We start from the raw sequence: 144,179 nt of genomic DNA, 5'->3' as shown, positions 1-144,179 counted from the left end.
ACAGTTCTGACTGTAAAGCCATGGTAATGTCTCACGTATCCAGGAAATAAATAAAAAATAAATAACCGGGATGTGTGTGTATCTGGAGGGGGTGGGGGTGGGGGGACGTCAAAGGGAATACAAACAGCAACGAATAAGTCTAACTGTGCTTTTAATGGATGTTCTAGCCGCATGGAGGCTTGTGGGGAAGAAAATCACCAAAACTAAAACAAACAAAACTGTCTGCAAAATTAACTATTTAATCACAGATCTCGTAAGAATATGCAAGAGTGGTATTGGGATGGAAACATATGACAAGAGAGCATGAACAAGTTTATGTAATCATGATGATTCCATTTAGCGAGTGACATTTGGGGTGAGCTTTCGATGAGTGAGACTAACTGGATAAGTGAGGACTCAGAACATTCCAGAAGGAAGGGGTAGCAGATGCAGAGACCTCAGATAAACAGTCAAGTGCTTGTTGAGAACTGAAAAATAGCTTACGTGGTTGCCATGCGAACCATAAGAAGGAGTATGGCCTGAGCTGAGGTGAGGGGGGTCAGCAGGGACCAGAGCAAATGAAGGACATACCTTTTGGCCACTTGAGGAATGAGGGCCATTTTCCTTAAAGTAAATCATGAGCTACAGGAGAATGGTAGGTAAGATCTGGGTGCTGTGAAGAAAACCAATTAGGGAACCCAGGGTTTGGGACTTTGGTTAGCTTGGACTGGGAATTACACAGAAGGGCTGGATTTTAGGGAGCAGGCCATGAAGGAGCAGGCCATGATTGCCTGGTTCTGAGAAGAGCACACACCCACTGGAGAATTCTAGATTCTTAGCATTTGGATACAGGGGAGAGTCATTCATTGATACAAAAGACCCTAGAGAATGAGTAGGTTTGGGGGGGGGCGGTTTATGATGAGTTCCATTTTACATGATGAGTCATCCTGATATTCCATTAAATAATAGATATTCCACAGAATATTCCATAGAAGATGGGCGCTAGGGAGTAATTTGTAGCAGGAAATCCATTCATTTAAGTTGTGGTGTTTGGGTACTGACTATGTCTAGAGCACTGTCCTAAGAATGTTGAAGATGCCAAGAGGACCTTGCCATGGATTCTGTGCCAACAGAACACAGAAGGGGAAATGAGACACGAATAATAGAAACACGAGGTAGAAACAGATTCCTTACCTCTACCGTTCAATAAAAACCTCCCAGTAATAGCATCAGGGAAGCAGCTGAAAGGGCGAACAGCAGAAGACCAGATAAAAATTGAAGGTTAACCTCATCATCTCTTCTTGAAGAGTGAGGAGAAGGTCCAAAGTATTCTGAAGTCATTGAGGCTCATGGGGGAGATAGACTGAATATTTACATTCTAGAACAAGACCTTTGCTTCCTACCTGTGCAGATCACTCATGGCTGTAGGTCAAGGAAGACATTTCTGTCCCATGTCTTTTATCTGAGCTGATCTGAGTCAGTGGTTTAACTAAATAGTTGCTGGGTTTAAACCAACCTAGTATGATGAACCTGGTTTTCAACTTTACAGTTGGAAAGTTCCAAGAGTGGATTCCTATAACACACATTCAGAGTCTCAATAATAAAGACCCACATTTATTTAAACAATTATAACAAGCTTTTCAAAATGATGGAGAATCTTTTCTTTTTTTTAAAAAAAAATTTTTTTAAGTTTATTCATCTTTGGGAGACAGAGAGAGACAGAGGATGAGCAGGGGAGGGGCAGAGAGAGGGAGACACAGAATCTGAAGCAGGCTCCAGGCTCCGAGCTGTCAGCACAGAGCCTGACGCGGGGCTCGAACTCACGAACTGTGAGATCATGACCTGAGCCGAAGTCGGACACTCAAATGACTGAGCCACCCGGGAGCCCCTCTTTTCTTTTTTTAATAGAGAAAAACTCAAAGTTATGATGTCAAAATACAGACCAGCATAAATATGACATAAATTTCCTGGGAACAGGAAGCACACATCAACAGCTAATAGTCAACTCATTCTTAAAACCATCTGTGGCATTGGGTTCTTCAAGTTGCTCTCAAGTTTGCTGCTCACCAATCAGAAAAGAAGAAGAAGAAGAAGAAGAAGAAGAAGAAGAAGAAGAAGAAGAAAAGAGCCCCCAGTATTATCTTTAATGTTTAACCAAGGCTGACCCAAAGAAATTTGGGCTAGTTTACCACAATCTACTGCACAACATACTTATCCTCGGTCTCCGATCGCCATTTTGAATAGTGTATTTACTGCTCACTTTGTAAACAGCTACCATATCTGCCAGTAAGCGAGACTCATCCTTACCCCAACGCGACATATTTACCCCTTGTCCAGTGCACCAAGATAACACGTGGAAAACCCAGCGGGGGAGGAGAGAGAACTTACAGACTATGCTAATGTCCTTCCCTCCTAGTGGCAGAAAACTGAAATACAAACACTGCAGAATGGATTGGAGATTCCCGTCCCAGCATGCTTTTTCTGCAGAAGTAACAAGGCATTAACCAAGCAAATGATGAGAGGTAGTTGGACCGGGTTGTTTCCTTAGTAGATTTAAATTTCTTACGGCCACAAGCTACGGCTCAGAGAGGAACGGAATCTCCAGGAAATTCTAGAAAGAAGAGCGTAAGCTAGTTTTTGTTAGAATTCATTTTTCTGGGGCTCCTGGGGGGGCTCAGTCAATTAGGCATCTGCCTCTTGATTCCGGCTCACATCATGATCTCAAGGTTCTGAGTTCGAGACCCGCATCAGGCTCTAGCTGACGATTTGGAGCCTGCTTGGGATTCTCTCTCTCCCTCTCCCTCTGCCCCTCCCCTGCTCGCACGCATGCTCGCTCTCTCTCTCTCTCTCTCCAAAAAGAAGTAAATAAACTTTAAAAAAGAGAATTCATTTTTCTCCCTGGGCACTTGTTTGTATGTGAATAGCCAGACAAATATTGGCTTTTCCTGCATGTATGAGAATGACCTTGGGGTTTCTCCAACTGTATGTTTTACTGTACGTTTTGCACTGATTTATACAGAAATACTGGCTCATCAACATGCACTCCGGCCACCTGTGTGGGAATTCAGTCAAATTTGTGCTTTCTTGTTGCTTAATCCCTTTGCTTGCAAATAGAAGCATTTGTCCTTACTTTGCTTAGTTTTATAATGTGACTTGCTTTTTCGTTGCCAATATTTTCTGAGTCTGCAGTACTGACATTTGCTTTTATAACACCACAAATAAGGAATAAAAATCCATTTTCCAGGACTTTCTGTGACATTTCTTCTCCTGTTTTGTACCAATATTCACTTAAGCCAACATATTTCTTTTATTTATGTGATTTTATACATTTTTTTCAGAGCTAATGGACTATTATTTTATATTCCAATCAGTTTCCCACTCCATTCCAATATAGCTTATGATGTATTTACATGGGAAGAATAATATATTTTTTTTCTACAAACCTCTTTAATATCACTTTCAGTGAATTCACCATAAAAATCACTCAGACCTTCCGACAAATATTCCACATTAAGTAAGGATGTTTTATACTCTGATGTGTCTAAAATGCTGGCAATTTGCTGCTTCTTAAAAAGGGGCCCTGAGTGAACAAAACTGAAACCAGCATTTGCTGAGCATAGATGCCTGTCTGTGCGAAATGTTTTCTTTCTTTTCTTTTTAACTTTTTTAAATGCTTTTATTATTTATTTTTGAGAGAGAGACAGAGCGTGAGCGGGGAAGGAGCGGAGAGAGTGGGAGACACAGAATGCGAAGCAGGCTCCAGGCTCTGAGCTGTCAGCACAGAGCTTGACGTGGGGCTCGAACTCACCAGTCGTGAGATCATGACCTGAGCCGAAGTCGGATGCTTAGCCGGCTGAGCCACCCAGGGGCCGCTGAAATATTTTCTTTACCTTCCCAAACACCTGAGGTTATGTTGGACCCCAGAAACTTGGAGTGGCAGCTCTTCAAAGGGGATACCCAGACCCCAGCAGAAGGAGCACAGCCAGTGGTTGGTGTTATCTCGAGGGCATGGAGAGGGTCCCCGCGGAGCAGAGACCGAGACCTCTGGGGAAGCAGCCTGCCAGGGGAGGCTGGTGTCAGCTCGGTGATGAGGCTGGTTCTGGGAGTGTGAAAAGAAGCTGGATATTAGAACCCATTACCCTCGATGGAGTGCGGGGCCAATGCTGGGGTGGCACTGCGGGGGACAGTGGGGGAGTCCGGAAGGAGCAAGTCTCCTTCCCCGTGTCTGCTGCTACAGTCTCTCTCTAGTGGCCCCTGTTGGCAGAGCCCAAAAGAGGGGAGCTGGCAAAGCAGAGATGCGATTTGCAGAGCCCCAGTCCTAGTATCACAGAGAAGCAGAGATGCGATTTGCAGAGCCCCAGTCCTAGTATCACAGAGAAGCAGAGATGGGGTTTGCAGAGCCCCAGTCCTAGTACTATAGAGAAGCAGAGATGAAGTTTGCAGAGCCCCAGTCCTAGTACTACAGAGGAGCAGAGATGAGGTTTGCAGAGCCTCAGTCCTAGTATCCCAGAGAAACAGAGATGTGGTTTGCAGAGCCCCAGTCCTAGTATCACAGAGAGGCAGAGATGCGGTTTGCAGAGCCCCAGTCCTAGTATCCCAGAGAAGCGGAGATGCAGTTTGCAGAGCCCCAGTCCTAGTATCCCAGAGAAGCGGAGATGTGGTTTGCAGAGACCCAGTCCTAGTATCCCAGAGAAACAGAGATGCGGTTTGCAGAGCCCCAGTCCTAGTATCCCAGAGAAACAGAGATGCGGTTTGCAGAGCCCCATTCCTGGTATCCCAGAGAAACAGAGATGCGGTTTGCAGAGCCCCATTCCTGGTATCCCAGAGAAACAGAGATGCGGTTTGCAGAGCCCCAGTCCTAGTATCACAGAGAAGCAGAAATGTGGTTTGCAGAGCCCCAGGCCCCAGCATCACAGAGAAGCAGGGATGCGGTTTGCAGAGCCCCAGGCCCCAGCATCAGAGCATGGATTGATGGTTCTGGAACTGAGGCATAATGGCTTAATAACTGGAAAGATATGTCTGACAAAACTTTCCTTCCACAGTAGAGATGAGTTTTATCTCCGCCGTGTTTTAGAGACCAGCCCATAAAACATTCCAGATTGTTCTGAAATCGATGGCGAAGCAGTGAGACGGGGCCAGCACTTCCTGACATTGTTCTTTGTCCGCCCTGCCTCATATCGCCCCCGGACAGTTGCGCGGCGGGTGTGCCCTTCCCTCGCTTCTGCTGGTGGAGAAGCTGAGCTGGAGGTGGGGGCAGGGCCAGCCCAGAGCCTCCGGGGGGCCTACCCGAGCCTGGTTCCTATCGGGTCCTAGGGAACATTTTGCTCCCTGACCTCAATGCTACAGAACCCAGGATCGGGCCCTGCAGACTGGGTTTCGCCTACTTTTGCCTTTTCATACCACCCGCGGTCCTGCGGCCGGTAGGCCGCGTGTCAGTATCCGAGGAACAAATGAATGAGTGTCAGGACCCAGACAGCTGCCTCCAGGATGTGAGCTCAGAAGCCAGCTTCCCCGGGGGCTGAACTTACCCGAAAGTTTGTTTCCGTGCTTATAGAAGGGGTGTAAGGAGAACGCCTACATCGAGGGCTTTCGTGAGGATTAAATGAGTCAATCCAAGCCTTACGCTTAGAAAGGCATCCACTTTAACGCTCAGAAATATTATGGTTGTTACAAGCTAGAAGGTTTTTATCTCATCTTTCCGAATCTCAGTTTCTTCTTTGGTAACGTAGACTAATATGAGGTCATTTTACAGCATTATTCCATCCGACAAACGGTCACGAGTCGCGCGCTGTGCCTGGCGTGGCTCAAGGGGCTGGGAAAGCAGTCTTGGATCCGGTCCTGGAAGGCGGGACAGGGTGACCTTGGGGACAGATAAGAAGCAGGTAAACAAATACAGGAACAACACCACGAAACCAGGAAAGGCCCATAACGAGTGCTCAGTAAATAGTAGTTATCTCATCGGATGGGGCTTAGGATAAAATAAATCTTCACCCAGGAAGAGACACAGGCAGACACAGCGGGGTGAGGATCTGGAGGAAAGATAGATCAGGCACTTTGTGCGTGAGGCACGTGGAAATGCTTTGTGCCACTCTCGCCGTGGGGTTGTGGATCAGGACATGCATTCAGTCTGCAGCTCAGAGAGGGGGACGTCCGGTGCTGAAAAGGGGTGCTCGGGGGGTCCAAAGTGCAGATTCTGAGCCTGCCAAGAGGAGGGAGAGCAGGGCACCTCCGGGCACGTTTTTACAGCCCTTTACGCGGCTTTGTTGTTCACTTGATCCTCTAGGAGGAGGGAAAGGTAACTGAGCCCCATTCATCAGCCGGGCATAACGGGCTCCGGGGTGAGCTCAGCATTCTGTGGGTTTGTGTGCGTGTATCTGAGCTGGAGAGGGGGGGGGGGGAGAGAAGACAGAGGAAGAGGAGGGGGGCAGGGGGGAGGGGAGGGGGGAGGAGGGGGAAGGGGAATCCCTGCTACTTCAGGAGGACCAGACAGCCCATCCCTACTTTATAAGTGCACCTGCTTCTGAGGTCATGCCGGGGTTAACCGAATAAAAGGAACCTTGGGAAATTACCGATGATAGCGTGTTGTTAAAACAGCCCTCTGCCCCCCGGTCCTGTCAAAACCCACTCTTAGCTAGCCCCCCCCCCCCCAAGGGCTGCTGAAGTGTGTTCTCCGAGGCCTTCAACCCAGCCTGTCCCGAACTCTCCCAGGTTGCATCCTGAGCGTCCCGCTCTCGTGCCTCGCGCTGTGTGCCTGACTTCGGGCACAAACGTGGGTTTTCAGTTGCACAGATTTCGCGCTTTTATTCGCATTCAGTCGCGAGATTTTACGTTTTCTTTTCTTCCCCTGAGACTTCTCTGCTCAGGACGCCCTCAGTTGCCCCAGTGACGGAGCGATGGTGGATGGTGGCACAGGACACAGTGGGCTTCCCTGCTGAGGCTGGACTGAGCCTCCCGGGGAGGCAGCAGGGCCCTGAGCACAGGCCTAAGAAAGCCCACCCGGGGGCCACAGGCCTGGGGAGCGGGGTGCACGGAGGGGCGGCAGCACGGAGCCCGGAGGGGAGGGGTCTGGCTCCCCTCCCCCAGATCCCAGGGGAATAGAAAGGCCCAGACCCGGCTGAGGCTGAACAACCTCGGGGAGCCCAGGCAGGCGTGGAAACCGCGGGGAAGGTGAGGGTCGTTATGCACGCACGCCTGACGCACAGGCATGTGTGCACCTGTGCGACTGTAGATCCCCGTTCACACTTGGTGTTTCTGCTTCATTCTTCCCCCTCTAGTGCCCCGAGTCCAGTGAATGCGAGTTTTCATTCCGGAAGTGACGAGCCTCCGAGACAGCAGAGCGATTTACAAGGGCGACACCCGACCGCCTGCCTGGAGGAGGCGTCGCGGGTGAGGACTGGCGGGCCCACGGAATTTCCCCGCGGAGGGGCTGGTCAGGCTGCCGAGAGGTCACAGCCCCGGCGACAGCAGCCCCGCGCCCCGCATCTCCCCGCGGGAGGGGTGGCTCGCCTCTGTAGCGTGCGCGGCACCTGTTCGGCTCGGTCGAGGCGGGGAGGGTACGTGTGTGGCCAGTCTGAGGGGTGGGGACGGGCCTGGCGCCCCCGCCGGGAGGGACACGAGAGTGGGACCAGGTCTGGCTGCGGGAGCGGAGCGGCGGCAGCGAGGACCGCGCAGGTGCCCGGCTCGCCTCGCACGTGGGTCCCCTGGCGTTGGCGCGCCGCAGGGGAAGGTGAGGCAGGGGCGTCGTTCTGTCCTTCTGCGCTCCGGGGATGTCCCCCCCAGAGTTCCAGGGGCGTCCCGGCGGAGGGACCTGAACTTGGGGCCGGACTGGGGGCTCTGGTGTGCGGGACGCCCCATCCCTGACTAGAGGACCCTGCTGGGCTTTGCGTACCCCGTGTCCCCCTACCTGAGGCCACCCGAAGACCCAGTGCCGATCTCTGGGCGACTGGGAGAGAGGGGACCACGATGGGGGTGGTGCACAAAGTCTGCTCGCCCCCATACTCTGGGGGCAATGGGACTCAGAGTGCGGAGCCCAGATTTTGCCCTCCCTCTTCCCAAACCCTGGGACCCCACCTGTGTCTCACCCCATTTCGGTCACACTGGCACTGGGAATCATAGCGGTGAACTGGTCTTTAGCCTTTTCCAGCCCTGGGGCCCAGAGCGCCCACCTTGGCCCAAGAGGACAGCTGCTGGCCCTGGGCGGGAGGGTCTCCCGAGCCCGGCAAGACCCCGGGGGTTAAATCCCCTTCCGCGCAGTGCAGGCTACCCCAGTCTTAGCCCCAAAGCCAGATTCTCCAGGCACTCTCTCTCTCTCTCTCTCTCCAGCTGCTTTGTTCTAAAGCTCTTTCCGCTCAACCGGAAACTTCTTAGGAGGGGCACGTGCCAAGTCAGTAAATCTGTAAAGTAACATTTGCTTTTCAAAAGTCATGCACAGGCTGGACTTCTAGGGAGAGGTACCCTCCTTGAGGCTGCAGGTTCCCCCAAGAGCCTAACTGGATGTTCAAAAATGTTTTCTACAGTTTTTAAATAATGCTGTTTCCTTTCAAGGGTTCTGGATGGGCAGGGATGGGGGTGGGGCGGGGGACACCTCCCATTTCTCTTGTATTTGAATGACAAGACTGACAGCCAGGACCAGGGTGCAGGATAAATGGAGGTGAGGGCACAGTGACCGGGGGGTTTGTGGGTGAGGTGGGCGGGGACCTGAGTGAAGTCAGGGACCAGTGTGGTGGATATTTGGGCAGAGGCTGACCAGGTGGAGGGAATCGTTAGTGCAAAGGCCCAGTGGCCGGAACAGAGTGAGAGGAGAGGATGGGATGTGGGGGGATGGGCTCGGGGAGGAGGGCAGGGACCCCACCATGTTGCTGGGAATAGGCCGTGTGTGTCCCAGAGTGGACGTGTCCTCACTCTCCTTTCCTTCCTGTCTTCCTCGGGAACAGAACTCCTGATGGTCAGCTGGGTGGTCAACCACCCAGAAAAACCACCGTCTCGCCAATCTTCGGCAACTGCGTGAGGCCCCGTGTCTGGCTCCCAAGTTCTGCTGTGTCAGAAACACCTGCAGATTCCAGGGAGTTATTCAGTGAAGAAAAGTGCTCTCATTGTCCCTCTGTCATGGCTGAAACGTGGACCGTACAAGGGGGCTCCAGCAGCTATTTTGGGCCACGAGGTATTCTTGAGAATGGAAGCTTTGGAAGCTTTGCCCCTGGCACACCCCAGCCCAGGAGCAAGTCTCCGTTCCCAGTGGCTGGGGCGCCAGAGGAGGGAATATGGGTCTTCAGGATCGCCAAAGTGTCACCCGGCCCTGGGCTGATGGCTCCTGAACCCAAATCTGGGTGATACCCCGTGGTAAGGGATTTGCTTCCTCTTATGCTGCCTCGCATAGAGCCTGAGTGATGGCGTGTATTTCACAGATACTAGATGTTTCCTGGCGAGAAAACTAAATGTGCCATAGCTTGCATTTTCACGAGGAGAGTCTGACACTCTTGAGAAAGGGATATGGATGCGAGGTAAAACTCGTCAGGCATCTTTCTTCAAGTTCTCATTAAACTTGGGCCCTCGCCATTTTAGACGTTTATGAGTCATCATAATACAAGAGCTATGCTTCTTGAAAGGACGCTGCGTCTGTCAGAATGCTGCATTTGTGCACAGCCTTTTTTTTAAGTTTATTTATTTTGAGAGAGTGAGAGAGTGGGACGGGGCAGGGAGGCAGAGAGAGAGAGAGGGAGAGAGAGAATCCCAAGTAGGCTCCACAGAGCCTGACCGATGCAGGGCTCGATCTCACAACCGTGAGATCGTGACCTGAGCTGAAATCAAGAGTGAGACGCTTAAACTCCCCAGGTGCCCCTTGTGCACATCCTAAGATAAAAAGTCAGGGAAAAATGTGTTTGGGAGAAAGAACAATTGTTTGTAATCTAAGTATCTAGAAACATTTTGAATTACAAGTGAATGATGGTCTTTTAAATACCCTGTATCTATATCTATCTATGGTCTGTATATTTCCACTAAGTCGTTATAGAGATGGGCAATTGGCTCCGTTCTGAGATGGTCCCAGAAGACTCGAGAAAATGTTATCCTTGGAAGAGTCAAGTTGAGAAAGTCCTTCCTCAGTTTACAGGACAAAGTCCAACTCATCCTCATGGGGTAAGGTCTTCCCCAAACTACTTCTTCAATTTCATGGTTCTGTTGTGCTGCTTATCGCTTGATCCACTTGCCCCAAAGAATATATTCCAGAACCAAAAAACTGACCCTCTCTCAGAACCTTTCTGCAGAGGCAGACTGAATTATCGCTCCTAATTCTTTACTCTCTTTCTGTGTTAGAACAGACGTCCTTTGTCACATGAATTTGCGATTTCTCCCACTGGAGGGTTCAAGGTATGGATGTTGGCCTGTCCACGTGACGTGTTTTGGTCGATGGAATGTGGCAGAAATGGCCTGGAAGCATTGGTAGCGGGTGGTTGTCCTGGGAAAGTGGCCGCCATACTTGTAGATAAGAGAGGCAGGTAAGAGAGGCGACAGGTCTATGGAGACCACACTCTATTGGAGAATAACAGCTGAATGTTGTGGGCTCCTGACTTATTCTGGGTTTTTAAACTCATCCTCAGGCTGACCTTCACCATGGTGGCATGAGGCTTTGGAGGCAGAAAGGGTGAGGAGCGGGCCCTGATGAGAAGGATGAGTTTTCCCCCCTTCGTGTAAGCATGACTTTCTTAGATGTGAGCTCACCTGTAAATGGTCGCTTCGCTTTGAGCCATCTTCTGCCCTTGGCTTTCTTGACTTTCACCCTGGCAGGGGTGTAGTACAGGTGGTCGGTGCCCTGTCCCTTGCCACCTCCCGCTATAGTGCCCGTAAACCCACTCATCTTACCAAACTTCCTTTCATCGCGCGGTGGCCATGCGACTCAGTTCTGGCAGAGCTGAGTCAGAGTGATTGTCACAGCTTCCAGACAGTCATTGGAGGACACTGTTGACAAGCCTGTGCTTCCCTGACAAAAGCAGAACTGGAGCTTCCCTCTTCTTTCCCATGAAGGCGTGGTGATGGCTGGAATGGCAGCAGCCATGTTGTGGACATGAGTTGCTGAGCATGAGAATGAGAAATCACCGTCGAGGGTGCCAGCGATGAACTTTGGAGAGGGCCCCGTCCCTTGACTTCGTTGCCAAGACACAACACCACTTAGAATTGCCTGTGCCTAGATTTTCTGTACTGGGAGGTAGTTCAGTGTCTTCGTTGTAGAAGTCGTTGTTTAAGTATTTTTTAAGGAGGGTCAAAAACTGTGGTAGCGCCTACAGTACCTAATTTCCTAGGTTCTTCATAGGCCTCTGAGAAGTACAAGAGAGGGAGATACGCTACCTCTGACTTATGTCAGGAGGCAAGAAGCAAGACACCCGGAGGGAAACAGAACGCTTGGAGGAGATAACGCACCATGACCACGTCTCTCCAGCTCGGCTGTTCTGCGCTTGCTCACCAGAGAGGGAGAGACAGAGCATGAGCAGGGGAGGGGCAGAGAGAGAGGGGGGGAGAGGGAGAATGTGAAGCAGGCTCCGCTCTGCGAGCACAGAGCCCGATGTGAGACTGGAACTCACAAGGTGAGATCGTGACCTGAGCCGAAACCAAGAGTGGGACGCTTCATGGACTGAGCCACCCAGGCGCCCCTCTTCCGGTGCCTTTCTTTGAGTTCAGTTTTTTAGATTCCACATAAGTGAGATAATAAAGTATTTGCGTTGCTCTGACTTCTTTCACTTAGCTGCCCTCAATGGTCATCCCAGCTGTAGCCTAAAAATAAATGGCAACTCTGTGATAGATGGGGGGGGGGGGGGGGTTGGCCAAAGCTGTGGTGGTAAACATTTCGCCGTAGGTAAGTGGATCAAATCGACACGCGGTAGCATGGTAAGAAATGGAATTGGTTGGCTGTGTTACTCGTAAGTTCAGAGAACAGTAGCTTCAGGTGTGGCTGGATCCAGCTCCTCGAGCCCTTTTATCAGACCTGCTTCTTCTTTGTCTCTCAGCTCTGTGTTCCTCTGTGTTGGCTTCCCTCTCAGGCCAACCCTCTTCAAGGAGCAACCCCTGACAGATCCGCACTCCTCTCCTCACAGAAGTGGAAGGTGCTCTTTTTTGCTGCTCTTTGGAGCAGTTTCGGGGAAAGTCCTGGATCTGGCATTTTTCCCCGAGTTGTCTCACACCCGTCCCTGAATCAGTCACGCCGGCCAGAAGGTAGAATTTTCTGATTGGCCAGTCCTGAGTCATGTGCTCTCTCTAGAGATGTGGGTGGCATTGGTTCCAAACATGCCGGGAGAGACAAGAGCACAGCTATGAGAGTGGCTGGGATGATGGCCTCGGGGTGGGCATTCCTGTGTCAACACAGATGCATCACGCACCGCTCCCAGGTGGGCATTTTTCAGGGGGACGCCCATAGCACGGGCCCCTGTCCCCATGCCCGGCACGCAGTAGGCGCTCAGAAACCGTCTGCTGAATGCAAAGCTGTTGAGACAGAGAGGACCGTGCGGGTACATATGTGTACTTTGCATTTCATATAAATCGGAGAGAATGTCTTGGAAAGCAAACTTGTTACTTATGCTGGCCATTTGGAGGACGGTGTTGAACTTTAAAAGTGCAGTCCAGAAGACGAATTGGCACATTTTAAATTTGTTTTCGTAGTATTGTTGGAAAATTTAATCACAGACACAGTTGGGTGTCTCAGTGGTGGCTCAGTCGGTGAAGCATCGGATTCTTGATTTCAGCTCAGGTCACGATGTCACAGTTTGTGAGTTCGGGCCCCGCCTTGGGCTCTGTGCGGACGGCTCGGAGCCTGGAGCCTGTTTCGGATTCTCTGTCTCCCTCTCTCTCCGCTCCTTCCCCACTCGCCCTCTGTCTCTCTCTCAAAGGTAAATAAACATTAAAAAAAAAAAAACTTTCAAAAATAAGAGAAGAGGAATTTAATCAGGCCTTGCCGTAGACTGAATATTTGCGTCTCTCCAAAAATTCTTATGTTGAAATCCTAACTCCGTAGGTGGTAGTGTTAGGAGGTGGGGCAGAGGACTCATGAGTAGGATTAGTGTCCTTTTGATAGAGACTCCAGAAAGATCCCTCGCTTCTTGGCTCTGTGTGAGGACACAACATGAAGACGGCCTTCAAGGAACCAGGAAGGAGGTTCTCACCTTGACCTTGGACGTCCAGCATCCAGACCTGTGAGAAATAACCATCTGCTATTCAAGCCACTCGGCCCTGAACAGCACTTTTGTTCTAGCAGCCAAAACTAAGAAATCAAGGTGGGGAGATCATTGATAAACTGGTGTCATAGGCTGGGGACCCAGAAGTCCAAGGCTGAAGAGACTGAGGGGAGAAGGAGTACAGAGAGTCCTTTGGAGTGGAGTCTGACTGAAGTGTGGTCAAGGACGGAGTCCTTGCCGGAAGTAAAATGGAAAGACCAGAATCCAAGCCTTAGCAGCAAGGCCTCAGCTTGTTCCCCCGACTCCGCGATTCTGAGTTCCCAAGAACAGTGTATTTTCATCACTTTCCTTCTGGTGCAGGTGTCCTGGCCATACAGCTGGGACAACAGGTAGGAAAACTTTATTAAAGGCTGATTTACTATAAATGGGAATATTGCAAGTTGTAGGCTTGACGCTCTTCTATCAAAGCATTATTAGTCAAAAATTATGTTGTCTATGGCACCACAATCCATATACATACATATATATATATATATATATATATATATATATATATACCCTAGATATGCCGGTATAATTAAAAGCATCTTTCTAGTGAATTTTAAAGCCTCCAATTTTCTCAGATTCTACTTTGCAACTCCCTACACTTGGTAACCAGTCTGTCAAGCATAATAAACATTTTGGGCTGGAAGTATTTAATCCCGTGTGAATGGGCTTATCAGAATGTCTTCGGAAGACAATATGTGACTTCCCAGCAAAGAAATGGCTGCAATTAGGCGGTAATTAGGCAGTGCCTTGTTACTACGATTTTGAAAACCTACCAGGCTAATCCCGTGATAGAGGAAGTCAAGACGTTGTAACTAAGGGTTCAGAACGTGGTGACATTAGGGGATGGGGAAGTTGTGGAAAGACGTTGGCTCGAGACCCGTTTGACCGTAGGGTCTGATTCTGAAATCTCAGGGTCCGTTCGTGCTGAGAAAGCAGCAGCTTTGACACGTGACTCAGTGGACACTAGAGTGTTTGGCTGTGGTTACCGAAGTCCTGGGAAGGGTGATGCTCTTGGCTTTATGGTGCCCTCATGTGTTTGGTAGCGCTGGGGGCTTGCACCCTCTTGGTGTCTGGGGATTGCATTCCCTAATTCTGCATGAGCAGAGGCAAAATGTCTTCAGGGTAGAATTAAGTCACTTTGTTATGACTTGCCAGGAAGTCATATCTTGCCTTTCTACCAAAGGTCACATGATTTGGCTTTCTCCTCATTTATTTATTTATTGAATGTATATTCATCTTTGAGAGAGAGAGAGAGCAGGGGAGGGGCAGAGAGAGAGAGAGAGAGAGACAGAATCTGAAGCCGGCTCCAGGCTCTGAGCTGTCAGCACAGAGCCCGACACGGGGCTCGAACCCGTGAACCGTGAGACCCTGACCTGAGCCGAAGTCAGACGCTGAACCGACTGAACCACACAGGTGCCCCACTCCTCCCCATCTATTAAGGAGCCATCACTTCTGACCATCCTTTTGAATAGGAGCAGAACGTCTAGAGCACCTGATCTTTTGAAAAGATTTGAAATCAAAAGAAATCCAACTTATTTTATCCTAAATTTGGGAATCGCCCGTCCAAGTGACGCTGTGACTCAGAACCATGTTGCAGACAAATGGGGCAAGCTTTTGAGTTGGATTTTAATAGTCTTGGTGGGGGGAAAGTCAGTCAGGATGTTATGGGCTATTTAGGGGAGATTTGAATATGAAATATAATCTTTAGAATCTGGAGATTCGTCTGAATCTGGAGATCAAAGATGTGCCGAAAACAGGAGACCCATAGAGACCTGAAATACTATTCTGTCCCCAGGAGGAAGGAGCAATGACTTTGAGATTGGAGATAGGAGATGGAAACTGGTTTCATCCACTCTTGACTGGTGGAGGTGCCGTGTTGGACAGTTCCATCAATGAAAAGATGTTTCAGATTACTTAGCAATAGCCGCCTTGGGAAGAGACCACTTCAGGGTGACAAGGAAAGGTAGCTGATGGAGCCTCAACCAGTTCGCCCCCCCCTGTGATCCTCTCCGCCATTGGGAAGGCAGAGGTTCAGATCTGGTTACAGTTCAAGGACCGCCTGGTAAGTGGACTTTGGCATCAGACCTAATGGTTCATCCAGACTCTACCGCTTAATTAAGTAGGACAATGTGGGCAGGTCACGGACCCTTGGAAAGTCCTTGTTGGAGAGACGAGCCCTGGGCTGGCGTCTGGGAACTTGGATTTTGGGAGTCTGCCAACCATTCCCTAGCTGATGAAAACGGCTCATCTTGCCTAGACGGTGCATAAAAAAGAGGGTTTATGCTCAACATGTGCCTTCCTCCTGGGAGTCTGGGTTTAGGGGACACGTCGGTAGACAGGGTCTACGTGGCCAAGAGCCACTAGAAACTCTTGGTGCCGAGGCCCCAAGTCTCCACTGGGCTTCTCTGAAGCATAACATACTGTTGCTGCCTGTTGGTGACTGGGGAAGACTGTGCTCTGTGCGACCATCATGGCAGGGAGAGGGTGGAGGAAGCCAGCACACAGAGTTCTCCAGACTCCCCCTCTGCTTCTTCCCTTATGATCAAGATGTGCGTCATTCCTGTGTCGTGGGGCCCGGGTGCTTGGTGGCTCAATCCGTTGAGCGTCCGACTTCGGCTCGGGTCACGATCTCGCGGTCCGTGGGTTCGAGCCCCGCGTCGGGCTCTGTGCCGACGGCTCGGAGCCTGGAGCCTGCTTCGGATTCTCTGTCTCCCTCTCTCTGCCCTTCCCCCACTCACGCTCTGTCTCCCTCTGTCTCTCCAAAATGAATAAATGTTAAAAAATTTAAAAAAAAAATCAATAAAGGAGAGCATCCTGCTTCTGTTGGCCGTCCGGAGCGGCCCTGGAAAAAAGGGAAGGGTAGCAGATGACCGTCCTTCTGACATACAGCAGAAAGGACAACAGCAGCCCCAGGGTGGGCCACATGCATCTGTCATCCCCCTCCCTCCCGCCCCAGGAATATTTACCGTCTCTCGAAGAAGGGGCAATGTAGTACAATAACATACTTTGAGAGCGAGCACATCCACATAACTTTTATTGCTGTATATCATTATAACTGTTCTATTTTATTAGCGTTGCTGTTAATCTCTCGCTGTGCCTAATTTATAAACGAAACTGTATCGCAGGTGCGTGTGCTTAGGAGAAATCTTCGTGTATAGGGGGTCGGGTACCATGTGGTCTCGGGGGGTATGCCCCGGGGGGGGTAGGGGACACCTGCATGTTGTTTTAGAGCCCGTGAGCAGAAAGCAGGTGCATGGGGAGAGAATCGCGTCTGACAGGAGTAGGGTGGACAAATCAGCCAGTGTAGAGGGGAGGCTGGAGGGAAGGGTGGGCTCCCATTTGGGACAGGGGACAGCAGAGCCCTCTCCGAGCAGAGGGCAGCGGTGGGGGGCACAGGGCGGGGAGCCCCAGGTGCTACAGTGGCTTCTGTGAAGGGCAGGCTTTCCTCTCCTTTCCTCACTTTCCCCCGTGAACTCTGTGTCTGGTTTTCGGGCCCTTTGGCGTGTCCTCCGTGAGGTCCGAGCCTCGGCCGCGCAAGTGCCACTGTGGGCAGAGTGACAGGTGCACACGGTGTTCCGTCAGGGGACGCTGCTGCTCCCTCCGTGCTGAGCATCTGGGGACATGATGCTTGCAGAACCCGTCACAAATCCTTCAGCCCCCTCCCCCCCCCACCGCCGTGATGGCCCTGACATTTTTTTCGAGACGCTACCGAGTGATGTAACTCACAGAGCTGGGCTCTCACCCGGAGTGTGACCTCACTGGTTTTGGAACTGACCTGGCCATTCCTGCGGGATTCGGGCTGCATGGAGGAGGAAGGCAGGCTCGTGAGGTCACCAGGAGAAGGTATGGCTCTGGTCCTGTGCCCCGGCCGAGCAGCACAGAGCAGAAGTGGGAGTGAGATCCAGGAGACTGAAGAGTGTGGCCAGCACTTTCCCCGCCAGCCCCACTTCCGGTCCTGCCCCGCCCCCTCTGTTTCCTCCAGGAGCAGGTGCCCAGCCCGGCCCTGGGGGCGCCAGGCAGGTGTAAGGACTGAGGTGCAGAAACATGGCTCAGAGTGTTCCGGAAGCTGGCCGGGCTGGGTGGTTGATTGCGCCGCAAATGACCTCTAGAGTCACTTTGAAACTTGGCTCCGAAATGATGCCGAGGGACCAAGGCTACTCGTTAAATTTTAGTAAGACCAAGTTGGCTGGATTTTAAAAACTCAGTGTGTGTTACCTGCCTCCGAATTTCATAAACACGCCGAAATAGCCCTTGGGAGAGATTCCTGCCCCTGTTTTAGAGGGAGACCCCCACGTTCTCTTTCGAGGGGCTCCAATGTCTACATTGCGAGATCTGCAGAGATGACGGGCACATATGCCCGGACCAGCCCTAGATGAAGAAGGGCAGCAAGCCACCCGCCCACCGAGTGAGCACGGCAGCGATCACGGACAATGGACCACAAAGACCGGTACCCACTCTCCTCAAAGCCAGTGGCTCTTTGCTCCTTCCTGTGTCATCAAATCTACGACGGACGAAAGCTGGGGAAGGTCTCGCTTGGAAGGATTCACGTGATTACCTTGTGCCTCCCTGGACAACCCGGGATAATGGCCCCCGTGTCCAGGTCCTGAAGTTAATCACACCTGCAAAGTCGCTTTCGCCGGGGAGGCACCACGTGCCCCAGTTCTGGGGATTGAACGTGGACGTCTTTGGGGGGACATTATTCTGCCTTCCACGGCTTGCCCCAAAGCTTCGTTTCTCGTCCTGACTTCTATCGACTGTGTTTGAGTTTTTACTTAAAGATCGATCACGAGAATAATAATGGATACATCCGCTTACGAACCAAAACAGTTACACATAACCGTCAGGGCTCCGCTGACCAGCCGCTTCAAGTTCCAGTTCCCTCTGCAAAATTAACCGCTGTTAGTGTTCTGGTGTGGCTTTCTTCTGGAACTTTCCCTACGTATTTCCATTCATGTATGCGTGACCGCAAAAAATACATATATGGTATGTTTTTGGCGTGTGGACATTTTTAAAATAAAGGACGTTACTCTAGGTGAGTTCATCTTTACATACAACGATATGCGTGTGTTTGATGAATTTACTTGGTGTAAATAGCTCTATCTCATTTTTTTTAACTGCCGCATATTAATTTATAGTATGGGTACACCAACTTGCGTTCACATTTCTCCTGTCCAGGATCACTTAGGCTGTTTCCTCCCCCGTCCCCCCTTCCTCCTCTCTTCTTCTCCTTTCTCCCTCTCTTTCCTTTCTTCTATAACTCGGTCTTGTTAAGCCTTATCTGGTGGGTCTACAAACCTTGCTAATTGGTGGCACTTTGAAGTCTCCTCTGGGATCGCCAGGAAAGAAGCTGGGCTAGATCAGCAATGCCAACCTCGGCTGCAGGGAAGGGGAAATGGTGTTGTTAGCATCGTGTGCCTGTGGTGCCATTTCTGCATCGTGTGCTGGGGTCAGCCGTGTCCCCTGCGCCTCCTCCCTTTCCAGAACTAACACTCAGAAGCACGACTCCAAAGCCTCTCCAACGTTCAGCCCCTGATCATCGTCAGGAAGAAAGTTTTAGTAGTATGACTGCATTCTGTTGATTAAACAAGATTCAGGCTCTTGAAATTTATTTCTGCTTATCTGTCAGTCCATAAAGCCATAGAGAACTACCTGTGTCTCTATTTTCCCCACAGCAAGTTAGTCGGTGATTTTTTTTGGCGGGGGGGGGGGGCAGGGGGCGTATGTCACCTACTGGTCTGTCTTTTGTTTGGTCATGGGCTTCCAGAATCAACTTCAGGCAGATGGCACTTTTATGTTCTCTTAGAAACCAGAATGAGTGAGGTGTTCTGCAAACAGCTGTTATCTGAGTTACAGAAAAGTGATTTCACAGCTGAAGGGAGCGATTGTAAAATGTCAAGGAGAATGTGTATGCCCAGTGGGTACACTGTGCAAATGACCAGAAATAACCATCTCTGTCTGGCCTGATTAAACACTGTGTACTTTCTAAATGTTCTCTGATGTAATTGCTCAAGAGTGGGTGGCCACACTTCAAACTTGCCAGTGGAATTCAGCTGCCCACCACTAAGTATGGCTGCCGCGTATGGAACCTGATGGTTATATTCAGTAAACCTCTTACGCCAACGTCCCCATAGTAGAGCAGCAGACACGGGAACATGAAATTAAAAAATGATTTCTCTGGAGAACGAACTGGATCCCACGAGGTGGAAAAGAAAACGGACAGAAACCACTCCTGCATTTAGACAAACCTTTGGGGACATAGTCTTCTCAAGACGGAAGAGGGAGAAAACACCGGCTACAAACGCTCAGGAGAGGGACTGGTGTCAGTGTCAGTAATAGATTCTGGGTATTTCTTTGGCACCAATGTGACACAACACATTTTTCTTTTTTAAACATTTTTTTATTTTATTTTATTATTGAGAGAGAGAAACAGAGCACAAGCAAGGGAGAGGCCGAAAGAGAGGAGGAGACACAGAATCCGAAACAGGCTCCAGGCTCCGAGCTGTCGGCACAGAGCTCGACGCAGGGCTCGAACCCACGAACCGCGAGACCGTGACCTGAGCCGAAGTCAGATGCTTCACCGACCGAGCCCCCCAGGCGCGTTTTTGAAGGGTCTATCGAGACCATTGATATTTATATCTTTAAAAAGCAGCTATGGTGGCATATCCGTTAAATATTTGTTTTGGTAAAGGAAGTTTTATTGGAACCTGGCCCCTGTGTGTTGCGCTGTGTTTGTCTACAGCTAATTTTCACGACCGCAGCGATGCTGACGAGTTGGAACAGAGACGCGCAAGGGCACGCGTCTAAAATATGCCCTATCAGCCTTTTTGTGGACAAAGCGTGCTGACCTCGGATACCATGTGTCCAGCTACCTCTCCGATTGCTAACTCTGTGATCTTAAGAAGGCTACCTGGGCTTTGGAGCCTTGGTTTTCGAAAGGGGTAAAATAATTCCTACCAGAATACATCAGTGGTGAATTTCGAGGACGAAAGGCAGTAATACGGGCAAAAGCTCAATACAGAGTCAGAACACGGGAAGTCTGAGGGATTCCTTTCATCCTGAATTCTGCATGCTTGTAAGAGGGGCGGATTTCAGGACATTTGTGGGCAAAGGTGTCAGAGCTCCAACCAATCAGAAGCAAGACCAGCTCTACGCCCGCAGGTGCCGGCCCGGGTGGGATGCGGGGAAAGGCGGTAACACAACTCCACGCATGGCACCCTCCTGAGTCTGGCAAACTTCGCTTAATTTTACCAAGATGTCGCTTGATGCTCAGACGACGGTTTTCGTTGTGCTCGATTTATCTTCTGTTGCTTTTTTCTTTTTTTACTAGATGTTTCTCTGGCAGAGATAGGGTGCGGCCAACTTGCGAGTGCTTTCATTAAAGCTCCCTCCTGGGGGTCACTAGCACCCCTGGCCTTCTCTCCAGCCACCTGCGGGCTCACGCCCCGTCTTCACTTTCTTGCCCCCGGGTCCCCGTTTCTCGACTTCCCCTTGCGCGAACACATGGCTGAGGTCTCTGTGCCGTCGCCCTTCGTGCCCAGCTCCCGGTGCGGAGCCCAAAGCGTGGGGCCCAGTTCCCTACCGCCTGATGCTCATTGCCAGCCTCGTGGTTAAATGGAGGCGCGTGTCTCTTGGAACATTCCGGTCAGTTGAGGGGGGGGGGGGAGAAAGCTGATGGTACAGTTCGTGTCTGGAGCCATCATTTAAAGTATTGTTTTTGTTACCGTCTGCATTGTCTCGGGCTAATTTTAGCTTCGAGAGACCGAGTCCCATCTCCAGAAGAGGATGGAATGACCCACCTCGTCCTCGGTTGCTGACGACTGTTACCTGACTTACCTGTTCAAGAGTGTTGACATTTGCACGCTGTAGTGCCTTTGCAATCACCGTGCTCACCGCACCTAAGTCCTGCACGAAGACCACCCCGTCACCTCCATCCCCGGCCAGAGCTTCCTCAGCTTTCCATCTTCCAGAGGCGTTTTCAGTGTATTCCTCCTCGGCTATGACTCCTCACCAAGTCCCTTCAAATAAGTGGCGGGGGAGGTGGCCTGTGTGCCAGGCCCTGGAACTGGAGCTAAGCCCAGAGGAATAGGCTCCACTCACTTTTTGGCATCACTGAGCTCGCTGAGACCCTGGGAAGTGCTTCTGCTCAGGGACAGACTTCTCCTGCTTTTTTCGGCCGCAACTTCTCTAAAGAGAGAAGGATTATCCCCTAATTAAAGACTGAGCCCAATCCACTGATACGTTCCGGGAAATAACGTTTATTTAGAGCCTGGTGGAGAAGGGCTGGCCTCTTTCTAAAGCACAGAAGAGGAGTGAGGGGTCCTTACAAGAGAAAAAGAAACAACAACAAAAAAAACCAAGCCCACAAACAAAATGCAAGCGTGGCCGTGGACCTCGGGGCTGATTTGCCAATGTTTCGATTTCCCTAGAAACCTCTCTCCTGCTCAAAAAATACCTGCCTTTGTCTTACGAGGCAGCCCACACACAGATGATGATTATAGAGCCCTGCTCTGTCTGCAGGGGAGAGGGGGGTGGGGAGGGAGCAGCAGGAACTTGGCGCGATCAGCCGCCAGGCTGTAGGGCTCCTGATGGAACAGAAGCCGGTTGAACGCCTGGGAGATCTACAGTCATCCTGGGGGGTTACGGCCGCATCTGACTTCCTGCAGGTGCCCAGGTGAGGCTTAAAACCAGGCTGGCTTCTCTGGCGGAGGGAGCCGGGTCTGTGGAGCAAGGACCACCCCTGCGTCCCGTCTGTTTCCCAGATGTCTGCCCCAGATGAGGGAACAGGCGATCAGATGACCATCCGTCAAGGTGTTTCCGATGGGCGCCCACCTTTGTTACAAGGTGATGCCTGACCACGGCCTGGAATCATGGGGTGTCACAGCTAAAATGGGTCATTTCCTTTTTTTTAATGTTTATTTTTGAGAGAGACAGAGTGCCAGTGGGGAAGGGGCAGAGACAGGGAGACCCAGAATCCGAAACAGGCTCCAGGCTCTGAGTGGTCAGCACAGAGCCCGACACGGGGCTTGAACCGATGAACCGCGAGACCATGACCTGAGCCGAAGCTGGACGCTCAACCGCCTGAGCCACCCAGGTGCCGCAAAATGGGCTGTTTCCTCAGGAGAAGGACGTCAGTCTAGATTTTTAAAGTGCAAAGGAACAGGAAAACTCGAAGGCCCAGCGTATGGGCCGGCTAGCTCTCGGGCTTCACTCGCGTGTTTTCATGTGGCCTCGTCCTATGCCGCCAGAGCTCCCAGGGACAGCAGCAGGGCTGAGGACTCACAGGCCGGGGCCTGGAAGTAGTGTTTCTCCAGCCAACCAGGCTCCTAGTGTCCGTGAACAAGGTGGGCGGGCGTGAGGGCAAATAAAAAGTGAGAACCCTAGGGGACGGGACGGCACAACCCTCGTGAGCACCAGCGAGTCGAGGCCCAGCGTTGCCTGATTCTCCAAAGGTCCACCACGGCCGGGGGTGTCCTGTGGCCGCTGCTGTTTGTCACGTCTGGACTCCCGGTGTGAAATGTTGCGTCACACCAGCAAACCCACAGAAGTCAGGGTGTGGCCAGTTTTGCAAACTTCCAAGTGTGGCCATTGATCAATTCTAAGTGTTTTGAGATCAAGGAGTAGGTTTTCTGTCTGTTTTTACTTCTTTGCACCTCGGCACCCTCCACACACGCACCCCGCCCCCCCCCAGCCCCGGGGAGGCTGGGTGCTCAGGACCATTTCCGTGTCGCCGTGGTTCTGTAGTGGGGGGCCTGGGCGTGGCTACATCACCCTGCCCTGTAGCTGGTGGCCCAGACGGGGTGGGGGGGGTCCTCTGCTGCCCGAGCCCCCCATGCTGCCACTGTGACCGCACCCTTCTTGACCTGCAGCCACACGAACCTATCACCTTGCTGGTTTGCAGGTTAGGCTGACCGCAGCCTTCTTGACCTGCAGCCACACGACCTATCACCTTGCTGGTTTGCAGGTTAGGCTGACCGCACCCTTCTTGACCTGCAGCCACACGACCTATCACCTTGCTGGTTTGCAGGTTAGGCTGACCGCACCCTTCTTGACCTGCAGCCACACGAACCTATCACCTTGCTGGTTTGCAGGTTAGGCTGACCGCAGCCTTCTTGACCTGCAGCCACACGACCTATCACCTTGCTGGTTTGCAGGTTAGGCTGACCGCACCCTTCTTGACCTGCAGCCACACGAACCTATCACCTTGCTGGTTTGCAGGTTAGGCTGACCGCAGCCTTCTTGACCTGCAGCCACACGAACCTATCACCTTGCTGGTTTGCAGGTTAGGCTGACCGCAGCCTTCTTGACCTGCAGCCACACGACCTATCACCTTGCTGGTTTGCAGGTTAGGCTGACCGCAGCCTTCTTGACCTGCAGCCACACGACCTATCACCTTGCTGGTTTGCAGGTTAGGCTGACCGCAGCCTTCTTGACCTGCAGCCACACGACCTATCACCTTGCTGGTTTGCAGGTTAGGCTGACCGCACCCTTCTTGACCTGCAGCCACACAACCTATCACCTTGCTGGTTTGCAGGTTAGGCTGACCGCACCCTTCTTGACCTGCAGCCACACGAACCTATCACCTTGCTGGTTTGCAGGTTAGGCTGACCGCAGCCTTCTTGACCTGCAGCCACACGAACCTATCACCTTGCTGGTTTGCAGGTTAGGCTGACCGCAGCCTTCTTGACCTGCAGCCACACGACCTATCACCTTGCTGGTTTGCAGGTTAGGCTGACCGCAGCCTTCTTGACCTGCAGCCACACGACCTATCACCTTGCTGGTTTGCAGGTTAGGCTGACCGCAGCCTTCTTGACCTGCAGCCACACGACCTATCACCTTGCTGGTTTGCAGGTTAGGCTGACCGCACCCTTCTTGACCTGCAGCCACACGACCTATCACCTTGCTGGTTTGCAGGTTAGGCTGACCGCACCCTTCTTGACCTGCAGCCACACGAACCTATCACCTTGCTGGTTTGCAGGTTAGGCTGAACTCGAGGTGAGGGCAGATCTGGGTTTCTCCTCAGGACAACCTGCTCTCCGTTCCCGTAGGTTGTTGGAGAATTCAGCTCCTAGAGATTATGGGACTGGGGTTCCCGTTTGTTGTTGGTGGTGTGGACTCGGGGCCATTCCTGGCTTCCGAAGGCCACCTGCCCTCCTTGCCTCATGGACCCCTGACCCCATTTGCAAAGCTAGCACTGTCCAAGGTCAAAGGTCTCGCCTTCTGACGGTCTTTTCTGCCTTTCCCTTCTGCTTTCAAAGATCCTTGTGATTACATTGGGCTCATCCAGATAACCCAGGATAATCTTTTTTTTCCTAAAGGCAACTGGTTAGAAACCTAAGTTCCATCTGCAAATTTAATGACCTTTTGCCTTGAAAAACAACATATTCCCAGATTCTTGGGATTAAGCCACGGGCACCTTTGGGGAACCATTATGCTGACTCATACACTTACCTAAACTGTGATTTTAAAGCCAGGCAGCGTATCTGACCCAGAGTGAGCTCAAATACAAGTATGAACCTGACTCCGAAGCCCCCAAAAATCTGGGGGTGATCTCTGGGAGCCATTCCTCATTGGTCAAACCAGTATAAGTGGCCTGACTTCAGACACCCAGCTCAGCTATGGGGCTGGTGTTGGGACAACCAGGAAAGGGTCTCACATCCGGGAGGTGGGGGCCATGGCCACATCGTGAAGCCTGGAGTTTCCTGAATCAGACCCTGATGACCTTTCCAACTGTACAGTCCCACAGGAGCTGACAAATGTCTACTTCTACAAGCAATCCTGAGACCACAGGGTACTGGGGTCCCTTCTGTTTCTCTGCATGTTGTGGCCTGAGTAAGAGCTTATAGAATTTATTCCCTGGAGGTGAGTGACTGCTTATTAAGGGAGCCCTTTTGTGACGAAGTGACTGTAGTCTTTTTGTGCGGTCTGCGTTGTTTCCGTGCATCCTTGGAAATGAGATCTCTTGGTCCCGAACCTGCATACTCACAGGTGCACAGGAGCCAGGCATGAAAAGCGATCCACAAAGGAGCAGGATCTAGGCCCTTGGAGAACGTGGGGTTTGTGGGATTCTAGAACACTGACGCTGCATCCAAGGACAGCGGTAGCTACTCAGCCCGCACTGACTGTTGTCAAGCAGGCATGCGGACCTCCCAAGTTTTTGATTTTCCAGGAGAAACCTGAAATCCGTGATTTTTATTGTAAAATCTCTAGCTACTGATCTTTGTAAGCACTTCGAAGTGAGCCTGATGCGTCCACAGGCCGGAGGCCGCCGGGGGACAGCTACTCTGCCACTCCCACTTGGGTGACGTGCGGGCACCTTCTCTGCGGACTTCCTCTCTCTCAGGAGCTTCCCGTGGCAACCCTGTGTCCATTACTTTATGGAAAAGGAGCTGGTCTCCTTTCCATTTTCTTTAGGGAGGTGACTTTGATGCTGATAACGGAAGTGAGCATCATTTAATGCTTGCTCTGCATTTTCTGGGTCTCTTGCTATCTTAGTCTGTCTGGGCTGCTGTGACAAGACGCCACAGGCTGGGTGGCTTTTAAACAACAGAAATGTATTTTTCACAGTTCTGGGGACTGGAAGTCTAAGACCAAGATGTTGGTAGAGTCAGTGTCAGGTGAGGACGGGGCTTCCTGGTTCATAGACAGCCCTCTTGCTGTGTCTTCATGTGGCGGAAGGGGGGTAAGGATGCTCTCTGGAGTCCTTGTGTAACAGCACTAACTCATTCACGAGGGCGCCTTCCTTACCTCCTCATCTCTCTTAAAGACCTCATCTCCCAACACCAACACATTGGGGAGGCTATCAATTTTGGGGGAGCCCAAACAGTCTATAACCCTTGCTTTTCCACATGAATTTCGTGCTGGGTTTGCCAATCTCTGTGGCAAAACCCGTTGGACATTTGATAGGGCTCACACCAAACCTCTAGATCAATGTGATGACTTGTGCTATCTCTACAGTATTAGTCTTGTGACCCACAAACACGTCTGTCACAGGTAGATGGGGGCTTTGTTCAGCCTTGGCCCCCCTCTGGAAAGTTCATCCTCACTCAGGACCCATTCTTCAGCTGGAATATTGACCATGTTTCAACGGAGCATCCAAGAGCTCTCCATGGTCCTGCATGACATTTCAATGTTCTGGCTGGAAACGAATCGTGTTATTTCCCCTCACACAGTCTGAGTCCTTTGATTCTACCCAACCTTGCTGTGGGCCAGGAAGTATATCATGGCCTCTGCATCCTAAAGAGCAGGACATCCTTGCTACTGATATCACTTCTGATGGTCAGCACCTTGCTGTTCTGTGTTAGGAAACTATCTCTTGAGGACCTACTAAGTTGATTTCACGGCTCACGAATGGCTGCAGGCTAAATCAGAGAATTCTTCTCTTCTCTAGGTCAGCTTGACTTTAAGCTAAAACCTGAACATTAAGGAGAAAATCTTCTAGAAACAGGGAAGAGCTGAGTTGAGCGCATTCTCGGAACTGGAGACACATGTAGTGAGTGTAGGGAAAAGTCAGATAACATTAGATCAGACAGGCAGGTAGGGCCTCTCCAGGCCACACCAAGAGTGTGGATGTTTTTCTGGGAATATGGGGATATACCATGGACTTTCAATCAGAGGAGAAGCAACTTCTCATGCGTGTGTAACTAACGCACTCAGGAGCCTGGCGGGTGCGTGGGGGGATGGACTGGAGATTGTAACAATCCCGTGAGAGGTGAGTGGCTTGTCATAGGAGGAGGCAATGGAACTACCCACCAGCACAAATGACCAAGGTCGCTTTGCCAGGGGAGCCCCTGACCACGAGTTTCATTGTCTCTGTGACATGAGAGGGAAGCATGAACCATGAGTTAGAAATATGGCACCAATGGTTCAGCTACGTTCATGGTCACGGGGCACCCCCAACCTGGAAGAAATGGGCAGCCCGCAGGAGGAGCCCAAGAAGAAAGCGGTCTAGGTGTTGTACAGAAAGTCACTGCAAAAGAGAGACTCCAGCAGCTGCTGTGATATATCGTTTGCCATTTTTAAACACTTAAAAAAACATGCCCGCTGAGATAACAAGCAGTCTGTTGGGACAGCTGCCAAGAAATGCTAAGGTTAATCTCCTTTATTAATGAAGACAAATGCTTCTCCGTGTGCCTGTGTCGCTGGCTCGATGGCACCGGAGTTGGGAAAGTTCAAGGTCTCGTAACCCTCTGAACGGGACCCTGGTCTTCCTCTGAGACCCTGCTGCATGAGGTGAGGATTTCTTTGTCAAGCTGCTCATTCACAGCGTTTAGGTGGGGGCTCCTTGGGAGACCAGCGCAAAGCCTCAGTGTCTATCAGGGGCGCTGGCTTTTCATCGTCCTCCCCTAAGATCCCACAGGGGAGGCAGGTGGGATGGGGGGGGGGGGATGCGGCTCATGTGTCTCTCCTCTACGGGCCTGGGAGTGAACTGAATGTCTAGGGAGCCAGCTTAGCCATGTAGAGAAATACATTGTATCCAACAGAACAGAGAACAGGAAGAAGAGTGGGGGGAAACCCCTCTCTCCAATAGTATTACAGGGGCCCTAGGGGCGACTCTTAGAATAGATCCTGGATGTCCAGGAGCATTTCGGAAGCCCTCATTCACAGAAGCCGGCAGCCAACTCTTAATTACCCTGCCTGACTTAAACAAATAACCCAGGCCTTTGGCAAGCTCCATTTTGAACGAATCAAAGAATACCCTTCCTTAAGGTTGCTCTAAGTGATTACGAGTACTGAGAAAAAGTAACCCAGCATTTCTTTGAAAAATAACTTGCGGGTTCAAGGGGCGCCTGGGTGGTTTAGTTGGTTGAGCATCTGACTCTCAGTATCAGCTCAGGTCATGATCTCAGGGTTGGTGAGTTCGAGCCCCGCCTTGAGTGTGGAGCCTGCTTAAGCTTCTCTCTCTCAGGCTCTCCCTCTTTCCGAAAAGAATTTGCCAGTTCAGCCTGGAAGCTTTTAGACCTGAGTGAACTGCAGAATCATCGAGGAAGCTAGTTTTAAATGAATATTGCTGAGTTGCCAACCCCCCAGGGAATGATTTAGGATGTCTGCCCGTGTCCCCAGAATCTGTGATTGTATCCAGGACCCAGATGACTCTCATGTAGGAGTCCCAGACCACATTCTGGAAATACTAATCATTTAGACGGATGAAAGATAAACAGAGGCCGAGTAAACATTTCAAGAGTATGTGAGCACACATCGGCAGACAGAAGGGAGCTCTGAGGAGCTGCACAAAATAACACTTTTACAAGCAGAAGGGAGCAGGAACAAGGAAGTTACACAAGACAAAAACAAACAAGCAGATCGAACAGGTTGGTTGCTTTCCTTCAGGGGACGGCGGGGACCATCAGGCAGGTTACCCACCGAGTGCGAATCGGACCATTCCTGACTGGGTGGCTGGTTTAAAGGCTCCACTTCCCGAGAGCGCCAAAACTGTAATTAAGTCTTGATTCGGTGACCTGGGGCTTAGCATAAGTGACTCCATTTTGGGGCCTGTTGTCTTGCTGGAGGGGAAAAAAAAAAAGGTGAGCCTAGTGTGTGAATGATCGCAGTTTGGGGGAGATGACTGAGGCTGATGGGGCCCCATCTCTGGCCGTCTCCGAATGCAGGTGTGATCCAGCTCCTAAGCTGTGCAGCCTGCCCAGGAATTCTCGAGTCCCTCCTGAGCTCGACGAGGCCCGTCTGCGTTCCAACCTCACCCACCACCAGACCCGTGAAGACCCCGCCCTGACGTCCAGCCTCAACCCCTCCCCCCACCTGCCACTGTTGATCACAGTCAATCACAGGAAGGGTTAATCACATGAGGGTTTTTTTTTTTTTTTCTTTCTAAATTGTTTTTCCTTCCACCGTTTTCTGTCCGGCCCCTCCTCCCACTCCCCGTGATGTACGTCCATCCTCTGGGTCTCCCTCCGCAATCTTCTCTATGCATGTGAAACACAGGCACAGGTGTAGGGACTCTGGCTCTTATTTTCATTTGAGAGAGATGAGGTCGTTCTGTCCACTTTTCTATGCGACTTGCATCTCTAACAAAACGACATCAGGGCTCTTCCTTTAAGTCAGTCCATATAGACGAGATATGACTTCTTATTAAGAGCTGCACAGTATTTTAGAACAGGGACGTGCGTCCAGCCATCTTCTCCTGGGACACTTACGGTGTTTTCTAGTTACTTTTCTCGTCAGCCTTCCTGCTGCTGGTGCCGGGGTTGCTCCTCTGCTCTTAGAACCCAGATTGTCGGATCGGTGGACGTGGTTGCCACACCCTCCTCGGTATGGCCAGACCCCTGTCCCCCAGAACGGGGTGTGCCCCCACCTCTTCATCCGTCAGCATGGCGCGTTTCTCCAGCTTGAAATCCTTCCAGACGAGATGATTCAAAACAAACCAACCGAACTCTTAGACCCTCAGTGGCTCCAATTCTCGCTGGCTCGCTACGAAAAATGTAGACGTCAAGGTTCATTATTTCCCAGTACAGAAAGATGGTTTCCTTGGGAAAAACAAACAAACAAACAAACAACTCAGCCTTAGATCATCAAGTTAGCAGCAATCGGTGGTCCCTTTAAGGACGGAGAGTTGGAAGCATTTCGCTTTTTTATCTGAGGGCAAAGAAGCCTTGTGTCGGCAACGTGAGAATCTTAGAAGAAATGCAGAGGGGACCAGCTGTATTTTCATTAAGGGGAGCTTATTAACGGGCGCACATGCATTAATGCAGTCCTGCACACCAGGCATTGATCGCACCCTTTGTATTTGAAGGTTTGCTGGGGAGGGGGACTTTTTCCTCCCTGTGTACTTTGAAAGAGAATTAGACCATTCGTTGAAACCAGTATCTAAGACCTGAGGCCAGTGGAGCCATCAAACGGCGATAAATAAGCTGGAGGGAAGAAAAAGGGTCATGTCAGTGAGAACGATAGTTTGCCGAGGGAGGTTAGGTGGCCCTCCCTGGGAGGCTACCTTTGAATCGAGATTGTAATTGAAGAAATGAGTCCTGCCAGCACCCGAGAGAGAGTCTCACGGACAGCACAGACAGCCCAGGCAGACACGTACAGCGGGCACCCTCGGGCTGCCCAAGGCCACAGGAAGCCAGTGTGACTGAGGCGTGGGGAGCCCGGTCAGTGTGCGGGGCGAGGGGCAGGTCAGAGAGAGCTTGGCCGGCTGCGGTCATGAGCCTGGTTGTACTCTGAGCAGAAGGGATACCCGACAAACAGCCTTATGCACAAGCTGAAACGTCCCCTGCCTTTTCCTACACGATCTCACTGTCCGGCAGGGAACATGGGGGCCTGCGGGGTGTGTGCATTTGAATGCGAGTTCTGCCGCCGGCCGAGGCTGGGGCCAACGACGCTAATACCCATTTGCAGGACTAGAAGCAGCAGGGCACAAGCAGGGCACATTCCAACCCCGAATAGAACCCCTGTCCTCCTCCGGAAAATCTGTGAGGTTTCCCACTCCTCTCCGCCTGGCCCCAGCTGGGACCACAGAGCCCAGGCTGGTCTGTTGGAATCATGACCAACAACGGCCACGAGCCGCCCCCAAAGGGTGGGGAGGCTGGAGTGCCTGCTTAGAAGCCGAGGAAGAGGTTAAGTGCTAGGGAAGGGTAGATATGAGTGCCTACAAACGCTCTTGCCTTGGCACGTTTGTACCTCCCGGGCGGTGTGACATTTGGTAAGCCAGGCGACCTCTCTGATCCAATGTGCTCGTCTACAACATTACAACAGCACCTCCCCTGCCTGCCTCCCAGGGTTGTTGTGGGACCCACAGCTGTGCAAGAGGTTTGGAAGGTGTGGCACGCTGTGGAAATATATGCATCGGTCTCGCAACAGGTGAGTGACAGCGAAGAAATGAGGCCAGGAAATGGGTCACAGTGGTTTGTCCACGCAGGCGTGCTGGTTTCGACTCTCGGCAAACCGGGTAAAGCGTTCTTGCCTCTAAATGGAACTGACTTCCTAAATGAAGATTCCATTTTAAACTAAGCAGCCCCCTGTGCTGGGGCCCGCGCTTGCTAAGAGCGTCGCCTCGCGTTTACCGGTAAATTGGATAAGAGGCTGATGTATCCGGGTCCATTGATGACAATTTGGAGGCAGCCAATTTGGAGGCTCTGTGGCCTCGGGCGAGACAAGCCCCGACCATCAGCATCCCCATGTTTGTTTTGGTTTGGTTTGTCTTCGATGGTTTTCTTTCTTTACATTTTTTAATGTTTATTCATTTTTTTAAATTTTATTTTTTAATATGATTTATTGCCAAGCTGGCTAAGGTACAGTGTATACAGCACGCTCTTGGTTTTGGGGGCAGATTCCCGTGGTTCATCGCTTCCATACATCACCCAGTGCCCATCCCCCATGTTCCCCATCCCCCACCCCCCCCATCCACCCTCAGTTTGTTCTCTGTATTTAAGAGTCTCTTATGCTTTGCCTCCCTCCCTCTCTGTTTGTAACTATCTTTTCCCCTTCCCCTCCCCCATGGCCTTCTGTTGAGTTTCTCAGGATCCACATATGAGTGAAAACATGATCTCTTTCTCTGGCTGACTTATTTCACTCAGCATAATGCCCCCCAGGTCCATCCACGTTGCTGCCAATGGCAGGATTTCATTCTTTCTCATTGCCAAGTAGTATTCCATTGTGTATAAGCCTCATCTTTATCCCCTCATCCGTGGATGGATATTTTTAAATAACAACGGAGATCTCTACTGTGAAAGACGTGGAGGAAGACGCCAGCTCTACAAAAGGCCCCCTTAGGCGGGAGGTCTTGGGCGGAAGTGATGGGAAACCCACTCTGATTGGGTAGTAGGAGTCACGTGCCCTTCTTGAACCAATCCGCACCCTGATTGGCTCTGGGCCTGGATCTCGCCCTCTGCTTCCAAGACCTGGACCAGCCGGGGCCACGTCCCTGAGGCTGGAGGGAACCAGAGCAGGTGTGGGGACAGTGCTCCTCTGACCCGACCTCAGTCGCCGAGGTGTGGACAGCGCCTGAAGTCATGTCACCCTGTGTTTGTTTTCCCTGTGGGGGTTGGACGCTCAGCATCTTGAGCAGCGCTGTTGATACCCATTTCCGGATGCCATCGCGATGCATGAAAATCGAGATCGGAGTCAGGGAAGGGCGGCTGGGAGAAACCAGAACATGGCGCTGCTCTAAATTACCTGACACGGAAACTTCATTTCTTTGCTTCAGTCATGCACTGCTTCCTTCTGTAGAAACCAGCTCCTTAAATCAAAGTATCAAGTGAGGGCAAGATTTGTTTTTTTGTTTTTGTTTTTTCTGTCTGGTGGCAGGAGACGCTTAAATCAAATATCTCCATCTGCTCGTCTGCCCCTCTCCATCCAAGTGGAAGTTGGAGGCATTCATGTCTCAAACGTCACCTTAGAAAAGTGCCTCATTTATATTTTTAACAATTTTTTTAATGTTATTTATTTTTGAGAAAGAGAGAAAGAGACAGACAGCATGTGCGCGGGGAGGGGCAGAGAGAGGGGGAGAGACAGAATCTGAAGCAGGTTCCAGGCTCCGAGCTGTCAGCACAGAGACCAATGTGGGGCTTGAACCCACGAGCTGTGAGATCATGACCTGAGCCAAAAGTCGGACATTTAACTGACTGAGCCACCCAGGTCCCCTCGATTATAAACCTTTAAAAAAAATTTTTTTAACATTTATTCATTTTTTGATAGAGTGCAAGTGGGGATGGGCAGAGAGAGGGAGACACAGAATCCAAAGCAGACTCCAGGCTCTGAGCTGTCAGCACAGAGCCCAACGGGGGGCTCGAACCCACAGACCGTGAGATCATGACCTGAGCCGAAAACCAAGAGTTGGATGGTTAACTGACTGAGCCACCCAGGTGCCCCCATAGCCTTTTTAAAATGTCAAGGTAGGAACGAAAGTCAGGGACGTAGCCACATTAAGAATCTTTCCTAATTAAATTTCTCATGTCTGCGGTCATGCACCTTATTCTGTTCTTTGTAGGGCACAGAAGGTTTGAAGACGGCTGCTCTCGCCGCAAAGGCTGCTTTGGTTCCTCTGAACGTCGGGGCAGTTGGAGAATAGGCTTGTGACCTCAGTGTCAACCTCGGTAATCCTTGACATTGTCCATAAACGTCCCAATGGTCTCATTGGTCCATTTGTCAGTTTGCCCCTTCTCAAATGTGTTCTGACCGGGCAGCCGGGATGACCACCCTGGGGAGCAGATGGCTGAGATGAGGAGACTCCCTGGATTGTGGGACGCTGTCCCTTCATCTCCGGACCCATAGGTCCTTGCCTACAGGGGGACACTTTCCACCTGTGTTTAATACCACACCTGTGATGCCCACGAGTTGCATGTAACAGTTGTATTTTTATTTTCCTGATAGTTATCTTTTAGTGAAGGAACTTTGAAAATGTAAAAGGGGGAGGGGCGCTTGGGGGATTCCGTCCATTAAACGTCCGACTTCGCCTCAGGTCATGATCTCCTGGTTTGTGAGTTCGAGCCCCGCGTCGGGCTCTGTGCTGAAAGCTCAGAGCCTGCAGCCTGCTTCACATTCTGTGTCTCCCTCTCTCTCTCTCTCTCTCTGCCCCTCCCCTGCTTGTTCTCTGTCTCTCAAAAATAAACATTAAAAAAAAGGACAAAAGACTCTTAAGATGAAATGTTTATCCGTGTGCCACCTGACATTATTGTGAATGTCAGCTCATTTCCATCCTGCCATAAAGACAACCTTCCCGCCCTCCTTGTTCGAATGAGCCGGGTCTGTGTCCCCCGATTCGGTCAGGGTCCGGTCCGTGGTTCTGTCGCGTTCTCAGCGAGGGTCTGATGAAACCACAATACTCGGGGCTCCTGCCTGTTTTTCAAACATACTGTATTTTTCTCTCTTTAGTAGCAGAGACCTTAGAGGGGAGCTCTGAGAAGACAGACCCCGGGTTTTCCTCTTCCTAAGAGAGCCCCTCGGGCTCAGCCTGTTTATTCGTCTTAGAAAAACGTAACAAGGCCAAGTTCTCTCTCCTCCTTTCTCCTGCTCCTGCACAGAAGCTCACTCTAAATTTGTCTCCATGTTTGCAACTTGAAGGCAGATCCTCCAGTGTAGATCTGGGGAGAGGTAACTTCATCTTGTAATCTTAACTCAGGGCTGGACACTTCGAAAGAAGACCGTCCTTTCATCTGTAGATAGTTTTGATACAGAATAATGGTGTTTCATGCTAAGCACATGTTTTTTTTTCCGTAGGAGTCCCCTAATTGAGCTTAATGTGTTTCTTGCTCGTCAAGACAGCTTTTTTCATGAGAAAAAAAGATGAATTAGCTTACTTGCTGCCCCGGGTCTCAGTGCAATCTGTGTATCCTGTGAGCCTTAAATACATTTTGTAAAAGCAAACGGACAGGCTTTGGAAGCAAATCAAGATTTGGCAGGGTCTGGACCAGACCACCGTGAGCTCATCTGCAGAGGACTGTGGGTGCATCCCAACACGGATGCGTTCTCGTCCTCGGAGGTTCCTGGCCATTCCCACCGTCACCGCCGCAGAAGGGAGACGGGAGTCAAGACACCCGGAGTGCCCTCCACCTGCACGTGTGGTGACAAGGACACGCCGATACCCTGAGAGAGGCCACACATGGGGGGCTCTGTTCCACTGTGGCTGCGTTCCTGGTTGCCTTCTGTGACGGTTCACGCCATGCGTCAACTTGCACGCATCGCGGGGTGCCGGGCTATTTGACTAAGGATTATGCTGGCGCCCGCCAGTGAGGGTGCCTCCGGGTGAGATGACCGTCGGCGTGTGCAGACCGCCTCACGCAGATGGCCCTCCCCATCGTGCTGTTCTGGGGTGCTGAGGGCTTTGAGAGAAAGCAGGACGGGCACCTACAGGGAGTGTGTGCGTTTGTCCAGTGAGAAGAAAAGACCCAGGTCTGGGGGAAGGTGCACAGGGAGGTCCGCTCTATGCAAGACGGAGAAGATGTGCTCTTTTTTATTTATTTTTTTATTTTTTTAATGTTTTTTACTTTTGAGAGAGAGAGAGAGAGAAAGAGAGCACAAGTGGAGGAGGGGCAGAGAGAGAGGGAGACACAGACTCCAAAGCAGGCTCCAGGCTCCGAGCTGTCAGCACAGAGCCTGACGTGGGACTTGAACTCACGGACCATGAGATCATGACCTGAGCCGAAGTCGGAGGCTCAACCAACTGAGCCCCCCCAGGGGCCCTGCAGATGTGCTCTTTAATAGCATCAGCTGGAAGCCGGAAGGGAAACAGCTTTGGCTCACCAGGAGCTGGACTCTTAGAAGCTCAAAAGGCCACAAAGAAACTTTTCTTACTTTCTTTACTTTTTAGCTGTGGCCAAATTGCCTGGGGCAATAGAGATCAATGCCTACTTTTATTTTTTTTTTTATGTTCTTAAATATTATATATTTATTTATGCCACTAAGGTGTACGTAGGGCTTGAACTCATCACCCTGAGGTCAAGAGTCACATGCTCTACTGACCGAGCCAGCCAGGTCAGCACCTACTTTAAAAGAAGTGTGGGAGGGGTCAGAATAAACTAGAGTTCTCTCTATTTTCTTCACAAGTGCATCTAACTGAGTTATCTTTTTTTTTTTTTTTTTTTTTTGAGACAGGGAGAGCATATTCTTGAGCAGGGAAGGGGCAGAGGGAAAGGGGGAGAGAGAGAGAATCCCAAGCACACTTCATGCTCAGCACAGAGCCTGACATGGGGCTCGATCCCCCGACCCTGAGATCATGACTTGAGCTGAAATCAAGAGTCAGATACTTAACCGACTAAGCCACCCAGGCGCCCCTGAGTTATTTTTGTTAGACATGTGTATGATGTAACTTTACAGTAGAGTTTGGAAAGATAAAATAAGGCGGTTCTCATAAAAGGTCACAGAGTACTTAACATATTACGTGTCAATCACCGTGCATGCACATCCATGCTTACACAAGGGCAATTGCCATGTCCTGACTGTCTCTTTCTTGCAGGTCTCCGCACAGTGCCCATGAAAAAGCCTGGGGACAGGGCAGGTGTCTGAGACCCCCGATGGTGGTTCGGGACTCCCTGGAGTAGCAGACCCCTGCCCTGGGGGCTGCATGGGGACAGCTGGCAGACAGATGCTGCCGGGACGGGCACAGAACATGCTCACACCTTGCGTTCTTCTCCAGGACAAAGTGAGAGCCACCCACCATGAGGCAAGGGACAATAAACCCACCCACCCGTGGTCCGGGAGCTGCTTGGGCCGAAGGCTGGGGCAGTCCACCCTCTCCCTGGCTACGTATTACACTGTCATACGGTGCAGCTGCTTCTATAGCAGACTTTGCTCCCTGTGCTGAAAGGCACTTGGAGCCCCTTGATTCCTAACTTTGTCATAACATGTTTCTCAGCAATAGCAACGCACTTTTATAATAATATCTTCCATCACTGTTATTTCAGAGAGTCTATTAAAGAGAGGTATATTGTAAGGGAATGCATTAAAAGGGGAAGGAAGAGAGAAAAAAGAAAACTTTCCTAAACTTTGTAAAGAAGTAAATTGATTAGTGGTGCGTGCGTGTGTGTGTGTGTGTGTGTGGTGGCTTTAGAAATAGCTATTGGCTCAAGAAATCAGATGTTTTGAGTCTGTGGACCCCACAGCACGTGGCCATCATGAGAGAAATGCAACAGTGCCTGGGACCAAATATCTGATTTTCAAAGCGGAATAAAAGTTCACCTGGAGGAATGGACGTGTCTGTCCTGCTGAGTAAGCAGAGGGCAATTGCAAGAAAAAGGATCCGATGTGTTTAGCCCCCGATGTGGACGAGGTGGTCATCAGACACTGGGCCTGCTGCTGATCCCCACCAGGCAGCTGGTCAGAGCAAATATGGTGTCGATAACAGCAAGGATGGAAATACCCAGACCCACGGGTGTGCTCAGCCCAGTCCCCATCGGGGATGATTGGGAAATAACAGCCGTGATAAAGCCAATGTGTTTACTGAGCACCGAAGGCATGCCGGTTCTTAGATGACGCATCTGAGCAACACTGGGCATGAGTGGTAACCGCCCAGTAATCGACCAACGACCTTCCAACATGGCCCCGTGTTTCAGGTGTGCAAATGGAGGTACAGCTTGAATTCCACAAGAGACCCCGGGAAAGGCCGGGTTGAACCCGTGAACTGGAGGCCGTGCTCTCAATGCTGTGAGCAGCTAGCTCAACTTGGTGCTCAACTTTCCAGGGTCGCAGAGCCTTACTTTTGGGCTTGTGGACTGGAATGTTCTTGGGACCCTTCTTAGGTCTGGTTTTAATGTCTGTTTCCCCCCCAGTGGTTTGCCTCGGATCTTGAGTCTCGAAACCGAATGGAAGACACCATTTGCTTCTTGCACACAAGCTTCTCCCAGGGTTGTGCGTGAGGAGGACCCAGTGTCTCTCTCCGCCCCGGAACACGATGGGATTCCCCACGGGGACCTGTTCTGTCTCTGTGCCCCAGACCAGCATTTCTCCAGCTTTCTCCAGGATCCCTGGTGTTCCCCAAGAACTAATGGCGGCATTGCGTCTGGATTTCTCAGGGCTCTGGTTGCAAAGGGCAAAAGCTCAACCTGAATCAGCCTAAACCAAATGAGGCAGTTTCCTACGTCAGAAATGCATGCCCCCTGGCGAGGACCTGGCCCTGAGCGTGGGCTCCCTGGGTTCCAGGTTGGAAAATCCCAGGAAAGGACACCGGGTGGCCCAGCTGGGGTCACCGAACACTGGGACGAGAGACATGGACACAGGGTTGGTCATGCCTGTTTCTGTCTATTCCTCTCGTATGCAGGGACTGTCACTGGTAACAGAAGCAGGGGCTGAGGCCCCAAGATGCCTGTGTCCCAGCTTCCAGAACTTCTGAATATGTTACTTTGCGTGGCACAGGTGGACTCGGGTTGCATTATCCTAGGAAGGTGAGCCCAGTAGAGTCACAGGGTCCTTGAAAGTGGAAGCCAGGCCGAGGGAGGAGTGCAACGGTGGATGCCCCCAGAGGCATGCCATGGTTGGTTTGGCACACGGAAGGAGGGGTCTAAACCAGGGAACGTGGGTGCTTCTGGAAGCGAGAACAGGGAAATAAAGGGATTGTCCCCTAGAGCCACCATCCATGGACATAGCTCTGAGGACGCGTTGATTTTAGTCCAGTGAGACCCATGTTGGACCGCTGACTTCGAGAACTCTAAGAAAATAGACTTGCGTTGATTTAAGGCACTGAGTTTTTGGAAGTTGGTTACAGCAGGCAGTAGAAAACGGGTCCTCTCCCATCTTGCAATGGGTGCGTTTTATATTGATGATATCAATAGGCTTATGGCAAAATTAGAGATAGAGGCGGGTCTCTGCAGCAGAGGAGAAAAAGTTGCGACACCATGTACTGGGGTTTGGAGCCTTTGCGGGCAGGGGAGTCATTAGTTTGAGAAAGGGATCCAGCTTCTGGAACGTGGCTGTCACCTAATAAGTCATCGGCTGCACATAAAACGTGGACTGTGACACTCAGACACGTTCACGATGCAGGCTGGCGGCTGTTGATGTCAGGACACCTACTGGCTTTTGTGAAGGAGGAAGATTTCAGTAACACAGCTGACTATGTCTTGTAATTGAATGTGGCCACAGATACCATCGGCGGAGGTAAGGTTGGGACCCACGAGGTGTGGACATTGACAAGGAGCCAAAGCCATTTGTCAGATGGGTGACTCAGTCAGAGCCCGTGGCCTCTTCGAGACTTTCATTATCCATGAAATGAGAGTCATAACACCAGCCCGCTCGACCTCGCAAGACTACGGTTAGAAAGAACAAACCAACATTGTAGCTCTGACCTCATTTCGTAGGAAAAACTGAGTTAACCACAAATGAAAACGGTATTTCCCCACAAATATGAAAAAATTAATTTTCTGCACATTTCTTTTTTTTTTAAGTGCTTAATTTTGAGAGAGAGCTCGAGTGCAGGAGGGAGACAGAGGTTCCAAAGTGGGCTCTGTGGAGATAGCAGAGGGCCCGAAGCGGGGCTCGAACTCACGAACCGTGAGATCATGACCTGCGCTGAAAGTCAGACGCTTAAACGACTGAGCCACCCAGGCGCCCCTGCACATGTCTAACTGAATATAGGGAAGTCGGACCTTTTACTCTTTGATCTTAAAGCTGAACCACCAAGCTATAAAACTTGGGTGGTGGATAAAAATATTTTGAAATTTAAGATTCCATTTTTGGCACAAAATATAAAATGAACAGAGTCCTACGTTCTATCTTTCCCTGTACAGCTAGTGGAAATATTTTCTGGCTAACACTGATAAGATAATATTTTGGAGGTTGAACATTAGATATTCCCAACAAACCTGTAAACGATTAGTATAAAACGTTAGTTTACAATTTGTTTTCTAACATCCGTTTTAGCCAAAGCTGGTTTCGTGGCACTGCACTCTTTTTTCAGAACTCATTTGCAACAGATGTTTAATTGTGAGGACTGATGTCTTCGGGTCATTAAGATTCTCGGTCCCACCGAGGCGCTCAGGAACGTCATTGGGGTCTGCACATTATCATCCCATAAATATCTAAGCCGAACAGCATAGAAATGAAGCAGGAGGGGATGACTAATCTCCACCCTTTAAACAGATTTATTACCCTTGTCTCCCTCTCTGACACTACATATTCATTTTTAATGTTATGATTCATGCGCTTTGAATATCCGAAACCAAGATGTGCATTATTTTTGAAATTTTAAATTACTGTCACAAAATTAAACCGAGCTTTTTAAAAAGAATACACAAATATTACAGTTCGAACCAAAGACAAAAATGTAGGATTGTTCTCTTCAGAAATCCTTTCATTTGCAGGTGAAACCAAACAGTCATGAAACGCTTTGATACACGCTGTTTCAGCAGGTGTGCACTTTCGGCAGTAAAGTAGGAAAGTATGTTTGCTGCAAACACCGGTGACAAAGTTGTAGGGGATTGTGGAGAAGTTGGGATTAGAAGCAACCGTGTTTCCACTTGTGTGGTGTTGTTTGTGAGGTGATGTAGAAGAGACACAGGAACTATGAGTGCTCCCTACCTGTGGGTGCTCCCTTCCTGTGGGTGCTCCCTACCTGCGGGTGCTCCCTGCCTGTTGGTGCTCCCTACTTGGGTGCTCCTTATCTGTGGGTGATCCCTACCTGTGGGTGCTCCCTTTCTGTGCATGCTCCCTTCCTGTGCATGCTCCCTACATGTGGGTGATCCCTACCTGCTGGTGCTCCTTTCCTGTGGGTGCTCCCTTCCTGTGCATGCTCCCTACATGTGGGTCCTTACTACCTCGGTGCTCCTTTCCTGTGGGTGCTCCCTACATGTGGATGCTCCCTACCTGTGGGTGCTCTCTTCCTATGCGTGCTCCCTACCTGGGTGTCCTTTCCTGTGGGTGCTCCTTTCCTGTGGGTGCTCCCTACCTGTGGGTTCTCCCTACCTGCGGGTGCTCCCTGCCTGTTGGTGCTCCCTACTTGGGTGCTCCTTATCTGTGGGTGATCCCTACCTGTGGGTGCTCCCTTCCTGTGCATGCTCCCTACATGTGGGTGATCCCTACCTGCTGGTGCTCCTTTCCTGTGGGTGCTCCCTTCCTGTGCGTGCTCCCTACATGTGGGTCCTTACTACCTCGGTGCTCCTTTCCTGTGGGTGCTCCCTACATGTGGATGCTCCCTACCTGTGGGTGCTCTCTTCCTATGCGTGCTCCCTACCTGGGTGTCCTTTCCTGTGGGTGCTCCTTTCCTGTGCGTGCTCCCTACCTGTGGGTTCTCCCTACCTGTGGGTGCTTCCTTCCTGTGCACGCTCCCTACATGTGAGTGCTCCCTACCTGTGGATGCTCCCTACATGTGTGTGCTCCATGCTGGCTGAGGAGCAGTGAGTCCCCTGGGTGCTCCGTCCTCCCTCACAGCCCTGAGGATCCTCTCCCTTCCATCTCCGCCAAAGCCATGAGCATGATTTCCTGGGCTCTCTTACACGTTCCTCCAGAAGAGGTGTGATTCCCAGAGACCCCTGACCTTGGTCAGTGGGGATAACTTGTCCTTGTCACAGCTTTCATGCCTCAAGAGGGCATCAGTCTACAGGGCTCGCTGCTCACACTCAGTTCTCGATGCGTCTCCCTGCTCCCTTGTGCCCCTCCCCCCATCTCTGAGAGTAGCATCCCACGACACGGATAACGTTCCCTCTCATATGCTTTCTACGTGCTTGTCACAGGTCCGCGTGCCATTTACTGTGCAGCAGCGTTTTCCGTTCAAGCGACAGTTACGCGACCATGACAGAAGGATGATACTTCCCCACTTTTCCCAGAGCAGACAGTTTTTCACACTTAGAAATTCCGTTTCAGCTACTTTAAGTAGGTACGAAATTGCTGTCTACTTGCCATAATTATTGCCAATTCTAAAACTCCTCCACATCTCCACACTTTGGTAAATCGTTTTTTAAAAGGTACTGGGAGCATTGTGACTTCTGAGCGTGACGGGGTTCGAACGCGGGTGGGAAAACCCCACGTGCCCCAAGCCAGAGCAGCACGGCCTGCCCTGCACTGGCTTTCCAGAACATTACGCCTTAAATGATACTATCTTGACGGGCGGCTTAGTAAGTTGCACTTGAAAATGATGAGGGTGCATTGCTTGATCTTTCAAAATTGCTTAAGAAAGGTCAAAGCCAAATTCAGTTGTATGACATGGAATAAATTAACATATACTTTAATGCCCTCTTTCAAAAAGTTTGTTTTTAATGTTTATTTTTGAGAGAGAGAGAGACACACAGAGTGTGAACAGGGGAGGGGCAGAGAGAGAGGGAGACACAGAAGGTGAAGCAGGCTCCAGGCTCTGAGCTGTCAGCATGGAGCCCGACGCGGGGCTCGAACTCACAAGCTGTGATATCATGACCTGAGCTGAAGTCAGACGCTTAGCGGACTGAGCCACCCAGGTGTCCCCATGCCCTTATTTAAATATGTTCCTTGTCGTTCACATCAGTGGAATATGTCATCGTTACTGACTAGCGCATGGCAAGGACTGTATATGCTGAGAAAGCGTGGAGCTTATTTTTCGATTTCTGTTTACTCAATGACTTTTATAGGAATTACCATGGACGCGTATATAAGTGCAAATATGGAGGACCTTGAACTTCATGCTTTAGATTTCTTCTTGGATTTTATTCAGTGGCAGCTCAGTGACGCATTTAGACATTTATGATCCCGAGGATTTTTCAGTGATCGCCTCAGCTCGTGAACTCAACGTCTGTTTGTTTTCTGCAGGCCCGCGGGACTCACGTGTCTCTGGAGGAAACCCCAGGCTTGTGAATTTCTTGGCTCACAAAGTAGGAGATCGAGATGCTTCCATGAGACCCCCAAACCAGGAACGTCCGGGACAGTAACGGTACAGAAGCCAGGGTCCGTGTATGCTGCTGCATTACAGACCAGAAAACAGGGACAGTGTGCGTTAACCAAATGACACAAATGGAATTTAAACCGAGGGTCCACCGCACTTGAGAGAAAGCAAATAGGAAATAGAGACCCCTTCAGGTTTTCTGCAGGAAGAATGGTCCCGGTAGCACATCCTGGAAAATACTGTGCTTACCGAGGAAAAGACAGATTGTTTCATGAGCACTTTTCATGTGCACACAAGGCCGGCCATCCTTAGACTCTAGATTCTTTAAAATTGAGACAGAATGCTCTGGAAATAGAGGACATCCACACAGGCAGACAGGAGGACTTTTTAAAAGTAAACTCTACACCCATCATGGGGCTCGAACCCACGACCCCGAGATCAAGCACATCACGTGCTCCATCGAATGACCAGCCAGGCGCCCCAAGAGATGGGTTGTTTTGTCTTGTTGCCGTCTCTTTAGATTATGCACATTTTTTGAAAAATCTCAACCTTAAGTTATTTGAAAACCCAGCCATTGCAGATTTTTATCAGAATACGTATTTAGCTCCTTGGGGCACCTGGGTGGCTCAGTCGGTTAAGCGTCCGACTTCAGCTCAGGTCATGATCTCGAGGTCTGTGGGTTCGAGCCCCGCGTCGGGCTCTGTGCTGACGGCTCAGAGCCCGGAGCCTGCTTTGGATTCTGTGTCCCCCTCTCTCATGTGCTCTCTCCCTCTCTCTCAAAAATAAAATAAACATTAAAAAAAAAGAATACATATTTAGCCCCTTCAAAAGGTATTTTTCCATTTTATGTGCAGAACTTTGAAATTTTGGGATAAGCCATAGCTGTTATGAGAACTGCACAGAGCGTGTGCATGGATGCACACACATGCATGCGTGTGCACACACACACACACACACACACACTCACCCCAAACAGCAGACAGCCATGGAAGAATTTTTCTTTATGTTATGTCCCCCGCAATCGCTGGGTTGACGCAGGGTAAGTGTTTGGTTTTTTTTTTTTTAATGTTTACTTTTGAGAAAGAGAGAGAGAGAGAGAGAGAGCATGAGCAGGGGAGGGTCAGAGGGTGAGGGAGACTCAGAATCCAAAGCAGGCTCCAGGCTCCGAGCTGTCAGCCCAGAGCCCAATGCGGGGCTCGAACTCACAAGCTGTGAGATCATGACCTGAGCTGAAGTTGGACGCTCAACTGACTGAGACACCCAGGTGCCCCTGCTCCCTGTTTTTTTTTTTTTTTTGAATCAGCGGTTTGATTGCCTCTATTTGTGGGAGGAGGGGAGGCAGGGGCTTGTGTGGGGCTGGGAGGGACAGGTGCTTGTGGCTCCGACATGCAGGGCTCTGGGGACCTGAGACGATGCAAGAGAACTGAGGTCTGCTCCTGGATCCCTGAAGGTCCCCGTGCTGTCTCACCTGGGACACTGTTCCACGGTGTTCTCCAAATTCTTCCCGGATTTTTGACCGTGCGTACGCCTCTCGAGCCCGTCAGCGTCCTCTCCGCCACACTGACACGTGCTAGCCTGCGTCTTCAGTATGGAAAGGGCCATCTCTTTGGGCATCCAGAGCTGGAATAGCTTCTTATACCCTCTTGTCACTGCTTACCAAGCCGGACCCTTGTCCGTCTACCCTCGCCCCACCTCGCCCGTGGGCGTCCTGTCATAAGGAACTTACCACAGGAGAATTCTTCGTGATGCAAATGTCTGAACTGGCAGGGTTTTGTGCTTCTAAAAAGCTGGCCAGATAAGAAAAGAAGAAGAAGACGAAAAAGAACTGAAGTGCTCTCCCAAATCTGCAAACCCACTTCCTCTCCCCATCCGCCTCACTGCACAGCCCTCTGTTTTATTTTGTACAGGAACTCAGGTGTCTGTTATACCCAAGTTTAATTAGCACGCAGTGTCCTCTTAGTTCCATGTGTGCAGCATAACGATTCAAACCCTCTACTTTACTCAGCGCTCGTCAAGACCCAAGCGTCCGTTGACGGGCGAATGGATAAAGAAGATGCAACGCAGACACGAGGAGCATCGGCCAGCCATAGAGAGGAATGAAATTCTGCAGCAACAAGGACGAACCGAGGGGGGACAGTGCCATTATTTCCCGCTAACTGCTCTATCCCATTCTGCTCCTCTGAACCCCAGCACGGTCTCCCCAGATCTCACCAGGCGCGTGCGCAGCACCGTAAATGCGGTTTCAAAAGGAGAGGGACACGTGGACATTTGAAAATGGCATTCGGGAAAGAATGATCATCTCTTATTTTGAGGGTACTTTTTGCAAAGTTGTAAGCACGACATTTTAGATGTTTCGTATTCAAGTTGGTAGTTCCCACCAAGGCTCTCTTTATGAGGTTATAAAACGTATTTTAGTTCTGCTGGTGTATTTGCTGTTTGCTTTTTAGTTTTTTTTTCTTTTCAATAGTGAGGAAGGTTTGCAGAGGAATATGTCCTGGGCTTCAGTGACTTGGGGCAGGGCGCTCTGACTCAAGCTGGCCGGGTCACTACTATTTCCAGAGGGGAAATGATTCAAGGGCCTTACAGTCCGCTAGGGAAATTATCCTCTGAGTCTGAGAAAGAAACAATGTTCTCAATTCACAGGCCTGGACTTTCTTTGTGTTCTATGAGATGCCTTCAAAATGTCATTGCTACATTAGGTGAAATTTTCAGGCGAAATATACATATATACATAATTATATATATTATTGTATGTGTCATTACATACATAGCGTAGATATCATATGTTATGTATAACATATATATCATTTTATATATCATTATATATCTGTATAAATGTATATTCATTTTATTTCAAAATGTGAGCTGTCTCTTTAGGTTCTGTGGAGGCAGAGGGAAAAACAAACCTTTTTATACATTTGCATCGCCTGTAGGAAGAAAGCATTTTGCAAACAGTGAAGGGGGTATAGGGTCTTAATTGGTTATCCGTGTGAGTATGTGTTGTTTTTTTTTTTTTTGCTTCATTAGATGGTTTAAATCATTTTTTACATGACACATTCCTTTTGCTATCTTTGCACAAACATAATGTGAAAATATACGGAGGGGGGTAATTTGCAGCTGTGCAGTTTTTATCGTTAATGTTGGAATTGAAATGACCCACTGTTTTATTCTGTGACATTCGTAGACCCAAGTGTCAAATCGCAAGAATAGAGCTTCTCAAAGCAAACAGAAGAGAAAACCATTGCCACCTTGGGTGTCTTAATGGGGACTCCAAATGGCTAATGATAAGATAAAATAATTGACCTTTAAAAAATTAAAAACTTCTGTTGAGTAAAGATAGAAGTCATAACAATGCATAGGTAAGCCTCAGATTGGGAGAAAATATTTGCAATGCATTATCTGACAAGTTGTAGATAGATTAAATTAAATTCTCCTGTAACTCAATAATGAAGGGCAACTTAATTTAAAAATGAAGAAACGAGTTATATAAATGGCCCAGAATCATAAGAAAAAGTATTTAACATGATTAGTCACTAAGGGGGTTCCTGTTTAAACTACAATTACACACTTCTTTTTTTATTAAAACATTTGTTTAATTTAATGTTTATTTTTGAGAGAGAGAGAGACAGAGCACACCAGGGGAGGGGCAGAGAGAGAGAGGGAGACACAGAATCCGAAGCAGGTTCCAGGCTCTGAGCTGTCAGCACAGAGCACGATGCAGGGCTCGAACCCACGAACCGCGAGATCATGACCTGAGCTGAAGTCGGATGCTTAACCAACTGAACCTCCCCCGGGCCCCTACATTTAGACACTTCTGCATATCTCCCAGAATAACTAAAATTTAGAAGTCTGACAACAACAAATGTTAGTAAAAATGTGAGTCAACAGAGCTGTCTTTCGTTGTGGGTGAAAATTATTTGGCGATTTCTTTTAAAGTCAGTTATACCCTCTGGGGTGTCTCCGTCAGCACCAGCCATCAGTATAAAGTAGTCTCCAGATCCTTCTACACAGCACACCTCACTACCTGCAACATCCTCGTCATTTATTTATTTGTGTCCTTTGAGGGCAAGGATCCTGTTTTATTCACAGCTGTGGCTCTCATTACTGAAACAGTGGGTGGAAAACAGTGGTTTCTAAATACGTATTTGAGGGATATGGGAACAAACATCATCCCATACGAACACCCTGAAGTGGATGCCACGTTTATTCCCATTTAACAGATGAGAAAACTGAGGCCCAGAGCAATGATTAACCTGTCCGTGATCACACAGCCAGCGGGTGACAGAGCTGGGATTTGGGCCAAGGGTGGTATTTTCATCAGTAGAACCCTCAGGAATCAGCCTGGAGATTTGCGGGACTTCCTCCCGGTTCTTTGACCCCGAGGTCAACCTGCTCTCTCTTCCGTCTTTGCCACTCGGTGGCACGTTCTTGCCCGTGGTCGCCCCGGACGTGCTTTCTCGAGCCAGCCTCCACCCTCCTTCCTCGTGGAAGCTGCAGGGTTTTTTTTTTTAGCAGCCATCAAAGGATTTCGCCAGTGAGCTGGAAAATGCAGCAGACACCTAGGAAGAAGGAGGTCTGACTTGGAGCCTTTTCTGGAAGCAGGACTGGAAGGGGAGGACAGATCTCCCAAGCCGCGTGTGACGGGTGTATCAGGTGGATATTTATGTGCTCGGTGGTACATGCTTATTGCACACCTGCTCTGGGACAGACTTTGCTCAGAGAGGTGTCTATAAAGCAAACAGAACAGACAAGATGCCTGGTCTCGCGGAGCTTGGATGCCTGCAGAGGGAAGAGAATACATAAATTCGCGAGCAAATGGGGATGGCGGGGCGGATAGCAACATGTGCTTTTGGGAAAACCCCCCAGAAGGAGGCATGTGGGAAGCCGGTGGCCCGGAAGGGATTGCTAAAGAGTTACTGGCAAACGGACGCCCGTTGATGCGCTGTTATTTGAACAAAGGCCCGAAGAGAAGTGAGCCGTGCCTCCCTGGAAAAAAAAAAAAATATTATTTCAGCATTGATAGGAAAAGTCGGAAATATCGTTGGGCGTCTTTAGAGACACTCACAAGTGCAAACGTGCAAGGCCAGGGAAGCCGTCCACCCTGCTGTTGGAGCAGATCGCTGTCTGGAGAGATCTGGGTGGGTGACATGGCGGGGCCACACAGTGAGGGAAAATGACGGTCACGTGAAGGACGATGACACATTCAGACCGAGACCTGTCAAGGGAGCGCACCAGACGGATGGCCGGATCGCTGCCTCCACTCGGGGTAGAGATGGGCTTCAGCTCACAGGGGCCTGGGTAGCCTTGTCTGGGCCACTCGGACCGCTCTCTGTCTCCTCGTTCCTGTCTCCGGGGCCCCTTCTTTCTCTATCTGTTGTTTGCTCTCTCGTTCTCTCTCTCTTTCCAGTACACACGCAATCCCAAGATCCCCATGGTCCTCGGAGCTGATGAAGGAGGGCACAGGTGGGTGTCCCCAAAAGGCAGAGCTGTAAACAGCAAGACAAAGTACTAGGAAAAGGACTTCACAGGAGGCTGCCTGGCCGGACCCGGGAGGGTGAGCGACCTTCTCTTAGGCACCAGCCAGGGCGCTTTTGAAGTCACCGTGGGGGCTGCGGGAATCCGCAAGAAGAACAGAGACACGGTGGCTCGTGTGACTCGGGAAACCAGCGGGGACAGACAGTGGCTCTGGGCCAGGCGGACAGGGTAGCTGAGGCCTCATCACAGGAGCCGGATGGCAGTGACCTTGCTGGTGTGGGCAGCCCTGGCCTCTGGCTCCCGGCCCCCTCTCTCTGTCCCTCCATCAGGACTGAAACGTCAGGACCAGGCATCCAACGGCTCAGAATCCTGTTCTCCTTCCTGTGCCCAGACTGGCCCAGAGCAGGAAGACTGTTTCTGGCTTCTTTTGGCTTCTTCGAGCAGAAGTGGAGCTGTGCCCTTCTCCAGACTCACACCGTGGGGCTTACCCACCAAAGAAAGTCGGGTCAGATGCCAGGCAGTCTTGTCTTTCCCGCCCCTCTGTCCCCAAACCACTGGTCAGATGTCCCTGAGAGGTAGAGTTACTATTTTTAAAAAATTTTTTTAACATTCATTCATTTTTGAGAGACAGAATGTGAGCGGGGGAGGGGGCAGAGAGAGGGAGACACAGAATCGGAAGCAGGCTCCGGGCTCTGAGCCGTCAGCACAGAGCCCGACGCGGGGCTCGAACCCACCAACCGTGAGGTCATGACCTGAGCCGAGGTCGGACGCTGAACCGTGGGAGCCACCCAGGCGCCCCGAGGGGTAGAGCTATTATTCAAAGGACTTCGGAACGGGGTACTCTACAGACCTACAGAACTGTTACAAAGTCTCCTTATTTCTAAGGTTTTATAAGGAAAAATGTTTGAAGCACCAATTGCCATGAGGAATGTGAACACGTGTGTGATTTTCAGAGGAAAGCAAATGATACTGACCTGGGGCAAAATTATTCTGGCTCTGGTTTTATTTTAATCAACTTGATTCATCTGGTTCCAGCCTTCACACGAGCCCAGGATCCACGGGACATTTAAATTAGCCTTCTATAGTTGTGCGTAAAAGGGATAATCTCACGTTAGCAAGCCTCAGAAGGAGGATGTGTTATAAGAGGCAGAGTGAATATAAAGGTGAAGCTGAAATGGTCCTGGCAGCAGGGGCCTGGGAAGCTTGCAGGACTCCCAGGACGTACGTGTCCCTGCCTCCCACCTCTTCTGCACACTCCCCTGAGGCTGCAGGGTCACAGACGATGGCTTCTTTGATTTCCAAGTTCAAATATTGTGGTCTGGCCAGGTGAGAGCACTCTGCTGAGCTGCCTTATTTTGCGTCACTGATATGCGGATTGTATGGACCACAGAGGATGCTTTGCTTGTATGTTTCGCAGAAAACACTCAACCAGGCACCTCATCTAGGACATTGTGTCCCCCAGGACACGCGACTCCAGTTTTCAGCTGCGATCAAATATGACATCCAATTATAGTCACTTTGGGTTACAGACACAATTTAACAACAATTAACGTATTAATTTACCACTAACAAACCCAGTTGGGCAACAGAAGTTTCGCCCAGTTACACGTAACTTTGACTTACAGAGGACACTGCAAACTTTGTGAGGCACGCTTTTCAATCAGCTTTCTTATTTCTAGCTGTGGGTTATTCTCGTGTGTGGAAGGAAAGGGCATCTTCTCATAAATGGGATACTTGTGTTTGAAAAGAAGGAAGCTTTTAGCTTTTTCCACCCTTGCTGAGGTATAACGCACAAACAACAATTTCTTGATTTTTTAAAGTACTTTATCTATTGTGAAGTGATCGCAACACTCAAGGTAATTAAAATATCCACTGCTTCTCATACCTCCTATCTTTCTTTGTGTATGTGTGTGTGTGTGTGTGTGTGTGTGTGGTGACAGCACTTAAGATCTACCCTCTTAGCAACTTTCAAGTATACAACACAGTATCGCTAACTGTAGTCCGTGCTGATCCCCAGAATTTATCCATCTTATTTATTTAAAAAACTTTTTTAATGTTTATTTATTTTGGAGAGAGAGAAAGAGACAGAGCATGAGGGGGGCAGGGGCAGAGAGAGAGGGAGACACAGAATCCGAAGCAGACTCCAGGCTCTGAGCTGTCAGCACGGGACCCGACGCGGGGCTGGAACCCACAAACTATGAGATCGTGACCTGAGCCAAAGTCAGGCGCTTAACCGACTGAGCCACCCAGGAGCCTCTACCCATCTTATTTATAACTGAAGCTTTGTGCCCTTGACAAGATCTCCCCATGCCCCCTCCCCTCAGGCCCTGGCAACCACCATTGTACTTCCTACGTTGCAATGAAATGTTCTCTATCTATGTTAAATAATCTCTCCAGGGAATAATAACATGAAAATACTTAGAATCAAAGTATATCAGAAAGGAAGGAAGGAAGGAAGGAAGGAAGGAAGGAAGGAAGGAAGGAGAAAAGGAAAGGAAGGATATTCTTGTTACTGCTTCCTGACCCTATAGGAAGTGGCTTATATACAAAGTTTCTGAACCAGCCACACAGTGTAAAACAATGGCGAGTCAATGGCAGCCACGATAACAGAATAATAACTAATACTGATGAGCGTGGTCTCCTCTTACAAGCAGCCCTACACAGATTTTCAAACCTACTTCTCACATCTAATGGCTGCAAGAGTATTTCTCAGGCTACATGCCAGGCATAGTGGTGAGCGCCTCACTACATTGGTAGTTCTCAACTGAGGTTGAGTTTGCCCCCAAGGGGGTATTTGGCTACATCTGGGGACAACTGTGGTGTCACAACTGGAGACATGCTACTGGCATCTGGTAGGTCGAGCCCAGGAAGGCAGTTAAATATGCTACAAGAGCAGATGTCCCCTCAACAAAGAATCGTCTGCTCCAAATGCCAATAGTGCTATGGCTAAGAAACCTTGACCTGCACTCTCCCCTATAATCTTCTCAACCACCCCATGGAGCAGCTGATATTATGGCACAGAATGGCTTCAAGGTCAACAAACTATTTCACTTTTCCTCTTGGGATATTTCTCAGAAGCCACAAGACTGGTTTCTGGCCAATGGAGCATGGGTGGAAGCGACATCTTCATCTCCATTCTGGATTTATGAAACCCCCTGCTCAGCCCATTGGTTTCCCTCTTCCCCCACTGTTGGTTGGCCGCACATATCCAGTGGAGGACTCTGAGTAGCCCGTAGGAGATATAGGGGCCACAACATAGGAGGAGCCTGGCCCCCCGAATGATTCCACGGAGAAGAGCCCCTCACTGACTCACATAAGACTGCCAAGAAGAGAGAAATCTTCCTGGTGCAAAGCCATTGAGATTTTGTGATGATTTCTTGCATTAACCAGCCAATTTTGACTGACACAATTATTACGCCCATTTTCCAGATGGGGAAAAGTGGACACTGGTTGCAGAGGGAATGCTTGATCAGAGGTGTGGTTCCATTTCTCTGTAATGCTCTCCATTGAAAGCTAAAAGTAGCTTTGCCCAGCACAGGTTCTCTTCATCCTCATTACTGCTTCATTTTAAATCCTAAGCCTCCTTGAATCACATTGTTATGGGTGTCCCTCCCCTTGGCACAAGAAACATTTTGATCTAGTTGATTGGTCCAGCTTTAGGTTACTTGCCCACCCTTGACTAGTCTCTATGACCAGGGCCATGCTCAACACTGAGTATCTTGGATTGCCTGCCTTAACCAGTCACGGAGACCAGGTAACAGGGCAATCGTGATGACTCAGGACCCAAGCTTGGTATTGGGGCTGGACTCAACCTACCCAAACTCCTTGCAAACCTTTATGTCTGCTATGGTGGCGGGGGGGGGGGAGTGTCCTCCCCAAAGACATGATGTGGATGGGAATATGCCTTTGGATTTTCAGGCCACACAGAATTCTTGAGAGAATCACCCTGTCCCTAAAGCCAAAGGGCCCAAGCTCTCCTGAAAGTTTCCCACAGCTCAACAAGAACGGGGTGACTAAATGGATGTTTATATTCAGAGATGTGATCACCATCTAGCACATGCAAGATACAAGGAGAAGATCTCTGTCCATGGTTCTGATTGTCATCCAAAGGCACTAATTCTAAGGCAATTTTGCAATACTCCTACTTCAGAAAGCTAACATGCCTACCTTTGCCTGCTCAAAGGGCATCAGCTTCCATGGCAGTGAGGAGAGAATATCAAGAACTATAAACCCCAGCAATTCTGAGTGAGACAATGGAGACCCAGACCAACTACAGTCCACCCAGGAGAAACACCCACACATGCTCTGTATCTGACGTCACTGGTGCATTTATATTCCTGACATCACATATTTCCTGTTGAATAGTTGAATCTAAGTGGGGTTTTCTCATTTCTTTAACCTTACTGATTGAATGTCAACATTGGCCTTAACCCATAGGGAAGATGGTGGGGGAAGGCCAGGAACTGGGGCTTGATTATTTCATCAAGTTTATTAAATCCCATTTCCTGACATGATTTCCTGGGAGCCAGAAGATATTCTGTGTGTGTGAATCTATTTGGATAATAACAAATGTCTCTCGACCTTGCCACACTTGGGATTAGAAAATTGTGATTTCCAGCTCTCTTTCCTGGTCAGTCAGGGAGAAATCATTTGCAAAGAATAAATATTTTGAGAAGGATATGAGATGTTCACTCACGGGACTCTCGTGGGTAGGGCTGTCATGCACCACTGTTCAAGTCACTGAATAAAGGTACTCAGGAGATGGAACAAGATAGGGTGGCATTTAGCCCTCACACCATGTGTTAGAGCAAAGATAGTCACAAATTCTATGCCACACCCCCATAGAGAGGTCCGCAGTGCATCCCCTGGAATGTGGACCAAACCTATGGTTAGTTGACAAAGGTCACAGAGTAACCCCGTGTGGGAGCCCCAAATCACACCCACGCCATCAATAGGCATCCAGAACTTGCCTATTAATCACTTGTCTCTCAAGGCTGGCAATCAATCAAAATAATTCCAAAATGCCACCTCTACTCACCTTTACTAGAAACAAATGGATCAAGGAATCAAACTTTAGGGACATTTAGAAAAGCTAGTGGTTTAAAACAAAAAGAAAGAAAGAAAGAAAGAAAGAAAGAAAGAAAGAAAGAAAGAAAGAAAGAAAGAAAGAAAGAAAGAAAGGAGGAAGGAAGGAGAAAGAAAGAAAGAAAGAAAGAAAGAAAGAAAGAAAGAAAGAAAGAAAGAAAGAAAGAAAAGCTGGTAGTTTTTATATTACAGACATTCCCATTCTAGAAAAAGTCATTATCATCTGTATAGGTAACATTTAACAGAGTTGCATCCTCCTGTGACATTTCCTTAGCACATAAAAAGATGGGTGAGTGATAAGTATCTAGGGAACAATAGATCAATTGAACTAGAAGCGTCAATCACTGGGAAAGGTCAATTATCAAAATATTCAAAGAACATTTTCTGGACCTGAGGGACAGAAACATTTTGGAGTTCACACCTACTTCATTTATAAGACAATCACACCATTTACAACTCGTGTGTATGTGCATTGAGTAACATATTAGAGCAAATGAACATCTTAGACATTTGTTTTGTTCCTTCCCAGTTTAACACAAAAGGTAAATGACCCATGAAGAAGAAAAAGAAATATTAGTTTTCAACCAAAAAGGTTATAAACATGCAAAGAATATAGTATCTAGTAGAGCATATAAAAAAGGAGTTTGCAGTGTTTTCTTAATGGAAATTTCACAAAGCCTTCACAGGCACTTTGGTTATTGAGATGATTAGCATTTTGTTCTATTCTGCTCTGTCACATGCGTGCTGATGATCATCGCTTTTCCAGTGTTAACATCACCACAGGTCTTACAGGGTTTATGGCAAAGGCTGAGCCCCACAGACTGTGTGCAACTTTGCTGATTGAACTTGAGGGGGTAATAGAAATGGTCTTTTCCATGATGTCACAATTTTCCCTAATTCTTTGGAGGTTGTAGCTTTGTCTATGGCTTGATTTAATCATCATGCTCTGGATGAAATGAAGCGAGTTAGCAGCAGTAACAGAAAATTCATCCTACCACTCAACCAAAGGAAGTGTGTTTAGACTCTAACTGCTAGGGTGTGAGGGGCTCTGCTCCACACAGTCACTCCGGGATCTAGGTCCCTCTGTCTTGTGACTACACCATCCCCCTGGTATCTCAAAGGCATTGGCTGACTTCCATGCCTTTGGCCAGTGAGTAAGGGAAGAGCAGGATTACTTGGGAGGATACTGGAAGCCACACCTGGGAAGTGCCACACAGGGATTCTGCTGATATTTCCTTAACCGAGACTCAGTCAGACACTCCACTTACTGGAATAGAGGCTGGGAGAAGAAAAAAATATCAGAAATTGTGGACATATGGGACACACATTCATTTTACGTTTTGATGGACCCCCCTTCATTGCGCATCCAGGTTCCAGACATAGAAATGTCACAGAAGCTCTGTTTTTCAACCTCACCATCACAAGTATGCAGGCATGTGATGGGGCTCTGACACTTAGGCTCTTCTGTGTGAAATTTTCATATGGGAGCTACATTAGAACAGATGAGTGACACAGGGCATCCATGTCAGAGAAGTGGCTGGCAAAGGGGCAGCACATTTCTTGGGTCAGTGGTGGTGGTAGTGGCTTTCCAGGTGTTGTAGCTTTTTGGTTCTCTCCCATCCACGGCTCCTCCCATCCTATGGCTCCTCCCACCCTGAGCCCTTCCCATATTGGAACCCTTCCCATATCACAGCCCCGCCCACACTCATAGCCCTTCCCACCCATGGTTCTTCCCACATCATAACCCTTCCCAGCAATGGCTCCTCCCATCCATGGCTCCTCCTACCTGGTGGCTCCTCCCACATCATAGCCCTTTCCACCCATAGCTCCTCCCACATCATAGTCCTTCCCATATTGTAGCCCCTCCCACATCATAGCCTCTCCCACACATGGCTCCACCCACATCATAGCTCTTCCCACACTATAGCTCTCCTATATCATAGCCCCTCCTACTCTGTGGTCCTGCCCATCTCATGGTTCTGCCCACCTTTATTCTTCCTTGGCCAACCTGGCTCTCTCGAGTGACTTCACAGGCTGTCACTGAACAGTCACTTCCTCTACCCTTTTTTGGAATCATTCTTGGACTTCCTAGTATTCCTTACTAAGTCCTTTCCTGATTAAATTAAGCAAGTTAATCTTTGCAACTAATGATGTTTACATGTAATAGTCCTTTATTTTGAGGGAAACAAAACCCAACAAAACAAGGACATACGCTTTAATACTGAGTTTTCACTCTGTCTCTGACCAGAAGAGCTTTTTTAAAGCCATACAATACATTATTGCCATTATTTTAAAAATATAGGATTTTTCATTTCAACCCTGATTTCCGACTTCTCTTTAAAAAAATAGAAAAAATTTGGCATATTTGAGAATAGGTATAGGAGAAGCACCATTCATTAATTCAGCAAACATGTATTTAAAGCTGAGAATTTACCAAACTTTGCTAAAAGAAGCCAAATTTCAGGGCATTTTTGTGGTCACATAGTATCAGCTGATGCAGATGTAAGGATTATCTCTTGTGAGATAGCCAGAACCTTTTCCATTTTATTTAACAGGAATGTGTCTTGATTAATAGGTTCCTGATCCTTAATACCCAGATAGGTTTCCAAATGAGAGACTTTTTGAAGGTAGAGGTGGACATTTCCACAATCATGTAGGTCACTGCCCTTCCTGAATCAGCAGTATTCAGATCCGTTTCATTCCTGGTCATTTTCAGTGGACTAAATTAGGGTGCTCTGTGAATGACTTTATAGTGATTGCATTGCTCTTGTCCTTTGGGTATGATTGGGGTCCCAAAGACCACTGGGGTGGGAAGGTGGAGGGCACTAGGTTATAAAAGTTCCCAGGGACACAGGGCTTGTTCTGCTCTTGAGTTGGAATGTTTCCCAGTGCCAAGAAAAGGTGTTTGACACAAAGCACAGAAATATAAGTCTCCAGGAGCACCTGGGTGGCACAGTCAGGTAAGCATCCGACTTCGGCTCAGGTCATGATCTCATGGTTTGTGGGTTCAAGCCCTGTGTCGGGCTCTGTGCTGACAGCTCAGAGCCTGGAGCCTGCTTCAGATTCCGTATCTCCCTCTCTCTCTGTTCTTCCCATGCTCATGCTCTGTCTGTCTGTCTGTTTCTCTGTCTCAAAAATAAATAAACATTAAAAAATTAAAAAAAAAAAGAAATATAAGTCTTCAGAGGGCACAGGCTCTGGGTCCTGCATTTCTGATATAAAACAGGTTTTCTCAACCTTGACACTTTTGACATTTTTGGTGGGGTAAGTTTTGGTTATGGGGGCTGTCCTGTGCATTGTAGAATATTTAAAATATCCCTGGTCTCAACCTCCTGGATGCCAGAAACACCCTCCACCCAGTTGTGATGAAGGGTGTCCAGATGTTGCCAAATTCTCCTGGGGGGAAATCGCCCCCTTGTTGAGAATCACTGCTTTAAGAACTAAGATTTTTGAAGGGAAGGCTATTTCTACAATGATGCTATAGAACCCAGAGTTAAAATCACAATTCTTTGGAGGCATTTTGCCTCTACAGAAGGATTTCTTATTTTTAAAGTATTTCTAATCTGTACAAAATCACTTAGGATGATCATCCACTTTAAGTAAGAATTCACACGCACCCCACCATTGGCTTTGAACTCCACACCCTTTGCCACTTTTTATAGGAGTTATCTCGCTTGCTGAGACAGTAATGGCGAACTCCCCTTCCCACATTTGTTCTTTATGCTGATGTCACACCATATCTGATGCCATTAGCATTTTCACATTGACACGGCTTCCACTTGATTGTCACCTGGTTGAGCAAGCAGGGAAGTTACCACCACCTCCCAGTTAAATACGAGGAAACAGGCTCAGAAGGGTCACGAGATCCAGGCTCCCCAAGGCAAGGGGGAAGAGCTGGATCCCAGTGATTTCTCATCAAGCTTACATGCATTGCCAGTGCCTTCAAGACAGGGACATCAGGGGTATTGGCTTTTACTCTTTCCCTCACTCTGCCACCTGGGCAACTTATGTGGTGGGCACTGCAGGTGGAGAGGGTCAGGACAGACACAGCAAATTCCAGGAAAGATCCTGACATTTAGGGTCCTGGGCTCAAGTCCCTTCTCCCCCCCCATTCAGCTGCGTGAACGTGGGTGAGACAGTCCACCCACGTGAGCCCGACTTTCCTCCTCTGTAAACACAGGCAGTGATGATCAAGTCTAACTCATGAGGCTGTTGGCGAGGCTCTGAAGGCAATTGAGCCAGCATACTCCAAATGCTAGAAACAATGAACTCCACATTTGAAAAGCTGAATGCGCATTACAAAGTACGCCGTGTAAGCAATTCATAAAAGATGAACTACAATGGGGGGTAAGATTAATTTTAAGTTCACCAGTAATTGACGAAATGGAAATCAGTGCAATCATTTGATATCAAATCATTCCCTTTGGGATGACAGAGCTGAGACTACATCACATTCTCTTTGCTTTCTCTCCATCAGCTGTTTACAGAGGAGGATGAAGCCCAACAAAAAACCAAGCTTTATTGATTTAATGCAATGAGATAACACAGCCCTCAACAATGAAGGATATTATGTGGTTTCATTGTCCAAGTTGGTTGTTTTTTTTTAAGAATCACATTAGTGTCAAAGAAGCCCTGAAAGAAATTTTACGATCTCTCAAAAGCAGTTGGACCGCAAAGGTGGTCTCTGTATTTCATGATTTTTAAAAGTTATTCTATTTTATTTTATTTTTAAATTTTATGTGTTCATTTTTGAGAAAGAGAGGGACAGAGAGAGAGGGAGAGAGAATCCCAAGCAGGCTCCACACTGGCAGTTCAGAGCCTGACTTGGGACTTGATCTCACAAACCGTGAGGTCGTGATCTGAGCCAAAATCAGAGTCAGACGCTTAACCAACTGAGCCACTCAGGCGCCCCTATTTTATATTTTTTAATTGAAACACGGTTAGCATGCAATATTATATTAGTTAAAGGTATTCTCTTCAGTGGGCACAATGAAACATTTTGAGTTCGTTGCAAACATTTAAAAATCCAGAGATTCCATACAAAATATGGATATCTAGTATTCTGTGGAAATGCTGGCATTATTGGGCCCATCTGTGGCTAGGTGTGAATGACAAGTGCCCTGAATACATGAACTTTCTCATTCACCCCTCTGAGGTCACCCTCACTTGTCTATGCTAACTTCTCTTTCCTTCCACTCTGTGACACCTGCCATAGACCAGCCCTGAATATCTGGCACTCCAGGATTTTCCACACTGGAAATCTGAGAATTATTCCTAGGATATCAAAAATGTTAGGTCACCTTTGGAAAGGAGCCTAAATGTTTCTCAAGTTTGGGAAATATGAATTCCTTCAGCCTTTTCCCACATCCATATTCCCGAACATCGGCTCATTTGGAATCAATTGTTTGATTTTTCTACAAGAAGAAAGATTTCCTTCTTTTTCTTTTGTGTGGCAGAAAAAAAAAATCCAGGGTCAATGTCTAATGTGGAGGTCATTTGTTTTAAGGCTATAAATACCCACCATCCCAGATCTGATATGAATCCACCATTAAGGGTTCTCCTGAAGCATGAAATCTAATTCATTACTGTTTTTAGAAATGATTCCTCTAGGGTATCAGCCCAGAAAAGCTACCGAGCTCTGTATCATTCATAATCCAATTAAAACTCCTTTTCTAATACCAACGGGACTTCAACGGTGGCATTTCAGTTTCAGACACATCAGTGTAGCTGACAGTGTATTTTATTTAATGGGTGGTGTCCTTTGGGGCAGAAGTATAAGGTTTCCATGGAGATTCTCAGGCTGCCCAGTGAAATCTCCCTGGTTCTGGGATTTCAGCTAAAACCTAAATCTTATCCTTGCTTTCATCCCCGACAATCGTGTCCTTTCTCCTTCCTTTCCTTCTTTCCTTTCTTCTCCAAACCTTTCTTCAAGGTCTTTTCCTCCTTTCTAAGAGCCATAGTATCCCATGATTAATAATAGTAGATCCTGACTCTATGGGATAAATATATATATATATATATATATCTTTTGCAAGTAAAAAAAAAATGCACCGGGTCTAGACAGAAGAAGGGAATTTATTGACTCACAAAGCAAGCATCCAGGGAAGTTTGAAATTCAGGTATGGCTGTATCCAGGGGCTCAGAAGGATGTGGTTTCCCTTTTATCATCCTTGGCTTTTTTCTTCTGTTGCGGCCATTCCAAAAAGACACACTTTTTTAGTGAAGGCAATACGCACGGCTGCCTCCAGTTCCGTGACCACATTCCTGCAGCTGTATGTCCCGTGGAAATGAAAGTTTGTTTCTTCTCTGGGTTTTTACACATCTTGGGTGAGGAAAGTGTTAGCATAGCAATCCTGAGCCTGCTGGATTGAAAGGCCAGTTTCCAAGGTTGGCTCTCGGATGGCCTCTTGGAACTGGATTTCGGGAGGGTTCCAACTATCCCCTGATCATAAAGGCTCACCGTGTCAGAATTATTTAGGCAAAACAATACGGTTTCTGCTGACAGCCTGCCTGCCTTCTGTGGGTCTGGGATTTGGGCAGTGCCCAGAAGAAGGTGCCTACGTGAGCAGCACCATTTAAAAACCCTGGGCAGTGAGTCCCTTGTGAGTCTCCCTGGTAGATGACATTTTAGACATGTTGTCACATGTTGCTGGAGGAATCAGGTGCTTCTGTTGTGACTGGACTGGGCAGATTCTGGAAGTTTGCACCTGGCTTCCTCCGGACGTCCCCTCCTGCACATTTTCCATTTGTTAATTTTGTTTTGCGTCTTTTGTTTGTTTGTTTTTGCCATAGCAATGAGTTGACTGTATGCTGAGTCCTGTGAGTCCTCCTGGCCAATTATTGAGGCCGGGGTGGCCTTGGGGACCCTGACGCTGAGATTCACGCTAACTGCCAACTTGGCCAGTAAAATAGATCCTGGCGGGTCTAACAGGCTCAGCTCGATTTCGGCCTTCACCTTGGTACTTGGCAATCAGTTGAATGCTTTCAACGCCAGAATCTGTATCGTCAAGAAAAAAATGAGAAAGAAACACTGGCCCGATTCATTGTACGTTTTTGAAAATTGAAATTATCCATGTGTATATCTAGAAGATTCAAGGTAGCCCGAACAGGCTTACTGTTGACAAAAAAAAGTTGATTTATTTATTTTGAGAGAGAGACCGTGTGTGCAAGCGGGTAAGAGGCTGAGAACGAGGGAGTCCCAAGCAGGCTCCAGACCACCACTGCAGGGCCCACATAGGCCACCATCTGACCAACTGGGAGGTCACGACCGGAGCTGAAATCGAGAGTCCCAGGCTTAACCAACTGAGCCACCCAGACGCCCCCAGGCTTATATAATATATATATTTTAAGTATCCCTTATCATTTATCCGTTTCCCTCAACCCAGAGGCAATCACTTTTTACCACTGCTGTATTTTAAGGATTCCTCTCTACAGCTGTCAATTTCATGCTTGTATTTCTACGTCTTGATTCTTTGCTCTTTTGGGATGCCATCTTCTTTCCTGGTCTCCCTTTCTTCCAAGTCGTGCTATTCCAGGTTTAATTTTTTTGCGAGAGCGCCATTCATGTTGTAGGATTTCCTCATTTGTGTGCTGATCCTCGACCGCTCCCGACAGAGGGCGGGTAACAGCACAGCAGAGGCCCGGCGGGCATCACAACGGGGTGATCGGCTGGCGGCTTTATCACCGAAACCCTGATGTGGGCCACTTTAGGTATTCCCTCTTGGGCTGGGCACGGCTTCGGGGCAGGAACTTCCAGGCTCTTGCCGGGAGGGTCTGGGACTGGCTGCCTGGCTTTTGGCGAAAAGCAGAGCGAGGCCAGGGGATGCCAGCACGTGGTGCACCCTGGACGGTGTGCAGGGAGGGAAGCACACAGGGCGCGAGGCTCTGCTGAACTCAGAGACACCCCCCCCCCCGTCCCTCCCCATGACTGTAGAGTTAGCTCTCCCACTGTCAGCCCCTTCTGTGTGCCTCCTATGTACCTTCTGTGTACCCTTCTATGTATCCTTCTAGTACCTTCTTTTCCTTTTGCCCCTTGGGTGTTAATGCCTTAAAAATAAAATCAATGTTCTTATTGTGGTGATGTTTGGGAAGGGGGGGCGGAATGTTAACTTTCACATTTTACTGAAAGCCAATTCACTGAGTATTAAACGTTTTTATCTGAATAATTTAATATCTGTGTAGACAACTTTCTAATGGGTTGCAAACTGCAATCTTTTAATTTATTTTCTACCCCGTATGATTACTCCCAGTTTCTTGATTATTCCATTATGATGCATTCTGAGCTTTTAGTGCCTCCTAATTGCCCATAGAATACATAAAAACGCAACATTGAGGGCTTGTGATGACAAAATCAATTTTTTCCCTAGTAGGTATAGTGTGTTTATAAAACCACCTTTTGTGGAGAGGGAGGGAAACAAGAACAGGAATGTAAAAGCATGTTAGCTTATTTTTTTCCTACCTGGACTTGCCTGATGTATAATTCCTGTGCCCTTCAATGCCCTGACCTCCCCCCAGCCCCGCCCCAAATCCATTTCAGTCAAGGCTCCCTGAAGTCCGTGGAGCAGAGACAAAAGGTCTGAGCATATACATGATGTATTCATAATGTGCCTTTTTATTCTAAAAACGTATTTCCTGAATGGATTTTATGCCAAGAAATGCTAACTAGACCTAATCTCTAGGTCTTAACATGTTAACGCTGCGCCATGATTAATGAGCTTGTTAAAACTAAGCAATATTTTCATTTTCTAGATGCCATCAACCCAGCAGGGAAATGAGAGAGGGCTTTTGATACTTAGCTCACCCAGTAAGTGAAAGGATTATTGTAGCTTGTAAATTAAAATAATTACTATATACCTCGACTCTCTTCACAGTGTTCTGTTTATTACTATTTTATCCTATTAGCTGTCAGTAACTTCAGAGACAAAGATGCATTCTCTACAAGACAAAGAAATTTTATTATGACTTGCAAGATTCATATTAAATAACTAAAAAATTATATGCTTTTTATAGACATAATTGAAGGCAATATATTAGAAGGAAGATCTTCCTCCCTTCCTCTCTCCCTCCCTTCCTCCCTCCCTTCCTTCCTTTCTTCCTTCCTTCCTTCCTTCCTTCCTCCCTTCCTTATTTCCTTCCTTCCTTCCTTCCTTCCTTCCTTCCTTCCTTCCTCCCTTTCTTCCTTCCTTCCTCCCTTCCTTCCTCCCTTCTTTCCTTCCTTCCTCCCTTCCTTATTTCCTTCCTTCCTTCCTTCCTCCCTTCCTTCCTTCCTCCCTTCCTTCCTTCCTCCCTTCCTTCCTCCCTTCTTTCCTTCCTTCCTCCCTTCCTCCCTTCCTTCCTTCCTTCTCCCTGGCTCTTTCTCCCCATGCACCTCTGCATCTTTTAATGAATAAAGAGGGAGAAGAAACACATGATCAAAGAAAAAAATATCCCAGTAGCTGCAGTTCATTCAGTCTTGCCCATTATAAACCAGCCACTATTTGAATTTTGTATCCAGTATTTGAAATTCTGAGTCTCACTTTGTTTTACTCTGTGTACTTCATCTTTTCAAACCCTAAAGTTTCCTGTTCTTTACTGTCTTAAGAGTCACCTGTTAGAATTTACGGGGAAGCCAAACCTTCACATTAAGTTTACAATGATTGCCGTATACCCCCCCCCCCAATGAAAGAGGAGTTAGGAGAAGCCGGAGAAACCCCAAGCACAGAAAACGAGGCTCACCTCCACCAAGGTGCTGGGACAGAAACGCCAGGGTCAGGATGCAGAAGCCACAGCAAAGCAGCGTCTGGGCTGTCAACACCTGGCCCGTGTACACGTCCTCACGCACAGGGACGGGCAGACGTGCTGCCCTTGTGGGTTCACGAGGGTCTCATGAAGGCAGTTGTCAGCTCTGTTCACTCTTCCGGATTTTAGGGACAGCGAGAAATGGTGCAAAAGATTAGTATTTTGTAATTTGCAGTGGTGGGGGGAGGGGAGCCCTTTCTAGTAACTTCAGATTCCAAGTGGCATCTCTCTGGCTCAGGCTTTTTTTGTTTTTTGGGTTTTTTTGTTTGTTTGTTTTTGAGAGAGAGGGAGGGAAAGAGGGCGAGCGGGCAGGGGACAGGGGGAGAGACAGAATCTTAAACAGGCTCTGTGCTCAGCACAGAGCCCAACGCAGGGTTCGGTCCCCCAACCCTCAGATCATGACCTGAACCGAAATCAAGAGTCGGACGGACCCTCAACTGACTGGGCCACCCAGGTGCGCTTCTGGCTCAGACTCTTGGCGTAATTTCCAACGCACTCCCCGTTGAAAGTCCATCTCTGTAAATGAGTCCTTCAGCTACCGGAATTCTTTTTCATCTGAAACTGTGTTCCGTGAAGACATTAGCCCCTTCATACCATCCTTCCAATTGTACATTGTACTTCCTCTGGTGTCAGCGGAGCCGGGGGAACATCCAGGCACTCACTGGGTGGTGGAGTTGAGACCCGACACCTGGCTTGGTGTCCTGGCCAAGAGACTGTGGTTTTGTTTCCCAAAGTCAAAATGAAGGTGAGTCCATGGGTCAGTTTCCCACCCCTTCTGGATCTTGCTTCCACTTGCTGAGCAACCTGCACTGAATGGGTATGTCCTGCTTGGTGTCTTTATACACTTGACTCACTGACCGAGTCCCCGGGGGGGAAGGTGGGCGTCCCTGTTGAAATACAGCGCCCTTTATGTTGACTGCTGTAGCAGCAAAACCGACTAAATCCACGAAAACCCTTGCACACCCACTGTTGTTAAAAACTCCTACTCCAACTCTTTATATACTCTTTAAGCAGCCAAACGTTATCCCAACCATTTTTGTGGAGGTCCTCCCAAACTGTGCCCCGCTTTCGTGTTCTTTCGGGAGAATATGATGTATATGATGTGTGTGTGCAGGCAGGTGGGGGACTGTGCGTGAGTGTGTTTGTGTGTATGCGTGTGTCACTGAGGACCATCCCTATAAACACTGGCTGTCTGGTTGGGTACACGTGTTGGATGCCTTGATGTCTCGGGAGCAAACGCTCCAATCTGCTGGTTCCTTTATTACATGACCTTGGACAAGCACGCTTTTTGGATCGTTCCCTTCGGTTTTGATGAAGTTGTACCTCCTCATCTCGCTTCCCAGGTGCTGTCACTTTCCATTGCTCTCAAGGTGTTTCCTTGAAACAAAGTTCCTTATGTGCAAATTTGCTTCTTGCAAACGACACGTTTGCCCCGGAACGTTTATTTCCTCTGAGTTCCACGGGGGAAGGACCTCTTTTCCCTCGTTTGTCTGGCACCTGACAGGTAGCTGGGCTGTGCTGAGGGCCCATTAACATTCCCTGCGCAAGTAACCAATTCCACTGCAATTTTGTGTAAAGTAAGAATAAATGGGCCTGAGAATCCAAACGGCTTTATTTTGCTTACAGTTCATGAGCTTAAACACAAACCTGGTGGGTCGATGTTGGCTCCTAACAGGCTTTTTTAAAAGGCTCTACAGGGGCGCCTGGGTGGCTCAGTCGATTAAGTGCCTGACTCTTGGTTTCGGCTCAGGTCGTGATCTCATGGTTTATGGGATCAAGCCCTGCCTCAGGCTCTGTGCTGACAGCGTGGAGCCTGCTTAGGACTCACTCTCCCTCTCTCTCTGTCCCTCCCCGGCTCACTCTCTCTCTCTTCTTCTCTCAAAATAAATAAATACACATACATTTTTTTTTTTGTCTAAAAAAAGCTCTTCATTCTGTTGCATCACGGGGGCATGTTTTTTCTCCCCCCAATTTCTACTATTATTGCTAATTTTTCTTTCTTTTTTTTTTTTACCCAGACACCCTCGCTCACATTCACTTCTTCTGGAAAATTCTCTATTCTCCTTCCTCTTCCCCATCTATGTGGTTCTAGGAACGTTTTCCTTCGCGTGCCTTTGAGAGATTCCTGTTGAGGGATTTCACTTGAATTTTGCTGTGTAGCCAGATTGGGGAGAGAGTCTTCGGGAAATAGGACCACTCACTGCCTCCGGTATATTTTTCCTCTCCACTTGACTTTAACTACCTTGCCCTTCTTTAAATTCTTTGAGTGCCTTCCTGTCTCATTTGCAGCTCTTTATGCCCGTTTAAATCTCTCCACATCAACAAAGCCACTTATTTTCTCCTGGTTATTTACAGGCCCAGATGTTCCTTACTGCCTGCAGATTTTTCTACAAGGTAATCCAAGGACTGGCATTCCCACTGCGCCCCCCTCCCCGGCTCCCCTGTGCATGGTTTCTTCTATAGGAAGCATGAGCAACTCACATTGTGGGGGGACAGTTGACAGGTGGTTTGACCAACCCTACTCGTTTTACTGGAGACTTTTTCTTTCATGTAACTCTGTCCTCAAGGAGACTTTACACCCTGGATGCAGTGATGTACCGTGATGAAAATTCCCATTATTAAAAGGAAGCTTATCTTTCAAGGGTTTTTGTTCAGTCCAAATCTAATGATTTGTTTTGTTCAATGTAAGTTTTTTCAGTTTCAGAAATCTAAAAGATTGTAAAGATTGCAAATCCCATGCCCTGTATAGCTATTTGTCTCTTTGTAAATCTGCACTAAGCATCTCACCATATTTTATTTGACAATGAGCTTTACTAGCAACTGCAATGCCTAATGTAGTTCCTCAAAATACACCATTGTTTGTCTTACCCTTTGAGAAATTCACTTCAAAAAACGGGAAACCCAAGGGTATTCATTTTTAAACATTATCCCCTCCTAAATTTTAGTTTTCTAAACCATTTCTTGTTAAAGGAAATGGATTTGCATTGGGTTATGAATTACATGTTTGCTTTCTGCTTGCTTTGGTTTTTAAAATTCTTCGCGAATAAAGGTGACAGAGGTCAGATATGGAAGGAGGTTACTTAAAATATCTTTCCTGGGCATCTCATTCTCTGTTGGCTGACATCCCTAAGACCCGAGGAAGGTGTAAACTAAGATGAGAATAATTATGCAGGACCTGAAAACGTATTTGCTAGAAAAAGTGTCAGGAGGAGGCATGTGTGTCACGGGTGGTGGGCGACGGGGAGGGCTACGGGAGGAGGAAATACTTTACAACTCGGGAGACTATCAGTTAGCTCCGCGAGAGGTTAGGGAAAGGAATGACGGGTCCATTCAAGTCAGGTGAAAAGAGAACGCACGTCTAAATTCGCTGCTTGCATTTTTACGTGCGCATCAGTGTCTCTTTAATTGGCTCTTTCTGTTACAGTTCTGCTCCGATTTTGAGATCTGACATCACGTCCACATATTTAGCATCCGTCCTGGATGAGATAAATGTTGGGAAGAGAAAGAGATTTGGACTCTGAAAATTGGGGGGCTTGCCTTGGTGTAGACACGTTAGGTGTGCAATCTCGGGTAAGCTACCTACAGGACCTCACTTTTCACACCAAGGAAGTGGTTTATGATCTCCTCCTTGCATATTCACAGGAATACGGGAATATCGTAGGCATCAAATTATTGGATACGGCAAAATGTGTACGGACAGCACATGCACCCGACCCTAAAACACAGATCTGAACTGTGTGGATCCACTGATGGGAAGACTTTGTGGCTGTTAAATACAGTACGGTACATGTATTGCCTCTTTCTTATGATTTTCTTAGTAACATTTTCTTTTCTCTGGCTTACTTTATTATAAGAACGGGGCAGAGAATACATACAACACACAAAATCTGTGCTAATTGACAGTATATGTTATCAGCAAGGCTTCCTGTCAGTAGGCTGTTCACAGCTAAGTTTTGCTGAAGTCAAAAGTTACACGTGGACTTTCGACTGTGCAGGGGACGGGGGGTTGGGGCCCAACTCCTGTGCCTCCCAAAGGCCAAGGTCGACTCTAAACGGAAGGCTGCGTTTTCACTTACTCACCACCCCTCAGCTGTACATTTTGAAACAGTGCTTCTGCAAACGGGACTATGGAAACCCTTGAGGGTCTCAGGAAACCACAGTAGGGAGACTGAGATCAGAAAAAAATTTACGATAAGACGGGAGTTTTCTAGAGGCTCCAGGCTGTGTGGCGACATCACCTGGGATGATTCAGGGGGTGTATCCTAAGGTGTTCGAGAGCAGACAACGTACAGAAAAATTATGCACGTTTTCAGAACATAGCTGTCTATTTTCGATGCTTCCGCTGGGCTTTGACGACATCACCTCAGCTCCACTGGCTACAACTTTACAGCCTTGTTTTTATTCAATAAAACATTACCTCGAGAACACCAAGTTTTCCTAGAGCTTGTGAGGAAACACAACCAGAAGTGCGCTGTGGTCTTGCTTAGAAGTGATGTTTTCATTCTTTTCCCAAAAAATTTTATGGGTAAAACTCCCCCCCAAAGTTGGGATTTTGCAATTCCGTATCTTATTCTAAAATATCAGAATAGTCTTCACACAGTAGCTTTGTATACTAAAGGTGAATATGTACACTCCAAAAATGGATATTGGAAACTTGCTGTCTCAACCTAAAGCTCTCATATCTGCCTAAAAATGCTGGAAAGCGTTAAAACTGACTTACGAGAAAGTTCTCTGTGTCATGAAAGGGAAAAATCTGCTTAAATCAAGGGGCACGTGGGTGGCTCAGTCGGTTAAGCGTCCGGCTCTTGATTTCAGCTCAGGTCATGATCTTGTGGTTGGTGGGTTTGAGCCCCAAGTCAGCCTCTGAGTCCGCACAGAGCCCAGAGCCTGCTTCAGATTCTGTGTCTCCCTCTCTCTCTGCCCCTCCCCCACTCATGCTCACGTGTTTTCTCTCTCTCTCAAAAATAAATAAAATCTTTTTAAAAAATTAAAAAAAAAAACCTGCTCAAGACAAACAAACAAAAAAGAAACCTAGCTTGGTCTTTAAATTAGAAATAAAAGTCTGACAAAATGCAGTTGATTCTTGAACCACTTGGGGGTTGGGGTACCACTCCCCGCACAGTCGAAAATCCATGGGTAACTTTTGATTCCCCCCAGAACGTAACTACTTAAAGCCTCCTGCTGAAGCCTTACTGATAATATAGAGTTGATGAACACGTATTTTGTGTTCTATGTATCACATACTGTACTCCTACGATAATGTAAGCTAGAAATATAGAAAATGTTATCTTAAAAAATCTCAAGAAAGAGAACATACATTTACAGTCCTGTCCTGTACGTATCGGGAAAAAATCTGCACGTAAGTGAATCCACGCAGTTCAAACTCGTGTTGTTCAAGGGTCAGCTGTACGACCCTCCCTTGGCTTCCTAAGTGTTAATTTGTTGTCTTACTCACTAGAATAATAATATGATGTCAGTTAGATTTTGTGATCAATGCCTCAGAGTTCAAAGAAGGAACTGAGCCTTTTTTAACATCGATGTTACATGCTTATTAAAAGCCAAAACTTAATTGGTAGTGTTTTTCAAGTTTGACGAGAGGAAGGACACTGATGTGTCTTAAGGAGAAGTCAGTGTATTGCATTTGCTGAACAGGTGCACCCAACAGGTGAAAGGTTATTAACACTTAGCACCCTTGATGTGACCCAATTTCAAGTACGAAAAAAAAGCGAGTAAAATAAATGACAGAGCTTCAGCTTTCTGTGACTCTGATTGACATTTCCGTTGTTCCTCTAAATTTGCTTTTTTCCCTCTCCCTAGAGTATTTTTCATGAAAAATATTCTTAGCAATATCCTGGCCCAGGGCTAGCATATACTGAAATTAGCATCCCCAAAACCTCTAATTACAGGGAACTTGTCTTTTGCATCCAAGCAAAACGTGTCATTTGACGGAATCAACAGCCTGTCACATTTTTAACCAAGGTTAATTGTGAATCATGGGTTGTTTTCAAGAAGACAGCCCAAAAGTAAGTACTGGGACTCTTTCCAAAGTTGCAATGAATTTATGACACCTTTGATATGGACCGATTATTTATTAAAGTCTATGAAATTTGTCAGGACCGCTGGTGAGAAAGGATTTATTGGAACAACTAATATAAAATGTAATGAAATAGATTAAGCCTCCTTATGAAACATTAATATCCATTCAATCTGGTTATTACAACTCTGTATTTGGAATCTCCCCTTTGTGGACGCTGTGAATTCACGTTGTTGATGGTGTTTCAAGTCTTTATGCGCAGCCGAACCGCTCACTAAAAAAGCTTCCGAGAATGAGTGATATATCAAGTTCTGGATAGTGATCGTCTCACAGAGAAAGGTCGCCGTTGGGGAAAAGAGATCAATAGATTTCAACTCTACTTTATGTCTCTATATATTGATACTTCTCCATCTCCCTCCCGCCCTCTCTCTCTCTCTCTCTCTACTCTTGTAGAAGAATAAGAATAAAATAGAAACCTAATGTCGAGAGAGAGAGAGAGAGAGAGAGAGAGAGAGAGAGAGGGAGAGAGTGCAAATGAGCACGCGCACGAGAGGGGCCAATTTGGGGAGCCCAAGTATTTCCACCGTATACTTACTCATCCAGCAGGATTATATAAGGTAGTCTTTTTGGCTTAACCAGACAATGGGTACTAAGGACCCCCATTTTCCCCAGGAAGGTGGTAGACGATCACTTGTAAAGATTGTTAATACAAACCACGAGTGTATAGACGTTTGAAGAGGTAAGAGCTCGATTGTTCCGGAATCAGGGAGATAACTTCTTAGATGGTTATGTGTGTATTTTCAATTTCAATGTCCGCCTAACTTGGGTTAGTAAGGGGCGCTCCGTTCTCATAACTAGCCAAGCGATGGGTATGATTTGTCTTAGGTTTCCATCTTCTAGAAGCAGACTCTGAAATGAAGGTTCAAGTGAAAATAGTTTCTTTGGGAGGTGTTGGCGCAAAATGCTGTAGGGGAGTGGAGACGGAGAGCGGGAATGGAAGAAGGTTATAAAGGATGTGTTGTTGAGCCAGTCAGCACTGTGGGGCGATCAGAGCTTAGTCACAGTGTATAAAGGATCTGTTTCCTAAGAATGGGGAAGATCTATGGTCTCAAATGGTGGCGCCATGTTTTCTGAGCACCCCCTCAGAAGCCACTAGGAGAATGGTAGACCTAAGATCCCTTCTTCCAAATTATGGCTCAGAAGACCTCAGGACATTTATAAGTACCTTAACACATTGTCATTATTCAGAAATTATTTCTCACCACCTATTACTAGATGACCACCTGAGTAACACTGTGCCTTATTCCATCATTTTAAAAGTTGTGAAACCTAGAGAATTGGCTGAGTCCTTCCCAACCCCATAATTGGAAACGCATATGGAATTTACACATTAAACCGCACAGACAGAAGGAGGAGGCAATGTGCTCTGTGAACTCATTCTTCGAAGCCATGATCTCATGTCGCTGCTCCTACTTTAAAAGCACTCCCTGCCAAAAAACCGTATTATAAATAAAATCTGTGTGGGGCGCCTAGGTGGCTCAGTCGGTTAAGCATCCGACTTCGGCTCAGGTCATGATCGTGCGGTTCGTGAGTTCAAGCCCCGCGTTGGGCTCTGTGCTGACAGCTCAGAACCTGGAGCCTGCTTCGGAATCTGTGTCTCCCTCTCTCTCTCCCCTGCTCATGCTCACGCTCTCTCTCTCTCAAAAATAAATAAACATTAAAAGTTTTTCATAATAAATAAATAAATAAATAAATAAATAAATAAATAAATAAATAAAATCTGTGTTCTACCGTTTCACGCTTCTATATACTGCATAGCTCTTTCAAAATTTTGGATTATTAATGAATAATCTCACTTGCTTTCCAAGTTTTAAATAGTTATTTATCTCATTTGAGGACAGTGTGATTGGTATTCAGAAACAATTTTAAAGATGACATAGCCTCTTTTCAGTGGGGTCGGGTATGCGATTTATGAAGGCAGCTGTAGCTAGGAAATTGAATTGCCCATCTGTCAACCACCTGTGACTTTAAAAGTAAGGGCAAAAACAATACGTTTAATTAACCGAATTCACACAGTAGGTGTCAGGTAAGTAATTCTTTTAGGCTACTTGTTGCCTAAAGGAAACACAAAGTGAGAAGTGTCTGTAGAATCTGTAGATCTGGGCCACGTTGGCCAGTTTCATATCCCAATGTGTTACCCAGGCACAATTTGCACACATGAAGAAGCGGTAGTTTAAATTTCTAAAACAACCTTCGGAATTATCCATCGGCATTATTCACATAAAAAGAAATGTATCATTCACTTTTTAAAAATGCATACCCTAAACATTCCAACTCTAGCATCTGGGGGTATCTCCTGTATAAGAACCACACTTTAACCCGGAGGGACACAAGGCAGTGGTCAAAGGACAATCCAACTACCAGACCTGTGTTTGTTATTAAAATAATGGAATACTACTTGGCAATGAGAAAGAATGAAATCCTGCCATTTGCAACAATGTGGATGGAACTGGGAGGGTATTATGCTAAGTGAAATAAGTCAATCAGAGAAAGACAGATACCATGTTTTCACTCATATGTGGATCTTGAGAAACTTAGCAGAAGACGATGGGGGAGGGAAGGGGGAAAAATAGTTACAAACAGAGCGAGAGGGAGGCAAACCATAAGAGACTCTTAAATACAGAGAACAAACTGCAGGTGGTTGGGGGGGGGGTGGGTTAGAGGGGGAAAATGGAGGATGGGCATTGAGGAGGGCACTTGTGGGGATGAGCACTGGGTGTTGTATGTAAGCGATGAATCACGGGAATCTACCCCCAAAACCAAGAGCACACTGTCTACGCTGTATGTTAGCCAACTTGACGATAAACTATATTAAAAATTAACAAAAGAGTAAATTTCTTTTTTAAATGTTTCACACTTATTCGTCTACATGGACAACTAATGCCTAATGACTAGTTGTGTTTCCACGATGTTATGGACGGAGGGATAAAATGCCATGTGAGTCACATTAGGGTTTGCTCCTCCTGTGTCTCTATCAGACGTAGACCAGGGTCCCTTTCAGACCTGCACCTGTTTTCTGAATTCCTTGTTTCTCTTTATGGCTGGTCGTGCTGCGGATGCACTGGATATTTTCCTGAGAACAACCTTGTTTGTCAAGCCAGCTCTAGAGAGCAGTGGGCGAACGGTGCTCTGCCCTCGTGCTTTCCAGCAGGAAAGACATGATACCTCACAGATAAGTAGGAGACATATTAATAAATACAATGTTAATGCATTTTACACAACTTCCTTTTGAACATAAAAGCAATACATGCCTATTAAAGATAATCCGGGAAATACATTGACAATACAAAGAGAATAACAATCCTATTTAATCACAACACCCAGATAAAAACCACTCTTGCTGTTTTGATATACTTTCTGTTAGTCACACACACACACACACACACACACACACACACACATTTAAATAAAGAATCTATTTGTGCAATTTAGACCCCTCAACTTTACTTCATGTAAAGTTTCGGTGGTAAGTTCTCAATGTCTTTTGAATTCCAAATGCTAATAAAACAATCCAATGAAATACAAGAAAGCCCACAGTTTCTATTCAATAATGCTTTTTAGAAGATTACTGGCTTATGGCTCTACTGATCAGCATTGTTGCTGGTTCTGGCTTTGCCTGGTACCAAGTTGATTTGTGTGCATGTACGGGGGACCTCAGCCGTGGAAAATATTTGCTGTGTAAATACGAGCCATTGAGTTACTTGATGGATGGAATCCCAGTGTTTCTTTTTTTTTTAATATGAAATTTATTGTCAGACTGGTTTCCATACAACACCCAGTGCTCATCCCAACAGGAGACCTCCTCGATGCCCATCACCCACCCTCCCACCTTCAACCCTCAGTTTGTCCTCAGTTTTAAGAGTCTCTTATGTTCTGGCTCTCTCCCTCTCTAACCTCTTTTTTTTTTCCCCTCCCCCATGGTCTTCTGTTAAGTGTCACAAGATCCACATAAGGGTGCAAACATATGGTATCCGTCTTTCTCTGTGTGACTTATTTCACTTAGCATAACCCTCTCCAGTTCCATCCACGTTGCTACAAAGGGCCATATTCCATTCTTTCTCATTGCCACGTAGTACTCCATTGTGTACATAAACCACAATTTCCTTATCCATTCATCGGTTGATGGACCAGCGTTTCTTTTTTTTTTTTAATTTTTTTAAACGTTTATTTACTTTTGAGACAGAGAGAGACAGAGCATGAATGGGGGAGGGTCAGAGAGAGGGAGACACAGAATCCGAAGCAGGCTCCAGGCTCCGAGCTGTCAGCACAGAGCCCGATGTGGGGCTCGAACTCACGGACCGCGAGATCATGACCTGAGCCAAAGTCGGACGCTTAACCGACTGAGCCACCCAGGCGCCCCAAGGACCAGCGTTTCTTACACTGGTACCTCTACTGGACCATGGCAGTAGCACGCAGGATAAATGTGGAGACGAAGGAGAGGTCCCATGATGTCAAGGAATGGGGGCATTCAAGAAGAACCAATGCTGTGGAGAAGAAAAGAAACAATATAATGAGTGGAAACATGAGTGCACGGGGTTTCTGTAGCGCCCTGTGATGGCAGCCTTCGACTACATCAGTCTGCTGCTTGGACCACCTCTCTTGCTTAGTTCCTACTAGGCATTTGAATTAGGTTTTCAGCACACTTAGGGTGGAGACTGTCTTGCTTCTTGTTTTTTGCTGCATGTAATAGTGTTCAGTGGAGCGTAGGGTGGGCTAATTGGGGTGAACCAGGTTGTGCTAAAAACAAAACAAACAAAAAAACCAAAAACAAACCCAAACTCCCAGTGGCTTGTAAGAATGAGAGTGTTTTCCTGGCAATGTTGAATGACTCACATGGATCAGTGGGGTAAGGGACTCTGTCACTGTGCTCACTCAGGGACTCAGGAGAATGAATCTCGATCTAAAGACAAGACTTTATAATCATGGAGGCAGAGGAGAGTGCTCCAGAGTCAAGACCAAGCAAATGAAAGCTTCCACATTCATGTTTTTATCCGCTCAAACAACTCACATGGCCTCACCTAACCACAAGGGAGTCTGTCCGAATGACCCCGCTCTGTTGTCCGAGGGGGAGGGGAGATGGGTATCGGAAGCGTGTCCCGTTCATCTAGTTCTGCCTCAGCACTCAACAAACACCTGCCAGATGAACAAACTGAACACCTATCGAGTGGTGTCTTTGAACTTGACACGTGTATTCAAAGAACATTTATTAATTACATTCTCTGTGCCAGACAGGACAGTGGGCACCAGGGAAGGGGCGTCAGACTGCACGGGGAAACACTCAAAGAGGGGGAAATTCTGTTAGATTACCCGCTTAAACACGAGTTCTGTCACCCACCACTTTGTATTGAATCCTGCAACTTTCAATTCCAGGAGATGGCCTCGTTTTGGAAATGTGGAATCAGGATGTGGAACATTAATTTTCATCAGATGCAAACTTTTGTTTAGGTAGACACAATTGGGGGTCTTTCCTGTTCATCACTGACAGTTAAGATATGTCAATAGCGTCTTTCAGGACGGCCATTTTCTGCCCCATCAGTGTGATGAAAAACTCTGTTGTCACAGGCATTGTTTTAAAGCCCAGGACCCGCTTCATACTCACTAATTCAGAACGTCCACAGGCGGGCACTTGTGTGTCGAAATACTCTCCTGTACAATGAAAGCATCATAGAGAAAGAACACACGTTTAGCTAATAGTGTGTCCTCTGTGCGTAACACGGAAAAGGTCCAGAATAAATATTTGCGGTAGATTAATACGCACTGATGGTTAAGAACCTGGGAAAAACGAGGCATCCTACGAGGATGTAAGCAAATGCCACTTCGTAAGGGATCCTGCTGACCTGTAGGGATGGACACAGAAGATGATTTTCTTTGGATCCTTTCCTCCAACCTCCACATGGATGGAGAAGGGCGGTTGTGAGTAGATGGGTCCTCAAGAAATGTGGGATGTTCGCTTCACTTCAAGAACATGCAAGATGCCCCTGTGGATGGGGTAAGAAACCTCCAGACGTGGTGTCCCAGCAGCCCCTCGTCTCAGGTTTGCGGTGGGCACAGGAGCACAGGAGGCCGACAGAAACTCGACATACCTTCCAACTGGCTCCCTGCATTCTGGTCCAGCTCCTAGTGGCCAAAGTAAGTCCATGGTGAGCAGACTTGTCCCTTGTGACTTGGGGATGAGGAGTATGTGCAAACAACCCTTCATAGGAATGGCATCATCATCATTATCACGGCCACCATCACTTCCTGTCACGATTATTTATCACTATCATTAGGAATCCTAATCCTTCTCGCCATCTGAACACCCTTCATCATCTGCTTTCTGCTTCCTTCATGCCCCCCCACCAAATCCAACCACACTAAATCATTACTGACTCTAATTGACATAAAGAATGGGCTTTTGCCTCTTTTTATAATGCATCACACAGTGTGACAGTACGGCTGGCATACAGACAGCCCCAGAAGTGTTTGATGAATGAGTGGATCAACGCTGGTCTTAGAGCCTTCAAAGGCAGTACAAAAAATACCCTGCTTTGTATTTACGTGATTGAGTGTGTTTATTTGGAACATGTGTGTTAGATACTCACGCATGAATACCATGTATACAGACAGGCGTGTGCTTGATTGTACACATGCAGGTCCTGTGTGCACTTATATATTTGAGCGCATGTACTCACAGCTGTTAAAATGCTTTCGGCCGTTGTGTATTATTAGTGTAGCGGTGATGAACTTGTGTGACTTTAGTTTGTCCGGTGGTTTATGAAGGTTGAGCCAGGACCGTGGGAGGAAAGCCGAGGAAAAGAAAGTTCATAGTGTTGATGGCAGTGATGATGATGGGGAACCTGCTGGGCAGTGAAATCTGTGCAGAACTTCCAGGTGCAAATCGGGGTGTTACACAGGTGAGAGGGAGACGTGACCCCTGATGCCCGCAAAAGGGGGCAAACCACCTTCCGCTGTCCTAACAATGTCTACAAACCAACCTGTTGCCAAGGGCGCTTCAGCAGGACTATAAAACCACAGCAGGAAAAATAGAATAAAAGGAAATAATGGAAAGTTAGTTACTAAACGAAAACACTTCTCATCGTTAATTATCCTGTGTGATCAACTCCTCTGATTTTGCATTAACTTCTTGGATTAACAACTGCCTACAACCCCTCTGTGCTCTTGAGAGTTTCTAAATTTCCTCTTCTTTTTCAAGAACAGTAACTTTAGGGACACCTGGGTGGCTCAGCCAGTGAAGCATCCGACTCTTGACTTTGGCTCAGGTCATGATCTCGCGGTTCGTAAGTTCGAGCCACGCATTGGGCTCTGCGTTGACAGGGCAGAGCCTGCTTGAGATTCTCTCTCTCCTCCTCTTCTCTCCTCTACCCCAGTTGCACCCTCCTCTCTCAAAATAAATAAAATTGAAAAATAACAATAACCTTCACTAAAAAAAATCATTAATAAAAAAGAACAGTAACTCTAATGATGTCTCTGGATCTGATAGACAAAAATTTTACAAGAATTGTGTAGAATCATAATTTCCTTTCTCCAAATCTCCATAGGCGCTCTCCTCTTTTATTGTTGCTGTTGTTGTTAAAAATAAAAATAAAAGGCATGCTCTTAGTTCAAGTTGATAGTGCTTATATTTCTTTTTAAAAATTTTTTTTGAATGTTTATTTATTTTTGAGAGAGAGAGAGACAGAGAGAGAGAGAGACAGAGCATGAACGGGAGAGGGGCAGAAAGAGAGGGAGACCAAGAATGGGAAGCAGGCTCCAGGCTCTGAGGCATCAGCACAGAGCCCAATGCAGGGCTCGAACTCACGAGCCGTGAGATCATGACCTGAGCCGAAGTCGGACGCTCAACCAGCTGAGCCACCCAGGCCCCCCATAGTGCTTATATTTCTTATTAGAACTTTCCCAAATAGTACAAAAAAGATGACGGACATGGAAAAATCAAACCTTCTAAGAACTTATCCATCAGCGGCTTTGTTAGAGAATCATCATTGGGGAAGATAACGTACAAATGACAGAAAGGCGATCACAATTTATTGGGTATAAATTGCAGCCCCCTGCTTATCGGGGTCTGTTGCCCAGAGTTTATTAAAACCCAAACTCTGCTGCTCAGCCCATGTGACCATCTGATCGGCACACGAGTACCAGACCACTGCAAATGACAACACATTCCCCAGATGTAGAGGATCTGGAGAACCCACTGGGTAATCGATGACTGGTTTTTAAACAGGGAGGCATATGCCAAAGGTGTTGGACTGGCTTGTGGAAATAGGATGGCATGGAGAGACAGAGCCGCCCGAGTTACAGGGTTGAGATCTGGGCACGGTTTTGCTCCGGTAAGTAGGGCATATAGCAAGCCATGTGCCGGGCACGCCGTAAATGTATATCTACCCTCCAAATTCAGGCCTAGAACTCATCCATAGGAAGTCAGAAACGTCAGCTGATTTCTTACGTCCCTACATTACACTTTGCTGAGTTTGTACCTTTTTTGTAAAAGCGATGTTATTTTGGAAATGCTATTTGGAACCAAACTATTTAGAAATCGAGGACAACGTAAGTGTTCTAAAGACCATAGGTGGCCATTTACTTGTAATTTTTTTAATGTTTATTTATTTTTGAGAGAGAGACAGACAGGCTGAGAGTGGGGTGAGGAGGGTGCAGACAGAAAGAAAGGGAGACACAGAATCTGAAGCAGGCTCCAGGCTCTGGGCTGTCACAGAGCCCCATGTGGGGCTTGAACCCATCAACCGTGAGATCATGACCTGAGCCAAAGTTGGATGCTTAACAGACTGAGCCACCCAGGTGCCCCGATGACCATTTACTTTTAGATGTATTGCTACATGGGAAGATTCTCCAATTATTCATAGATTTTTTTTTTTCCTTTGGAGAGGTAGTATTATTTTTTTCTAAGATTTTAAAGTAATCTCTACACCCAATGTGGGGCTCGAACCCACAACCCTGAAATCAAGAGTCACATGCTCCACTGACTGAGCCCACCAGGTGCCCCTGGGAAAGTAAGATTTTAATAATAAAAACAATTTTTTTCTAATCTTCACTGTCTATGTTTTCCTAAAACTTGTTATGTATTAAAATGCTTTTTTTAAAAAAGTTTAAAAATATTCAACAATATGTTTTCTAAAGGAGAGAGAGATGCAAATTTGAATGGAGGAAGTGTAGGTTTGTCAGGGAGCAATGAGATACTCACTCGGGAGTCTTCCTCTCTGTCGCGTTCCATTCGGATTGAAAATGATGGTTTTCATGGCTACAATTAGCTCCCAACAATTTATATTCACCCTTGCTGGGGCTCAGACCTCGCTCACGTTTTTAATTCCTTTGAGGGAACTAAACAGATTTTGCTTTGCCCATGATACGGAACGTTGGAAAAAGCACTGCTCTCAAAACCTAAGGCGGACGAACTAAAAACCACAGCTTACGTCTAACCTACCACCGAGCTGAGCTTGCTGGGCTGTTTTGCACCCTGAAATCCATCGAGGGCCAGGGAGCCTCGGACGGCACGGACTGTTCCAGATGTGCAGAGCACCAGGGAAGGGATGACCGCCCAGAACTGGGTAGGACACATTTCAAGAAGCTGCTAACGGCTGGGAGCGGGCAGCGTGAGGTTATGGAACCTCCAGCCATCCTGGACATAAGGAGAAGTTGCATGCACCTGCAGAGTGTTGCCTGAGCCCCACACCCCTCCCCCCCAACTTCTGCTCATGAGAAACGCAGGAGTGAAAATGGAGAAAGGCTGTGTTGGTGGCACAGGTGAGCGGAGGCAGCTTTGGCGGCCAAAGCACGATCCCGTACACCTGTCCCCCTGCCCCCATGGGGTCCTTTCCTCCTATGACGCAAAGCTTTGAGGCTACCTGCCTGGCCGGCAACATGCTTGAGTTTGCCCCTTGCGGAAGACTTTGGGGGCAGGGGAGGGTTGTGTATGGCGGTCTTGGAAGGCAAATCCAGAAAGCACGCTGTGGCAGAGAAACGTGCCCCTCCCGAGCTTCCAGAATCCCTCGGTGGAAGGTGGGGCAGTCACTAATGGCGAGTGTGATCAGCCGGCTTGGGTTCCAGATCCGAGTCGGACCTGCACGGTTTACTCCAAGCCCGCGTTCCGCATCACGATGATTCCAAAGCCACCGTGTGCTCTGAACGCTCACACATTTTTGCCCCTAATAACAGTAATCACTTAGGTCTGACAGTGTATTATGGCAAACTTTTTACCTAACCAAGTGTGAAAGAGAAAATCATTATGTGTCTGCTGATTGTTGTCATATACTATTTTATTTATCAACAACACTTCCTCCATGAATGATTTAATACGAGGAGGCATAAAATATGCATGTGTTTGGAAATCCAATTATCCAGCTGAAAAGCTCTCTCTTACTACGGCTTCCTTTCCTCGGCTGCTCTCCAGTTTCCCTTTGAACGTCCGGAAGGGTGATTTTTGCACCTGGCTCTTTCTGGAGGTCAGATGGGTCACCTGCCATGTCGCTCTGAGAAAACGGGGGCTATTAGTTCAGGATCCAGTAGGAAATCTAACTCAGGAGAATCACAAAATCGGGCTTAAACTGTGTTTAAAGTCATGGTTTAAAGCTGTTTAGAATACACCAGCGATGTATTGAACATGCATTAGGTTCCAGACTCAGTGGCGAACAACCTGAACAAAGCCCAGCCTCCCATCAACTTACATCCGGGTGAGGAATACAGTCGATGAACAGACCGCTGAATAGCAAGCAAGGTCATGAACATTGTGGTGGGAGGCACAGGGTGTCCCAGGACAGTCTAGCAGGGGCACGGGTCAGATGTGAGGGCTTAGGAAAGGCTTCCTCAGAAATTTAGGTCCACGCTGAGGAATAAATTGATTGAAGTGGGTCCAGCAAAGGAACTCAAGGGAAGTCAAGGGAAGTCTTCAGACAGGGGGAGCAGCAGGTGCTGCCCTAAATGCCAGTCCACACACCTCCCATGCACGCACCGCCCAGCCCTGTGTGCATGTCTGTACCTCCCCTCCTGTCCAGCTGCTAAAGGAGACCTGAGGGCGGAGGAAGTAATGCCCCCCCTCCAAGAAACCATCAGTCAATCAGTATTTAACAACCCCTCTGCTTTAAAAAAAAAAAAAGTAATGTTTATCTATATTTGACAGAGGGAGGCAGAGTGGGAGCAGGGAAGGGGCAGAAAGAGGGAGACACAGAATCCGAAGCAGGCTCCAGGCTCCGAGCTGTCAGCACAGAGCCCGACGCAGGGATTGAACCCACAAGCAGTGAGATCATGACCTGAGCGGAAGTCGGATGCTCAACCTAGTGAGCCACGCAGCCGCCCCTAACCCCTTCAGCCTTGAATCTTGTGTGGCCCCACGACTGCTGCGGTCTATGTGACCATGTGGCAAGGTGCCGTTACCGAGCCCAGCTTACCAGGGTTCACCTGCTTCTGTTTTCCTTCTTGAACTTTGCCTCCAGCGTGAGAGTGAGCCCGGGCCGCTCAGGACGAGAGACCATGAGGGGGCTCGGCCAGTCTTCCCAGCTGAGTTCGTCTGAAATTTCCCTACAGCCAACTGGAGGAAGAGAAACCCCCAAACCCACAAAAACTCACTAAGCTTAAACCCGTCAAGGTCCGCACAACTGCCTGGTGTATGCATTGTCCTCTGAATAACAGTAAGTGTTTATTGTTTGTGGTTGTTGAATGTGGGGGTTACTTATTACACAGCATTACCATGGCAACAGCTAACAGATACAAAACACGGCATGATTATGTGGGCGTATTTTTAGGTTCGGAGAGTGAGTTCATTATGCAATACACAGCTTTTGACCACCTTTCTGCTATCTGCATCATCCCTCACGGCCCTCTCCCTGGCCCTTCGGTCCCTAGTAAATAGATTCCCATTTATCCTTTAGCCAATAGGGAAAAAGTTGTTGGGGGTTTCATAGTTGACAACTGGTTTAAACACCAGAATGACTAACGATGTATTAGAGACTTAAAAATACTCTACAATGTGATTAGTTCTGATTTCAGTTGTTCACCACATGAGTCTCCTGTATCCGTTTAGCAAAGGTCAACCTTCACCCACTTGAAGACAAGGCAGGGAGTACGTTGAACAGACATGGAGTGTCTCACAAAATTGTATCTTAGTTCCAAAGACCCTGACCTGTTAGTTAAAACCGAGTGTACGTAGGCATCCTTCATTAGCAGAATGCTGTGGATGTCCAAACTTCCTAAACTTTTTTTCTCTACCTGTGTTCAATATTCCAGACTTTCTTCACTCCATTGGCTTAAAGGAAACGCCTCACCTTTGAACCCCTCTAACCTTCAAATGTCTCCACTGTTCTTTTTTGTTTTCTTTTCTTTTCTTTTTTTTTTTTTTACATTTATTTATTTTTGAGAGACAGAGAAACAGAGCACACGTGAGGGGGGCAGAGAGAGAAAGAGACAGAGTCCAAAGCAGGCTCCATGCTCTGAGCTGTCAGCACAGAGCCCGACGCGGGGCTCAAACTCACGGACTGTGGGATCGTGACCTGAGTTGAAGTCGGACGCTTAACCACCCAGGCGCCCCATCCATTGTTCTTTTTGGTTACTCAGGTAGCAGCTCGGAGCAGAGACACTTGTCACCCGCTGGGACAGATGCAGCCGTTAGACTTCCTTAGTGAAAATGCTGACTCCACATTTGCATCCTTGCAGGGACGATCTGAATCCAGACAGCGCAAAAACCGCTCTCCTGATTCCACTCCACTGCACCTTTCAAACTGGTAACATCAATTAAATTGAACTTCCTGCCTGAACTGCTGTTTGGATCTTATTTTCTCCTTTCGGAGAAACTCCGCTTCCCTTGACTGTAAGCGATGGGCTCCCCAACCCACCCCAAACACACGGACCCTTGGGATCGATCACACGTTGCAAGTTGGTCCTGTCTGGTTTTCTCACCTGTGTGATTCTGAAATACCTTCTCTGGTGAAGAAGGAGGCTGGAGATGACATCACTGTGGTCCCCTTAGAAAAGCCAGAGATGGGACAGGATTGTGACCTGCGTGCTCACCACGGCTCCTCGCTGAGGGACTGGAAGGGGAGACCACAGAAACCACTTGGTTCTATTTTCATTTCTCTCCTCTTCGATTATTCGCACACATCCCAGGGGCAGACAGACTGGCTGCCGATTCTCCGGGAGAGTCCAGAAGAAGTGATAATAACCTCCCTTCTCCTATGACGACTCTGGAAGAAAATGAAGCAATTGACTTGGATTCTAGATTATTCATCCCAGAATAAAACAGCCCTTCGTTTCAAATTAGGTGCACAGAATTCCTTTCAAGAGGATAAATCTGAGTTCGTCATTAACATCTTCATCAACCTCTATTTTCTTTTTTCCCTTCAACAGACCCGTATTTCTCTCTGAACACTCCATGCCTTCTGTGGGACGCTGGAATCGGGGGCAAATCTGGTGTGGTTCCTGCTCTCAAGGATCTACGAAGCTTCCGGTGTGCTCTATTTCTGATGTCAGCTTTCATTGGATTTTCTCGTGGTGCCCCAAAACATCCGTGTTTCATTCAGGAAAAAGGAGACAAGTCACATTTAATGATTCTATATCCTTCGTGCGTGTTTGGTACCTCTCCTTACACGGCTGCTGTCGGTGGGAAGGTCACAAATCCTTGCACTCCTGAACTCACTTGTGACTTGTTTTGGCCGATGTAACGCGAACCACAAATGACAGCCGTCACTTGCACCACGAAGCTGTAGGAGTCAGCATGCTCTTTGCCATGTTCTCTTTTTCCATCGGCACGACGACCAGCAATGGTCCTGGGAGGCGATGCTTTGCCAGCCAGGTCCCCAGCAAGAAGTGGAGAAAAGCCACAGCCCATTCCCAATGAATATGCAGAATGTGTAGGAATTAAGCATTTGACTACAGCGGGCATAGATACTCTGATAATCCTCACTGACGTAACATGATAGCGACCCCCAGGAGAGAGCACAGTTTACATCGTGTTTTATTACCTTGTATACGTCTAAACCTCCTGATCGCCCTGTCCTCTGAATGTCTTCCCTCTGACATGACATCGGTAACTCCACATTTCTATGATTATGTATCTATCGTTCCTTAAACATAAATCTGTGATACTGGGTGTGGGTAGAATGTCGCCGGGAGGGGGCCACAGGTGGATGGGCAGAGAGATGAAAAGGTGCACGGATCAGACACCCTGTCCCCACAGGTCCCATGCGCACACCTCACCCTGACGGGCCAACCGTAAATTCGAACTGCATTTTCATAAGTAAGAAAAGCTGCTTAGGGATTCACGAGGGTGAGCTCACCCCAGGGAAGGGAAAACAGCCGTGTTCTTCCTTCCTGGCACGTGGCCTGCTGACCCTGGAAACTTGCTTGGGATTGATGAATATTTATGAAAACTACCATTTCAATTAAAAGATAAATGCTCCGGGCTCAATTAATTGGGCTGAAGAAAAAAAAAATAAAAGACTTGCTTGGGTTCCACATAACAAATGACGGCAGAGGTTGTCTTTGTTCAGAGCCCCAGAAAACAGCTCAGGAGTTAGAGATTTAGGGAAGGGGCACACCCTGAAAGCATTTCTAAACCAAGTGACTTTGAAAACGCATCTGCCGTCTTGACTCGTTGACCTGAATCACCGGGGAGTGGGACTGGGTTTTAAGGCAAAGCTGTAAAAGTTGGAAGCTGTGTTACCAAAAGCCACATCCCATGGGCACCCAGGGCACCACCTCTGCTTCTGTTCAGTCCCCCCAAACCGGGAGCCTCCGCCTGACCCCTGTTATCATTGCCATTCAGTGCAGAGAGCGACACGGGTGGGACCCAGCCCACAGTGACCCACGAATCTCTTCCAAACTCCCGGTGTTGTTGGGGAGACAGGCTGGTGAGTATCTAGGAAGTCACTGACCAGGTTGTTTAAGAAGACTTGCTTCTTGGGGTGCCTGGGGGCTCAGTTAAACATCCGACTCCAGCTCAGGTTATGATCTTGTGGTTTGTGAGATCGAGCCCCACGTCGGGCTCTGGGCTGACAGCTCAGACCCTGGAACCTGCTTCAGATTCTGTGTCTCCCTGTCTCTCTGCCTGCTTGTGCGCTCTCTCTCAAAATAAATGCATAAATATCAAAAGCAGAAGAAGAAGGAGAAGCAGCAGCCTTGCTTCTCTGTGATTGATTGTCCCTGTTGTCTTTATTTTAAACGTGCTTTCATGGTGCCCATGGTGAGTCTTATAAATAAGTGAAACAGAGCGGACAGAGTCACCAGGGTGCAGAGCTCAGGATGTTTGATTTGTGTTTCACAGTAAATGAAATCAGTTCCCGTTTAGGGCAAACCAGGGTGGGCGCCGCCCCCCCCCCCCCCCCCCCCCCCCCGGTAGTAGGGGCTGAGCTTCTAAAGAAGGACGTTCCCTGCGCAACGCGCACTTAGCATTGCGAGGGCTCCGGGCCTCCTCTCTGCTCTGCTTTTCATGGTCCCCAGATATCGGCCCCCAAGACTGTGTTCCCAAGCGCGGGGCTGACAGAGTAAAGATAACCCTTCTGACGACTTGATTGCAGGAAGCTCAGTGTCCGTGTGAGGGACGCCATTTGGCTATGAGTAAGAGGAAACATATTCATTGCTGATTTTGCATTTCAATTGTTTTAAAAGCAAAGAGAAACAATAAATAATCCTTGAGAGAGGCCCTTCAAAGCTGCTGCAGAAAATATACAGAAATGTTGTGCATCTGGTTAATATTTGCTCTAAAAGGCTGCTTCTGAGAAGCCTGAAGGTGTTAAGTCCCCAAGAGATCTCTCCGTACAGCATCACCAAAGGTCATCCTGATGGGACCTCAGTCTCGGTTGCCATGGACCCTATGTCTCCGGGGCCCTGACGCGGAGCGGGGCCCGTCTGCCACCCTGGGTTCTCGGCCCCCCCATCCGCACCTCGCTGTGCCCCATTTCCTGATCCACATGGCATCACAGCCAGGCGGGGGCAGCTGGCTGGGGGAGCAGAGCCGTGAGTCTGAAGGTACAGGCTCCCGGGTTTTCCAGTGTCCACAGATCAGTCTTAGAAAGATGGGACACAGTCTGTAAGTAACATGGTGAAAATTAACACTGAACCTTCTCTTCCACGAAATCATGCAAAGGCAACAAAGAGAACAACTAACCAAAGTGCAATTTCCTATTTTCTATGAAACTGTTAGAATGTTCATGTCACGTAAGGGAAGCAATGCCAACCACATCAGTGCTGGCAAAACGCAGACAAAAGAAGAGGAGAGAACCATTACGGATCTATCGATAGAAGGGGGAGCCAGGGGAAATAAAAATTTTGAATATCAAGTCACACCTGGCAAATCAAACTACTCAGAGCCCTTTTGGTTCATAACGGGGACAGGGGACAGGCCATGATGGATTTCCTGGAAATGGTTTCATTCCAAGAAGCAGTAGAGACGGGCCAGGGGAAAATGTTTTTCCAGATAAGCCCTATTGGCAAACACAGCTGCCGAGTTTCCAGAAGGTCACAGAGAAGGTTGTCCAGTGCACCCTCGGAGGACAGAAGGTGCCTTTAGCAATATAGAAAGTATCTTTAAGGCATTTTCTTACTTGTAGAAAGAATTAGCAAGAGTGGAAGGCCTCAGTGTGACGTCAAGCTGCTTGGCCTGGAGATTCGCAGGTGCCGTTGGACTCACACAAGCAGCCGTGTACTCTGGACGCTCTCGCTTGCTGTGGCCACACGAAACATTCCGTGCCATCACTTGAAGTGAAGGAAAACACAGCAGAAAGAGAGAGACACGGAGTGCTTTTCTGAGTTTCGAGTTTTGCAATTCATGGCCCTCATGGGGACCAGAAGGTGCTCATGGGTGACTACAGAATGCTTAGGCGACTTCATAAATTGACAATTCACACACACACACACACACACACACACACACACACTCACGATCCTCCTCAAAGATTAAACACCCTCTAATAGGTTAGGTGGGACAGGGAACACGTCATACACTACGGGTGTAGGGCCCTGAAAATCGAGACCCTTTGTACTGTCCTGCTGACTGCCCAACAGGAGACACCGGCAACATCACAAACACTCAGCACATTTTAAAGCAGACGGTAGGAAGAGATGTCATCTGGCCTGTCTCTTCCGCTTCTCGGAATGAAACCATTTCCAGGAAATCCACGACCTGGTGTCTCCCGTCCCCATAATTAACAAAAAGGGCCTGCTTTTCCTGTTTGAGCCCAAGGAAATGGCACAACCCCAGCTTAGAACATAACTTATGATCTTCCCGGGAGCCAGGCGTGGGGGAGCAGTGTGGAGCCCCGTCTGCTGCCCCGGAGAGAGGATGGCCGTGACATCTGGGACCTGCGTCTGGGACCAGGCGGGGGCTCCACAGTGGCCCTGCACGGGCCGCCACAGCATGCCAGCTGCCAGCCCAGACGGCCATGCGGACGTCTCTTCAAGGCTGTGCCCCCAGTACCCGGGGATGAACTGGCCCCTGCCCCAGAAGTTAGAGAAGCGAAGGAACCCTCAAGCGTCTGAGATGTACAGCAAGGAGGCTTAGCACAGAAATTGGGCTCATTTACGGAACATCCTTTTGGTGCCTTTTGAATTTACGGCCTGAAACCTTGGGCGCACGGTCTACGCAGACCTGTGAGGTCCAACCCGTGCCTCCCACTGTCTCTGCAGGAACCGAGGGTGACCTCCTTACAAGCTTCACAAGAGCACACGCGGGCAAATCTGTAAAGGCACTCCAATAAATAAGAAGGGCTCTGTACCCTGCAGCCCTCTTACTCTGCATGTTTTTGTGACGGTACAGTCTTTCCTATCGCTATGCGTATTAATAAGAGTAAAGGAGACGGGTTACCCTTGCTTTCCCCACGCCGGAAAGCCTGCTATTATGTTGGGAGTGAACGTTGCTGGCAGCTCTCTTCAGTGGAGACCCCAGCCCGCTGCACGCCATTCCCAGAAGGAGGAAAAACATGTCTACCGACGGATGGTTGCACTGTTGAACGGGTCAGCTCTGCGGATCCCCACCGTGAAAATTAAAGAACATTGGAGGGTCACCTTCTGAGCTGCAGGAGAGGCAAAGCGAGTGATGGGGGGAAAACGCACATTTGTGTTGTCTTTTAGATACGTGTCGGTCCACGTCCCTAGGAAATCACACTCGGGCCCACTGGGAGAAAGTCAAGACACAGACTGGGGCCCCCTGGGACCCAGGTCTTGGACACGGTGTTGACGTTACAGAATAAAGTCAGGGCTGCATGTGAATGGTCACAGACTGATGGCAGACACAGCCTCCTGTTACAACATGATGCTCACCATAAGCGAAAGGGCATCTGGCCGTCTACGGCTCCTCATTAAATGGCCAACGAATCCTTCCAGCCTCTGCCTCCAGCTCTAATTTTTAGCCAAGCTGGAGAACACAGTTGTGCTGGAGCTGAAGACAGTGCAGGAGAGGCGAGGGAGTCTGGGGTGAGGACAGAAAGGAGCTTGCTGGATTTTACGCGTGCATCCTCTTTGAGATGTAAATGGGAATGCCGCTAGGTCTGGTAAATACCAAATCGATACAGTAGAAACGAGTGGCTGCTGTAGAAAATTCCAGCTCCGTAGTCATTCCCGAGAGACCCATTCCCTTTGTTAAACGGGGAGTTTAGAAAGTATGACGATGTACCTTCACCCAATAAACCACCTGCCTCGTGTGTCCAGAGAGGCCAAAAGGAAGCTGTAATTGGGAAATCATTTCTCACCATGTGGTTTACCGTAGTTAATGTTGGAGTGGGGGCCGCCTAGAAGCACACCCCCTCCCCGGCCACATTCCACCAGAGACACATGACCCCACGGTGCAGGGGGGGGGGACACACCAAAGACGTGTTGCAGTTTCATTTATCGAGTAGGGCAAGCCATTTATCTTAGATTTATGGGAGCTTGGAACATACGGCATCAATCTCCACGCTTATGGTCTTTCGACTGTGTTTCCTGTCTTCGAAAACACCAAGACGCCAGGAATTCTGAGTCTTGGGACCCAGAATACTAACCACGTGCAGCATGCAATGAAGCACAAGCTAAGTGCTCCAGTCACGAGCACCTGTTAGGTTAGAGAGTAGCCATGATAGCAGACATCGTGGAATTTAAAACTTTATCGGCGATCTAAAAAGCAACAGTACCCACTGAGCCTCCTTCCAAGGCGGACCAAGAGAATGCCGTTCTATCCGAACTCAGCAGAAATCCATCGACTGCTGAGAAGAGTTCTCGCCTGGATCGATCCCTCCTCCTCATTCACTGACAAGATCCTGGGCCTCAGTTGGACGCGCTCGCTCCGACACGAAACAGCACCAGTTCTGTCTTCTGAGTATGTTTGTCACGTCATCAAAGTGGCCGAGGAAAGCAGCGCTGAGTTAAAAGAAACACTAAATTGCCTCCTTCCTGCTTATGGAAAAATTGATTTATCTTGAAGTCACACGTGATTTTCGTCCTGTTATACTGCAAAACGCATTTCTGAGAGTCCGGTTAGTGTTATGGGATGGCGTGTGCAATATTAAAACGTGGCCAGGCTGTGAGCGCCCAGCCCGGAGCCCAGCCATCGACGTGGTTCTCATGCGTGCTTCTTCCCTGCACGACAGCGAGGGAGCCTGCCTCTGGTTAGGGGACCAGGCGGGAGGAAGGGTCATGGTAGCATCAGTCTTTTTTTTTTTTTTAATGTTTATTTATTTTTGAGAGAAAGAGACACAGGGAGACAGAGCATGAATGGGACAGGATCAGAGAGAGAGTGGGAGACACAGAATCCAAAGCAGGCTCCAGGCTGCGAGCTGTCGGCACAGAGCCTGACGCGGGGCTCGAACACACGAACTGCAAGAGATCATGACCGGAGCTGAAGTCAGACGCTCAACTGACTGAGGCACCACGGCGCCCCACACTAGCATCAGTCTTCAATTCCTCCTGGAGCTGAGGCATCAGTGGACATTGGAAAGACATGCATGGTCCTGGATGGACAGCGTCATTACCGTTTCTGGATGCAGAGAGCACTGAGCCTCACGGGTGGTCATGTCAGCTGGCTCTCCCGCGCAGCCAGGTTTAGCAAACATCAGGAACAGGTCTGTGGCCTTGGGTTAGGTGGGTTTCTGAGCATACTCGGAAGCAAAGCCCTTGCTTCCCTCTGTGCACAAAGAAAAGAGACAGTTCACCCGGAACAGTTCAGTACAGATCAGTTCCTAAACCAAACCCCAAATCTAGAGATTTACATTGGCAGCGACAGGCTATATTTGGCCCCCGAATATGTTCCTCAATCCCTTTGTTTCTTGCAGGGCTGAGTCTGCTCGATGTTAAAAAAAAATGTTCAGTTCATTGTCAGTATTTGAAACATGGGAGTGGGGTGGGGATGCCATAGCACATTTTGGGTTTCGGCCTTCTCTTGGGAAGCAAAAAGACACTCTTTGTCCTCAGTGGCTTTAAGAAAGAACAAGGAAGTGGTGCCTGGGTGGCTCAGTCGGTTAAGCGGCCGACTCTGGCTCAGGTCATGATCTCAAGGTTTGTGAGTTTGAGCCCCACATCGAGCTCTGTGCTGACAGCTCGGAGCCTGGAGTCTGCTTCGGATTCTGTGTCTCCCTTTCTCGCTGCCCCTCCCCCGTTCATGCTCTGTGTCTCTCTGTCTCAACAATAAATAAACATTAAAAAAACATTTAAGAAAGAGCAAGGGAGCATCTTGTGCCTTTGGACGGGGCTTGGGCTCCTCAAAATCCTAGTCTCCCCAGCGTCTGTAATTCCGGCCAATTTGATAGTCCCACCTGGCCCTGGTAGGCATGTAAATTTCTCACACCCAAATTAAATAAAAATAAAGTAAAATAAAATACTCACATATATATTTTTTCATACATCCTTCTTACATGAGCCATTCTCTTTATTCAATTTATTTTGTTTATTCAATATGAAGTGACCACACCTCTTTCTATTGAATATTTGTTTTTATGTTATTTTAATTTTTTTATTTTAATTTTTTTAAGTTTATTTCTTTTTTTTATTATTTTTTAAATTTTTTTTTAACGTTTATTTATTTTTGAGACAGAGAGAGACAGAACATGAACAGGGGAGGGGCAGAGAGAGAGGGAGACACAGAATCTGAAACAGGCTCCAGTCTCTGAGCTGTCAGCACAGAGCCCGACGCAGGGCTCGAACCCACGGACCGTGAGATCATGACCTGAGCCAAAGTCGGACACTTAACCGACCAAGCCACCCAGGCGCCTCAAGTTTATTTCTTTAGGAGAGACAGAGACAGAGCATGAGCAGGGGAGGGGCAGAGAGAGAGGACGACACAGAATCCGAAGCAGGCTCCAGGCTCTGAGCTGTCAGTACAGAGCCTGATGCGGGGCTCGAACTTAGGAGCCGTGAGATACGACCTGAGCCGAAGTCGGACAGACGCCCAACCCACTGAGCCACCCAGCCGCCCCTGTTATTTTAATTTTTGACATTTATTGTTGAAGTACAGTTGTCATTGCTGAACACTCTGCATGGCTAAGTGTGATACATCTGGGCTCGGGCTCCCCTGAATTTGATCGTCACCAGGTGTGTGACCTTGGGCAAGTCGCGGACTCCGTGAGCCTCAACGTCTTCAGCTGTACAAGGGGACAATGATGGGACCTGCCTCTTTGGGTCCTGGGAGTTTAAATGAGATACACAGGACGTAAATGGGAAACCCGGGCCTGGGCCTGGCATACAGAATCCTCTCTGCTGGCATTGCTGTCCCTGCTACTGGCCCATTACCAGTGATTCTGTTCTAAAACAAGGGTTTCAGAATAAAGATCCAGCCCACCATTGCCCATCACTCAGCCTTCCCTTCTGCCTTCACGCAGCCCAGAGACGGAGACGGTCTGAGTTAGCCACGCCTCATGTTTGCCACCTTGATGTTCCCTCCTGTCACCTGGGCTGTTAACCACGTGGGTCCACACATCAGGTGAGAAGAGCTGGTGATGATTCCCCCGGGAGCTGGGGCAGGCCTGGTGGGAGGAAAGAGTTTTGACACAACGCCATAAAACGGAGCATTTTTTTTAAGTTTCCCAGGAATGGCGTGTTTGGGGGTGGCTCAGTTGGTTAACTGTCCGTCTTTGGCTCAGGATCTCGAGGTTGGTGGGTTCAAACCCCACATCAGGCTCTGTGCTGACAGCTCGGAGCCTGGAGCCTGCTTCGGATTCTGTGTCTCCCTCTCTCTCTGCCCCTCCCTGCTCCTACTCGGTCTCTGTCTCTCTCAAAAATAAAGATAAATTTTTTTTTTTAAAGTTTCCCAGGAATTAAAGCAGAGAAAAGGAAAAGAAAGACTCTCTAGGTAGCCTCCTTTGGTATAATTTTCTCCTTTTTGTATCTGATAATAACCACCTTGCCCTGTGTCCTACTGATCGGTCTCATAATAGCACAAATGGAATAATTTATTCACTCATTCACGCATGCATTTTTATCTTGAAAACCTGCTTTGTGCCAGCACCATTTTAGATACTGGGTTTGTTGAGACAAAGACGACAGAGACACTGTCCATCCTCAGGAACGTTCGGTCTAGTGGTTTGGAGACTGCAAAAAGTGACTAATGAAAGCATTTCAGACTCTGACAAATGTTATTACAAACACAGATCTGGGACAGTAGTTGCAGATTATAAAAGGGTCTCAAGGAAGGAAACCTGCAGGGTGAGACTGAGCCAGCCATGGAAAGGTCTGGAACAGTAGCTCTAAGCAGACGGAACAGCGAGTGTGAGGGCCATGAGGTTCTAACGAGGGACGTTCACAGATCAGACAGGCCTCCACAGAGTGTGGCAAGCATGTACTCTCCCTGATCCAGCAATTCGATGAGACAGGCGTTACTTTCATCCCCATTTTATGGATGAAACAATCGAGGCAGGAATACACATTCTTCTCATGCACACATGGAACATGCACCAGATCAACCGCATTCTGGGCCATGAAACACAGAGTCACCGATTCTAAAGAATGGCAATCGTACAATGTCTGCTCGGAAGCCACAATGCAACTGAACAGAAATCAAGGACAAAGGTAGTTGGCAAATCCCCAAATTAGAGAGATTAAACAACGCGCTTCCAAATAATACCCGGGTCGAAGAAGACATCTCAGGAGAAATTAAAAACTATTCTGAGCTTAATGAAAATGAAACCATCAGCATGTGCAGGATCGAGCAAAAGCAGGGATAGAGGGGACTGGATAGCATTGAATGCTTATGTTAGGAAAGAAAGAAAGATCGAAGAACAGTGATCTATGTTTTCCACCTTAGGAAACTAGAAAGAGAAGAGCAAGTTAAACTCAAAGTAAGCAGAAGAAAAAGAAGTAATGTGAATTAGAAAAGAAACCAATGAGGGGCGCCTGGGTGGCTTAGTTGGTTGAGCGTCTGACTGTTGGTTTCGGCTCAGGTGATGGCCTCACAGTTTATGGGTTCGAGCCCCACGTCGGGCTCTGCACTCACATGCAGAGCCTGCTTGGGATTCTCCCTCCCTCTCTCTCTCTGCCCCTTCCCCTCTCGTGCTGTCTCTGTCTCTCTCGAAATAAATAAATTAAAAAAGAAAAGAACAGAAATCGGTGAAATAAAAACTAGGAAACCACTAGAGAAAATCATTGAAACCAAAAATTGGTTCTCTGAAAAGATCGATAAAATCAACCAGCCTCTAGCCAGGCTAAGGGAAAAGACACAAATCACTGATACCAGAGAATGAAAGAACATCACTACAGACCACATGGCAATTAAAAGGATTGTAAAGGAATGCTGTGAACAATAGCTAGCCAGTTGGGTAACCTGGATGAAATGGACCAATTCCCAGTAAAACACAATTTGCCCAAATTCACATAAGATGAAATAGATCATTAATAGGCTTATATCTGTTAAGGAAATTGAATCAGGGGTGCCTAGGTGACTCAGTTGGGTAAGCGTCTAACTCTGGATTTTGGCTCAGGTCATGATCTCGTGGTTCACCAGTTCAAGCCACATATCGGGCTCTGTGCGGACAGTGTGGAGCCTGCTTGGGATTCTCTCTCTCCCTCTCTCTGTGCCCCTCCCCTGCTTTCTCTCTCTCTGTCTCTCTCTCAAAAATAAATATATATATATATATATATATATAGATAGATAGATAAATAAATAAATAAATAAATAAACTAAAAAGAGAAATTGAATCAAAATGTATAACCTCCCAAAACAGAAAGCTCCAGGCCCAGAAGCAACGTAAATAAACTGTGGTCCATCCAGACAATGGAATATTATTTGGCATGAAACAGAAATGAGCTATCAAGCCATGAAAAGACAGAAAACAGAAATGCATATTCCTAAGGGAAAGAAGCCAATTGGGAAAGACTGCATAGGTGCCAGTCGAACCACATGGCAGCCGGGAAAGGTAAAACTATGCAGACAGTAAAAGGTTTCCAGGGATGGAGGCAGGGAAGGATGAATGGGCAGAACACAGAGAATTTTTAGGGCCTGGAAATACCCATCCGTAATGATGGATACATGTCATTACACATTGTCCAGACTCAGAATGTGCAAACCAGGAGTGAACCCCCTAAAACAAACCATGGATTTGGGGGGATGATGTCATGTTCATGTAGGTTTATCAGTTATAATGAATGTATCACCTGGTGGGGGATGATGATGATGGGGGAGGCTGTGCACGTGTGGAGGCAGAATATAATGAGAAATCTCTTTAATTTCCCTTCAATTCTGCTATAAACCTAAAATTCTAAAGAAGGAAGGAAGGAAGGAAGGAAGGAAGAAGAAAGAAAGAAAGGGAAGGAAGGAAAAGAGAGAGAAAGAAAGAAAGAAAGAAAGAAAGGGAAGGAAGGAAGAAAGAAAGAATGAAAGAGGGGAAGGAAGGAAGGAAGGAAGGAAGGAAGGAAGGAGGAAAAGGAGGGAGGGAGGAAAGGAAGGAAAGAAAGAAAGAAAGAAAGAGAAAGGGGGAAGGAAGGAAGGAAGGAAGGAAGAAAGAAAGAAAGAGAAGGAGGGAGGGAGGGAAGGAAGGAAAGAAGAAAAAGAGAAAGAAAGAAAGAAAGAAAGAAAGAAAGAAAGAAAGAAAGAGAAAGGGGGAAGGAAGGAAGGAAGGAAGGAAGGAAGAAAGAAAGAGAAGGAGGGAGGGAAGGAAGGAAAGAAGAAAAAGAGAAAGAAAGAAAGAAAGAGAGAGAGAGAGAAAGAAAGAAGGAAGGAAAGAAGGAAGGAAGGGGGAAGAAGGAAGGAAGGAAGAAGAAAGGAAGGAAGAAACTGAGACATGGAGAGGTTAACAACTTCCCCATAAGTGTGGGAAGTAGGAGTTCAGTTGAGATTCTGAGTCTTCCTTCCAGAACCTGGATGCTCCCTGACCTATCTGGGCAGGTCGCCCTCCATGTAGCCACCCACCGGTGTGCTCCCAAGCAAGTGTCCCCAGATGACGGACACATGGTCAGGGCTGCGCCTCCCTCGTCCACCTGAGACCGTCTTGCTCAACATGTGGCCTCCCCATGAAACCCAGCAGTTACAATCTCCACTACCATAAACTGGGAGAGCCGAGCAGAGTGGGGGAATTGATCGATGGTGGATGCAGAATCCAAAAGAAGATGACTCTCACATTTATGCAAGAAAATTCCAAGGTGGTAAGCAGGGGCTCTTTCTGCTTTTCCACTCAGTATTTTCGTATGTTCCTCCCCAACTTTCGTGCAGGGAGACTGCCGAGAGCTTTGAAGATGAATAATGTACTGTATTGATATCAACTTCTTTCTCCCTAAACCACAGGAAGGCTCAAATGTAAAAAGAGCTGTCGAATCTTTTATTTTTCCCACGACTTTGAAAAGGAGTTCACACAAGCCACTCGGGTTGTGCGTAAATTATCCCTGTCCCTGCTTGGGCGTTGGGTCTGGAGAAGAGAAAACCGGGCGCTCTGCACTCATCACCCATTAACAAGCTCATTCTAGCTGTGATACAAAGAACTCTGTTGGTGGATTAATTGGAAGTATTGCTGAGTGAGCTGGAGGAAGTCCGCTAATGACTTTGGAAAAGCACTCTAAACAATGACTAATGGTTAACGAAACTAAACAGGATAATAAACACTGCTGCTGATGTTCTCATGGGGAAAGTCACAAGCCGGAGCAGCCCCTGTCTCAGCGTACAGAGGAGGGGGGGCAGATGGCCGGGACAGTACAACGGCATCTACCTCTGCCTCACCCCTGATCCAAGGATGCGGTCTCCAGGGTCCCCAGGTGAAGCACGGGGTGTGCGTCCAGCACCCCCAGCAAGTGGCTCTCTGAATTCTAATCCTTGCCACCCTCCCATCTCGCAGGGTTGGAAACAAGCCATGCTTTCCAGCATTGCCTTCCAGAAAAGAGGCCCCACCCTCTTCCACAGAATTGCAAGCACAGAGCACACGTTGGTCTTATATGTAGCATTTCTTGATTGCTTATAAAGTGAACAATTATCCGTATGCTGAGTAGCCGTTTTATGTGCTCTCTGACAAGTATATCTTTGAAAACGCTACCAAGTGGACATTAATATCGGTCCACATGTATTTCTAACGACCTCTGTCCTTACGGCCGAGGCAGTGCAGATACAAACGCTTTATTTTGGCCATGACGGCAGGTGATGGTTGTGAAATACACATCCAAGCTCACTTTAGAAACTACGTGAAGACGACAGGGTCAGCCAGTTCTCTGTCCTAGACACTTCGCTCCCGGGTCCTGCAGCTGCTATTTCCATGGTGCATAAGCTCGTCTGGGACAGAGCTGATATTCGTCAACGTTGTGGGGCACTGACTTAGGGGAGGTAATTAAAACCCACAGATCAAACACAGGGATAGAATGCTGTTCTATTCTTGTGTCAACTATTCTTCAAAGCGTCATCAGAAAGTTGTTTTCTTAGGAAAGCTACCTTCTCTGCCTTTCCTCCTTCCCTTTATGTCATGAAATAACATGCACGATAAAGATGTTCAGACACTTCAGCACTGATGAGTCTAGACTCGGATCCCGTAATAAGAGGAGCTTTGAACAAGTTTCTGTACCTGACTCTCGGATTTTTTGTTGTTGTTATTCACTCTGTTTTTGCTTTCCTTCCAGAAACAAGATCTTGCAGGGGCGTCCAAACATCACAAGTATATTTTGTTACAGAGATTCTGACCTACAGTGGATACTGGAAGTGTGAGGATAATTCCGTTTCTTTCTTTTTTGTTTTTTAACATTTATTTATTCTTGAGAGACAGAGAGAGGCAGAGCATGGGCAGGGGAGGGGGAGAGACAGAGAGAGATACAGAATCGGAAGCAGGCTCCAGGCTCTGAGCCATCAGCCCAGAGCCTGACGCGGGGCTCGAACTCACGGACCGCAAGATCCTGACCTGGCTGAAGTCGGACGCTTAACCGACTGCGCCACCCAGGCGCCCCGAGAGACATTTTCAAAAAGACGATTTTTTCACGGCTACTGGGACACTCAGTGCCCTCCATACACCTGTACCCCTGCACATGCTGTTTCCTCCCAGGACACCCTTCCCTATCTTTAATTTTGAGAGCACTGTGCACTTCCCCCCCCTCCCCCCACTTTATGGCATGCTCATTGAAGATTCCAGCTTGACATGGAGTCTTCCCATCCTCTGTGCTATGGGATAAGTTTGCAGAGACTTCTTCACAGCCACTCCTTTACCTGGTAGTATCATCATCCGCTTCCTCTCTCCCAGGTAGTAAACTCTACAGGCATGACTTTGTACCACTGTTTACTGAGCTGTGATAGAATGAATTACCGATGCACAACTTAAATGGATGAGCGACTGAAACTAAGAGATACGTCTTTTAATGTGCCTGAGGACACGGTATGCACAATTTTATACATAGTGTTGCTTCTCAGGTAGTTTAATCGGTAGCAAATGGCAGGGCTTCTCACGCTGTCTAATGGGTGCCGGTATGGGGCCCCATGAATATTTCATACCTTAAAGTATGCTTCCGCTCTAGGAAATTATCAACTACGACTTAAGATGGATATTTGCTTGTTAGACCCTCCATGTGAATTATGGTGCTGATGCCCTGGGAGGAGAAGTTGTTCTTTCTGGAGCTTCTATCCATCTTTGAAATGGGCACACGTCACCCCTTCAAGTGATATTTATAAGTCACCTGTTCGCTGATTGTAACCCCTAGAAGATTCCACAAATAATTTTTCAGTTGTGAAAATGGTAGCGTACACAGCGGGGTGGGGGTGGGGGAACCGGGGCTTTCGAGCAGCGTGTTATGTAACAGATGGGTCTTTTCTGGTGTCTTAGCGTCTACCCCTGATCATCCTTTGGAGGCAGGTTGGAGGCATAAACGATGGACAGGGCGGGCAGGTGAAACATATCTTCCCACCATGCTTTACAGACTGAAGTAATTTCAAGCTCCATTAAATAATGATTCATCTTCGCCTGGTGATGTACACATTATTCTGGCTTAATACATTTGTTTCTGTGAGCTGATATGCTTCAAAAATCATGTGCACAAGGGCTGGTCAGGACATTCTAGTTATTGTGAGGGTTTTAAAGCTGTCGAAAAATGTGTTGGTGGCTAAGAGTGATGTAATCTTGATATTTTAACTCTAAGCAGGGTGCTGAGCCATGACAGTATTTAATTATCTAGCTGCTGTAAGGCAAATGTTCTGCGATCTGTGCTGTGTTTTTACAGAGCGACACTCGGCGGAAGAGGCCAGGACTGGTGTCATTCAAGCTGCCCCCTGCCTTCCCTGAGCATCTCTAGCAGTGCACCTGCTACAGATATAAAAGGGACCCATTTAAATGTTTCAGGAAGTCATGATCTCACAGTTCATGGGTTCGAGCCCCACGTTGGGATCTATGCTGACGGCTTTGAGCCTGGAGCCTGCTTTGGATTCTGTGTCTCCCTCTCTCTCTGCCCCTGCCCTCTCTCTCTCTCTCTCTCTCTCAAAAATAAATAAGCATTGAAAATTTTAGAGAGGTAGCTCAAGGTCAGAGAAGTTCTAAAGATGCCTGACCCTTTAGAAGAAATTAATTCCATTTTGAGCACATCTAATCATGGAAGTACGAGCAAAACTACTTTAATTGTATTGCCTTCCTTAAGCTCCTAGTTGTCTTTCAGCCAACGTACACTCCTCAGTAGATATTCTCTATGAAAAGAAAGAAGCAAGAACTGAGGGTCTAACATGTAGCTTCATAAAGTTATAGGCTCGCTTCAAGTCCATGGGTAAATACTTTTTTTTTTTTATAAGCATAACTACACGAATCGGGCATCTTCCAAGGGCTAGGCGGGTGTCTCAGGATATTGCACATTTCTCAACATGCAGCCAACGCCGAGAGAGGATGTGCTGTGTGCCAAGCACGGCCCTATGAAATACCCATGAGTCCTTTCTTTAATTCTTACAACAATCCGCGAGGTGGGTGGCCTTGTTTTCGTTTCCTGTTGCCGCTGAAACAAATCACCACCAACAAGACGCGTAAGACGACACAAATTTCTTATCTCACAGTTTTGTACACAGATGTCACCTGGGTGTAACCAAGGTTTTGGCAGGGCTGAGTTCCTTGAAACTCTGGGGATGAACCCGCTTTGAAGCTCATTGAGGGGGTGTTGGTGGAATCGAGCTCCTCGAGGCTGTGAGGTCCCATTTCCTTGACAGCTGTCTTTGGGGGGTCTTCCTGAGCTTCTAGATCTGCCCACATTTCTGGGGCCGGGTGGTAGTGAGGAGGGGGGTAAGCGTTCCCTTCTCCCACCTGGGTTCTCGGACTGGTTTTTTTTTCATGATTATGTATTTATTTTGAGGGAAAGAGATAGAGAGAAACAGAGAGAGAGAGAAAGCATGTGTGAGCAGAGGAGGGGCAGAGAGAGAGGGGGAGAGAATCCCAAGCAGACTCCACACTCAGCAAAGAGACCAATGCAGGGCTCCATTCCCTGACCCTGGGATCATGATCTGAGCTGAGATCAAGACTTAGATGCTGAACCAAATGAGCCACCCAGGTGCCCCAGAAACAGCGAATCTGTGAAGAATTAATGAGACAAAGAAATTTGAGCTTGGAGTAGTAAATCAGTGAAGTCACAAAGTTAGTTTATTCTACCCTCTGCGTCGTAATTTCCCTATTTCTGGTGATAAGAATGCCTTCTTATCGGGGCGCCTGGGTGGCTCGGTTGGTTAAGTGCCTGACTCTTGGTTTCAGCTCAGGTCATGATCTCGTGGCTTCATGGGTTCGAGCCCCACATCGGGCCTTGTGCTGGTAGCGTGGAGTGGAGCCTGCTTGGGATTCTCTCTCTCCCTCTCTCTGCTTCTCCCCACTTCATGCCGTCTCTGTCTCACTCAAATTAAGTAAATAAACTGGGGCACCTGGGTGGCTTAGTCGGTTAAGCGTCCGACTTCAACTCAGGTCATGATCTCACAGTCTGTGAGTTTGAGCCCCGCGTCGGGCTCTGTGCTGACAGCTCAGAGCCTGGATCCCGCTTCGGATTCTGTGTCTCCCTCTTTCTCTGCCCCTACCCCTGCTCATGCTCTGTCTCTCTCTGTCTCAAAAATAAAATGAAAACATTTTAAAAAATTAAAAATAAATAAATAAACTTAAAAAAAAACAAAGCATGCCATCTACCCTGCTGGTACAGGGCGAGGGCCCGGGAGATTTATTTCCTGCTCTCAGGAAGACAGAGCACTGTCAGAGTGTCCTGTTTCTTAAGTAACTTTAGTTGAAGATAATACGCCAACGCTGGCATATCTGGGGGTGGCATACTTCATGCCCCTTTACTGGGTTCATGGCACGGCCTTCAGCCACCTGTAGGGCAGCTCCAGACCTGCAGTCTCTCTACTCCCCACTCTGTGGCATCTCGCCTCTCTGCCTTCCTGCTCTGCGTCTAGCCCAAGGCCTCCCCCCGGAGGAGGATCCCCGCTTGGAAGGGCTCATTGATTATATCCCTCACACCCAGATAATCCAAGATAACCTCCCCATCTCAAGAACCATTAACTTTGCTGCATCTGCACAACCCCCTTCGCTGTGGAACACAGCACATTTCACGGGGCGCGGGTATCCCTCCTGATTATTTTTCTGCCCTCTGCACCACTCAGTCTCCCAGCTGAAAGATGAAGGGCCCAGACTACAAGACGTTCATCTGCCCGACAAAGAGGAGCTGATGGATGGTCGCACCGGAAGTAATTCAAGCCCCTCTTCACCTCCGCTCCCACACACCTGTAACCTGCAGCCCATGGTTTATTTCATGCCAGCCTTCTGCCCATTCATGTTCCCTCCCAAACCTATCTGCCACTTGTGAAAATCCATCAGTCACGAAGCGTACGGATATACGGGCAGCCGGGAGAACGTCTTCGAGTATTTCGTCACGGTGTTGTTTTCTGACCGCTGTTTCCATCATCTTAATCCATCGGCAGAATTTCTTTTCTAATTAGCGTTTGGCCCATCTGCCCACGGAAAGCACTTAATCCAGCTCGCAGACGCTGGTGTTAAATGAAGGCAGTGCTGACGTTAACCTCACCAGCTGTGTTTGCTCAACGTTGTGTGTCGAAACGTAGCTCTGACTTCCGTGGTGTTACTCTTCACAGGAGCGGAGCCCCTTTTCTGATCCAGTGAAAAGCTCTGCTACCTGAAGCCATGGGGAGGATGGCGTTGGGCACGTTGTAGGCACCAAGAACAGGGGCCACAGCCAGACCACCTGGGTCCAAATCCAGATCCCGTCGCTTATTCGATGGGGCTTTGACAAAGCTACCTAATCCCCCTTGAGCTGATTTGATCCACCCGTATAATGGGTGCGGTACACAGAGTTGGTTTGAGAATTAGCAGGCTTTCGACAGACAGCACTTATGGCAAAAGTCCCATAGAGGTGTTTTTACTTCAGAGAGGGTGGGATTATTTTTATAATATTGCTTTTTCCCCAACTCTAATCACATACCCTACGGATTGTTACTTAACCTTCTAATCATGACTCAATATAACAATTATAGACCTTCCTTTTGAGGCTGTGAAAAAACACGGAGGCAGACGTGGGCTTTATTGAGGTCAGTAGATATCTGTTCCAATAACAAGAGGCCAAAACTGATGCTTTGTTGAGTTCTTGATTCTTCTCTGTGTGAATGTGCGTGTCTGTGAATGTTTGTCTTGTTTTATTTTATTGTCTCTATTAGCTATCACAGCACCTGTCTGTGGTTTAATTCTATTTCCTAATTTGCTGTTTCTTATCTGTGTGGGTTTAGACACCAAATAATGAGCCTCAAGGTATTAAATGCAAAGTCATTCCTTTGAGGCTCTTTAGCATCCATCGGTATACAAATGAACTTCACAGGCGTGAGCGGCCGTTTTCACTGCACTGAGTTGTGTTTTTTTTTTTTTTTTTGCTTGTGCTCTGATTTGGGCACGTGTTCTCACACTCGAAAATTGAAGGGAGAGAGGAGATCTGGGAGGATTTTCCCCTGAATCTGCATATACGGATCTTCCTACGCTTAAAATGGAGTTACGTTCCAAAATATCGAAGTCAACAACGCCTTTGACCCTACCCTAGGGAACACCGCAGCCTGGCCCGGCCCGCCTTAGACGTGCTCCAAACATGGACAGGAGCCTCTGGTTGGGCACAGTCACCCACCACAAAGCAAAGCCTGTTTTACAACGAGGTGTTGACGGTCGCGTGTAATTGACCGAGTCCCGTACTGAGAGCGACAAACGGGACACCGTGTGGGTGCAGGGGGCTGTCTGTGTACCACCTGCAGATCCCAGGGACCGCGTGTCTGATTGGAAGCTGGGGTCGCTGTCCAGTATGGTGGGAGAGGATGGGGCCTCAGATCGCTGGCCCAGGACGGGATCCAGATTCAAAATTGCAAGTATGGTGTTTCTACTGAATGTGTATTGCTTTTGCACCATCATAAAGTAAAAAAAAAAAAAAATGCAAGTTGCACCATGGTGAGTCGGGACCATCTGTACTGGAAACAGTATCACCATCAACTGCTCTTGGTATGTTAATGTTCCCTTCACAGCGTGCAATCCGGGTTGCTGTGCAAACACACTGCACTTCTCAAGTCCCCCTCCCCCGATGCCAACCCCCTCCCCCAATTTGGACGGTGTTAAGCAGCATTTACCAAGTTACGGCATGTTCAGAGATCTCATTAACTTCATTGATTCCATTTAAAGTATGACTGATTTATTGACACTTATGTGAGTTAACTAATTAGCCCATAACCAGAGGCCAGGATCCAAATGGAAGAGAAATTATTTCCAGATAGCAGACGGCACAGACTAAAATCTGTCTCAGAGACCCCAAAGCCGAAGAGTGTCAAAGATCCTGGGGTTTAATAATCCGGTTTATCAATCTCACCTTACCTGACTCCTTTGCAAGCACTCTAAACCAAGATGATAAATAAATTTTAAAAATTATGGAGTACTTTTTTTCAGCGGTTACGCCCTCAGTTCTAAAATTTCCATTATGTTTTTCTCTGAGATTCCACGTCTGTAGAACTATTCTAGTCCCATTTGTCAAGTATATTAATCATGATTCTTAAATCCATATCTAAACACTAAAATACTGCTTTTTTTAATTTATTTACTTTATTAAATGCTGACCATTTACATAAAACAAGTTAGAACTCTGGGCAATGTCGCATTCTTCCACAGCGGTTTTATTTTATTTTATTTTATTTTATTATTTATTTAGTTATTTAATATATGAAATTTATTGTCAAATTGGTTTCCATACAAGACCCAGTGCTCATCCCAAAAGATGCCCTCTTCAATGCCCATCAACTACCCTTCCCTCCGTCCCACCCCCCATCAATCCTCAGTTTGTTCTCAGTTTTGAAGAGTCTCATGCTTTGGCTCTCTCCCACTCTAACCTCATTTTAGCGGTTTTATTTTAGCTGTGGCCAGCAGTCAGATCGGAAGTCGTCAACCTTTATCCAACCATCAATTGAGTAGATCGGAGGTTGCATTTTGGTCTTTCAAAGGCTTTGTTTCTGGTTCACTCTTAACCCTAAGTCATAGCCATGTAGTGCTTCCAATGGAAAACCTGTGTTTTGCATTAAAGCCCAACTTCTTGGTAGGTTGCGACACTGTCTTTTGGCCATTTTTGGCCAATCAGAGCTCAGCTTCTCAGTCCCTAAGAGACAGCTTTCTGCTTATCTTCTTAGCACATCACCCGAGCAAACAGTGGCTCAGCTCTGTCTCACATCCTGTCTTTCCTTCTTTATGAGCCTGAAATTTTGGCTGCCTTGATAGCTCTGACCTCTAATTTTTGTCTCCCAAGCTCGTAAGATGTCCAGAAGCTCTACTTGGCTGCCATTTTGGGGTCCGTTTTCTGCTTGGCTCCTCAGGGTACTGTCCCATCAGTTTCAGGGGGCAAACATACCTCAAAGAGAAAAGTGGCCTAGAAGGTTGAAATTCCGTCAGTGGGTTTTCTCTCTCTACGAGACCTCGATTGACTCTCGACTGTCTTGGTAGCTTTCTGACACCTTCCAACAGACTTTTTTCAATCCCGCTTTCCTAGCTGGGTTCAGTGGTGGTTGTAGTTACCTGCCACCTTGCCCACCCCTCGGTGAAATAAATGTTCTCTCCCAGACATTCTGTCTCGTTCAATCTCTAGTCCACTGACTTATTTTTATCTCCTCCCTCCCCCCCCCCCGCCCCCCGCCACATTTTTCCGGTTGAGCTAGACCAACGGTTGAGTCGTCAAGCCTCCCAGAAAGTAATCCTAGGAAGGAGCCTCACCATCTGTACCAGACGCACACCTGACAAGGAAACAGATTCTTTCCCCATTTTTAGCCCACTTCGGTCAGCACGCTTGGAGCGTTATGCTTCATTGGGCTCCCTTCAGCGAGTCTACATGGAGCTAATTTTCCATTTGATTTTAAGGCAGTAAAACCCATCAAATAGCTTTTACATCTCTAAAGGGAGGAGTCTCATTCATAGTCGCAGGAAAGATCTCAGTGGAATCAAAGTGGCACGCAAGCCTGGGCACACAGGACAGCGGGAAAGGAAACTGTTGACAGTGATTGACCTTATCAGGCTGTTTTTCTCAACCGACAGCATTTCTGGAACCTGGGGAAATGCCATGTTAGTTTTCGAAGGCTTATTTCGGATAAAATGGTGCAGGAAGGAAAAAAAAAACCCAATTTACAAGATTGTGTATCTTACTAGTCACACGGCGCTGAACAACCTCTGTCTTTGAGCGCGTGTGACCATGACTTCACTTTGTCAAAGGAGATCAGCGTGCTGTTTTCCCATCATGCTCGGTGTACTCTTCCAAAGCCAGAGCCCAGAGAATGTGCCAATAATGTCCGATAGAGGGATCGACTATGTTTCCCACCCAGAGGCACTGTTTACAAACTATGGTCCCAGATGCATTCGTGTGCTCTTGTCTTTTGCAGAGCTCCATTTGGTCCTTGTTGCAGTCATCGCTGAAATCATACCTGTGTCTTAGCTCCTCTTTGCTGGAGATGTGACACTTGCGTCCTGCCTAGTCAGAGAGACAATGGTTCCACCTGTCCATTCTAGCATTTTGAAGCCTCGTTAACGACCCCAGAAAAGACCATCCTTCTCCATTTCACTGGTGGAAAGATCAATATCAATTTTCAAAAACACCTTATTGAAGCAATGATAGGTTTAAATAGGAGGTGAGGGACGCCCGGGGGGGTTCAGTCGGTTGAGCGTCTAACTTTGGCTCAGGTCACGATCTCACCGTTCACGCGGTGGAGACAGCTCGGAGCCTGGAGCCTGCTTCCGATTCTGTGTCTCCCTCTCTCTCTGCCCTTCCCCCGCTCATGCTCTGTCTCTCTCAAAAATAAATAAACATTAAAAAAAAAAAAACAAAAGTTGTCTCTAAAAAAAATTTTTTTAAATAAACAGATGAAACTAGAAGTTGGACAGAAAAATCAACACAGGATGACAAATTTACCAAAATAACATGTGATTCAAATTTCTTGTTATCGGAATGCCCAGCTCTCCAGGACTTTCCCACCACACACAGTCCCCCCATCCAGAGCCATCTGTGCCTCGCCCTGTCCCTGCTCATGAAGACTGCAGTCGTACGGCGTCGACTCTGGAGGTAGCTCTATCATTCGCCGTGTCCTTTCTGAACTTGACAGCAAAGGAGAAAATATGGGTTCTCCCCCTGGATGGATTATCAGCCTCCACTCTGCAGCTGATAACTCAGGATTTTTGATGCTCAAGTGAGGTTTCCCGTGGCAGCTGCTCCAAAGTGATGGATGAAACACACCTGAGGACCCGGGCTACAAGCGTCCCCTGTGCCCGCCCCCACTCACGACCTGCCTTCCTTCTCGCATCTCGGAATTTCTGCACCTCCACTGAATGTGTGTACGTGTGTTTCCATGGCAACTGCATCAGGAAATCGGGGTGGGGGGCAAGGGGTTCAGGGTACCTCTGTTTGTGATGAATTTACCCACATCGCTGAAATGTGGGAGCACTAGTGTTTGAGCTTGCAAAAAAAAAAAAAAAATCAATAGCTTCCTTTCCTTTAAAAGGAACCTTCCAGAGACTTTGCTTGTTGGTCCCAGGGAAACCAATCCGGTAAACATCTGTTCAGCCAGTCTTAAGACTCATCGCGTGAAGTCTGAGGGAGAGGGTATGAGATGCACAAGTAAGTTAAGGAATTTAAAGTTTTTAGGATACAATATGATGTGATTGTTGGGAAAGCCTCAAAGAGCGATTGCACGCAGAGTGAAGAAAACTCTCTTCCCCCAAGGAAGCCACGGCCGGCACTCCGGTGGCCTTCTAGACCCGGATTAACAGTTCTAGCGAGGAGCAGGTGACCACCAGCCCCGGTCACGCGGGGTCATGCCGAGGACAGTAGACAGATTTGTGGCCGGCCTTCCCTCTGCCCAGAGAACTTTCTTCTCTCACTGCTTGTTTTCATTCAAGTCTCTGCTGAAATGTTGCTTCCACGGAAAGGACTTTCCCGACCACCCCAAGTAGCAAGCAGCCACCCCTCCAGCCTCCTGTCGTCTCCACCTTTCCCTGCTCGGTGTCCCTTCCGAGCACGATCATGTCATCTGCGCTGAGATACGGACCCTGCACTACTTTGCAAGGATAGTGGGCTGGTGTGCAACGTACAGGCAGTAACATCCGTGACCCTGGGCCCAAATCTTGTCCACAAAATAGTGTGGGAGTCATTCTTTTTTTTTACTTTTTTTTTAAGGTTTAGTTATTTTTGAAGGACAGAGAGAGTGTGAGCGGGGAGGGGCAGAGAGAGAGGGAGACACAGAATCCCAAGCAGGCTCCAGGCTCTGAGCTGTCAGCAGAGAGCCCGACGCGGGGCTCCAACCCACAAACTGTGAGATCATGACCTGAGCTGAAGTCAGACGCTCATCTAACTGAGCCACCCAGGCGCCCCGGGAATCATTCTTCACAGAATGAAAATCCGAGGTCTGGAACAGTGAAAGCTGAGACGAGCACATCAGGTTCTCCGAGAGGAAAAGCAACAGACATGTTGGTGGTTATGCTCTATCTCCAAGGATACGTGGATGCCGGGGGAGGAGTCATCCTAACCGTGTGAATATGTCGCTGAGTTACCTTAAATTGCATGTCTCTCTATTGAAAATGGTATCAGAGATTTTGGGAAATCCATATCCCATGACCTCTCTGTGTCTGTCTCTTTGCCTCAGTCTACCTACCCCTACCCCGTCTCTCTCTCTCTCTCTCTCTCTCTCTCTCTCTCTCTCTCTCTCACACACACACACACACACCCTCACCTAACCACGCATTTCCATGTTGTCTGGTGTGGTGCAGTCATTGGATTGAACAGAGCAGTTGAGGAAACCCCACTGGCTCTTGCTCAGTCCCCAGCACCCCGCCCGTCCATTCTCTGGTTTATAAGCACCCACAACCTCTTTCTCTGGCGTACGAAGCAAAAAGTGTGAAAGGGCTAGGAAGGCAGATAATAAGATCGCTGATCTTACCAAAATCCATTTGTGGACCCTTCTGAGTAACAGTGAAATGGTGCCTTGGTTAGAAAACCTGGTGACATCTTGCTGGTCGGGGACAGTCTCTTTCTCTAGAGACCGTCCCCGACAGCTCCGAGGGGCACACTGGCTGGGGAAATCTGAGAAAATAAGCAGGTCTTGGTGAATCCTTAATCTCCAGGCTCAACCAAAATACTCCCACCGGTGAGCAAGTTGGGTCTGGCAAACCTTCAGTGACTGAGAAAGGGTGAGTTCCTCACCTGCAAATGGGGAAGACTGTGTGTCACTAAAATGGGGAACAGACTTAGCTGACTCAGTTGCCTTTATTATACATTATTAGCCAGTGTCTGAATCAGATCTTGCTTGGTTGCAGTCTGTGGGCCCTTGGGTTTGCTGCAGAGGACAGCGGGGACGCCTGGATGTGTCTGTTTCTATGGGGCTCTGCCCAACTCTCAGAACTGCTATTCATCCTCTGAGCTGCGGGGCACGGTTAGAACCAACAGGCAGAGGGAATCTTAACTCTACTCTGTCTTAAAATACATTGTCCTGGATCCCCCAACACCCACTCCTGTGAATGTGCTCGGCACCAGGAGGAAACATGGCCGCAATGTGGCTCAGGGGGCAGGGGCACTGTGCTGGGGACCCGCTCAGAGGGCCACGTGTCCAGAGCCCTGTGCCCATTTTCCATCCCACGAGCACCCTAGCGGGTCCTAACCACCTCGCGGATTTCAGGTTTGTGGGAATGAGGTGTGGGAGACAGTAGTGTGGCTGGGATTCTGCCGGCCACAGGATTGTAGACACCCAGCCTATCCCCCTCCCTCCTCCAGGGCTTCTGTTCCCGGTCATGGCCTCCACTGCTATGCCCTGCCTGTCTGCCCACTGGTGGGGAACCCAGGACAGCGGCCATGTCCCCCTTTTGTATCTGCAAGAGGACACAGATTGGGGGGGAATTTCAGTCATTTATTTATTATAAGGGTTCCTGGCAATCAAAGGGAGCGGAGCACACACGAATCAAACAGAAGGTCTGCACGATGTCCCCCTCTGCTTCTGAGTGGCTGGGGTGTAGGCACACTCTGGGGCGCCCCTTAGGCTCATGCCCTGTCCTCAGCACCGCGAATGCCTGCCTCCCATCAGCCCGCACTCCCGGGCATCAGTCTGAGCGAGACACTGCCTCTAACACAAAAGGGGCTTCTATCCGAGAAACGGAGGAGCTTGTTAATGATGAGACTAGAAACAGAGCCATAATGAGCTACTGTATCATAACGGAGTGCAAATCACACTGTCCCTGCTATTTACAATTTTCACATGGCACCGGGCGCCCTCATTATGTCCGTGCAATTACTCTATTCAGTGGACTTTTCAGTAAGGGGCTCTCACCACGGCCAGACCCATTTGGAAGCTTCTGTTTCGCATGGAAGTTAGAACCTGCTATAAACATTGAGGCACTGTGTATTTATGAGACAGAGTTGTGGCTCGTGGCTTTAAGGATGAACCAATTTGTGGGGATGTGAAGCTCTAAGTAGAGAGAAAGCTCTTAATGTTGTGGTCTGCCTGTGTGGTAGACGGACGAGCACATTGCATTACACTCACTATACCTGTCTGGTCAGCATAAGCCTTCCCAGAGAAAGTGCAGTCTGGCCAATAACCTGCAGCTGTGAGCTTTACAAGCTTTGCAAATCCTTGGGACAGCATTCGATATATCGTAAGCATATGGCACAGGTTACTGTTAAGGACACTCAATAGTATCCTTTTGTACAGCATGCTTACTATGGTTAGTAATAAATACTGTGTTGCGTATTTGAAATTTGCTAAGAGGGAGGATATAAAAAGTTCTCATCACAAGAAAAAAAGTAATTGTAACTATGTGAGGTGATGGATGCTCAGTAGACTTATGTGGTGATGGTTTCCCAACATCCACAGATGTTGAATCCTTAGGTTGTACCTGGGAAGATAGTATAATGTGGTATGTCAATTATACCTCAATAAAAAAGTACAGTAAAACCTTGGTTTGCAAGCATAATTCGTTCTGGAAACACGTTTGTAAGCCAAAGCATTTGTATGTCAAAGTGAATTTCCCCATGAGAAATAATGGAAACTCAGATGACTCATTTCACAACCCAAAAATATTCATATAAAAATGATTACAATACTGTAATATAATACAAAATAATAAAGAAAATACAAAGCATAGAGAAAAATAAACAAATTAACCTGAACTTACTTTTGAAAACCTTCGTGGCTGGTATGAGGGAAATGAGAGTGGAGGGTTATTGTGTAGGACGACTTTCACAATCACTAACGGAACCACTGCTATCTACTGGCTCCATGGAACCTTTTTATGCATGAGGCCATTGAATACGCTCACACGGATGTTGACTTTATTAATAAACTCTGGTCATATTCTGTATTTAATGTAACTGGCAATGAGGTGGCGGAGGAACGGGTCTATATCCGCAGGCAGCCTGACCTGGAATGAAGCAAAGCATTCCTAAGCTCACTCTTGTCTGGAAAAGCAAAGGACTGTCCACAGGTGCTTTGAGGTGACAGAAAACCCACCAGTGCCAGTTGTGGGCACCTTCCAACATTCTGAAAAATCACTGATTTCTGCCAGACACTGTGGCCTGAGAATGAGCATCTGAGCATGGGAGATGATCACCCACAACTCCGCAGAGAGAGAGAGAGGGAGAGAGGAAACAACCAGTGGCTCATTTGTGATCCTGTGACATTCGGTGTCACGTACGACTCGTATTGCAAGACATCGCTCGGTTATCGAGTTAAGAGTTATTGGGAATGTTTGCCCATCTTGCAGAACACGCACAGAACAAGTCACTTGCAATCCGCGGTTTTACTGTATTCTTTTAAGGACTTTTAAATATCGGTTGAGGACACCTTAAAATTTAGCATTGCTTGCTATCACCAAGTTTCTGGTAAACATTCAAAACTCTGCAAAAATTTAATTTGGGATAAGCGAGCACTGTGCTCTCTCCCCTTAAATTAACACATCAGGCTCTTATATCCAACCTGTTTCCATTGAACTCAACAAATCTTATAATTAGACTATTTTTCTCCAAACTGCCCAAGGCCCTTATTCTCACAGACAGAGCCCCAGCTTCCGGGGGAGGGGGGGGAGCTAAACTCAATAGCTGCCCAGACAAAGCAAATCTTGGTTTTGTCGAAAAGCTGAGTTCGGCCACCAGCCTTACAGAAAACCAAAGTATTGGTTGAAGGAAGTAACATGAGGTTTTAGTGTCATAAGAGTGAACGTGAAGCTTCCAGCCACTGTAACAAAGGTAAGAACAGAAGGCTTTCACATGAGATTAACCTGCACAGAACGTTCTGAGCCCGGAAGGCTCCGGCTGCCTGGGCCTGGACTCACTGTGAGGGCCAGGGTGTGGGCAGTGGCCCCCTGTTCTGGCCAGGTCCCCGGCCAGCTCAGACGTGAGCACACCTGTAGGTGACTGAGGCACCAGGTGGGCTGGCTGAGCCCCGGTCCCTACTGCGTCCCATGAAGAGCAGGGGCTCCGGGCCCACGTCGGGAGCAGAGGGCTTCTGTCAAACAGAGCCTGTGAGCCCAGTGTCTGTGCCCCAAGAGTCACAGCCTCCTGGCATTTCCTGTCGCCTCTTTCTTGCAGCCTGGTCTCTGCTGTGGACACTGGGGCAGGCTGGTGGCCTCAGGGTGGGTCTCGAAGGAGCTGGACGGTCTGCAGCACAACCAGAAGACAGAGCCCCGCCTCAAGAGTGATGCACCACAAGTCAGTGCAAAGTCCTCCCCAGGGACACGCTGAGCATGAGCCGTCACAGCCAGAGACAGAGGAGGGGTGTGTGTGGTGCGGGTGGGTGCGTGTGCGTGTGGATGTGTGTGAGTGTGGGGGGCGGGGTCTTTGAGGAGGTGGGAGAAAAGGATGAGAGAATTTTTAGGGATCCCCTGAAGGAATCATTACATCTCATCTCTGCGGGAAAAACAGCCCGCGAGCACCTATGTACAGCTTAAACACACTCCATTCAGAAACTTTTGGTTATTTTTAGGGCACAAATTTAGGCATTTTATCCCACTGGCTTTGCTGCTCCAGGAGCGATGAGCATCCCCATTTGACAGACAAGAAAACTGAGATGCAGGGACGCTGAGACCCTGCCAGAGTTCATGGGCGGGCAGCAGGAGGGCTGGGATTCAGATCCGGGCAGTCTGAGCCCGAGCCCGAACTGCCCGCTGCTCCCACTCAGGGTCCTGCTGCTCTGTCCCACAGCCGGGTGCCCTGGAAGAGCCCCGTCTTGCCTCTGAGCCTCAATTTGCTCTTACTTAGAGTGGGATGAGACCATTTCACGGTGAGTGTCATCGAGGTAGGAAGTAGGCTTGCGAGCTGTCGTGCCCCGAACACTGTGGGCTCACCATCCGAGTCACGCCCCGCGCGGCAGCCCTGTGTGCCCAACCCCAGCTGGGCCACCGGGCCCCCCACGAGGGGAGCTGCCCCCTCCCTCAGCCCCTGCACCACATACGCCCCTCCGTTGCCTCCTTCCCACCACCGTTGCCCCTTGAAGCGTTCCCTCTGGGGATCCAGGGACAGTCCGTTCTTCACGGACACCACGGATGACGCCATGTCCACCGACTCTTACGGCTTCAAACTGCAATGGCGCAGACGGTCTACACTGCAGTCATGCCCTTGAGACCTGTCTACACTCTCTGTATGCTTGTGTCTTGTCTTGCCGACAAAACTTCAAGCTGTCCAAGCAGCAGCCAGGAGACTTTACAGCATCTAAGGTGCCCAGCGTGGAGCCGGCTTCTCAATGGGTCACGAAAGGGATGCGCGGAACTTTGATCGACCTGACCATGCCACTCACGGATGTCCCACCTCCTGGACTGCTGCTGGTGACCATTGTATTCCAGAGCCAGTGTATTATTATCAATAATTCACGTCTTATTCTGTCACCAACTCACTACGCACGTAGTGGCCACTCTCCAACCAGAGTGTTGAGGGATGGTTACCCCCCAGCAGCGGGTAGAGGGCTTTGGGGGCCAACCCAGATGCCCATGTGGGCCGTGCATTTGCCCCCCGATAACAAGCGTATGTTTTTCCACACGCTAACTGCAAGCTTTCCCCTCCATGTGTTCACACTCAGTCCAAGGAGACGTATCTCTGAGAAAGTATTTTTTAAATAAAAATTGAGGTTATTATGAACGCCGTTGAAAATTCAGGAGAATATGAACCCAGTATCCCTGCTCACAATTATGCCCTGTCTCTAAAACTGGCATATGCAATCACAAATCCTCAGCAGGCCGTTCAGCCGTAAAAGGAGGGATGTACCGGCTCTTGAAAATTATTTTTCGGCCTCAACAGCGCTTAGAATCCAGTTTTTACTGGCGGGGATATTTGTCCGTGGCTCTTTCATGGTGGGCAGAGAGGAGCCATCACATGTGTCGACCTCGCTGACTTCCTGCCTATTCATGGTTACAAGAGACGTACGGGAAACACATTTTCTGTGACGGCTCTGTGCTTCAGACCAAGTGAAAAACACAGGAAAACAGAAGCGCCTAATGAGTCCCAACCGTACACAGCGCTGCTGAATATACGGGGGAATCGTGCACAGGGACGTGTGTGGGGAGCCTCAAGAATTTTCTCCCCATGAAATGTTGTTCATCAGAAACCCCTTACCCTCCTAATGGAAATGAACAAGAAGATCGTCCACCTGGGAAATGTTGTTTTATTTACTCCTTAACCAATAGACGTTTCTCTTTTGTTGGTTTGTTTTCCCCTTCCTTTTAAAGAAATTACTGTGAAAAATGTCCAGCACACAAAAAGCCGTGAAGAATAAAAGACACGGGTGTGTCACAATATTTAGCCCCCAGAAAATAAAAGTACAAAGAGAGGTAAAGCCCACTGTATACTTTTTCCAAATTTCCGTCTGTTCCTTCCTCCTCCAGAGGTAAAATCTGTCCAAAATTTGCTATTTCCCTGTGCTTTTAGTTAATAATATAGAGCAAAGGTACCAAAATATAGGTAATAAAGAATCACCTTGGAGGGGCGCCTGGGTGGCTCAGGTGGTTGGACACCCAACTTCATCTCAGGTCATGATCTCGCAGTCCATGGTTTGAGCTCTGCATCGGGCTCTGTGCTGATAGCTCAGAGCCTGGAACCTGCTTTGAATTCTGTGTCTCCCTCTGTCTCTTCCCCTTCCCTGCTTGTGCTCTGCCTCTCTCAAAAATAAATAAACACTAAAAAAAAAAAATTAAAAAAAAAAAGAATCGCCTTGGAAAGACATTGATCATAGACTTTGCCCCAGCACCTTAGCTTTCTGAGTCTTTAGAAGCTCCCCTCAGACCTGGTTCTGGGTTCCTGATCCTCAGCTTATGAGAAATAAAGAGAAATAGAGTGACCCCTCCCCGCAGCCAGTCACTTTGCAACGGTGTCCACCAGGGGCGCCGAAGACAAAGCTGGACAAGCAGTGAGCACTCCCACAACCAGGGAAAGAAAATGACCAATCGTGCAATCTTAACATCGTCATGTCTACAGAGCAGTGCTCGGTGTGGTCATTCAAGGTTTAACTCTGCTTTCAGTTTCCGGGAAAGCTTGTGAACTCCCATCCTCAACCCAGGGCCATCAGAAAGTCCTCTGTAAAGGTTTCCTTTTTCTTTTCAGTATGACAGAGGGTCTCTCGATAACATTAGCAAGGTAGGGGTTTACGGACTAGCCGCGAGGGTGTTCACGTACCTGAAAGGTCGGCCGCGACGGGAGACCACACTCGACAGGCTGCAGGTTCGAGTCTGATCACAGGTGTTTCAATTCTTGCCTGACCTCGTTCAAGTCTTTGGGTTCCAGGGGAAGACATCCCAGGGACGGATGCCTCTCTCCCTTGGCCTTTCCAACCAAGATCACATCCGACATGGGAAGAGTTTCATCTCCAAGAGAAAACCCAGTCCCTGTTAACAGAAGAAAGAACAGATATTGGCCAGTTTAGGAGTCCAGACGTCAGTCAGTGAGTGGATGTCAGGAATGATGAAGCAACGGTACTTTTGACATCTCCTTTACGCCCAGAATAAAGGTAGATAGAGATATTAATAGTAACGGGTGAAGGCGGTCAAAAGGTACAGATTTCTCGCTACGAGGGAGTAAGTCCTAGGGTGTAATGCACAGCATGGTGAGTGGGGTTAACAACACTGGACAAATTGCATATTTGAAACTTGCTGAGAGAGTGGATCTTAAACACTCTCACCACAAGAAATCAATGTGTATCTATGTGAGGTGATGGATGGTAACTAAACCCTGTGGTTATTTTGCCACTATTCTTAGATGGAATCATTACGCAGGCCCCCTAAAATGGATACAATGTTATACATCAATTATATCTCCATTTTTTTAAATAACAAATTTTTAATTTTTTTAATGTCTATTTATTTTTGAGAGAAAGAGAGAGAGAGAGAGAGAGAGAGAGAATGAGCAGGGGAGGAGCAGAGAGACAGGGAGACACAGAATCCGAAGCAGGCTGCGGGCTCTGAGCTGTCAGCACAGAGTCCGACACGGGGCTTGAACCCATGAACTGTGAGATCATGACCTGGGCTGAAGCCAGATGCCCAACCCCTTGAGCCACCCAGGCACCCTTAAATAACAAATTTTTAAAAAATAAGATGCTTGGAGAACACACACGTAGTAATAACTAACGATTGTTAAGCATTTGCTCTATGCTGTGTCTGTTATAAGTGCTTAACATGTACGGACTCTCTTAACTCCACGACCACACTACGTGGTAAATAGCTACTTTTAGCCTCACCTTTAAGATGAAGAAAGACAGAGAAGGCACACGGCAAGTGAGCAGAGCCAGAACTAAGTCCCGGGAATCTCGCTAGAATCTGAGGTTCTGTACCTCTACCTTGGACGGCATTTTGAGACGCAGAGATGAGTCAGAGAGCTCAACTGCTATAAAAACACCAACCACAGAACTCTATTTTTGTTTCTTTTCTTTTTTTTTTTTTTAAGGCCGGCTCCACACCCTGGGGAGCATGAGCAAGGGAGGGACAGAGTGAGAGGGAGACACAGAACCCGAAGCAGGCTCCAGGCTCTGAGTTGTCAGCACAGAGCCCGACGCAGGGCTCCAACTCACGGACCGCGAGATCATGACCTGAGCCGAAGTCGGACGCTCAACCGACTGAGCCTCCCAGGCGCCCCTAGAATTGGCATTTTTAAAAATCTCCACAAATAAAAATGAACTTCTTTGAAAGCATCTCCTCTCCTCTCCCTCGTCTTCTTTGTATTCAATGTTTGAGCTACAAACAACAAACACACTTAGCCGAAAATTAATTTAAACTCATCTGTGCTTAAGGCCAGGACGCTGATCGCTGACAAAGAGGCCAGTGTTAAGTGACAGTAAGGAGTATTTTTCATTCTCTTTTGGGAGAGAAATCTCAGCCACATCATTCTTACTGTCCCATACCTTGTTCAAAACCCTCTGCCACGTCTTCCGTGGGTGTATGGACAAACAATCTGTATAGTGAGATATGGTTCAGGAAAAAGAAACGAGCTATCAAGCCACAAAGAGACACAGAGGAACCTAAAATGCGTATTACTAAGTGAAAAAAGCCAGTCTGAAGGGGCTACACACCGTATGCTTCCCGAGATAGGACGTTCTGGAAAAGGCACTGCTAGGAAGACAGTAAAAGGATCAGTGGTGTCCGGGGGCCGGGGGTGAAGGAGGGGATAAACGGATGAATGACAGAGCATTTTTAGTGCAGCGACGCTATTCTGTACGACCCTATGGAGGACACGTGTCCTTATACACTTGTCAAAACCCACGCAGTGGGCAACACGGGGAGACAATTCTGATGTACTCCGTGGACTTTAGTGGACATCTCTGTATCAGTCATTTGCTCACCAGTTGTCACAGACCCACTACACCCATATCAGATGCTAGCGACGGGGAGGCTGTGCGGTCGGGGGGGGGGGGGGACTGTGTATGGAAACTCTCTACTTCCTGCTCAGTTTTTCCATAAACCTAAAACTGCTCTAAAAATAGTCTATTAATTAAAAAAAAAAAAAACTATGCTGAAAACACTAAGTGCTATATTTGCAGCCCTGCATTCCGGAGTCAGTCATAACAATATAATTAAATCTTTTCAAGCATGGCGTTTAAAAAAAACCCTCTGGGTTCATCTCTCAAGTTCACGTGACACCACTCAAAATATTTTTGCTGATTTTCTGCAGCAGCATTGGCGAAAGCCAACAGAACGAAGTGCCTCCTTGTCTTTTAGGTAACAGAACACATTTGCATACCTGAAGCCCTCCTGGGATTCCCAGCAAATAGATCCAGAAATCACTTGGGGTAGAAGGACTGGAAGAAGGTGTGTTTTTTCCAGGCATCCTCAATGTTCTCAAGCTTCGCTGGATCCTAGTTCCGATAGCGGGAACGACCTGGTGCCACGACGGGCTGTCGTTGACATAAACACCTTGCCTTCTTTGGTTCATTCCTGCTTTGGAACCCCATCATTTTTCACGTGGCGACAAAGCTACTCGAAGTAATTGTTCTAGGATCTATTTCCAGTAAAGTATAATTTATCCGAAGCAGAGAGCCACTGTGAACTCTGGCAGGAGACCCTTTTGCAAAGTTGCAAGGTCGGAAATAAGCAAGTGCGTCAATCAGGGAAAGTGGTCCCCTCTGCTGGGAAAATGCAGTCCTTTATTGCACAGAACAGTGTCCCTAACTCTGGCTAAGCATCGACATCATCTTGGAGCATTTCCTGAAAATCCGTTTCTGGGGGGGGGGGGGGTCTGCTTGGGTCCATGTAAATCTGCAAGGAACTGACATCATCCAAGTTTGAAAGCCACCAGATGTCCCCCTCTCCCACCGCCCCAGCTCTCCAGCTGCCTTTATCACTTGATTTGGTGGCATTTGGTCACTCTGATACCGGCCAAAATACACACGCTGAGGGATTTTTTCTCCCCTAAAGCCATATTTCCCCCAGGAAAGAGGAAGCATCTTATATCAGAGCTCTCCCAGTCTCTAGTGTCGCTGACTTCTCAGACATTTGATTTTGAGGGACAACAGCAAAAAATAATGTTTGGAGAAAACACGTTCAACCCGAGATGGCTTGAATTAATGCCAGGTTTGGATGCTTATAGATCCAGGAGATTGAGGCTGAGCAGGGAGAGGAAGATGAGTGGTAGGGGGGAGAAGAGGGCGGAGGAAAGGGAGACAGAAGGGAAGGAGGAAGTGAGGGCAGGGGAATAAAGACAGTGGAGGGAGGGGCAGACAGAGGAACTGAGATTCTACAGATTTCATAGCCGTTCCTGCATGTGATCGTTGATTGTTATCAGCAGCCTTTCCTTTTTTCTTTTATTTTTCTTCCCTTATTTTTTTCAACAGCCTTTAAAAAAAGATCATTGAGAGGAAGAAATACTGTCACTGATGCCCCCCAGGCAATAAAACACGTGTGCTCGTGTCATACGAATACGAGTGCGCTGCATGGACCACTCGTCCAGGAGCAACTCACGCACCGATGTGAAATGTTCTGAACAGTCTAGCAAAATGTGAAAACCATGGTGATCCGGAAAACCACCTTAGACCAGTGCTCTGGACAGATGGACCGTGATGCCAAGTATATGCATGGTGAATTTAAATAGAGAGCTCCGGGAAAGATGGGAGTGGAGAGGGCAATACCCCTAAATTGCTAATTTAAAAGAGGTACATATGATTCAGTCACTACTTTAAATGTTGACTTTCTTGGGGCGCCTGGGTGGCTCAGTCGGTGAAGCACCCGACTTCGGCTCAGGTCGTGATCTCACGGTTCATGGGTTCGAGCCCCGCGTCGGGCTCCGTGCTGACAGCTATTTAGGCTGAAATGGAGAATACAGAGACTATTTCAAGAATGCAGAGCCCAGGTGGACAGGTTCTGACATGCGTTTCTATTTGCCACCCTTCCCCCGGGTGCAACCTGCTATTTCTTGGGAACTACAGGGGCCAACCCCTTTCCTACCACCCGGGGGACTTTTCAAAGTGCCTCTGGCTGTCCAGAGGGAAGAGTTTATGCATTTTTAAGCATGTAGAATGTCGATATATCAATTATACCTCAGTAAAGCTGTTAAAATAAATGAAAGAGAAAAGTCAACTCTCCGTGACGCATCTGAATAGTAGAAGTCAATGCACCAGAAACACGTAGGAAGCTTACTTTTGTCGAGTACAATGCAATTGTCAAGACTAACCAGCAATCCGCACGTTTCTTTTTTTTTAACATTTGTTTATTATTGAGAGACAGAGTATGAGCGGGGGAGGGGCAGAGAGAGGATGAGACACGGAATCCGAAACAGGCTCCGGGCTCCGAGCTGCCAGCACAGAGCCCGACGCGGGGCTCGAACCCACGAACTGTGAGATCGTGACCTGAGCCGAAGTCGGACGCTTCACTGACTGAGCCACCCAGGCGCCCCGCAATCCACACGTTTCTAAGAACTTTCCATGGATTCATGGATTCATGGTCATGTGAGCTAGAATCAGGCCCTCTGCTCCCAGATGTAAAGTACTTATTTGCAGTACGGACTGTTCTAGAGTCGTCCCACAGAACCGTGACAGGGCGTGTTTGGGGATTTTGCTGAGGCAGATCTTGGTGTCGGCTGCTGGGGAGCCCAAGTGCAGGAGTACGTCCCCTGGCAGTGGTCCAGCCTGACCCCATGCTCACCCGGCTGCCTTTTATTCTCAGGATTCATGGGAAAGAATCCTTGTGTTAAGCACGCTAAAATAAACCACTGTTTGTTTTTGTAAAACGGCCATCAATTCAGGGAGACAGATTCAACCAAAGTTGGAAAGATTACGACTTAAGTGCCAGGACCTACTCAGGAGGCATCCCGCTGAGAGGTCATTCGGGATAGAGCCACGAACCTGTGCACATCTTTTCATGCCTCCTGGAAGGGTCTCCTGTTGTGCCGGCCTGTGCTTCCTGAGCACCTGTTACGTGTCAGGACGCAGACACGTGCCAGACGGTGGACATTCGTGGGAGAGTAGACCCTCTTTGCCATCTCGCTGCCAAATCAGGAGGTGGGGGATATAAAAACAGGAAGACAAAGAATAACTTTTAACAGGGGCGCCGGCAGAAGGCCAAAGAGTAAACCAATCTCGGAGGGCCAGAGGATTCATTGCTGGAATGGATTTGGAAGTGTCATTTGGAAAACGAGCAGGAATTCTACAGGCAGATGAGGGGGGACAGGGACGAGGGATGTGCGGCTGAGTTCAGAACGTAAGCAAAGGTCCAAAAAAGCCTATCCTATCCTGTTCCTGGGAGAGCAGTCTGGTGCCCCAGGACACTTTGCCTTTCGGATACCTCGGTAAACTTGGGGTACCTACTCCCACTGGCCTCGTGCACCCCATTCTATCATGAGTAAACCAAGCATGGGAGCCAAGAGACTGTCTTACTCCAGCGTAGTGTTTAATGACAAGGTCTTAAGCGATTATGTCATAAGCTCTGAAGCGCCCATGAAGGGCTCCCCCACATTAGTTTCCCTCCGCTTCCCTGCTCCTGAACTCGGAATGGGGTTCGTGCTGCACGACTTTGAGCAAAAGAAACTGGAAAGTAGAATTTCAACCTTTAAAATGAACTTCATGAGAGAATTTTCTATTTTGATGCAGGAAAGTGTCAATGCTGCTGCCCGCCCCCCTGTCTGTATGAAGTCAAAGTCACTTTGTAATTTATTTTTGTGACATTCTCAGAAAAGTCCGAAGGGACTTTCCAGGTTTTCCGGTTTTTCTAGACTCAGTGAAGAGTGGAGCAGGTTCACGTCAGAGGGATTACTTGACCCGCAAAGATCTCCCTGGAGGCCACCTCTGTACCCTCCCCCCTCCCCCGCCGCCCCCCGTGTGCTATCCAGGCTCTCTGAGCCAAAGGTGCAGACATTCGACCCATGGAAGACCCATCAGGTTCTATCCTCACGCAATCTCAAGCTCGGAATGAAGCCTTCTGGCATGAAATGTGGGTGGGGCCAAGTCACAGGGACAGTTGCAGGACGGAGAAGGGACGTGTGAAGTTTTGTCGTTGCCAATACTTGATGAAATTGACCACCTGTGTTGTAACGGTCCCTATTACTTTCCTTGTTCATTGGGCCTGTTACCAAAACTTTCCAAATTCTCAAAAGCAGGGTAAGTGACTTTGTTCCTTCCACGCAGGCTCGGTCCCTACAAGAAATGACCCTGCTGGGCCCCCAAGCCGGGTGCTGGACAGCCCAGTAGCTCCTTCATAGACTTTCTGCAGGAGGGAGTTTAGCAGACTGGTTGCACAGCTTCTCCTGACCCAGACGAACCTCCCAGTCTAAGTCCGCGGGAGTCTCCTGGCTGCTTTGTCCCACACAGGAGGGGCGTGAGTCCCCAGACCCAAACGCGACCCCGATTCCCTTCAGATCGTCTTCCGTGAAACACTTGGATGACACCAGTGAAGTTGAAAGTTGCCACGTGAGGGTGGCCATCTTTTCAAATAAACGTGCATCTTTCTCATCCACCACAGTCAGCCGGGGCTGCATTTGGTCGGGATGGTGGGGAGGGAGTGACAGTGTGTGTGGATCACGCTGGCGTTGCCTTCTTGTGCCTCTGAACCTGGCCCTTGTTTGCACTTTACCTTCCTCTTCCGCCCCCCCCGTCCCACCGACCCTCCCCGGGCCGGGTTGGGGGATGCAGTCATTCAGCAGTGATGGATGGACGGAGGGAAACAAGGACAGAGAGCGTGAGTCCATCCAGGCGACGCTTGTGTGTCAGACTTCCTTGTGTGCTTCCTCAGCGAGGTGGGAGCTTCTCCGATAATTAGCTGCTGATTCCTAGAGAGCAGCGTGCCTGAGAAATCTTTTCTCTCGGGATCAGGAGCCGAGAGGAAGACAATGTCGCCTTTTTATGACACCTGGCCCATGTGCAGATTGAATCTGTTTTTCCTAGGAAAAGCCACCTGAACTCCAAGTCTGGGGATGTCTAGAGAATTGCGTCCATCACTGCCCCCAAAGATGCTTTCCTGAGTCCACAAATGAGCATCCCTGGTGGAGGAGACAGCGGCCCTTTGCAGACACCGTGTCCAGGGGGCAGATTCCACATTTAACAAGAATAAATGACCATTTCCCCCTACCCGGGTTTAAAATAGGTCGGGAAACTAGGTAAAGAAGTTCAGAAGTCCCGCATGTCTCTGTGCCTTGAATTTCAAGATGTGCAGTGGGCCAGTTTGCCTCACACACGGAGGCTGTGGGCGGGAAGGTGATTAGTTCCCCCTCCCTCCCGGTTCACTTTGCTGCGGACAGGTGACCTTTTGTATAAAAATCTCAAAGTAGCATGTCTATTTCTACCAACGTTCTGCAATAGGAAAAGCGATTTTGAAGCTCTGGGCAGAAAAACACAGTTATTGTGCTCAAACTCCTTCATTTGCTGTCTGATGGCAGAAGGCAAGAATTGGGGGGTGTCACGTGTCGATCCGTTTTGCCCCATCCTTTCTATCAATGCTGCTGACCGACAAGCCTCCAGCCTAAAAGAATTCCATTCAGACACCTTGCGTCAGGGTCCAGTTTTCAGGAAAAAAACAAAAAAAAGAGTGACCTCAAGGATCACAAAGAAAAGCCCAAAGCCACAGATGACCCTTGATTTTCCACTGGCCACACAATGGGACTCAGTTTAACAGTATGAGCTGGGATTTTATAAAAGCTATAACCAGCTATAATAAATTTCCCAGGATGCTTGGAAAGTGATATTGATAAATCCAGCCACGGTATTAATTAACCTCATTCTAGTAATGAAAAAAATGTACTTCGCTCTCAAATAACTTCCAATAGGAAGAACGCAATATAATGAAAGTATAATTTACATCCCTGGTTCACGGATGAAATAAATTGCAATGCTGGCATTTGGTTGTGGAACCAGAATTAAGACTCCTTCTCTAGGACTCCTTGGGACCAAATTGGTATCTAGACCAGGCAATGGGTCCAGGTGGGTTTTCTGAGTTTTGGAATACATCTGCATGAATTCTTTCAGAGGCTCTTACACAATACTCTAGCAGTTAATTATTTGTTCCGGAAACCAGAAGATAATCATTTCTCTAATTTTTTAATATTTACTTATTTTTGAGACAGACAGAGACAGAGCATGGACGGGGGAGGGTCAGAGAGAGAGGGAGACACAGAATCCGAAACAAGCTCCAGGCTCTGAGCGGTCAGCACAGAGCCCGACGCGGGACTCGAACTCGCGGACCGCGAGATCATGACCTGAGCCGAAGTCGGACGCTAAACCGACTGAGCCACCCAGGAGCCCCTTATCTTATTTCTTAAATGACGTATTTCAACCATGGTAGATCGATATAACCACTTAATTAAATTGTGTCAAATTATTCATCCATAGCCACAATAAACTGGCATATAAGTAACACGGTGTGAAATCAATATTATTTCTTCTAAATAGACCATATAGGGAAGGACACTGGCAGAAAAGAAAAAAAAAGACATTTCAAGCTAAAAATTTTCTTTTGTTTTATTTTTTTTTAAGTGACTTCCTTGATACAGATTATCGTGGCCTCAGATCAATGATTCTCAAATGCTTTCTTACAAATTTTCTTACTTTCTTATAAAAATAAGAGCCTTCAAATTCTTTTTGAATGAATACAAAACAAAGATACATTCATTGTGGAAAATTTAGGAAAAAAAATAACTTGCTATCAAAACAACCAGATACCCGCCAAGAATAACTGTTTTATTGTATGTTCTTATATCTTTATAAATGTGTAAATTTTATTTTTATAAATGTGTACATTTCTTTATCACGTTGTATGTGTAAAACTATAGCCTGTTCTTTCCACTTAACAAGAAATCATGAATATGTTCAATGTATTAAGTACTTCTCTGCAAGTGTCTGTTTTATTGCCTTCATCGAATTCTATCATAGATGGATTCTATTTTTTAAACTTTTTAAACATTTATTTACTTTTGAGAGACAGAGACAGAGAGTGAGCATGGGAGGGGCAGAGAGAGAGGGAGACACAGAATCTGAAGCAGGCTCTGAGCTGTCGGCACAGAGCCCGATGCGGGGCTCGAACCCACGAATGGTACGATCATGACGTTTGCCAAAGTTGGATGCCTAACCGACTGAGCCACGTAGGCGCCCCACATGGATTCTATTTTTTGGGCTTAGTCCCCTAATATTGAAACTTTAGAGTACTTTCTGCCTTCAGTATTATGTATGTTTCTTTGATGATTCCATCATTCACAATATCTTTGAACGTTGCACCCTAGGATACTTTCCAGAAGTGGAATGACTGGGTTTTGCACACATTTGCCTTCCAAACGTACCGTTCAGGGCATTTCTCCACATCCACTCATTTTCCCCTGGGAGGACTTGTCCTCCTGAAATCGTCCCCTTGGTTTGTAGATTAGCAACACCTGGAAAACGCAGGCTTGTTGCAAACTAGGTCAAGCTAATGTCTCCATGCAGAGGGATTCTCTCTCTCCCAGGATGGGCTCCAAGTTGTCTCGTTTGCAGACCGGGGCTCCTGCTGGCGGGTGGGGAACCTCCAGGACATGCATCGAGTAGGACATTGTTGGCAGGGAGAAAGCTCCCCAGTCTGTCCCAAGCCAGCCTGATCATGTGTGCACACAAAATGTGCACTCCACAGATACACCAAGAAGGCAAGAAGCAAACGAGCAAACAAACAAAAGCGAAATGTAAGCAACAAGCACAATACTGAATTGAGGTCAAACCAATTAACCCACCGTCCAGTTGTTTCGTTTGTGTGTGTGTGTACCTGGCTTCTTTTGCAAAACATCGTGGCACATGTCACTGCAGCTGATTGATTCTGGTTGCTGCGGAGTGTCCCTGAGTATGATTATACCCCAACTTGGTTATCCGTTCTGTCCCCAGTGATCATTTTACTGTTCTCCATATCGTTCGCACAAATGCTACCTTAGAATCTGCTGCGGCCAGACAGCTTCCTAGGTTCTAAGAATAGTACGCTGACCTGGGCAGAGGAAGCTCACATTGTTTAGAGGAGACAGGCATAAATGAGTAATAACTTTGGGGAAAGATAGGTCCTCCGTGGAAAATAACGCAGGTGAGGGGAAGGAATGGGATGTGCTGGGTAGGATGTATGATGAGAGGTCGCCGTGCATACCTCCAAAGAGGGGGTGTCTGAGTTGAGTTCCAAATGGAGACCAGGCGACCAGCTAAATAAGGTAGAGTGCCAGATCCTTCCATAAAAAGAGAATGATGAGCCCAGAGGCCCTGAGCTGGGAACAAACCCAGCCCGTCTGAGGTTCAGAAAGGAAGGCAGTGAGGCTAGAACATAGTGGAAAGGGAGAGAAGGGTGCATGATGGATTTAAGAGGTTGTGGGACCAAGTGATGCAGGCTCCCCAAGGCCATGATGAAGAGCAGGGTTTTATTCTAAGGGGAGGGGGAGGCCATCTGGTTGCTTTTGAGCAAAGGGGTGACATAATCTTATAGACTATGGAATTCTTTTGTTTTAAGTTTATTTATTTTGTGTGTGTGAGAGAGAGAGAGAGAGCATGTGTGTGCAAGTGAGACAGGGGCAGGGAGAGAGGGAGAGGGAGATTTTTAAGCAGGTTCCACACTCAGCACAGAGCCCGATGCAGGGCTCCAACTCATGAACCGTGAGATCATGACGCGAGCCAGAATCAAGAGTCGGAGGCTTATCCAACTGAGCCATCCAGGCACCCCTAGACTGTGGAGTTCTGACTCATTCTCTGTACTCTGTCATCTTAACCATGGTTACAAATAAATGACAAAAGAAGTAGGAACACAAGAGAATACACAGGTTTTATTAGGGAATAGGAATTGCAATTTAAATAACATAAGTTCATTTCAAGAAATCGCTTTCCTAGCTTAGCAGGGAGACTGAACACAAATTAAATTCACTCAGGGAAGTGCTGGGAAAATGTACAAAACCCCGTCTCTCTCTATAACATTCACTTCCCAAATGAGCCACCCCTTGTAGCTCAGAGGCGGGGGGTACATGAGTCTAAGGTCACACTTACTGTTACGATATTTATACCCTTGCCAAGCTACCAAATGCATTTCTGTGAGATAAGAACAGACTTCTGAGTTTGCTTTTGTTTTAAAGGGAGAGGAAGAAGTCTTGTTTAAAATAGAAACCATCCAGGTCAATCGATTGCTTTAAAGATGAGTTATAGACACAGATCTTACAAGAAACAATTATTCACCTCTAGGCGAAGTGGATGCATTTTTCCTTGTAGCTAAATTCCAAAAATGCTGTTCCAGGCGTTCTGTCTTGTCTAATTCTGAACATCTAACCCTGTTACCTGTGAATTTCTTCCTACGATCACACCTGCCCTTTGTAATTTCCCCCAATTTGGCACTTTTTTATCTTTATTAACAAGCTGTACTAGAACTCATTTTTATTCGTTTTTGGGGCATACAAAGATTTATTTAGGACTAATTGTTTTTTTTTTTAGGATTCTGGGGTTTTTTTTGAATTTTTTAAATGTTTATTTTTGAGAGAGACAGAGCACAAGTGGGGGAGGGGCAGAGAGAGAGGGGACACAGAATCCGAAGCAGGCTCCACGCTCTGAGCCATCAGCACAGAGCCCGATGCGGGACTCGAAATCATGAACTGTGAGATCATCACCTGAGCCGAAGTTGGATGCTTAACTGACTGAGCATCCAGGTGTCCCAGGATTCTGCTTTGTTTTTCTTATAAATCAATAAGGAAGTCATGTAGGAAACTACTTGTCTGACTGGAGTCCACATGAATTTATTCACTTATTATCCATTCAGTAAATAAGGTCGAGGCTTTTTTTATGGTCTCCACACTGACCTGGCCAATAAGGTTACAGAGATAAATTAGAGAAACCCAATTCCTGCCCTTAGGAAACTTAACAGTGAAGGAAAACAAGAGATGGTGTGATCATTACAGCTGTTACGAGTGCCGTGCGGAGGAAGCAGAGGTCCTCTAAGCCCACGCCGGAAGGTAAGCCAGGTGCCTTCCTTACAAGAGGGCACTCCCACTTGGAAACCCAGGTCCCTTGCTGCTAGAACCAACAGTTTCATGTGACGTGTTAAAAATGCATTTACGTATTTTACTCACCCTGCTTATTTTGCCTGGCTAGTCCTTTTAACCCCCGGTGTTAAACATACAGAAGGAATGCTAAAGACTTTTCAAAGAAAATGCAAGTTTCATCTGTGTACCCTGATGCCACGTATCATGCTAAGCACGATCGACGAACATCCTGAAAACAGTAAGCTGTATGCACCTGCCGGGAGGAAGGAGACGTCAGCTAGGAAACACAGAGAAAGAAGTGTGTGTGTGTGTGTGTGTGTGTGCGCGTGTGTGTGTGCGTGTGTGTTCTACAGCCAGTTGTTACTTCCTTTTATTTTTTACAAATCAAATGCAGGTGGGAGCTTCCTCTGGAGGAAGTAATAGAGAGTGGTTGGCATGAAAAAGTAATTAAAATAATCAAACAAATACACGAAGCAGTGCAAAATCCGTCAGGTGTAGGGGGACCTCGGTGGCTCAGTCCGGGAGGCATCCGACTCTTGGTTTTGGCTCAGTTCATGATCTCACGGTTCGTGAGTTCGAGCCCCTCGTCGGGCTCTGTGCTGATGGTGTGGAGCCTGCTTGGGATTCTCTCTCCCTCTCTCCCTGCCTCTCCCTATTCTGTCTCTCTTTCTCTCTCTCTCTCTCTCTCTCTCTCTCTCTCAAAATAAATAAACTTAATAAAATAAAACAAAATGAAATATATTAGGGGTAGGCAAAAAGGCTAGTGATTCTTGAGAGAAGGAAAACTAAAGAGACAAGCCTTGAAATCACCCCTGGGCACTGCCTAGGACCCGGATGGGGAGCTCAGGAGAGTCCGTGAGACTGCCTCAATTAAGGAGACAGAACATAGAGTCCCAGGTGGGGTGGGGGGGGTGTGACAGAGAACCAGAGAGACCCCTGGAGATGTGTGGGAAGGTCCCTTCAGGGGCTCAGCAGAAAACTGAGCTGCACGTACATGTAGGAACAGGTTGAGGTCAAGGATAAACACACCTCCCCACCCCCACCACAGCTGTGCTGACAGCTCAGAGCCTGGAACCTGCTTTGGATTCTGTGTCTCCCTCTCTCTCCCTCTGCCCCTTCCACACTCAAGCTTTGTCTCTCTCTGTCTCTCAAAAATAAATAAACATTAAATTTTTTTTTTTTAATTAGCGGTCACGCAAAGAAGCAGGCATGCATGACACACAGTGTTGCACGTCAATTATCCAAGCGGACTTGGAACGGACTGAGGCGTGAGGCTCAGACAAGAAAGGCATTAACAATTATTCCGAGTGTCCAAAACTCTAGGCAAAAGGCTGAGGACGTGACATGGCAGGGAGAGAAAGAGGAACGAGGACTCACAAGTTATATCAGTGTCAGTAGCTACCACGAGTGGACGAAACGAACGTGTCCCCGGAGTGAATGGTAGATTTGACATTGCAGAAGAGACTCCCTGATACCCAATTTGCACTGATACCCACATTGGCCAAAGTCAACCCCAGAGAAGCAGGGCCGGGGGCGGGGGGAAGGCAAACACAGAGACAACAGCAAAACCAGAACAAAGGTTCATCAAAGCGGGGTTCCCAAAACTCAGGGCCAGGAGCAAAAATATCTTCATAAATAACATACTGAGAGTATAAGCTCACAAACCCAATAAGCTCATAAGACCCATGCACAGGCAGCATGACTAACTCAGCACAAAAGAGTATCATCATCCAGTTGCCCACAATTAGTGACACAGAGAAATATCTTAAAAAGAGCCAGCATAAAAAGAAACGTTACATAGAAGCAAGACCTCTAAGAATTCCAACATAATCCTTGTTAACAACGCTGCACAAGAGAAGGCAGTGGGGTCCCCTTTGTCAAGTTACAATTTTATATCCCGAAATGTGTTTTTTTTTTTAACTGAAGGGGAAATGAGGACCTTCGCAGATGGACAAAAGCTTGGAGGGACTCATTAGTAGACTTCATTGCAAAAGATGACAGAGGAAATCCGCATCACAGAAGAGAATCTGATACTGGAAGCAAACAATGGAATTTAGTCAAGAAATAGAACTCAGCATAAGGATTACAACTGGTATGTGTTTGAGTCTTGCTTTATTGTGGAGATCAGTTAAAAAGGAAAAGTGACGGTAATTCACACAACAAATCCTTATTAAGCACCGATTAGTCCCTGGGCGCGTAACCCAGATCTTGGGAACACCACGGTACAGCTGCTGGGAAAAAAAATAGCTTCCGAGAGGGTTGCATACAAGCTGCGTGCTAGAATATAAAATAAAATACGATTCACGTTCTTCACAGCTGCTTGTGTTACTGGAAAGACCAACGTAAGCAGTCAAGGAACACACACTGAGTCACAACAAGCACCCGTTTACGATGGCCACGCACCACAGCCAACTCCATACGCAGTGACTTCCGAATCCTCGGAGAGGCGTGAATTAGCGTGTAACGAAGGCCTTACCAAGGGCTTTTGGAACAGTTCTTGGCTTAAGGAAACGCTTTATTTAGACTGATTTCTCTTGGCATACGCCAAAAGATCGCCGGTCGCTGAAAATTGCAAAGTTACTTTGATTTACTTGCAAAAATTCTATGTAGGTATTGACAGAACGGATGTGTTGTTCAATCAGTGTTTTCCGGATCTGTTATTCTTTTCTCAACCAGTCTGTCAGACAAGTTACTTGTCTTGAGAGCCCCACACCCAGCTGTCAAAGTGAAGGCGTGTGGGCAGTCCTGATGGGAGGGTCCTCAACAGGAAGGCTCAGGGAATGACGCAGAGGCTGCGGGGTCAGGGAGATCTGTGTGTCATTTACTGCCCCATCACTTACTAGTTTTATGACTGGATTAATTCCCTAAGCTGCTGTACCAAAGTTTCAAACACCAGGGGACTTTATTTTTTTTTTTTAATGTTTATTTCTTCTCAGAGAGAGAGCGAGGGAGGGGTAGAGAGAGAGGAAGAGAGAGAATCCCAAGAAGGCTCCATGCTGTCAGCGCAGAGCCTGATGCAGGGGTTCAGACTCATGGACCGTGAGATCATGACCTGGGCTGATAATCAAGATTTAGACGCTCAACTGAATGAACCACCGAGGTGTCCCCCAAATGCCAGAGGACTTCAGACAACAGAAATGTGTTCTCTCACAGATCGAGAGGCTGGAAGTCTGCAAGCCGATCCATGTTCCTTCCAAAGGCTCTGGGGGAAGGTCCTGCCCTGCCTCTTTGGTTTCGGGGGGCCCTGGGAATTCCTTGGCTTGTGACTGCATTACTACTGTCTCTGCCTTTGTCATCATGGGGCCATCTTCCCTCAGTGGGTCTCCACATTGTCTCCTATCTGTGCATCTCTGACCCGTGTCCAAATTCCCTCTTCTTTTTTTTTTAAGTTTATTTATTTATTTTGAGAGAGAGAAAGAGAGAGCAGAGGAGGAACGGAGAGAGAGGGAGAGAGACAGAGAATCCCAAGCAGGATCCATGCTCTCAGCACAGAGCCCAACGCGGTGCCCGAACTCACCAACTGTGAGATCATGACCTGAGCCAAAAGCAAGAGTTGGACGCTTAACCGACTGAGCCACCCAGGTGCCCCCAAATTCCCTCTTCTTATAAGGACACTAGTCATATTAGATTGAGTGCTACCTTCATTACCTCATCTGAACCCAATTACACCTGCAAAGACCCTTTCCAAAGAAGGTGACATTCACAGGTACTAAGGGTTAGGACTTCGATGGATCTTTACAACCCGTAAGAACGACCGCGAGCATGGTCCTGACTTCTCTTGGCCTCGGGTCCCACATCGGTGAAATAGAAACAATATCAGCAACGATTACTGGGTTATTCTAAGACGTAAATGAGAGCAGTGGGGTGTAAGCCGTGTGGTTCTGAAATGATGGTGCTCGGTAGCAGAAGGGATTGGGTGACACGAGAACACTTGTTCCCCGTTCGGGGCTTCCAGGAGGAAGAAGGTGGTGGGGAAGGTGTCGGGCGGCAGGAGGTGGTTGGGGGTGAGTCAGAAAAAAGCATTTCACTTTTGAAGGCTCTACTGAACATAATGAAACAGGAATTTAAAAAGGGGTAAGTCTTCTCCTAATTTGGGAGATCATGGCATTTCAGGTCTTTGAAGAAATTGAAGATGGGCTAAGTTGGAGCAGAAAAGGAGAGAATGTTGTATGAAAAGTCTGCACCAGGGTGCCTGGGTGGCTCGGTCAGTTGAGTGTCCGACTCTTGATTTTGGCTCAGGTCATGATCCCAGGGTCGTGGGATCGAGCCCCGTGTCGGGCTCCATGCTGAGCATGGAACTTGCTTAAGATTCTCTGTCTCTGTCTCTGTCTCTCGCTTTCTACCTCTGCACCCTCCCCTGCTTGTGCCCTCTCCCTCTCTGAAACAAAAGAAAATTAAAAAAAGGAAACAGTCTAAATTGTGCTTTATTACTAAGTGATCCCAGTGTAAACAGGGAAAATCTTACCTATTCATAGGGTCACAACACTCAGCAGATACAACTAAAACCTGTTAATTTGTCTAAACGGGCTGTTTTTTCTGAATCAGATTCCGAACTCTCACTTTATTTTCAGATATATCTCCAGGTCCCCACTCACTTGGTTTTTGCTCAGGGGGAGACCCCTTGGCTTAGCACCAAGTGGGAGCATTTGCTTCTCCTTCAGGATCTTGTCGGAGCTCACCCGATTCAAGACCTCCATGCAACGAGATCTCCGTGTGTTCTCACGTCAGACATCCGAATGGCCCCCCGTGGGTGATTCCCCAGGAGGGATGAAGGAGATTGCCCATCCCAACAAAGCATTGCCCACCCATGCTTTGTTCTAACTCTCCATTTCCAGATGCAAATTTGCCAACAACCCACAGACGTACCCTGCATGAGTAAATGCCCATGTCCCCCATGAACAATGCAAGACCCAATTACTCTAATACCTTCAGTCCCAAGATGACCATCTGTGCGCCTGTTAGAATTCCACGTTCTTCTGCTAACAGCTTGCAAAACTCTAAAACCAGGGCCCGCCACGTATAGAGGAATGTTTGCAGAGAACGTGGAGAGAAGACGGAAATGTGCAATGCCAGCCACATGTCAATAGCGCAGCCTGACTGTCATGCGTAGACTTTACTCTCTGAAAGCCACCGTCCAAGCGGCTCATGTTCAAAGGGAAACAATCCTCTCCTTCTGACACTAGAAAATCGACCCGGATTGTGGGCTGGGGCCAGGTAGTCCTAAGTGACTGAGCACTGTTGTGAGTTGCAGACTTTTGGCAAGGCGTGTGGATCTTTGGGGCTCATTTGCACAAGCAGCTTACACGGCTTTCTCTCTTGAGCCTTTCTTCCGTGCCGAGATATCTCTGGGCATTAGAGTGTGTCGCTGAGGTTTAACGCCACCGACCGTGGTCGATCCCATTTCCAGAACCCCTCGTACACTGGTGTGTGACGGAAGATGCAGGGGGTGTGGAACCAGGGCTTACTTTAGATCCTTTGAATGTCCTTTTTGGAGACCGCCCCTTATTTGGGCAGCGGAAAGGCAGCTAGGAACCAGGCGTTTTCCCTGAGCTACATGAATCTGTCTTTTCTCCTGAGGTCTTGTCGTGAGCCTAGTAACCGAGCACAGATTCACAGCTCCAGAGATTAGCTTCCAGGTATCTCTTTCACATCTCAGAGACTGATTTGCCTGGCAGTCATGTCCCAGGCTTCGAGACCGACATGAATCCTGCTGTCCCTTCTATGTGGGGACCCAATCTTCCCTCCTACAGCACCGATTAGTCTATCTGTCTTATTGGGACTTGAGCGATTAAAATTCACATCCCTCACAGCTGTTTCTCACTGTCAGCAGCCAACGAAGGGGTGCGGGAGGCAGAGATTAAAAACCAGCACGTGACTTGACTAGAATTTAGGCCGTATCTCTCACCCGTCTTCCAAGGCTATCGATATACCCACCTGCTCCCTGAGATCTAGCTCACCACCTGCCCTCCACAGAGCAGCCCAGCGATCTACTTAAAACATCCAGGTATTATCCCTCCCTGCATCAAGTCCTCTGCAGATTCCCCGCCTTCTGCTTACGCTAACATTCAAACACCTCAATGCGATCGACCAGGCCTCCCGGTGTGGCCCCACTCTTGTCCCCCCTCCCATCATCCTCGTCTTCACTGCCTCCCGCTGCCCCCAGCCACACTGACTCCTCCACAGGCATCACCGAGCCACTTTAGACAAGTGACCAGAATAAAAGCCTCTAAGATGAAAACCCGGCTCCCCGTTAGCACAAAAGTCCTTTTGGGCACAGACACATTTTACCTATCTCTTTTCTTCCACTGCATTTCTTACACTTGCACAGTGATGGGTCATAGCTTGAACAGGTGCAGATTTCTAAGTTCAGAACGCAAGTGGAAAACCCCCTGGAGAAAACGGCTCTTGAAAATCTCTTGACATGCCTCTAAAGTACGCAGTTCACGGTTTTTGTTATATATGTAAGTGTTCTCCATCATAATTATTGCCCACAGAGGACGAAAGTCCCCAAGACACAACAAAGAAAGAGATAAAACAAGACTATGAGCAGATATTGGAACACCCAAACCACTCCTTTTTTAAAGATAAATGTCAAATCCTTAGTTGTCAACGAGACATGGTAGAGTGCCCCCCAGGATTCCATTCTGCCTCAAGGTTTACCCCTTTCTGTTTCATACTCAGCCTCTATCACCTGAGCACGTGTTAATAGATTTCCTTTGGGGAGGATTAAGTGAGGTCGCAGGGTAAGACCTCATCCGTGGATTAGGTATTAATCCCAGCAAGTAAGTACCCTTGCTTCGTAGACGTATCATTCTTCGTAGAAGATGCCCAACGTGTGTGAAGCAGGAAGTGTTGACCGAAAGTCATGATTTCTAAAATAAGGCAACGGACCAAAGTGCAAATTCGCAAAGAAATATCTGGAGACTTGTTCAATAATTCTTAAAGCCTCTCAACCATTTCAAGAGCATAAAAGAGGCAGAAGGGAAGAGATGGGGAGTGGGGGGCGGAGGTTGAAGGATTTCTAGGCTGAGCAAGGAAACATGGTCCCAAGACGGCACAGGCACAGATGAGTTTTGTTTGGATGACACTTTGACAGGAAGTTCCTCAGCATGAGACGGTCCGGAGGCCACTTCTGCCCTTCGGAGCTCTCTGATCCGGAGACTCTCACCTCACCTGACGCATAAGCTTCTTCTCCAGGGGACTGCCTTGCTCTCTTCTTCTGGGTGGTGTGTGGGGAAGCAAACAGAAGAGTGCTGATCTCCACAGATGCTCAACAAGACATTGACACAATTCAACATACATCCCTAATATAAAACGTGGGAAAGGGGTGCCTGAGTGGCTTAATTAGTTGGGTGTCCAACTTTGGCTTAGGTCATGATCTCACAGTTCATGGGTTCAAGCTCTGTATCGGGTTCTGTGCAGGTCATGCAGAGCCTGCTTGGGGTTCTCTCTCCCTCTCTCTCTCTGCCCCTCCCCCATTTGCGCGCGCGCGCTCTCTCTCTCTCTCTCTGTCTCAAAATAAATAAGTAAAAGTTTTTTAAAAATTAAAAAAAATAAAATGTGGGGCACACAAAAATGGTGGATCTATACCTCAGCATGAAAGCCAATAATTCGCAGAATGAGGGAATCCAAGAAGGTTTTCCACTGAGATCAGGAACAAGACAAGACTGTCCACCATTTCCCTTATATTTAACAATGTTCCTGAGACACTAGTCAAGGCAGTGAGACTAACGGAAATGGTCAAGGGCATAAATATAGGGAAGAAAATATTACAAATATCTCCTTTTGCAGAGGACCTAATCATATACCTAGTGAGACAGTGATAAATTAACTCAAATTCTAGAAGGACCCAGCAAGAGAGCAACATGAAATTAATGCAAAAATCAATAACACTTATATAAACATATAATAACTAGGTAGGAGATAGATGAATCCATGAATCTTGATTATAATAGTAACAAGGTAGATACATATTTAAGGATAAACACAAGCAGAAATGCTCAAAGTCAAAATACAGATAACTATAAAACACCCCTAAAGGCAAAGCCACTTGAACAGATATGTTCTCTCTCGTTCTGGATAAGATGCCATGACATCCGCAGTATTTTAATTCCCTAGTCTAATGTGATCCCAGTAACAATATTTATGAATTTTTCTTGCAGTGACAAACTGACCCTGAATTTTATGTAGAAAATCAACACACAAGAATATTCAGGGAAATACTATAAGACTGAAGAGGGGATTAGACATATCAGATGGTTTTCTTGTGGTGGTTTTGTCTGTCTGTCTGTTTGTTTGTTTGTTTGTTTGTTTTAAAAGGAGCCATCATGGGGCGTCTGGGTGGCTCAGTCAGTTAAGTGTCGGACTTCAGCTCAGGTCATGATCTCACGGTTCGTGAGCTCGAGCCCCACGTGGGGCTCCGTGCTGACAGCTCAGAGCCTGGAGCCTGCTTCGGATTCTGTCTCTTGCTCTCTCTGCCCCTCCCCTGCTTGTGCTCTGTCTCTCTGTCTCTAAAATAAATAAACATTAAAAAAAAAAAAAGGAGCCGTGAGAGCTGGTGCATGAACAGTGAGATCAATGAATGGAATCAGAAGCCCAGAACACACTTAATGTGTATCGTTACCTGGTACACGGTTCACATCATATGTCAAAACACGGGGGCAAAATGTGTCTTTATAATAAATGGTGTTGTAGTAAGTGAATAGTTACTTGAAGGAAGAGCTATACTTAGATCCATTCCTCACATCACACCCAAGAAAAGCTTCCATATGGCTCCCAACTAAATGATCAATCAATCAACCAATCAATCAACAGAAATAAAATGGAATTCCCAGTGGATCCCAATATCATCCGAGTCTAGGGAAAACGTTTCCAACTATGATGGGGGCTCATGGTGGAACCCACAGAGAAAGCAGCATTCAGGACCAAGACCAGCTCCCCATCGCCAGCGCAACCCCCTTCCCCTGACCCTCCAGATACACCTGCTGCGTACCCAAGACCCTACTGTCTCCCGAGAGAGCTAAAATAAAAGCTAGATTTCAAGGACTGTAATTATTCTCAAATGCCAGGTGAGGCACAAAACCTTCACCAGCTTATTTGCAGCTAAGCAAGAAGCAGCATTACCAGCAGCTCCAGTGCAGACAAATCACGTTTCTGCTTCTGTAAGTCAGCAGAAAGGTCTGCTGCCTGGAATAGTGAATTAGTTGCTGTGTGTTCCTCCAGAGACCCACAGCAGAAAGGAGCCATTGGCTGCCGGTCTGCACATTTTCTTCCTTCTCTAATTAAAATTGAATCCCTATTTACGATTTTTAAAAAGGCAATACGGTGATGGGGAAAAACACAATGTTTCCCCCATCATAGGTAAATTTATTATTCGTTTTAAAAATGCGTCTTTCTCGTCTAAATTGTAATAGTAAGATCGTAGTCATTTATGAACAGAGGTGATTAAAACCAGCTTCCCTTTTCTGAACCCAAAAATTGGTAAGAATATAAGGGAGCAAAGAAGGGCACCGGGGTGGCCCAGTTGGTTGAGTGTCTGACTCTTGGTCTCGGTTCAGGTCCTGATCTCACAGTTGCGTGAGTTCAAGCCCCGCATTGGGCTCTGCACTGACAGCGGGGAGCCTGCTTGACGTCCTCCCTCTCTCTCTGCCTCTCCCCCGCTCACACTCTCTCTGGCTCGCTCAAAATAAATAAATAAACTGAAAAAATGTAAAAAAAAGCTCTACTGTTTTAAAACAAAGAATATAAGAACAAATAAAATATAAAAAGAGAAAAATATTGTGTGTGTGTGTGTGTGTGTGTGTTTTCTGGGGCAGAGGCCAAATCTGTAGGTGCACTGAGTCTATGTTTGCAAAACCAACCGTGGGTGGCCAGGCTTGGTGTGAACACCGAGAATGGAATTTCTGGCTAGTGGCCCCGCTCTAGTCACAGGCTAGAGTTATGAGCAGGTAACAGGTGCACACTGTCCAGGTAACAGGTGTAGACTCTCCTCTTTGCACAGACCAGGAAAACGTCTGTACTTTAACCACTAAACACTTTTTTCCTTATTTTCAAAACTTATTGGATTTGGGGGGCACCTGGATGCCTCAGTCAGTTGAACATCCAACTCTTGGTTTTGGCTCAGGTTATGATCTCATGGTTCCTGGGATCGAGCCCTGGGTCGGGCTTGCGCTGACAGTTCAGAGCCTGCTTAGAATTCTCTCTCCCTCTGTCTCTCTCTGTCTCTCCCTGACTCACACTCGCTCTCTGTCTCTCTCAAAATAAACAATAAACTTTTAAGAAATTATCTGGTTTTCATTTTTTTCTCCTACCCCTAGACCTTCTGATCACACCCAACTCGCTAAATGTCCTATGACCAAGAAAACAGGCAGATTTCTTTTTCTCTCCACAAGAGCCTTGTGTTCCTTAACATGGTTGTCTCTGTTAAATGGAAGACAGAGAGAAAAAGAGGGAGGCTCCTCTAAGAAATAATCGTATGTGCCCGTTTTGTCTCTGGTTACCTGTATTTGGTATTAAAGAGTCAGCAGGATCCACACCGTCCTTTCGTGAAATGTTAATATCACCGCTGGACACAGTATCATGAAATTACCCTTCCATTAAGACAAAAAGGTGGCCTTGGAGTGTTTCTTTCTCTCGTCTCGTTTCCTATGAAAAGTGCTCTGAAAACCCTGGCTGGGTTTTCTAGGCCACGGTGGCTACAGTTGTTATCTGTGCGTTTCACAAATGTTCCCGGCTGCTGGAATCATCACGCTGGGGGGTGCGGGGATTCCAGATGCTGCCTGTCTTTTTCTGGGATTGCTACGCCAGTAGCTTGTCCCGAGACCCTTTGCCAGGTGAGTCCTTGTTGTTTCAAAGGGACAGAAACGTGCGCACTGGCACTAACTGCCAGGAAGCACAGGATTTAAGAGACATTCCGAGGTGTTGATCTGTAGGGCAGAAAGTGGCTGGGGTGGGGAAGAGGGTGGTTTTGTTGAATTCTATTAAAATTCTTCTATATGCTGCGCTTTGGTGGATTATCAGTGTTTCATCTGCTTCCTTTAACCTGAAACTGCCCTCTGGTCAGACGTACCGGTGTGGTGATCGCCTGGAAGCTGATCTGTGCCCCTCTGCTGTGCCCCTCTGGCTGTTTCTACGCCGTGTCCCCGGCACCTAGGCAGCCCCCTCCGCCCGCGTGGTCCTGTCCTAGCACTCCTCGAGTGGTCACCGTTGCTCAGCCCCTCGCGCTACAAGGCCCTCAGGGAACAGGACTTTTGTCCCATTAACGCTGACCATTCCGCGATTGGGACAGTCCCCGTCAGTTTGCAAGCCACTGGATACATGTCTGACCTGAGAGACTCAGAAGACAGCCGTGCTGAAGTCTCTGCTATTTTATCGTACTTATGAGTAACGATTGATTAAATCTGCCTCTCCTGGGCGGACGTGATTCCCCATCCCTTCCCCGGGAGCGCTGGGCCCTCGGAGCTGGGAGATACGCTGTTCTGACGATGGGCTGCTACTCCAGGGACTGGGGGCTTTCCTCCTTTCTCCTGGACACGGCTTGCTGCTGGATGGGAGCTCCTATCCCCGCCCCCTCTGCCTGCACAGTTATCACGTCTACACTGGCTACCTTGAGGGCTCTAGCCTGGATGCATCTGTCTCCCTCCCAAATTCATGTGGACATCCTAGCCCTTCAAGCGACCTTAGGAGATGGGGCCTTTGGGGAGCAATTAGATCATGGGGGAGGCAGGTGGAGGTCCTGAGAAAGCCCCCTTGCCTCGTGAGGAGACAGCAAGAAAACAACCATCAGTGAGGAAGGGGCCCCCACCAGACTGCCGGCACCTTGCCCTTGGACTTTCCGACCTCCAGAAACATAGGCAATAAATTTCTCTTGTTTATTAGCTGCCCGCTTTATGGCACTTTGTGATGATAGCCCAGACGGACTAAGACAACGGGCTTGTGAAAAGTCGTGGGGAAGAGGCCCTCTTTACTGGAGTAATTAATGTCACTTGCTGCGCGTGGTAAATTCTGGAGTCTTCGTGGCCCAAAACAGTGAGGTTTTAGCTCTCCTGTAAGTCCGGCAGGCCAGGCAGCTCTCTTCTACATCACGGTCAGGTCACTGCGGCCACAGAGAGAGAATCAGAGAGGAAACCCAGGCCCCCGACCACCTCCTCCCCGTCTCAGGGAGACCTGGGATCTCACTGGAGATCAAACCTGACAGCAAGAGATACAGGGCCTGGCTCAGTAGAGGGGGAACCTATAAGGAGGGGGACTACATGGAAAAGTCGGTATTAATCCAGCCTGCACCTGCCATCGTGTGGACTGCCCACCCCATACCAGGGGCCATTTGAATTTAGGAGAGCCAGAACTTTTGTGGAAAGTGTTCATCTTTTTTGTCTTTATGTATTTAGGAATTCTGCTGTCTGACTCTTTTTTTTTTTTTTTAATTTTTTAAATGTTTGTTTGGTTTTGAGACAGAGAGAGACAGAACGTGAGCAGAGGAGGGGCAGAGAGAGAGGGAGAGACACAGAATCCGAAGCAGGCTCCAGGCTCCGAGCTGTCAGCACAGAGCCCGACGCGGGGCTCGAACTCACAAAACGTGAGATCATGACGTGAACCGAAGTCAGACACTTAACCGACTGAGCCATCCAGGCACCCCTGCTGATGTCTGGTTGTTAGAAAGGTTTTTTTTTTCCCCCCAATCTGAGGGTTGAATGCGAATATTCTTGGAGAAAGAACAGACAGAAGCAAAGGAATGACTCACCACGCTCCTTGTAACACTGGTGGGAAGGCCAGCGCTCTGACCGTGCAGAGAAGACACTGGTGCTTTGGGCACGACTCTGCTCTCCAGCAAGTCCCGACTCCACCAGAATTGTGGGACAGGGACACCCTTGACTTTGACGTTACATTCTTTCGTCAAGGATAGAAGTGGTCACAGGAAGTTGGGAAAACCACAGGTCTGGGTCCTTTGACAACAGGAAGGTGTACCCACTCTAAATATCGGTGTGTGTGATACAGGACCCCCAAAGTGGTAGTTTCCACTGGCCACAGCACAAGGGGTGAGACGTTTCGGAGGGAAGGCACGAGCTGGTGCAAGGTCACACCATTCGTTGACAGCCCTCTCCTTACAACCATATAATATTTACAAGTCTCAGTGTGCAGAGCCTAAAAGAAGGTTCCTAAGAACCAGCATCAGTGAGGGAGAGTAGATAAGATTTAGTTCACTCGATGCATCGCTACCGTGTCCCTGGTTCTGGGAAGCAGCCTGACATAAAACTGGTTGGGGCTGGCATATTCAATTTGGTAATTATCATTAATATAATGATTACTAATAAATGAGATTTTTCTAACGTAGTAATGATGTGGGAAACTTTTTTTTTTTTTTTGGTACTGTGGACAATTAACCATGAAGAGAATAATTCTAGACCTCGTAAGTAAAAATCAAATTAAATAATTGTATATGCTTAGGGGACTATAAGATGTTCTACTCATTATTTTCATAATTAAGAGCAAGAAACAAAAGTGCTCAGGAATGTAATGATAAATAATGGAGTCTTAATTTTGACTCTACATTATGGTAAATTAGAAAGAAAATTAGGATAAAGGAGATGCCTTGGAACAACCGGAAGGGTTTAGGGAACAGCAGTGAGTCTGGGGACATGGGGGGCTAAGAAGTCCGCACTTTTACTGCAAGAGATCATTGTGGGTTTGCTCCTGCTGCAAAACCGTAGGACAGAACTCTGGTCTTTTTGGTGTTGTCTAGAGCTATGTGTGAAATGGAGTCAGAGAGAAAAGGAAAAGAGAGAGAGAAAGAGAGACAGAGAAGCTTCGGTAACTCTCTTCTGATGACAGACACAAGTAGTCAACAGATTCTTGTCTTTTCTTTTCTTTTTTAAATTTTGTTAATGTTTATTTATTTTTGAGAGAGAGAAAGAGAGAGAAAGCGTAAGCAGGAGAGGGGCAGAGAGAGAGGGAGACACAGAATCCGAAGCAGACTCCAGGCTCTGAGCTATCAGCACAGAGCCCAATGCGGGGCTTGAACTCACAAAGCATGAGATCGGGAACCGAGCTGAAGTTGGATGCTTAACCGACTGAGCCACCCAGGTGTCCCAAAAACATGTTCTTTTCACGGACTCACTGAACATTTACCAATATAGACCGTCCTCAGGGTCACAGGGAAAATTTCAAGTAATTTAAAAGGATTGAAATTATACAAATTTTATTCTCTGAGCAAAATGGCACCGAATTAGAAATCAACAAGATCTAGAAAGGTCTACGAAAAATTCCCCGATACTTGGAAATTGCATACCACGATTCTAAATAATAGCTCAAACCAGAAAGTAGAAAGAATTTTCAGCTGAATAGAAATGAAAAGTGAGATGTTGAAATCCGTTTGACATTGTGGAGATCGTAAATTCGGGAAACGTCTGTTGCGATGACGCCTGTATCAGAAAAGAAGAAAGTCGGGGTGCCTGGGTGGCGAGAGTCCGACTTCGCTCGGGTCACGATCTCACGGTCCGTGGGTTCAAGCCCCACATCGGGCTCTGTGCTGACAGCTCAGAGCCTGGAGCCTGTTTCAGATTCTCTGTCTCCCTCTCTCTGTGCTCCTCCCCCGCTCATGCTGTGTCTCTCTCTCTCCTTCAAAAATAAAGTAAAAAACATTAAAAAGATTTTTAAAAGAAAGAAAAGAAGAAAGTTCGTAAATTAACGAGCTCAGCTTTCGCCTTAGAAAACACACAGATAAAAAAAGAGGAGGTGGGATAAAATGGAACCCAAAGCAAGCAGAAGAGAACAAATAACAAAGATCAGAATAGGAAGCCGTAGACTCGTGAAGGAAAAGCAAACAGAGGAAGAAACCAATGAAACAAAAGCTGGCTCTTTGGGAAGATAAAGAAAGTGGAAAGTCCTTAGTCAGATGTGGAAGAAAAATGAGGGAAGACACACGTTTCCTGTGTGAGCGAGAAGAGCGCTGAGTTCACAGCAGGTTCCACAAAGCAAGGGGACAAGAAGGAAGTGTGACAGAGACCCACAAGCCTATATGTTCAACAACTTAGTTGAAATACGTTCCTTGAAACACCAACTACCAAAGCACCGTCAGAAACAATCAGAGCCACTAACTCTCCCTTTGTTTTTTTTTTTGTTTTTATTTTTTATTTTTTTTAACGTTTATTTATTTTTGAGGCAGAGAGAGACAGAGCATGAACAGGGGAGGGGCAGAGAGAGAGAGGGAGACACAGAATCGGAAGCAGGCTCCAGGCTCTGAGCTGTGTCAGCGCAGAGCCCGACGCGGGGCTCGAACTCACGGACTGTGAGACCGTGACCTGAGCTGAAGTCGGACGCTTAACCAACCAAGCCACCCAGGCGCCCCTCTCCCTTTGTTTAATGAAGAAACTGGATACATACTGGAGACCTTCCCACAAGTCAAGTCCAGGCTCAGAATTCCGGCGAATTCTATCAAATATTAAAAAAAAAAAGAAATGATAGCCATTCTATCTGACATCTTCTAGAAGACTGAAGAGATTTCCTTTGCGACTCCTGGTACAAAGGAGGCGATATCTTGATACCAAAACCTGCCACACACAGCATAAAAACAAGAGCTATAAACTAAGAGTTTTCATGAAAATAGATGAAAAGCTCCAACCGAATGTAGCAAATCTAATCCCACAATATGCATACATGATAATTCATCATCATCAACTGATGTTTATTTCAGGAATGCAAAGTCGTCTTAACTTTTGAAGATTGGTCAAAGCAATCAATTTATTAATAGACTCGAAAATAAAAGTCTGGTTGTAAAGGACAGAAATCTAATTAGAGTGGTTCACAATACAAAGGCATTCATCACCAATGTCATGATGTAATGAAATGTCCAGCAGTGGCTATCACAGGGTTCGTGGTGGCTATAAGGTGTTATCAGGAACATAGGCTTCTCCCGTTCTTTCTTTCTAATATAGTCAACTTTCTGTCTTCCCCCTCATGCATGATGCCTCACCGTCCCAAAAGGGTTGCCTGACAGCCAGCCATCACATTCTCACAGACCTCACACCAAGCAGTACAGAATATCAGATGGATGAAAAAGATTTCCTTGTGTATCTTTTTTTTTTTTTTTTTAATCAGGAAGAGCATTCTTCCCCAGAGCTCACCAGTTCTGACTTCGTATGTGCCATTGTCCAGAAACGAGTCCCATGCGACCCAAGGCCAATCTCTGGGAGGGAAACAGGATTATAATAACTGTATTAGACTAGTCATGACTGATCCCCTGGGTTGGGAACGTGGTTAGCCTAACATCGCCAGGTTTGGTCAAGTGGGAGAAGACCAGAATGCCTGCTGGGTGTTGGCCACAGGAGATAATAGTTTGGGGTAATTTTAAACACGGGTAAGTTCCCGACAGGGTGTGGAGAGAGGAAGAAGGGTTGTGTGGGAGAGCTAACTGTCAAAAGGGCTTATTAATGAGCACTAATTAAGGTAAAAAAAAAAAAAGAGAGATTTGGGGGAGTGGAATGATAAGACTTTGAAAAAACCTTTTTAATGTTCATTTATTTTTGAGAGTTGGGGGGAGCAGGGGACGGGCGGAGAGAGAGAGAAACACAGAATCCAAAGCAGGCTCCAGGCTCTGAGCTGTCAGCCCAGAGCCCCATGCGAGGCTCGAACCCACGAACCGTGAGATCACGACCTGAGCCAAAGGTGGACATTTAAGCGACTGAGCCACCCATGGACCCCAAGACTTTTTCAAATGAACTTTGATTTTGCATTGTAGACAGAACGATTTCAAGATTCCCTGAGCAAATAAAAAATGTCCGAGTCACTTTTAGGCAGAAAGAGGACGTTTCCTTTCAAGACACATAAACAACCCAACAGACGTGATTTATAACCTCGTTATCACTTCTGTTGAGTTTTCCAGGTTAAATCTGATCATTTCCTGACAAACCATCTCCCCACGGACGGTCATTGAAAGCGATTTGGGGTGGTTTGTTGTGAGTTGCAGAGATGACCACAGTTATAAATTTGACCATTCAGCCAAATATACCCTTAGCATAATGTGAAAAATCCATACAGCGCGGTGCCACTCACTCTGCAAAAATGTTAGCTGTTTATCACGGAGGTCTCAGACGCGGGGTGGGACTCACGCACGTGAACTTATTTTGGTCATGGTTATAGCTGAATCTCTGAGAGAGACCGCGGGAAATTATAGGGCACTCATTCAGATGTTTCTGCCTCAGTTGTGATCACTCAGCAATGCTCCATGAGTCTGAGACTGTTAAGGGAACAAAAGAACATGAGAGGTCAGGGGAGGCACAAGCTGGCGTGAGGGGCGTAGACGTTGACGAGAAGAAGCCACAGCCACGGACACCACTGCTCCTTCCACCAGCCTCCCATCCAATAGGCAAGAAGTTAGACGTCTGAACACATCAGTGCATAGAGACAGGCTGGTTACCCCCTTGCAAATTGGGGACCCCCCGTCCTTCCTTCGAAAACCACGTTCGCTTATTTTATTTTACAAATATTTAACATATCAGGGCACTTGGGTGTCTCAGTCCATTAAGCGGCCGACTCTTGATTTTGGCTCAGATCTTGATCTCAGGGTTCGAGAGTTGGAACCGACATCCGGCTCTGCACTGACAGCACAGAGCCTGCCTGGAGTCCTCTCTCTCCCTCTGTCTCTCCCTCAAAATGAATGAACGAACAAAAAACGAAAGCAAACAAAATATTTAATACAACAATATGCATTGATTTAGGGAAAAAAAAAAAAACCGCCTAGAAAGTACAAATGAAAAGGAAAATCAATAAAGTCCTACCAGCCAGGGGAAAAGATATTTATATGTCAGTGAATTTTCCCAACGGGTGCCCTCAGTTACTAAACTCAGGGCGTTTGAAACCGACATTTTTGAGAATGATATCATCAATACAGAAAAAGTCAGAGGTGATTTCTCTGTTTCCCCACCGATGATGTGATAACTGCGTATTCAGCAGACCGACTCTGGGCTGGCCACGACCCCTGTCACCTGTGAGCTGACTCTCGCCACCCCCGCCCCCCAAGGCCGTTTTCAACCATTGGATTCCTGTGGGTCTGCTCCGCCCAGCTTCCTCTTTACAAGACGTGCTGTCATTAGTCACAGGCCAAGGTGGCACCTTCTAAATAAGTCCCCCGGATGGAAATCAATAATCCATTAGCACAGTGGGTCGTCCACATCTGGGCAAGCGTTGCTGTTTCCAATGGTCTCAGTGGGACACCTTTGGACCCTGAAAACTGACCACTTCCAGGCGACCACTCGCCCTGACACACTGACCCTGGCTGGCCCAGTTCGGAGGTAAGGGACATTGGTTATAAAGCTCAAACAGCCGGAGTTTCCACTGTTTTTTTTTTTTTTTTCAAAGAAACGGTTTCACCAAATCACTTCCTCTACAGATGGGTAGGCAGGCGGCTGCAATGTCCACCAGCTGAGCTTGACCCGATGGCGTCACTCTTCCTCCTTTCTGGCAAGCTTTTCCACAGAACGGTGATGCACCAACATTTATGCCACTCGCTTTCCTGCCTCCGTCTCCTCCGTTGTCTCCAGCAGAGAAAGTTTTAGTCAGAAACGTAAGCACGACCCACCATAACACCAATAAGCAAAATAAC

Source organism: Acinonyx jubatus, chromosome D3, assembly GCF_027475565.1.
Source record: "Acinonyx jubatus isolate Ajub_Pintada_27869175 chromosome D3, VMU_Ajub_asm_v1.0, whole genome shotgun sequence".
Taxonomy (NCBI): domain Eukaryota; kingdom Metazoa; phylum Chordata; class Mammalia; order Carnivora; family Felidae; genus Acinonyx; species Acinonyx jubatus.
This window is presented reverse-complemented; position numbering follows the sequence as displayed.